This window comes from Pelophylax lessonae, assembly GCF_965119305.1.
Source record: "Pelophylax lessonae genome assembly, chromosome: 12".
Taxonomy (NCBI): Eukaryota; Metazoa; Chordata; class Amphibia; order Anura; family Ranidae; genus Pelophylax; species Pelophylax lessonae.
This window is the reverse complement of record NC_138779.1, coordinates 53,859,692-54,003,870: the sequence shown is the minus strand read 5'-3', so window position 1 is coordinate 54,003,870 and position 144,179 is coordinate 53,859,692. Positions and strand designations below refer to the sequence as shown.

The 144,179-nt window shown below is 44.3% G+C and overlaps 1 protein-coding gene across 1 annotated transcript; it reads left to right on the top strand.

The window, feature by feature from the left end:
* Positions 1 to 32,653: 32,653 nt before the first annotated feature.
* LOC309568857 (glucose-6-phosphate exchanger SLC37A2-like) lies at positions 32,654 to 99,643 on the top strand (the record flags this gene model as incomplete). Its single annotated transcript, XM_082274642.1, has 16 exons — positions 32,654 to 32,849; positions 48,585 to 48,666; positions 55,066 to 55,156; positions 60,884 to 60,962; positions 67,731 to 67,866; positions 70,112 to 70,188; positions 73,574 to 73,740; positions 75,457 to 75,497; positions 82,889 to 83,044; positions 84,125 to 84,215; positions 86,920 to 86,982; positions 90,400 to 90,485; positions 92,000 to 92,048; positions 93,603 to 93,676; positions 98,658 to 98,736; positions 99,435 to 99,643. Exons 1-16 carry the CDS (start codon positions 32,791 to 32,793, stop codon positions 99,641 to 99,643), a joined length of 1,539 nt encoding a protein of 512 aa, XP_082130768.1. The 5' UTR covers positions 32,654 to 32,790.
* Between the last annotated feature and the right edge of the window lie 44,536 nt (positions 99,644 to 144,179).

Below are 144,179 nucleotides of genomic sequence, written 5' to 3'. Positions count from 1 at the left end.
CACATTGATCCCCCTTTAGAGAAGACCAGGCCAGGGTCCCCCATATATATCCCCCTTAGAGCAGGCCAGGCCAGGGTCCCCCCTCCCAAATAGATTCCCCCATAGAGCAGGCCAGGGTCCCCCCTCCCAAATAGATTCCCCCTTAGAGAAGGCCAGGGTCCCCCGCTCCCATATAGATCCCCCTTAGAGCAGGCCAGCTCAGGGCCCCCCCATATAGATCCCCCTTAGAGCAGGCCAGGGTCCCCCATATAGATCCCCTTAGAGCAGGCCAGGGTGGGTCCCCCATAGAATAGATCCCCCTTAGTGACTTCTTCTCTTACCCTACCACACTCCAGGCTCTCAGACTCTCTGGCCTCTCTCCCCAGTCCCCCTGCAAAGAATATATTATTTAGTAATAAAATATTTTCCTCCATTCTAGTCCACCGCGACCGTCCTCCTTGCCTCCTCCTCCTCGGCTCAGGCTGCCCCTCTTCTCTCCCGTGCATTGAGGCCAAACATTCCAAAGTGTTTCCCTGAGCTCATAGGACACTTGCTAGCACCCTCCCAAAGGCTAAGAAGGCATGGTCAGAATACTAAATAGGCCACCCATGAATGATGACAATGGTGTTTTGAAGGGTAGACATATTAAGGACAACACTCTTTCTAAAGAAATGACATTTTGTTCAACTGGGTTAACAATAACATTCATAAAAATACACATTAGCAATACATACCAAAACCTTCCTCCAGGCCTTGCTGCACTGGGGGTGTTTCCTGCCGCTGCTGATGCTCTTCTGTCAAGAGGACATAGCAATATGAGCTCTCATTTTGAAAGGAGAGACAAGTCTTCTACATTGTTTAGCACAGTACGATTTGGGACCTACCAGGAGGAGGGTCAACATTGACGTCAGCAGCCGTGAGTCCATCCGGGTCGCCAAGCTGCATGGGCTGCGGAGGGGCTGAGATCCGTGCTGCAGATGAAGAAATTGGGGGTGTTGGAAAAAAAACAAAAATAATTGAAGGCCAAGTATAAAAGTCTACTCATGTCACACATAGGATAGTAGTTAATAATTTCACAACAACTCACACAATTTACATCTAAGTTAGTAACCTACCTCGGTGCAAAGCATCCGTATCTACGTCCTCCCTGGAAAAGATGGTGTCGGGGCTAAGGATGGTAAGAAATGGCAACTGATAATTCCAGAGAGAACGTTGAGCACGTGGATCCAACCGACCTTCGAGGTCATAAAGGCCCTCCGCAGCCCATGCACGCAGCTTCTTCCGAACTGACCCACGGATGTCGTTGACCCTCTTCTGCACACTTGCTGTATTGCGGTGTACACTACCACCCAGTACATTTACGGCATCCCAGATTTCATCCCACAAGCGTGCCCCCTCACTGGTTGAGGTGGCCTGGGCCCTGGTCCCTTGTAGGCGATCATATCTAGCCATATAGGCCTGGACCAGGACCCGGCTGTGCTCTGGGGTGAAATGGGGAAGCCTGGGGGCTGAGGACGCGCTGCCTCTCCTCCTCGAAGTTCCCTCTCCAGGACTGGGAGGAGAAGCAGCTTCCTCCTCCGGGCTGGAGATGGTGGACTCCCTTCTGGATACAGCTGGAGTCTCCCTCACCCCTGAGCCAGACAATAATCCCCCCTTGGCCACCCTACCTGGTACCCTTGCACTCCTCCTTAGATGTCGGGGTGGGGCCATGGGAGAACGAGGTGGGCAGGTAATCTGGCTGTCCAGCAGCAGAAAATAGCCTCAAGGCCACAATCTGTAACAAAAAATGAGAAAAAAGGAAAGAGAAAAAACCATGAGTTCCACAATGTGAAATACTACAGTATAATTAGTGAACAATTACAGAACACACTTACCAAAGCTAGCCACTGATTGCTTTCCAAGCCGTATTGGTGGTGGTGAGTAAAGGAGGCTGCAAAGCAAAAATCAAACATGAGAAAACGCATGAGCTAAATCCCTGCACATGAGGGCAAATTAAACTTACCAGGAAAGCAAAAGGGGTGTTGTTAAGCTGGGAAGTTGAGGGGGAGGCACACAGCCCTAATGGAGGCTGCAAAGCAAAATCAAACATGAGAAAACGCATGAGCTAAATCCCTGCACATGAGGGCAAATGAAACTTACCAGGAAAGCAAAAGGGTGTTAAGCTGGGAAAGTGAGCGGGGAGGCTTTCAGCACAAATATAGACTGCAAAGATATAACAAACATGAGAAAACACAAGCACATGGGGGCAACTGACAATGATTAAAATACACTTGAGGGGTTCCCGAGGTATTGGGGGTGGGAGGGGATTCACCATAGACAATTGAAGCACCCGAGATAAGTAAAAAGTGCCAAAGTGCATACTTCAGGAAGCAATAACAGTGAGCCAGACCACACAGACATATATATATATATATATATATATATATATATATATATATATATATACACAGAGAGAGAGAGAGAGAGAGAGAGAGAGAGATACAATTGTCTTACCTAATTACCTAAAGATAATCGAAGTTCTGGCTCACACAGTCTTTATATGTCTTCACTCTCTAACATCCAGCAGCCATATTTGCCATGTGCTCATTTTATAGCAGGCTCAGGCTGTGGCAATTAGCGGCCGTGTGTATATATACCTGCGCATGTGCGCCGGCTAAATCCCGTGCTCAAAATGGCAAACAGAAGGCTTTTGGAAAATGCGCTCCTGACATTTTTTGGTGGCCTGTTTGAGGAGGCCAGAGCACAGGAGGCAGCAGAAGGTGGGTCAGCACCTGAGGGAGCAGCTGGGGAAGCAGCTGCAGCAGCACCTCCAGTCCCTGTGCCCTTACCTCGCCAGACAATAATTTTTGCTCCACAGCTATATTTGGACAAGTTGCGGGATTCGGATATCAGGAGGAAGTTCCGGCTCGAGCGAGAAGCAATTCTACACCTATGCCAGCTGATAGAAGACAAAATTTGACCTGACACAGAGCTCTGTCATGTGGTGCCCGGCATGGTCAGTTTGCTGGTGACTTTGTATATATTAGGGCGTGACAGCTTCCAAGCCACTTCTGGAACTATAATGGGCATTAGCCAGGCCACAGTTTCCAGGGTGTTCATGTTGGTGATTGATGCCATTCCCCAATTTATCCACTGGCCACAGAATGCAAACGAGTGGAATGAAGTGAAGCTGGGTTTCTACCAGCGGGCACAGATGCCGCAAATCCTAGTGGCAATAGATGGCACCCACATAGCCATCAGGCCACCAAGGAGCCACGAAATGGACTATAGGAACCGCAAGCAGTACCACTCCCTGAACATCCAATTGGTGTGTGATGCAAGACAGTGCATAATGAGTGCCAACACAGGTCACCCAGGGTCGTGCCATGATTCCATGATTTTAGAAGACAGTGATCTCTACCGGAAGTTTGAAAGTGGCGAAATGCCCGAAGGGTGGCTTATTGGTAAAGTATTATTTTTGGACAACAACATAAACTGTAAGGCTACATACAGACATGTTTTTTTAGAGCAGTGTTTAGAGAGGCATAGACATATGAATAAGCTACATAGGTGTACACCCTGCTTAAACCGAAGCCTACATAAAATGTATCTGTTATGAGTTGGCAGGCTGGTTGCACACCACCAGATCCTCATATGCTTGTATGCAAGCAGCCTCTCAGCTCACAACTGAAACATTTCAGAAGTTGTCTTCAAGTCAAATTTAGGTGGTTACCCAATCTGTAAATGCTGTCCTAATGCCACACAAGCAAAACACAAAAGTGATTCCAAAGGTATTGACATTTCCACAAAGTCCTTTGCATAAGTGAGTCAATCTTTGTTGCCTCAAGATAGTGTAAGATATCTTCCATAAGTAATGCCTATGCTAATCTTAGTAGAAAAAATAAGGCTGAAAGGTGGAACTTTCAATTGAAAGACCCAACTTTTGGTCTCCTTTTTTCAACTTAGATTAGGGATGGAGGCCATTAGACATATTTCAGATGTGTCAGATGAGTTTTTGCTATGATGCTAATATAAGCACACACCTAGACACACAGATGAGCAGATTGTGGCCAAAAAATCATCATTGTCTCCCATTTTGATGACAGTCATCTAAAGTGACATGATATGAAGAACTAATGTATATCTTTTTTTCTTTTCAGGGGATGCTGGTTACCTGCAGCTGGCGTGGCTGATGGCTCCAATCGGGTACTCCCTGGGCCGACCACAACATAACTACAACAGGGCCTTTTCGGAGAAGCCGGGGCATTGTTGAGTTGACCATAGGTCTTCTCAAATCCCGGTTTCTCTGCTTGGCCCGGCCCGGGGGGGGGGGGGGGACTCCTGTACTCTCCTCCAAAGGCTTCCAGGATCATCCTGGCATGCTGCACAACATGTGCGTTGCCCAGGATGAATCCTGGGAGCTGACGGAGGAGAGGGAGCCAGAGGTCCGTCAGCTGGCGGAGCACCGCTGCAGGGATAGCCACCCGGAATGCCCTGGTCGCTAGCCACTTTACATGTAAGTCCTGTAACCGCTTGAGATACGGGATGTGTATCAACTTGCTACTTTGCAGAGTTGAGACTCACAGGGAGACAGATGGCAATTAACATCTGTCAATTACACTTGCCATTCTAGATAACATGTAGTCAACATTCCTAAACTATTTTACTTGAGCAAGAACACGCACCTCAAACCGAAAACATGTTGGTATTTTAAATAGTGGAGAGGGATGAGAAGATCTGGCAGGTGTTTAGTTGTGTCTGTGACACCTGTGTAGTTATTGTCAACACGAAAGCCTGCTTGGTATCTTATGGTGTATGCATTTTTCAGAATATGGACATCTTGTATTGGAATCATAGCATGTACCCTGAGAAGCCTGTGGTGATGGGCTGTCTTGCGTCACAGGTGTGTATTCAAATGTTTGCATAAATTATTTCTAGTTTGTGTAAGTTGTGTGAAAATGTGTAATGTCACTCTTGATGTAGAAAAAAATGAAGTAAAAAATGAAGCAAGCATGCAGTAAGATTGATTGTCATGATGAAATGGCTTATCCTTTGATGTGATTTTGCAGGAGTGGTACTGCTTGCAGTTGTAGCTGGTAGAAACCCACCTTCATGGACTCCACTCGTCTTCATTTGTGGTCAGTGGATATTTTTGGAGGCACAAGCCCAGAACTGGCCTCAATCACCAACATGAACACCCTGGACCTTCAGAAGTGGCTTGGAAGCTTGAACAGCAACCTGGCCATGCCTGTCCTCTATGAGCTGGTAGAGGTGCAGAATTGCTTCTCGACTCTGCATGAACTTCCTCAAGATATCCGAATCTCGCATCTTTGCCTAATGTAGCCATGGAGCAAAGATCGTGGGCTTGCGCAGTAAAGGCACAGGGACTGGAAAGTGTAAATATGACCTTGCTGCATCCCTACTTATGCTTTAATTAAAAAAAAACAAATATATTTGCTAAGGAACATGTCTTTCTTTTTATTTTTTGTGGCTACAGACTTAAGCTGCCAATGCCGGGGCTTTGCACTTTGCATGCTGCTTGTACTGGTTATGTGAGGGGTTTGAATGTAGGGTAGGGATGGGACAGTGTTGTGTTGAGGTGTGAGGCAAAGTGTAGTGTTGGACTATGAGGGGCTGTGTTGTTAAAATATGTAGAGGGTCCAATACCAGAAACATATATACTTGGTGTTCCTCAAATTAAAAAAACATGGTAAATGTGTAAACAATTGCAGCTCCAGAAATATATGACCACACTCATACAGTTAAAATTGTGTTTGTTCCATTAGTGCTCTGTATATTTATGTAGGGCTCCTGCCCCCCACAAAAATAAAACCGGTTGATAGGGAAACTAGATCCAAGTGTAGTGATTGTTGGGATTTGAAACCATGACATTGTTAACTGTAGTTAAGTTGCAAAGCAGTTAGCTATTCTGCAGAATGGAGCTGTTTGGTGAAGAGAAAGGAGTGTCTTAAGGCTAAAATGCACATATAGCTAAGGTAATGAACATTGTAGGGAATCTAGGAAGAAAACCATTGAAAAAGTGTGAGTTTTTAATGTGGACCTGAAGTGGTGTAGTGGTTATAATGGTTTGCTCTGCACTGTGCAACCATGAGTTCAAATTTAGACAAAGATGAAATAATGAAATAGCTGAACATAATGTGAGTTTGCAAGCGCTTCACAGTGTATGTACGTGATATAAATTTTGGAGACATACAAATGATCCAATCTGTCAGAGTTTTTAAAAAAACATATCTCTGCACAAAAGAACTTAGGTGGAGATGGTCAGCCTAGAACCTACGGCAGAGTGAGATGCATCAATCAGAAAATATGTGCACGATCCCACTAGACCACAGTGCTGTGTGGGAGTGCTCCGTTCACATAGACATAAGTATGAGAATTTGACAAGCCGCGATCGCCATTCAGCGTAGAGCAACGCCGCTGAAGGCAGAATTCACTGTTGCTGTAACGCTGTCCAGTTCGCCACAGCGGGAGTTAATTGATTTAAACGCGGCGAGAAAAAAAAAGCCAAAGCAGAGTTAGGCTGGAGGTTTAATGAATTAGGCCCCCGTAACTATGAAGGTGATGACAGCAAGTTGCCCCAAGAAACCGGTGTATCTTCTGTACCACAGATGAATTCAATGATTCATTTGGCCACAAGAAAACAGGATGTCACTATTGAGGTAAAACAAAACTCACTACCCACATAGCTTGCATATATCTGCATTGCATTTAATGTCCCTTGTTCTTTTCCCTCATTCTGTAGTTCCTTTATGTAGTATATCAATTGTAAACTTTAAAATGCATGATAACTGAAAAGGATTGACATAAATCTTACATTTTTAAGCCTTCGGCAGATACATCATTGAATGTCTTGCAAAGCATAGAAGACAGAGGTAGCAGTTACTGGGTTCTCCATTTTCTAGTTTGACCCCGTTGGTCAATGGTTTGGGCCCATTCGCCATTTGTTTGGCCTTGCCCTGTTGGTTTGGTCTTTTTTTTTTTAAATCAAAGTCTGTTCTGTGCATAATTATTTTCTTTCTTTTTTTTCTTTCCAGTTAAAATGCAGTGGGCTGCAGAAGTTCATGGTTTAGTGGAAGCAGTTTGGGGCCGTACAAACTACAGTATCTCACAAAAGTGAGTACATCCCCCATAGTTTTGTAAATATTTTATTATATCTTTTTATGTGATAATACTGCAGAAATTATACTTTGCTACAATATAAAGTAGTCAGTGTACAGATTGTATAACAGTGTAAATTTGCTATCCCCTCAAAATAATTATAAAAAATAATAATAATAATTGCCTGCTGGCCAAATTAGGCCCAATTAGCCATTTTCCCTCCCTGGTGTCATGTGACTTGTTAGTGTTACAAGGTCTCAGGTGTGAATGGGGAGCAGGTGTGTTAAATTTGGTATTATCGCTCTCACTTTCTCATACTGGTCACTGGAAGTTCAACATGGCACCTCATGGCAAAGAACTCTCTGAGGATATTAAAAAAGAATTGTTGCTCTACATAAAGGTGGCCTAGGCTATAAGAAGATTGCCAATACCCTGAAACTGAGCTGCAGCACAGTGGCCAAGACCATACAGTGGTTTAACAGGACAGGTTCCACTCAGAACAGGCCTCGCCATGGTCGACCAAAGAAGTAGAGTGCAGATGCTCACCGTCATATACAGAGGTTGTCTTTGGGAAATAGACATATGAGTGCTGCCATCATTGCTGCAGAGGTTGAAGAGGTGGGGGGTCAACCTGTCAGTGCTCAGACCATGTGCTGCACACTGCATCAAATTGGTGTGCATGGCTGTCGTCCCAGAAGGGAGCCTCTTCTAAAGATGATGCACAAAAAGCCCACAAACAGTTTGCTGAAGACAAGTAGACGAAGGACATGGATTACTGGAACCATGTCCTGTGGTCTGACGAGACCAAGATAAACTTATTTGGTTCAGATGGTGTCAAGCGTGTGTGGCAGCAACCATGTGAGAAGTACAAAGACAAGTGTGTCCTGCCTACAGTCAAGCATGTTGGTGGGAGTGTCATGAACTAGGGCTGCATGAGTGCTGCCAGCACAGGGGAGCTACAGTTCATTGAAGGAACTATGAATGCCAACATGTACCATAACCTATTTAAGCAGAGCATGATCCCTCCCTTTGGAGACTGGGCCGCAGGGCAATATTCCAACATGATAACGACCTCCAAGACGACCACTGCCTTGCTAAAGAAGCTGAGGGTAAAGGTGATGGACTGGCCAAGCATGTCTCCAGACCTAAACCCTATTGAGCATCTGTGGGGCATCCTCAAATGGAAGGTGGAGGAGCACAAGGTCTCTAACATCCACCAGCTCCGTGATGTCGTCATGGAGGAGTGGAAGAGGACTCCAGTAGCAACCTGTGAAGCTCTGGTGAACTCCATGCCCAAGAAGGTTAAAGCAGTGCTGGAAAATAATGGTGGCCACACAAAATATTGACACTTTGGGCCCAATTTGAACATTTCCACTCAGGGGTGTACTCACTTTTGTTGCCAGCAGTTTAGACATTAATAATCAAGAAGGACAGATCCTGCACATGCTGATATACAACAAGTACAAAGAGGAGTACTTCACCAGCCCATGGCGCTGTCCATGTATTCACCTCCTTTGTTTGTATGTTTTATAGCTGGAATGTTCTGGTTGCTGCTGCTCCTCTCTCACTCCACTGGGGGGGGGGGGGGGGGGGCGGATCAAAACAATTCAAATCTGTAAAGAAAAGCGCACGCAACCTCGGGCAATAACGCTTTAATAAAGGACAACAACACAGTACATTGGAATTGCACTCACACTTTTCCTTTAAGACAATCGCTTTACAGCATTCCAACAGGAGCTACTCGCTCCTCCCGTCCCTCCAGATGGTGACTCTGCGGTCTCCTCATTCGTGGCTGCCGCCGCTGTTTCCCCGCTCTCCTTCACTTCCTGTGTTGCCTGGTCACCGGATGCCGGTTCTAGTGCGCCTGCGCACTATACCAACGTAATCTACGGCGCCTCAGGAGAGCCTCAGCCAAAGCCGGAGCCACAAGTTGTACGGAGCTGCGAGGTGGGAGATTCAAGACACGGGTGCACTGCCTCTGCTGTTACTACGGACAACGCGTTTCGGAGGCGGAGCCTCCTTCCTCAGGTCCCTGGGGGGGGAAAAAATTTTTTTTTACTAACTTGGCTTTACATTTATTCCTCATGATGACCTTTCCGGTTAAAAATCTTTGGATGTGCCCTCTAAATATTGGGAATCACTGGATTTTAGTGGTATTTAAACTTGAAGTTCATTTACCTTTTTAAATAATTTATTGTTCACTATTCTATATTATTTAATGTGTTTATGTAAACAGATGTTTTAGTCTGACACCGCAGAGTGCATTTTCTATACCAATTTATAAAGAATTTCAATTTGATCATAAAAATTGTGTGATGTCCCAAAATATTTTTGAAATTGTCAACATGTTTAAGAAGGCCATCGTGTTAATAGACCCTTTGGGAAAGGAAACAGCCTACATTTTGACAGTGATGCAAAACTGGAGGTAGGTGTGTTTCTGATCAAGTTTGAAGTTGGCAAACATGCGCACAGTATTCAATGTAAGCTTTTTACCAAAAATGTTTTTCAGTTTTTTTTTGAAGATGACCCCTCTAAAAGACGAGGCAGCAAAATGGAGTACGTAGGTAATGCCTCACAGCAAGCAACAGGATTCTACTACCTGTGGGGTTTTATACTATTGTTCCAGCCATTCAAAATAATAATAAATGCTGTTACAAATGTGAAATGTTTTTTTTACAGTTTGCCAAGGAGTACCTTGTGAGGAGAACCATTGATGCAAGTGACCAGTGCATGGCTAGAAATACCTTGTGCCCTACTACAGTATAAAGGTCAGTTATATCATACGATGCATTAAAGCGCTAGTAAACTGCTGAAAAAAAAAAGCTGCAAAACAATAGCATATTGTGCTAGTATGCATCGCAGCACCCGGTCACCGCTGAGCGAACTGACATGTTCCCTTGGCGTCTCTTCCAGGTTCGGGGGCTCTGGCACTGTGAGTGGCCGGAGCCGCAATGGTTTCACTCCCACCCATACGCATGGGAGTCCTCTGTTCCGACACGATACGCCAGACCTTCAGAGCGAATGCGTCCCTGATGTCAGCGGCTGCATGCAGGGTAAATATCTCCTAAACCGTCCCGGTTTAGGAGACCGTTATTTAACCTACAGGTGATTATAGGCTTACCTGTATGTAAAAATCACTAAGCGGGGCATACAATCGCTTTAAAGCTTTATCTGCCCAAAAATTTTATTCATACTCAAAATTCACACAGATTCTGTTACAGAGCTAGAAACCATTTTGAATAAATCATACATGAAATGGTAAATTGTTTTTTTCTCACCTCACCTTCCAGGACGGCCAACGCATGAGAGATGATAGGCTCCTCCCCACAGGAAACACAATCCAGATCCAATTTGTTAAAAGGCCCCACCCTTCCCCTTAGTTTAGATTGTGTTTCTTCCTACAGCAAAACGTTTGTTTTTTTCTCTGACCTGAAGACATGGAAGTCTGACGGTCCCCCTGTGAGCCAGGTTCAGGAATGCTGGTGAGAGCTGCACTCTACCTGCTGCCTCCTCAGGCTTCTCACAGGTCGCCCTTGTTTGCACAGGCCGTCGGTCACCAGGGTGCCCCTCTAGGCCTGTCTCCGACTATCCAGCAAAGTCTCCTCCAGAAAGCGGCAAAGGCTCAAATAGCCCACCGGGACGTGCGGCCCAGGCTGCGCCGTGAGACCGGAACCTCCGGCTGAGCGTCAGCAGGTGGAGCATGCATAGCAAAGCAGGGTGGAGGAGACGCCTGACCCGCTTGGAAGCGGGAGAGAAGACAGCTGCAAAGCAATGAGGCATGCCGCAACCCACCTCTTGGGAAGGAGGTGGGAAGGTCGGTTCAGGTGGCTACAGGTAAACCCAGACAGAACCAGGTAAGTGCTGTGTTTCCTTGGCTGTTTGGGACTGATACCAGCATTAAGCCTTATCCTTGGTAAGTTCCCATGTGTTCCCTCAGTGGGACCTGTAGCCAAACTTGCTGTGAGCAGGAAGAGTGATCTGGTGGTGATTTCCTCTTCTCTTGCGGAATCCCCAGATGGGGTATTAAACTGGTTGGTAAAGAGGCCTCAGGCTTAATGTAAGATTCCTCCTTCCATGTGTTCAGGAGGATAGTAAAGCAAGCCCTTGGTAAGTTCCCATGTGTTCCCTCAGCGGAGCCTGTAGCCGACTTGCTATGAGCAGGAAGAGTGATCCGGTGATGATTTCCTCTTCTCTTGCGGGATCCCCAGATGGGGTATTAAACTGGCTGGTAAAGAGGCCTCAGGTTTAATGTAAGATTCCTCCTTCCATGTGTTCAAGAGGATAGCAAAGCAAACCCGGCGGCCATGGTAAAAAGGGAGAAAGACAACAGTAGTATATACCTCCTTTTACTTGGGGAGCTTAGCAGCAGATCCCTGATTGCAGCCAGGTGGTTTTCTCGGCTTGTTGTTGTACTCCCTCCTTTAATGAGGGTGATACTATCTTTTTCTTTCGCCCTGGGAACAAATAACCCAGAGAAACAAGCACCACCCACCACCCCAAAAAACTTCAGCTAGACCCTTGCCACAGCTTCCTGTTAAATCAGGAGATGCTGTGATCATTTCAACATCGATAAGGGTAATGCTAGTGAAGGAGTGACACCTGTTAGACACAGAATCTCTTACAGGCTACTACTGCCACTAAGCAAGTTAGACATCCCTAAGGGCTTAAAAACAGCCATAGCATTGGTGTATAAGGCTACATTTACACTGGTACAACGCCAAAGTCACACGATTTGCAGTGCGACTTGGATACGCCTTTTAATGCAATTTTTGATCTGATATTTCAGTCTCTGACTAGAGGGCATGTCAGGGTGGTGCAGGCACCTTTTTTCAGAGTCGCTGCAGCTTTAAGTCGCAGAGGACCAGGGAAGGTCGCATGACAAGTCGCACCAGTAGAAACAAAACCTAAGAGTTAAGTGGGACCCCTGGTGGTTTGAGCTACTGCCCACCCCGTGATGAACTAGATGCATTATTGTCTGCAACTCTAGTTGATGATTTTTTTCAGGTACAAAAATCTCTGTACAAACAGCTACATATACATTAACCTGTATTTAGTGGTTGCTTGTCCAGTCCTTCAGAGGTCTGATTGCCTCCAAGCAAAGATTATGTCCAGCCCTTCCTAAAAAGAGGCTGAGGTAATTGATCTCCAAATCTGTGCTCGTTAAGATCTTAGATGCTGGGAAACTTGGATTCCCACCTAGGTGGTAAGGTAACAGCTGCTACTAATGTGATGTATACACCCACCTTAGAATTCCATTATTTGGAACTACCCGGGTTCTCCTCCGGGGGAGAAAGGTTTAATATCTAGAGTCCAAACTATGCTTATATAAAGCTTGTCCTCTGATGGCTATTTTTTTGTTGAAATCACCATGACTCTGACTTTATGCCTGGGTTGGCGGCATCTTACAAATACACAATGCTTATTGGTGTCTTTGGAGTGTTTTTTTGTTGGCTATCAAAAATACGCAACATTGGTTGTCTGTCTTTTTTTTTTTCTGTTTAGTTTGGCTATATGGTTCTTTTTCTTACTAAAAATGCTCCACAGGGAAAGTTGGGGGTGTCTGCGGTAACCTGACTGCTAACCTATTACACCCTTTTCTTCCGTATATTAGAAATGCACTACATTGTTGGTAGCAACATTTCTGTTGGTTACTTGGCGGTAACCTGACTGCTAAGTCAGAAATACACAAAGGTCCCCAGAGTCAGTTCTGTTATAACTACACTGGTGCTAATCAAAGGAGAAACTTTAAAGTGATTGTTATTAACATCTGTTACACAGCTGTACCAGGTTACTATTCAGAAATATGCAACCTTAGGTTTTGCTAGTGGCATTTCTAGTATCATTTCTGTCAGGTCTACAACTTTTTCAAGGTACACAAACTTTGCATTTCAGTTACATGGCTATACCATGTGACCATTCAGAAATGCACGGCATTAATGCACAGCATTAATATATATCTAGGTGACCTCCCTGTTAGGGCTACCCAGTTACTTATCAAACAACACAAAATTGTAAATTTTGTTGCATGCCTAGTACATGCCTATACCATGTTACCATGCAAAATGCACACCATCAAAGATGGATAGTCAAGCTGTACCCTGTTGCTAATCAGATATATGCAACATTGATGTTAGCAGTACATTGGCACTATATGGCTATACCTGGTGGCCAATTGTAAAAGCACAACATTGACATGGCTAGTGTCTTCTGTACCTTGTTGACTATCAAAAATGCACGACATGGAAGTCTATTTTTTTCTGACATATAACTATACCTTGTTGCTCATCAGAAATGAGAAAACTTGAAAGTTTGTATCTTTTCTGGTATGTTTGTTATAGGAGGTACCTTGTCAGGTATCAGCAATACACAGCATGGGAGTTTGCGTCCCTTCTGTCTTTATATGGGCTTTGTTGCTGCTTGTGTTACACTTTAGAAATACACAGCAGGCATGTTCTTGTGTCTTTATATTTCTGTCTTTACATTTGGCTGCGCATCTGTATACTCAATAAGGCAGACGCTCGGGTCTTCCTATTTTATAACCCGTGTTTATTACACTTTTAAAAAATACACAACTAAGAAGTTTATGTTGTGTCTTGTCGGGTCTAGTTTATCTAGCGGCACTTCCGAAATACACATGTCTATCTGCATCTTTTTTTCTGGGGTTGTGCGTTAGTAACGCACACTCAGTAGCCTTCTATACATGTGATATTAATTATACATGTATCACCTTTGTTACAGACCTTTTATCCCCAGGGAAATGGAAGGGCCAGAAGCTCTGGCTGCAGAAGCGTCAGATGCCAGAAGACACAGTCCCTTTTGTTAGGTCATACCAGAGGCCTTCCTCTGCTTAAAAACCTGGTAAGGTCGTAGGACCCTAGAAGAGGGGGATAAAATATCCTCCTCTTCCCTTTAAGAACTTTTGTGCATAGGAGTATGGTAGTCTAAAGAGGCGGTATCAGAACCTGTCTGACCTGTATACCTTACACTATAAGTTTACATTTCAGGATGTATCCCTCTTGGGTACCCTATGGTATTGAAGTGGCTTAGCTCCTTTCTGCTTAATTGGGGACAGATCTATAAGGAGTTGGTTTATAGGGCCAGACATCAGGTAGATACCTGATCTCTACAATAGGGTCAAAATGTTATTTTACCTAGCTCCTGTCCGCTTAATTGCAGACAGATCTAAAAGGAGTGGTTTATGGTTCAGACATCAGGTAGGATACCTGATCACTAAGATGTGGTTAAAAGCATTATTTTAACAAACTCCTTTTTTTCCCGCATTTGCGCGCAGGTGTAAAAGGAGTTTTGTCGGGTATATAGAACTTTTTTCACAATTAACATGTCAACATTCAGTTGTGACGGAAGTCATAGGTTGCTGTACCTTGGGTATATACCAGTCCAGCCCTTTTTAACCTATGGAAGAGGTTCCTTTTTAAGTTTTGGTCCTCAAAACTAGCTTTCCTGTTAACTGTCACTTCAGCCAGAAGTGTAGGGGATTTACAAGATCTTTCTAGGAAAAGACCTTTTTATGTTTATCTTCCCAGATAGGATTATTCGCAGGCCAGATTCCTTATATCTGCCCAAGGTAACCTCTTCCTTTAACAGGAAGCAAGAAATAGTTTTACCATCCTTGGGTGGTAACCCTAAGAATGTAAAAGAAATGAAATTTCACTGCATAGATGTGAGGAGTCGCCTCCTCACTTAATTACAGAGGACCAGGGAATTTAGGAGAACTAATCATCCGCTGATCCTCTACTCTGGACCAATAGAAGGACTGCGGGCCTTAAAACCTTCAGTCTCTAGGTGGATTAGATAAGCCATTAACATGTCTTATGAAGTTTCAGGTGTTCCGGCACCAGCAAAGCTAAAAGCACACTCAACAAGAAGCCCTGGAAACATCCTGGGCCGAAAAAGCTGGAGCATCTTGGGAACAGATCCGCAATACAGCCACCTGGTCCAGCCATAGCACGGTCCTGGAACATTACCGTGTAGAAGTGCTGTCTCAACAGGACCTAGACTTTACCCAAAAGGTCTTACAGACAGTAGTCCCACCCTAAAGTAGGCCTGGAGTTAATCTATTATCCTCGTTGGCCATCCTTGAAGGTGAGGAGAGAAAACCTACCGTTAGTTGACCGGTAACGGTGTTTCTACGAACCTTCCAGGTCGGCCGGCCTACTTCCCGCCCTGTTAAAAGGGTGTGGTAAGAATGTATAACATAGCTGGTAAGTACCTATAGAATTGTAAGAACACTTCTCTTGGAATTGGTTGTGGAAGATACTCTTTTACAACTGAGGGACAAGGGGGAGGGTGGGGCCTTTTAACAAATTGGATCTAGATTGTGTTGCCTGTGGGGAGGAGCCTATCATCTCTCATGCCTTGGCTGTCCTGGAAGGTTCATAGAAACACCGTTACCGGTCTACTAACGGTAGGTTATTATTATGTCACCTAAAAAACGATAAGGCTCCGTTCACACCTGGGCGTTTTTGAGTGTTTTTCAGCTCCAAAAACGCTCAAAAAAAACGTTCCAAAACGCCCAACAACTAAAACCCCGTTCATTTAAATGGCCCCTGTTCACATCTGAGCGTTTTGCAAAACGCCTGTAGCTGAAAAAAGTACATGAGCTTCTTTTTGGGCTGATTACCAGCGTTTTTAATAGATGTCAATGCCTGCCTCCAAAAACGCCTGAAAAAAAACGCCTGAAAATCGCGCTAAAATTGCGGTAAAACGCTACGCTCAAGTGTGAATGCAGCCTAAATGTTCCCTATAATTTTAGCACATTATAATGTAATGTAACAAATGTTTTTTGAAAACTTTTTGCAGGTCCAACATGAGCCCATCAGCATACGAGCACATAAAGAATATGTGATGGGAGTCACTTTGGGCGCGGGGCTTGTGGAACCCAAATTACCTTAGAGGAAAACTCCTTCTCCAGCTTTATCGGTCCCTCTTATCTGTAAGTTACCCTGTGTCTATTATGGGCACAGGGTGACCAAGAAACTAATGAACACTGAGAATATGGTTTGGATTACTTCAAATGGGACAGTGTGACGGTGTTCACCATCACTGGGAGTGAAAGACCGATAATTAATGGTTTGAATTGCTTCAGATGGGACAGTAATATTTGTCAGCAATATCTTCGTATAGAAATATGAAGATTTATTCCCACTTTAGCAGACTTCCCTATTGTTTGTGTATTGAAATGGTATGTGGATTGTGCCTGTCCCATTGTTAAATGTTAATGACCCGACATTGTTCTGTCCAGATGGCTAGATAATTAGTTTAGGCTAATTCTGTTTCTGTATACACTTTCATCTGCATATGATAATGTAATCAGCCAGAGGGGAGGGATTGTGTACACTGTATGGGAATGACTGAGTGTAAAACTCTGTTTCTTTTGGATTGTGAATGTCATGTCCTGTTCTCCACAAAGTCCACCTTGGCGGTAACCTTGTGGGGGGAAACTGTATAAAAGTCTGTTTCTTGTTCAATAAAGAGTTCTACTTCACCCTCAATCTAGAGTCCGGGCTCTCGTTGGGGGAACCTGCTACAAGGGATTGCTATGCTCTTCATACTCCCTTGGATAATCACTAAGCTCTTGTAAGAGCTTATGTAAAAGCTTGTTCCTGTTCCTGCTGCACTCTCTGGGGAAAGAGAGGTTTACCCACTGGAGCCTTGTCATAGGTCCAGGGTGGGTAGGGGACGGCGAGACCCCAACCAAGCTGTGGCGATTCGTGGGGTCTGAGGTGGTTATGGTGTCTGGTGGAGTGCTTGGAGCCCTCGGGAAGCACTAGGAGCATCCATAAACGGAGGTACCCAGTCGGGGTGTCGGTTGATCCGTTACAGACCGTAATATTTATTAACCATATCTCTCAAGAAATATGAAGATCTAATCCCATTTTACACTGTAGACCATTGGCATGAGGTCTGTGACTCCTAATATGAGGATTTTGTGTACTTCAATATAGGAGCCGGACAGTCTGATATTATGGTCTTCTTGCTATTCTCTGTTTAACCACTTGCCTACAGTGCACTTTCACCCCCTTCCTGCCCAGGCCAATTTTCAGCTTTCAGCGCTGTCACACTTTGAATGACAATTGCGCGGTCATGCTACACTGTACCCATATGAAATTTTTATCATTTATTTTACACAAATAGAGCTTTCTTTTGGTGGTATTTAATCACCTCTGGGTTTTCTATTTCTTAAAAAAGAAAAAAGAGAAAATTTTGAAAAAAAAAAAGTTTTTCTTTTTTTCTGGGAGTAAGTTTTGAAAATAAATACATTTTTCTCCTTTACTGATGTGCGCTGATGAGGCTGCACTGATGGGCACTGATGAGGTGGCACTGATGAGGAGGTACTAATATGCCGCACTAATGGGCACTGATAGGCAGCACTAATGAGCACTGATAGGTGGCACTGATGGGCACTGAGAGGTGGCACTGATGGGTGGCACTAATGGGCACTGATGGACACTGATGGGCAGCACCATCAGTGCCCACAATCAGTGCCCATAGTGCTGCCAGTCAGTGCCCATCAGTGCCTAGATGAGCAGGCATTGATGGGCACTGACTGGCAGTACTATGGGCACTGATTGTGGGCAGTGATGGCGGGCACTGATGGTAGGCAGTAATTGGCACTTTATTTACATTTTATGTAATCAGGGCACTGATGATCAGTGCCCTGATTACTTGTATTTGTCTCCCCTATAAGGAGGAGCCACTGATCGGCTCTCCTCGCCTCACACACTGACAGTGTGAGGCGAGGAGAGCCGAATAACGGCACTTCCTCATTTACATGTGACCGGCTGTGATTGGACACAGCCGATCACATGGGTAAAGAGTCATGTCATTGACTCTTTACCGAGATCGGGATTGCGCCGTGTCTTAGCAACATGGCGCGGTCACGATCACCGCTCCGCGCCACCCCGAGAGAGGCTGTTCTGGTGCGCGGTCATATGACGGCTTCCCAGGGTAATAGCTACACCGCTCCGGCGTCATTTGACAGTGGGCGGGTAGCAAGTGGTTAATAAGGTGTTCTGTGTTTATACTTAGGATAATGTGTATTGCACTTTGTTTTAGCCTTGTTGCCGCTGAGTTAATTAACATGATAATGATAACAATGTCTGATTAGGCATTCCCATTGACCTATTGTTTCTGTCCAGGTGGCTAGGTAATTAGTTCTGGGTAATTATGTGTCTGTATATAATTTCATCAACATATGATAATGTAATCGGGCACCTCACCTTGTCACTGACATACTTCTCAAGTGTATAAAAATCCAGTATTCTCTTTCAATAAATAGTTCCATATTTTGCAGCTAAAACGAGTGCTGTCTCGTTCTTGGTTGCAATAGGCGGCTATAATATCTGATATCTATGTTCAAGACTGGAGAAAGCAGTATTCTGATGGAAGCAGACAAGCACAGTGTGCGTTGAGTCCATTACAGAATACCCTAAAGAAAATAGAATAAAAGGTGAGTAAACTGTACTGAGGTCCAGGGATGCCTGAGAGTGATAGGAATGTGATTGCTGACAGCCATCACACTCCCATCACTCTCAGGCAGCATTGGACCTGCTGTGATTTCAATGATCCACACAGGTCCAGGGATGCCTGAAGGTGATTGCTGTCAGCAATCACACTGCCATCATTCAAAGGGCATCCCTGGACATGCGGGAATCAGTGGGAATCCCAGCAGGTTCAGGGCTGCCTGAGAGTGATGATAGTATGATGGCTGTCAGCATTTACATTTCTATCACTCTCATGCATCCCTGGATCTGCTGAGATGTCACCGATACCTTTCACTGATGGGAGTGTGATTGCTGTCAGCGGTCACACTACCATCACTCTCAGGCAGCCACTTACCTGCTAGGATCAGTGAGTTCCCAGCAGGTACAATGCTGTTACAGAACGTCTCTCATAGAGACATCCTGTAACAGCTAATAGCAGGCTGCACAGAGTCTCATGGCTGTGAGAAGCACAGCTCTCAGAATCTCTGTGCAGCCTGTGTTCTGTAAAACATGATAGGATTGTATTGATCCTAGCATGTACCGGCCAGTTGCGGATGATATGAGAGTTGACAACGATTCTAATAATGAATTTTTAGGGATAAGATCGAGTCGTTTTTGCAGCCATAGTGTGTATGTATGGTCAGTAGTGGCGAGGGAAGTCTTGATGCATGTTAAAAATTATGTGCTTTTGTGTGTGAATTGAGATATGAAAGGTGAGCGGGTTCTGCAGCTGGTTTTGCAATCTTGATGTATAGAAAGAATAATGTGTGCTTTAGATATGAAAGGTGTTTGAATGGTCAGTAACAAGGGGTTGAAGCCTTGACGTGGCGTTGCTTCTCACGATATCCATGTGCTAATTCAACCTACGTGATTGACTGTAATACTTTACTGTGGCTAACCAAAAAGAGCATGACATTAACCACTTGCCGACCGAGTACGGTAGTACTACTGCGGCAAAGTGGTTCGTTATCGTCTGACGACGTAGTATTAACGTCGTCAGACACTCCCCCTTCTGGGCGCCGCTTGCGCGCCGCCGGAGGCTCGCTCCCGCTGTTTTCATTCACAGCGGGAGTCGGGCCAGGGGAGGAGCAGCGGCGATCGCCGCTGCTCTGCCCCGATCGCCGGGGATCTAGTGTGGAGATCCGCCCGCTGTGTGTAAACACAGCGGGCGGATCTCCATAGTGACAGGGAGTGACAGATCGGACTGTTCAGCATAGCTGGACATCCGATCTGTCCATGACTCACACAGTCACCTCCCCCCCCACACGTCAGTAAGCACCAGGCATACATTAACCCCTCCCTCTCCAATAAAATTAACCCCTTCCCTGCCAGTGTCATTTTTACAGTAACAGTGCATATATATAGCACTGATTACTGTAGTAATGTCACTGGTACCCCCAAAAGTGTAAAAAATGTCAGTCAAGGGTCCGATCTGTCCGCCGCAATGTCGCAGTCCCAGAAAAAAAATCGCAGATTGCCGCCATTACGCGTTAAAAAAAAAAACACCAAAAATGACAGAAATCTTTCCCTTTGTTAGTAAACGCAATAACTTTTGCGCAAACCAATCAAAATACGCTTATTGCGATTTTTTTTTTTACCAAACATAGGTAGCAGAAAACAAATTGGCCAAAAATTTTTTTAAAAATTGGTTTTTACATCTTTTTTGGGGGGAATTTCATATAAAAAAATGTTAAAAATATTGTTATTTTTTCAAAATAAACGCTTTTTTTGTTTATAGCGCAAAAAGTAAAAATCGCACAGGTGATCAAATACCACCAAAAGAAAGCTCTGTTTATGGGAAAAAAAAGGACGTAAATTTGGTTTGGGTACGGCGTCGCACGACCGCGCAATTGTCAGTTGAAGTCGCACAGTGCCGAATCGCAAAAAGTGGCCTGGACGGAAGACAGCAAAATCCTCCGGTGGTAAAGTGGTTAAATAGTAAAATAAAAAAAATAAAAAAATTTAAATTTTTTTTCATGTATTTTACAGACATAAGACATCTAATAATGGTATATTTCTATTCTCCTCTTCTTCTGGGGTCCCCCGCCGGTGCTCAAGGCCTCTCCTCTTCGACAGGTGCACCCACTAAAAGCCGCTTTCCATGGGGGCACCCTGTGTGCTCACTCCTGAGACCTGCTGCTGCGTCTATTGACACAGACATTGGGACTAAGCCCCGCCACCCACTCCCATTTCACAGCATTTGATAGAAATCTGCCAAATGAGGAGTAAGGCAGCATCTGGAGCCGCTGCGCTAGTGCACATTGATGGATCGGATCAGGCTCCGGTAAGAAAAAGGGGGGGGGGGAGTGTTCTGCCGAAAACTCCAACTCACCAAAATCTCCAACCACATCAGTTCTGGTCACTCTACCACAGAAAAAATTGGATATTTTGATGACTTACTGTTTTCATAGACCCACGGCAGCCAATCCATTACGGTTCACGAGCAGTTGCCTCTTTTCACAGAACACTGGGTGAGGAAGAAAAAAGTTGTCGCCGCCTTCCTTGGAAGTGTGTCCATGTTGTTTGTTATTAGGGGCCATTACTAGCAATGTCCAGTCATTCTAGGGTGTACCGCAGTTTATTGGCTCCTGGTGGTGTGTGAGAACAGCAACTCATCGAAATCTCCAATTATTCCTGGTGTAGAGTCACTGGAAGTAACGTAGTTGTAGATTTGGGCGGGTTGGAGATTTCGGCAGAACACCGGCAGCTGCAGCAAAGGAGCATTTTTAACCTTAATGCATAGAATGCACTAAAGAGGAAGTAAAGTCTTCTTTAATTGTACCTACAGGTAAGCCTATGATAAGGCTTACCTGCAGGTACTGTGAATATCCAATAAACTTGCACAGTTTAGGAGATATTCTGAGTGCATGCAGTTGATAATGTCATCTGTGCATGTGCTCTGAAGGTCCAGCTCACTGTGCTGGGACCTTCAGAGCCGTGCCGTACTTAATCGTGACTCCGGCCGCTCACAGCACTGGAGACCGCAAACCCGGGAGACAGGGCCGCTGATAGGGGGGACCACCAGTCCTCCTGTAGGGGGCCCGGGCACACAGGGGGGCCCCAACAGCACGGGTAATCGTGCAGAGGGGCAATTACAGGAGGAAGCTGTTGCAGGGAGAGACACAGACACAGGGCATCATTCCTGTAATTGCTTCTCCGACACTGATCACCCTCCCTTTTCTGCCTTGTTCTGATCCCCCCCCCCCTCTCCCCATGTGCCTTTTTTCACTGTGCTCTCTCATCCCCCCCCCCCCCCCCGCAGCGCTGCAAGCTTCCCTGTCCTGGAAAAAAGTAAATTGTAAAAATAAATAATGATAATATTAAACGTAATAAACAATTTTAAAAAATGTAAAATAAAATAATTGTAAACATGTAATTTTTTTTTTTTTTTAATGAAAAAAAACTATTAAAAAGGGCTAATTCACACGGGTTCTCTGTTATGTTTGTGTCCACTAATAATGATTCAAGTGTATTCTTAGTGGACATATTGTCTTGATATTTTTTTTTTTTGGGGGGGGGGGGGGCCTGCCAGGTAGACTGTACGGGGCCCCTTGATTTCTAACAGCAGCCCTGCCGGGAGAAACACCGGGGAAGATGTTGGCCATCTCAGCAGTGTGCGGGCGCCGCTCAGACAGCTTTGTTCTAAGGTATGTGATGCATACAAGCTTATTATGCCTTTGTCTTACATTTTTTTTTTCACAAGGTTTACAACCTCCTTTTAAAGCGGAGTTCCACCCAAAAGTGGAACTTCCGCTTTAGGTGGTCCTAACCCCCTGACATGCCACATTTGGCATGTCATTTTTTGGGGGGGGGGAGCGGGTACCTAGTTTTGACAGGTACCCGCTCCCACTTCCGCTCGGAGCGCCGCGGCGCCCTGAGCGGAAGTTCTCCTCTCCCCCTCCCTCCCTGCAATCTTCTGGGACATGTCAGAGGTCCCAGAAGATTGCCGGCCAATCATGGCGCGCAGCGCGACTAGCGCATGCGCAGTGGGTACCCGGCTGTGAAGCCGCAAACTGTCACAGCCGGGTGCCCACAGCAGTGATGCCGGCGCCGAGGGAGAGGATCGAGGCTTCGGGCGGCTGCATCGCTGGACCGTTGGACAGGTGAGTGAAATGGCTGGAACTCCGCTTTAAGGTGAAAAACCTTAAAGCTTTAGTACCACTTTAAAGCGTCGCCTAAAGAAAATATAGCATATTGAGGTTTGTAGCCGTTTTTTAGGCCATGACATGTTTTTCTCTCTCTAGTCTTCTCTTCCTTCCTCTTCTCCTTCATCTCTCCAGTCTATGACATGTTGGGTATCTATTTACTCAACGCAACCTCATCTTTTATATTTCATCAAAAAAACAGGTAATTCTTTTTTTGTGTGCCCAAAAATTGTGATTGTTGGGTTGCATTTAGGGATCGACCGATTATCGGCACAGCTGATATATCGAGGGCCAATCTGCACTTTCCCCGATATATCGGAATCGGCCCCTGAGGTTACCGATATTGCGGGAAGTGCTGTACCGGGGCGATGCCTGCAGCTAGAGGCATCACCCCGGTACCGGCATCCATAGCCGACGGTGGGCTGTCTTGTAATGACAACCGATGCGCTGAGAAGCTGCTCGGCTGTCATTACAAGCAGTGCCGAGACAAGGTCATCCAGTGCCCAGGGTGAACATGGCAAGCTGCGCCCGCCACCCCCCCCCCCTTTAGATAGGGCTAATAATGGTGTAAGGAATGTTGCAGGCAGTAAGGAGTGGATACAACGGCTCCTAACCACCTGTCAAATGCTCTCTGAAGAGAAATCTGAATGCTGGTTGCTTTTCAGAGACCAAAACGTGTGAACAAGCCCTTAATAATTTTTTTTTTTTACTATTTTTTTTTACAATATATATATATATATATATATATATATATATATATATATATATACATATATATATAATATATATTTTTTACATTTTTAACTGCCCAGTTGGGGGGCTCTAAATAGGCCCCAGATGATTAACTTTTGCGACACCATGTGGTTTGGTGCATGAGAAAATGCATGTGTTGGCAGATGTGCGAGTGCCACTAAATAATGGCACTGTCGTACGTCTATTAATGGACAGTGTGTTTCTGAGTGTGTCAGGAAAGCCATGATTTTGTGGCTGACATGGAAAGGTGTGAATAGCCTTATAGTGGGCTCACACTGGTGCACTGTGGTTTGGCCACAGTGTGATTGTATGTGCGTTTTACCTGGATTTTAGGTGCACTTCTATTGAATTCTATTACATTGCGTTTTCTGAAGCCGCATCAAAGATGCAGCATGCAGGACTTTAAAGCGCTTTCATGAAAATGCACTTTGTAATAGATTTTCAATAGAAGTGCACCTAAAATCCAGGCAAAACGCACATAAAATCACACTGACCAAACCACAGTTCACCAGTTATTAGGGATAAGAAAGAGTGAATAGGTGGGGGCTGGGGGGGGGGGGTCTGGGTTGAAAGAATATATGTTAATGAAGAGCAGAGTGAAGGACTGTAGAGAAAAGGCTGCTTGGAATCCTCAGAGCTGGGACCTGAGGCTGCAGGAAATGCAGTACAGATTTATGGAGGGGACAGCTGATAGATAGAAGTAGGTGAAGGGTTAATGTGAACAGGAGAGAGGAGCACAAGAATCGCTGCTGACTTACCATTGTGCAGGGAAGATAAAGACAAGTGCTGGAAGTGAGAGGAGACAGACAAAGTGAAAGTGACCAACTAAAGGGACTTTGCCGGGAAGGAGAACAAACCAATAGGGGGAGAGGAGCTTGGAAGGAGAGAAGTGATTAAAGGCTGCAGGAGAGATAAGTGGCTAGAACGGAACACAATAGGCTAGGTGGGACTTTAAGTGAGACCCCCAGCGGGTAGTGCCCGGTGTCTCCATCCCTGTATCAAGAAAAAAAATGAGGTTGAAGGATTATAAGAGGTGCATGGAAGTCAGCCAGCCCCCAGTCTGATGTACTCACCCTCCAGTCTGTCACCGACCAAGTAGACCTGTCTCATGATACAAAGAACAGGGGTTTAGTTGACACACATTTGCAAACGCATGTGTAAGCTGCAGAGCCACTTCACGGCACCCTGTTTTATCTGCAGTCCTAACACTTTCTAATTTAGTGTCTCCACACTGGGAGCACATGGCTGCTAATGGATGGATGGGGGAACAGGTAGGAGGGAGACAGCCCAACCTCCCCCAACCCACCCTCAAATAACTAATAACTAAGTTGTAACGATGGTATAAACTGGAAAAGACCAGCTGAGAAGCATTACACCTCCATCCCCTTGGTGGATGCAGTATAAAGACAAATTGGGATTTTATATATGGGGCATGGCCTGTAAAGCACAATGCCTTTCAATCCCTAATTTCCTATTTGGGACTTTGTGTGAGACAAGCAGGTCATGCTATTGGTCTCCATCCCTGTATACGGAAAAACTAAAGTAAAATCCGACTGCATCCACCAAAAACGCACGAAAATCGCACGGTGGGACTTTATATGAGGCACCAAGCTGTAAGCAAGGCGTCTCCATCCCTGGTTGCTTAAACACAATAGGCAAAATAGACAAATTAGAAAGTGTTAGGACTGCAGATAAAACAGGGTGCCGTGAAGTGGCTCTGCAGCTTACATATGCGTTTGCAAATGTGTGTCAACTAAACCCCTGTTCTTTGTATCATGAGACAGGTCTACTTGGTCGGTGACAGACTGGAGGGTGAGTACATCAGACTGGGGGGCTGGCTGACTTCCATGCACCTCTTATAATCCTTTAAGCTCATTTTTTTCTTGATACAGGGATGGAGACGCCGGGCACTACCTGCTGGGGTCTTACTTAAAGTCCCACCTAGCCTATTGTGTTTAAGCAACCAGGGATGGAGACGCCTTGCTTACAGCTTGGTGCCTCATATAAAGTCCCACCGTGCGATTTCTGTGCGTTTTTGGTGGATGCAGTCTGATTTGACTTTAGTTTTTTCGTATACAGGGATGGAGACCAATAGCATGACCTGCTTGTCTCACACAAAGTCCCAAATAGGAAATTAGGGATTGAAAGGCATTGTGCTTTACAGGCCATGCCCCATATATAAAATCCCAATTTGTCTTTATACTGCATCCACCAAGGGGATGGAGGTGTAATGCTTCTCAGCTGGTCTTTTCCAGTTTGTACCATCGTTATAACTTAGTTATTTGAGTTTTGAGACAATAGACCAGTCATGGATGGGGGTGGGTTGGGGGAGGTCTCCCTCCCACCTGTTCCCCCATCCATCCATTAGCAGCCATGTGCTCCCAGTGTGGAGACACTAAATTAGAAAGTGTTAGGACTGCAGATAAAACAGGGTGCCGTGAAGTGGCTCTGCAGCTTACACATGCGTTTGCAAACGTGTGTCAACTAAACCCCTGTTCTTTGTATCATGAGACAGGTCTACTTGGTTGGTGACAGACTGGAGGGTGAGTACATCAGACTGGGGGCTGGCTGACTTCCATGCACCTCTTATAATCCTTCAACCTCATTTTTTTAAGTGGCTAGAACGGAGGAGTCCAGAAATCATGCATTGTGCAATAACAGGAGGGAGAATGACATTCACTCCTGTCAGGCAGGAGAAGGCAGAAGCTCCCAGTGCACCCCCCCTCATCACAGATATGGACACCGCCCAGTGCAGAAGCCCCTCCCGCCCGCTCCTTGTACCGGCCCTGATTACAAGGAACGGGAGGGCACGACTCCTCCCGCCGCCTTCCGCGGCTTGCCCGGGTCTCCCGTCCCACCGGGGGACCCGGGCATCCTGCCTGCACGGCCGCCGAAGACCCGATCAAAGCCGCATTCGGCTCTGATCCGGTCTCCATGTAAAAACCCGGAAGTGATGTTGTGACTCACTTCCGGGTACACGGCACCAGATTAAAAAAAATTACAGCATTCAAAACAGCCAAACTTGGCGTATTGAATGCTTTTAAGTGCAGAGGAGGGGTTTTGGGTCTTTTAGACCCCAAGAGTATCTGTGAAAAAAAAAAAAAAAATTTTTAAATGTCCAAAAATATCGGCAGATATCGGCAATAAAAAAAACGATGCTTTGGTTTTTGTTTCAACACAAAAACCCAATAAAGAGTTCAAACTTAAAAATCGCATCAGTGTGAACTGGTATTATTACAGATCCAAAGCACACAGCGCTGCATATCTCTGAGAGGTCGCACTGCATCTGGACAATTAAGAAGTAGGCAACCACACACCAACTTGAGAGTAGAAGATGATAAAAACCATTTATTGAAGATCCATAAAATCCATAACGACAAACCAGGGACAGGAGGGAAGAAAACAGTTGACGCGTTTCACAAAACTATATTCGCTTAGTCATAACCGTGTGGATACATGTGGAGATGCCAACTAAATAGTGAAACTGCAGCCAAAAAGCCAGAAAAACCAATCAACGTTAATTGAATAAGTGAAAGACTGCTAATCATGAAAGCTAATTGCAACATGGACCTCTGGCTAAATCTTTTTCACACACTAAAGGAAGAAAAGAGAACCCCACATGAAAAAAAGAAAGAAAAAGAAAAAAAAGATGATAAAAAAGCGAGAATAAAAACACAATAAGGGAAGGAAAAGAAAAAGACAGAAAGAAAAGAAAGAAAAAACAGAAAAAGAAACCAAGACAAAAGAAAAAATATAGAGTGCCAGTGGGTTTGGGTCACCCAGATCCTTTCAGGAGTTATGTGCTCTTACTGATTTGGAAGATTTGGCTATGGAGAGTGATGACACATCCAGAGATAGAAATGGAGATGATAACACCGCTAATATCTCTTTAAAGGTACTATCCCTCTTCTACCCTATTCAGTCTTGCTTCACAAATGGATGTGTTCCAGAAGCTATCTTTGAATTGGGCAATAATATAGCCCAGTCTGTTTTGTCTCAAGAGAACAATTTATCCATTCATGAAAGAAAGGCTCTGCTTTCTCTTAAAGATGACTCATCTATAGTAATCAGAAATGCGGACAAGGGTGGATCGGTTGTAGTTCTGGACAGTGTCATGTATAAAAATGAAGCATCTAGACAACTGCTGGACGCACAAACATATATTGTTTTGGGCAGTGACCCAACAATCAAATATAAATCTGCTTTAAGTAAATTAGTGGATAGAGGTGTCCTTTTGGGGGTTCTTACCCCAAAAATGTCTGATAAATTGGTACCTGAGTTTCCAGTAACTCCCATTTTCCACCACCTCCCCAAGGTTCATAAGGGGTTAAACCCGGTCCAGGGGAGACCCATTGTCTCCGGTATCGGGTCTCTGAATGAACGCTTGGGGGAGTGGTTGGATGGTCAGCTTCAGCCTATTGTTCAGAGCCTTCCAAGTTACCTTAAGGATACTACTCATTTACTGAATACTCTGAATGATTTTAGGTGGGATGAAGATTTCTCGTGGATTACATGTGATGTGGCTAGCCTCTACTCCTCGATTCCCCATGACTTGGCCTTGGAGGCTATACATTTCTCACTTATTCAATACACACATTTGTCTGAAGCATGCAGATTCTACATTGTGGAAGTTTTAAATGACCTGTTCAAGCATAATTACTTTCTGTTCGATGGGGTTTTCTATCTCCAGAAGTGTAGGGCAGCCATGGGGGCTAAATTTTCACCATCCCTAGCCAACCTATATATGGGTTGGTGGGAGAGAACCCACATTTTTGGAGATAGCAACCAAGGAGTCAGATTTTTCTTTATTTTCGTTATATTGATGATCTGATCTTCGTCAGTAAACGTAGTGTAGATCTGCATGCTTTTTTGCTGTATTTAAATGATAATACTCTCAACCTAACGTTTACAGGGCAACAAAATGTGGACAGCATCGAGTTTCTTGATGTTGTCCTTAAACATCACAATGGTCAGGTTGTTACAACCTTATACAGAAAGCCTCTGGCAGGCAACGGTCTACTACATTCAAAATCCAGTCATCCTTTTCACACATATAAGGGCATCCCAGTTGGGCAATTCCACCGTCTTAGGAGGGTTTGTAGCGATCTGTCCTCCTTTAACAAAGAGTCTGGTTTGCTGTATGGACGTTTCCTTGCCAGAGGCTATCCTAGGTGGACCCTGGATAGAGCTTTATAATATAGCGCTAAACAAGGACAGAAATAGTCTACTTATACCCAAGAAAAGGTACAATGACACCAATGTTCGGGGAGGTGCTATTACTCTAACTATTCCGTATAGTCTAGAATTCACCAAAGTAAAGTCCATAATCAATAAACACTTACCTGTCCTTTATGGGGACAAACAATGTGCAAAAATCTTGGCGAATGGTGTTAATGTTGTGGCCAAACGGGCAAAGACCTTGGGAAATCTTTTGTCTCCCAGCTTCATTTGCTCTAATCCAAAGAAAAATACATCTGAGACCTGGCTTCACTTTAAAGGGAACTTCAGATGTGGCACTAAGGATTGTCTTACATGCCCACACATTGCATTAGGAAATACTTTCCAGTCTACAATTGATAATCAGATCTATAAAATCGATAAATTTTTCAATTGTAACACAACATTCTTCATTTATCTGTTATCAGTGTTCTGTGCAATATGAGGGCGGCACGACACGCAAAATTAAAGGACAGGTTCAGGGAACATCTCAGCGACATTAGGTCACAAATCTACAAATGTTGCACGGCACTTCAACACAGAACACCATGGAGATCTGTTCCTTGTGTCGGTTCAAATTGTGGAACAAATCTAACCACCATCTACTTTTTGCCTCCTATGTAGAAGGGAGGTTTTTTGGATATATAGACTTCGCACTAGGTTGCCTAATGGACTTAACCTTGAGTGGGATGTCACACATTTCTATTCATAGTTATCCATAGTGTCTTATCCATGCTTCCCTCTATGCTGCCCCCTCTGCATTTGGGTACAACATACCTCGGATTTCTGTTCTGTTTTTGTGCACACATCCATACTATGTGTATTCATTTTGTACACACCATATTATCTATTTTTTTTTTTTTTTTTTCATTCTCTCGCTCTTCAGGTGTAGCATTGTGGTTCATAGGGTGTTTTTACACTCGTGTTTCCACTGTTTGTTACATGGATTTTTTTGTTCACCTATCTATGTGTGGCTGTGTGGCTGTGTGCACATATACATGTACATATTTTCCATTCTCCATGCTTATCAATGTGGAGTGTATGCATTTTGGCCATTTACTGTCACCTTTTCTTTAGATGATATGTGTACGACTGTCTGTTCTATTTTATTCTGTTTGCCTTGTCATCGCATGCTTATGTTTTTCCGGCTTTTTGGCTGCAGTTTCACTATTTAGTTGGCATTTCCACATGTATCCACACGGTTATGACTGAGCGAATATAGTTTTGTGAAAGGCGTCAACTGTTTTCTTCCCTCCTTTCCCTGGTTTGTCGTTATGGATTTTATGGATCTTCAATAAATGGTTTTTATCATCATACTCTCAAGTTGGTGTGCGGTTGCCTACTTCTTAATTGTACAGCTGTCGGGATTACGGACCTAGCCAGCACCTTTCTGATTGTCAGGACATTGCTACACCAGAGCGGTCTCTGTGCTCTCATCTTTGTTTGCACTGCATCTGGAACCAGCTTTTTATCTTTCTATAAAGGCAATTTTGGATTTATTTATTTATTTTTTTGGAGAAGAACTATAAATCCCAGCATGTCCTTTCAGGCTCAGCTGCATCCTGCCTGTGTCTCTGCGCTGTTCACAATTGTGTTTCTTTTTTTGAGAGGAACTATAAATCCCAGCATGTACTTTCAGGCTCGGCTTCACAACTGTTTTTTTTTTTAGAGGAACTATAAATCCCAGCATTCCTTTTCAGGCTTAGCTCTGCTAACTTATGGCTGTGTCTCTGCCCATTCAAACAGCGCCTAGGGACGCTCACAATTGTACAAGTACTGTGGGGGATAGCACTGTGCACGGGTTTTTATTTGCCAAAAGCTCCAACTGTCAGGCACTGTGGACCCGCGGGCGCATGTGCAGTAGTATTGAATTGTGCTGCAGAGAATTCCAATTCTCATGCACAGCCTTGGAGTTCTCTGTGCATGGGCATTGACGTTCGTGCATGCGCAGTAGCGGCAACTTGCCGAGATCTCCGACCGGAAGTGATGTGGGTTGGAGATCTTGGCAAGTTGGAATTTTCGGCAGAACACCGTCTCGCAGCACACTGACATGCTGGAAACAAGCTTATCACAGTTCAGAGTCAAGAGTACTCAGTACACCAGTTGTGTCAAAGAATCAAAGAATCATCACATATGAGTCAGTCTCGGTTAGAACCGAAAACACTGAAAGAATGTGGGGACACAGTCTGGATGAGAAGAGATCAAAATTCAGATTTATTATTTAACCCTTTCGTTAGAGTGTTAGCTCTGCAGGACACACATCTCTCTATATACTGTATCTGTATCCTCTCTGTATATTAGAGTGTTAGCTCTGCAGGACACACATCTCTCTATATATACTGTATCTGTATCCTCTCTGTATATTAGAGTGTTAGCTCTGCAGGACACACATCTCTCTATATATACTGTATCTGTATTCTCTCTGTATATTACAGAGAGGTGTTTCCTGCAGAGCTGACGCTCTAATATACAGAGAGGATACAGAAACAGTAGAGCATCAGCTCTGCAGGAAACACCCCTCTCTAATATACAGAGAGAATACAGATACAGTATATATAGAGAGATGTGTGTCCTGCAGAGCTAACACACACAGTATATATAGAGAGATGTGTGTCCTGCAGAGCTAACACCCTAATATACAGTATAGGATACTGTATATATAGAGAGATGTGTGTCCTGCAGAGCTAACACTCTAATATACAGAGAGGATACAGATACAGTATATAGAGAGATGTGTGTCCTGCAGAGTTAATGCTCTGATATACAGAGAGGATACAGATACAGTATATAGAGAGATGTGTGTCCTGCAGAGCTAACACACAGTATATATAGAGAGATGTGTGTCCTGCAGAGTTAACACCTTAATATACAGAGAGGATACAGATACAGTATATATAGAGAGATGTGTGTCCTGCAGAGCTGACACTCTAATATACAGAGAGGATACAGTATATAGAGAGATGTGTGTCCTGCAGAGCTAATGCTCTGATATACAGAGAGGATACAGATATAGTATATAGAGAGATGTGTGTCCTGCAGAGCTAACACTCTAATATACAGAGAGGATACAGTATATAGAGAGGTGTGTGTCCTGCAGTGCTGACGCTCTAATATACAGAGAGGATACAGATACAGTATATAGAGAGGTGTGTGTCCTGCAGAGCTAACGCTCTAATATACAGAGAGGATACAGATACATTATATAGAGAGATGTGTGTCCTGCAGCGCTAACACTCTAATATACAGAGAGGATACAGTATATAGAGAGATGTGTATCCTGCAGAGCTAATGCTCTGATATACAGAGAGGATACAGATATAGTATATAGAGAGATGTGTGTCCTGCAGAGCTAACACTCTAATATACAGAGAGGATACAGTATATAGAGAGGTGTGTGTCCTGCAGTGCTGACGCTCTAATATACAGAGAGGATACAGATACAGTATATAGAGAGGTGTGTGTCCTGCAGAGCTAACGCTCTAATATACAGAGAGGATACAGATACATTACATAGAGAGATGTGTGTCCTGCAGAGCTAACACTCTAATATACAGAGAGGGTACAGATACAGTATATAGAGTGTTAACTCTGCAGGACACACATCTCTCTATATACTGTAACCTCTGTCTTTATATTAGAGTGTCAGCTCTGTGGGTTAGTTCTCTGTATATGGTATACAGAGATTGCTGTATGAAGTAAGGTTGAGTCAGAGCTTCGGTTCCTTTGCTTGTCAGCAGACTCATTCAATGAGTAGTATGAAATGAACCGATTCACTTAAAAGAATCAAACTTCCCATCACTAATACCCACCCCAAACTTTACTCAGCACCCAGCCAGATGTTGGAAGGGTTAGTGTGGGCACTCCCTTTTTTTTTTTTTTTTGTGTCCTGCCCATAGTGATCACATGTCCCCTGTGGTCACATGGTGTTTCTTTATTCTCATTCATTGCCTGTACAGCTGTTTGGTGCTGCACTGGGAGGGTTAGATGCCACAGTATATAATGCAGGACCCCAGCAGAGCCATGGGATCCTGCAGCCAGGAGCCCCAGCACAGCAGCCACCCCTGCCAGGACCTGCTCCTTCCTAAATCTTCACCATGAGATCCTCCCTGGCTCCAGCCATCAGGCTGTTCCATACTGTGTCCAGAGACAGCTGGTAAGAGGGGCAGTGGGTGAAGGGATTTGGGGGGGGGGATACAATTCAGATTTTGGGGAGAGAATTATTTAATATATTTTGTACCAGCTGTAGAAAACTGCAAAAATAAGAAATCACATCTGCGGATGCTGCTGGATTGTATGAGCCAAATTTCTTTGTATTTAACCACTTTAAGACCGGAAGGATTTGCCCCCTTAATGACCAGGTCCTATTTTGCGATTCGGCACTGCGTTATTTTAATGGACAATTGCGCGGTCCTGCAACGCTGTACCCAAATAAAATTGATGTCCTTTTTTTCCCACAAATAGAGCTTTCTTTTGGTGTTATTTGATCACCTGTGCAATTTTTATTTTTTGCGCTATAAACAAAAAAAGAGCGACAATTTTGAAAAACAAAAACAATATTTTTCACATTCTGCTATGACATTCCCCAAAAAATGAAATTTAAAAATCAAAATTTTTTAACATTTTAGGGCAATTTGTTTTCTGCTACATATTTTTGGTAAAAAAATCGCAATAAGCGTATTGGTTTGCGCAAAAGTTATCGCGTCTACTAACTTCGGGAAAGATTTATGTAATTTTTATTGGTATTTTTTATTTACTAGTAATGGTGGCGATCTGCAATTTTTTGTGGGATTGCGACAAACAGATCGGACCCCTAACTGACATTTTTTACACTTTTGGGGGTACCAGTGACATTACTACAGTAATCAGTGCTAAAAAATATGCACTGTTACTGTAATAATGACACTGGAAGGGAAGGGGTTAACCCTATGGGTGATCAATGGGTTAAATGTGAGCCTAGGGGAGTGATTCTAACTGTGGGGGGGGCGTGGCTTGTGAAATGACCATAGAGACATGTGATCCTATATAGAAGGATCACATGAGCTCTGTGATCATTTCAGGGAGAAGAACAATCGCCTGTGTTTACAACAGCTGACCGTTCTTCTCTCTCAGCGGGGAGCGATCGCGGGTGTCAGGTGGCAATCAGAGCCGCCTGACCCGTGCATCGGCTTCCCCGCTGTTGAGTGGGGGCGGGAGCCCCCTAGCTTCCCGCGCGCGACCGACGTAGGTCTACATCGGTTTGCGCAGGAGAGACACCCTGCCTCAGTAAAAAGGCGGCGGGTGGTCAGGAAGTGGTTAATCCAGCATATTGAAGAAGTAACCATGCCCAAATTTGTAGTGGATGCAGCCTGATAGGCGCGTTCCCTTTGTTAGATTTTTACTTTTAGCATAATTAAGTCTATTCTTTTTTTTCTTCATCAGCGCAGTGCAAAGTTCAGGGACTGCAGAGTGTAGTAATCATCCTGAGCAACCGGCATTCAGCCTTGTCCCAGAGTAATGCAATAAAAACAAATTGGTTGTTTTGGATAGCAACACTTTGATCTGCGTTATGAAATAAAAAGTGATTTGAAGCTGCTTTAGCGTACTTATAGTGATATTCATTTGTATCAATATTATTTGCATTGTTTTCAAACGTCTATCCCATCCCTAAATCCTAAAACAAAAAGTAATCTATTGCTGCTTACCAATTCTTAGATGTGTTAGCCATATTTGTTCTCTTTATTAGACTTTTTTCCTTTATTTTCACCTGGCAATCCAGCCAATAACACACTTATTGCCTTAGGATTAGTTCACACACGTGTGATTGTAAAGTTGCATGATTTCCAGTGTCACTTATTACACTTTATGGCACTCAAGTCAAAATAGGTATTGCAGGAACTTTTTTTTTTTAAAGATGTTGCTACTTTAGTTGCATAGATTGTAACGGGTGCCATTAAAATTAATGGCTTTTGACTTGTCATGCAACTTTATGTATCGTGAGTGGCATGACAAGTTGCTCTAGTGTGAGCTGAGCCTTAATCTTGCCACACATTTGTAGGCATTTGTACAAAATTATTGGTTCATTCAAGGACTTGATGAATGTCATTCGAGAGTACTTCAAAATTTCACTTGCTTCTAACAATAAATTTGAAAATAAATGTAATTTCTTGAATGAAAACCAACGAAAATTAACGAATGATTATTCCAAAACTTTTCAAACTCATCTCAGCCACGCTCTTGCTTCTGTGTAATGCCTAATACCTCATTTCCACCAACCATTCTTGGCGCTCCCAGGATGCCAGCACATGGCTCCGCAGTGTGGGCTTTTTTAATGTGTCCGCTGCTGACAATAGTGTTGACATCTGCGGTCTTCGCAGTCAACGCATAAGTCGCGGTAAACCCAACACTCACCTAGGGACGACCGCCTTAAGAAGGCACCTGGTCTCCCATCACCGAGCCCAGTGGGAGCAACGTCGTCAGAACCCACAAAGCCACACTCTAGGCTCTCACCGTCCAGCCTCTTCTCCTTCTCCTCTCTCCTCACAATTGTCCTCCACTCCACCTTCCATCATGCCGTCCTCACCTTGTTCTGGAAAAAGGCCGGCTTCCGTGGCCCAAATGTTGGAGCGTAAAAAAATGATGACGCCGAATAACCCTCTTGCCCAATGGTTGACTGCTGGCTTGTCGGAACTGATAGCCCGCCAACTACTGCCATATCAACTGGTGGACTCGGATGCCTTTCGGAAATTTGTGGCCATTGGAACACCACAATGGAAGGTCCCAGGAAGGAAATATTTCTCGCAGAAGGACATTCCAGAGCTGTATGGCCATGTTCAGCAGCAAGTGAATGTATCTCTGGCACACAGTGTCGGTGCCAAGATACATCTGACCACAGACACACTGTCTAGCAAACACGGGCAGGGAAGGTATATAACTTTAACTGCCCACTGGGTGAACCTTCTGACGGCCGTCAAGCATGTAACCCGTGGCACCCATGTAGATTTGGTTTTACCGTATGCAGGCCTGCCTCTTCTTCTCCTCCTCCTACTCCATCCTCCCTCTCCTCCTCGGCTGACTCCTTTTCCGCTGCTACCGTCTCTTCCGCTGCGCCGCCCAAGATCCCCAGAACCTATTTCACATGCCAGGTGAGACGTTACCATGCTGTGCTGCGTCTGTTGTACCTGGAAGCCAAGAGCCACACTGGTCCTGCACTCCTTTCAGCTTTGCGTTCACAGGCAGATCAGTGGCTGACACCGCTCAATTTGACAGTTGGTAAAGTGGTGTGCGACAACGGTGCCAATCTGCTGAGTGCGCTGAAACAGGGCAAAATAATACACGTGCCATGCATGGCACATGTCCCGAACTTGGTCGTGCAGCGATTTGTTGCCAAATACCCTGGGGTCCAGGATGTCTTGTGGCAGGCCAGGAAAATCTCGGGCCATTTCAGAAGAAACACAGCCATGGCTCGCCTTGCTAACATTCAGCAGTGACACAACCTACCCGTCAGGCGACTTATTTGTGACTGCCCGATACAACCTTGTATATGCTTGATAGGCTGCTCCAGCAGAAATGTGCAGTTAACGACTACCTGTACGAACTCTGCGGCAGGACAGGTTCTGGGGAGCTTGGGTTTTTTTCACCGCGCCAGTGGCTGCTCATGCGCGATGCATGCAGACTTCTGTGGCCATTTGATGAGATCACCAAACTGGTCAGTCACGGCCAGGGCGCCATCAGTGACATCGCACCTTACGCCTTCTTTCTGGAGCATGCATTGCTTCGTGTCATTGATCAAGCCGTCGAGGAGCAGGAAGATGAGGAAGTCGCAATGTTGGATGAATTCCCAGGGAGTGCTACTCCATCTGAGACAAGTCAACAACAGGAGTCTGAAGAGGAGTTAGAGGAGAATGGTGCTGGGGCAGATGAGGAGGAGCAAGAAGAGCATGCTTTAAACCTTTCTGGGATCCCTGGTTTTGCCCGTTGATGGGGGGAGGAGAACGAGGACGACATTATCCTGGATGATGAGCTGGAGCCAGGCCACTACACCGCTTCCAGTTTAGTGCGAATGGGGGCCTTCATGCTCCAGTGTTTTAAGGGGGACCCCCGTATAAAAAGCATAAAGGGGCAAAGACCAGTACTGGGCGGCAATGTACTTAGACCCCCGGTACAAACACAAAATGGCAGAAATGTTACCACCATCACAGAGGGCGGTCAGAATGCATCACTTCCAGGCCTTGCTTCGTGAAATGCTGCATTCTGCTTTTGCGTGCACTGGCAGAGGAATTTCCACTCACAGAGAAAAAGTTGCGGGTAGCAATCCAACAGCGCCTGCTAGAAGAGGGCGTTTTGAAGATGTGTTGGTCACTTCAGATATGAGATCATTCTTTCAGCTGACCCATCGACAGCTGTACTCCCGGTACAGCATCAGGGAACGCCTAGACTGACAGGTGTCCGACTACGTCGGGTTAACGGCCGATGTGGACGCTCTAAAGAGTGATGAACCCCTGGACTACTGGGTGGGCAGGCTTGACCTCTGGCCAGAGCTTGCACAATTTGCAATGGAACTGTTGGCTTTCCCCCAGTCCAGTGTCCTGTCCGAAAGGACGTTCAGCACAGCAGGGGGGATCGCGACCGATAAGCGCATTCACCTAGCTCATGACAGTGTTGACTACCTCATATTTATAAAAATGAAAGAGGCATGGATCGCAGAGGAATTCAACACATGTGACCAGTAGACCATGTTCGATTAAAATTCCTCATGACAGGCCACAAATATCCGCCAGACCGCCATCCACCCACAAAAATTCATGGTCCTTGTCTTCGGTAAATACAGCGGCATAAAAGGCATTTCATGTCCATTGAATGCCTGATTTTTGGGGCCTTTCATGGCCGAAAATTATTTTTCCTGTCAATGCCTAATGTACCTTCAGCCACAGAATACAACATTCTTAGCTGTCAGGTAAACGCATTTTTGGGGCCTGGAATGGGCGACACTTACTTCTGTATCCTGTGAATGCCTAATGTACCTCCAGCCACAGAAGACAACGTTCTTTGCTGTCAGGTAAACACCTGTTGGCTAATTTTTGGGGCCTGGACTGGCCAACACTTACTTCTTTATCCTGTGAATTTTTCAGACTGGAATTAAAAATCAATGGGTCTGTAAACGTTCCGCCAAATTGTGGAACAGATGCGGACCCATTTTACAGACGCGTGAATGGACCCTATATGTATTTGACATGTATTTACCGGCTGCTGTCAGTTCTAGCCGATTTAGAAGAAAAAAAAAATAATAATTTTTAGGGCAAATTTTCCAATAGCAATACTTCTGTTATGACAGTGTCCATGTTGTGGGACTATTTGTGCACAGCTAGTAAGTATTTTGTAGAAATGGTGTGATATAGGGTGCGCTGACAAATCAAAAAAGCTGCTACCTGTATATTGATACGTGATAATGTGATGAAAATAAGGTGCGCTATAAATATCTGCAGTGAAAATGACACAATGCAAATAATAAATTTAAATACAATGTAAATGATACCATAAAGTGCACTAACAAATGAAACCACAAAGTTCAAAAGTGCATCAAATGTCCCAAAAGTGAACCATGGGTGGTATCAACAATTGTTCAAAATTCAAAGGTGAATACAGGTGAATGAAATTAAAAGTCCAATAATAATCTTCACCAAGTGCTGTAAGACACCTAAACCAAATGGTGATATATCCAGTGTTAAGTAGATGAAAGATCCCGCCACCAGCTAGTGTTCCTCCTTACCAAATGAAATAAGGTGGAATGCAGAGAAGACTCTGATCTTTAGATGGATGGAGATACCTTTTTAGAACATCACCCAGTGGTATAGTACAAATGGCTTCTTACCAGACAATGGATGAATCAGGCGCAGGATAAATCCAATTATTTTCCCACAAACAGAGCTTTATTTTGGTGGTATTTGATCACCTGTGCGATTTTTTGATCATGCGCTGTCTTATGTAAAAAGAGGGAAAGCACCAATCCTTCAGTCCATATCCATGTCACTTTTACATTCTTTGGAGAAGAGATTTGGTCCAAAATAAAATCCAGTTTATTTCACCTTTTCTGCTTCCCTATGCCAGTGGGTAGTAGTAGAAGAACTGCTTTCTTGGATACCCTCTATTGCTGGACACGTGACTACATTCAGAGCATTGGTTACAAGATCACTTAGAGCAGGGGCTGACTCAATAGCAGGCAAAGCTTGGGCTTGTAGTAAGTCATCTGAACCAGCTGGGGGCACCAAAGGAGGCTGTCAGACACCTTTGGTGCCCCCAGCTGGTTCAGATGACTTACTACAAGCCCAAGCTTTGCCTGCTATTGAGTCAGCCCCTGCTCTAAGTGATCTTGTAACCAATGCTCTGAATGTAGTCACGTGTCCAGCAATAGAGGGTATCCAAGAAAGCAGTTCTTCTACTACTACCCACTGGCATAGGGAAGCAGAAAAGGTGAAATAAACTGGATTTTATTTTGGACCAAATCTCTTCTCCAAAGAATGTAAAAGTGACATGGATATGGACTGAAGGATTGGGGATTTCCCTCTTTTTACATAAGACAGCGCATGATCAAATAATCGCACAGGTGATCAAATACCACCAAAATAAAGCTCTGTTTGTGGGAAAATAATTGGATTTATCCTGCGCCTGATTCATCCATTGTCTGGTAAGAAGCCATTTGTACTATACCGCTGGGTGATGTTCTAAAAGGTATCTCCATCCATCTAAAGATCAGAGTCTTCTCTGCATTCCACCTTATTTCATTCGGTAAGGAGGAACACTAGCTGGTGGCGGGATCTTTCATCTACTCAACACTGGATATATCACCATTTGGTTTAGGTGTCTTACAGCACTTGGTGAAGATTATTATTGGACTTTTAATTTCATTCACCTGTATTCACCTTTGAATTTGGAACAATTGTTGATACCACCCATGGTTCACTTTTGGGACATTTGATGCACTTTTGAACTTTGTGGTTTCATTTGTTAGTGCACTTTATTGTATCATTTACATTGTATTTGATTTATTATTTGCATTGTGTCATTTTCACTGCAGATATTTATAGCGCACCTTTTTTTCATCACAGTAAGTATTTTGTGGCTGCAAATATGACCTAAAGGTTTTTAAAGTTCGCCTGCCATTAAAGTCAATGGGGCCCGCCGCAAACTTGCGGTTCGTGAACATTTGAGAAAATTTGCAGATAACGTTCACGAACCGCCCCGGCTGATGTTCGTCCATCACTAGTGAGAAACTGTCAATGTCAAGGTTGCTGTTGGTAACTCATGAGGACCCGGAAAGTGTACATTTGGCAGTCCTTGTGGGGGCAGTGCTACATAACCCTTTCGCTGCTAAAGCCGTGTTTTTTTTTAATTTTTTTTATTTACCCGTTTTAAAAAATCATTTTAGGCCTGAAGATTGCACCCTTATAGGTAGGTGCTAGGCAAATTATAAAGGAGGCTCTGTCTGCTTATCAGAGGGGTCTAATTGTTCAGCTAGGCTGTCATGTGTTCCAGGTGTGTCTGTTGAGCTTGGGGAGTCTCCCCACTGTGTCCAATGAGGGCTCTTATTGGACAGTGGAGGAAACCTGGCCAATAGCACACCAGGGCTTGTATCTATCCCAGAGGGCAGAATCTGCCACAATGCATCCTGGGAGGGGGTATAAGTCTGAGGGAAGCACGTGACAGGGTGTTTTTGGCGGGAAGCAGAGTCCCAGGAGGAGGGTGAAGGCTGTCTCTCCTCCTGTCAGCGCTAGTGAAGGTGTCCTTGGCGGTCAGCCTGAAGGACAGAAGGTGTAGCTGAGCTGCAGAAAGGGATCCAGTGTGCTGTGGACCGTGTGGAGCTGCTGGGCAGGAGTTTTCGGGAAAGCAGTGTCGTGAGTACTGGAAACTACCCAGGGGTCTGCCTAGGATAGGGGACCACTCCAGGAGGTCTGAGGGATCCAGAGCCAGCTAACCAGTAAAGAAGACTTAGAAAGGGGGTGCCAGTGTCTGAGACTTGAAGATAAGTGTAAGAAAGGGGGTGCCGGTGCGGGCCCTGTAGTGTTACAGCAGTGCAGCAGATCAACAAGTAACTACCTCAGCCAGGAGGGCTAAAGGGAGCAGTACAGAGGACTTTGTGCCACAAAGGAGTGTCAGAAGTCAGTTCAGAGTTAACCGACAGCAAGTCAGCGTTAACCAGCGCCAACCGGCATTGACCGGCATCCAGTCAGCTTCAATAGGCATTTTTCAGTTGTCCCATTCAAATTGTGCATAGTTGAGCCAGAGGAGTATCCCACTCATCCCTTTTCCCATCCAAGTTCTCAATAAACCTAAAAAACCCGAAGATACTGGACTGTTTCTTGCCTCAGTACTCACACTTGGAGAACATGCTGCTAGCGGTAACCCTGGCGGACCCACATCCAGCAAAACAGCTGGGAATCCTGCTACAGTTATATATTTTCTAAAAGCAGACTCCCTAGAGAATAAAATAGTGGGAGTTATAATTTTTACATGTCACACAATATTAATGCAACCCAACAATCATAATTTTAGGGCACACAAAAACACAATTACCTGTTTTTTTTTTTTTTGATCAAATATAAAAGATGAGGTTGCGTTGAGTAAATAGATACTCACACACCACCAGGAGCCAATAAACTACGGTACACCCTAGAATGACTGTACATTGTTAGTAACGGCCGCTACTAACCAACAACATGGACACACTTCCAAGGCGGCGACAACTTTTTTCTTCCTCACCCAGTGTTCTGTCTAGGGCTGCCTGAGAGTGATGGGAGTGGAATTGCTGTCAGCAATCCAACTCCCATCATTCAAAGGGCATCCCTGGACATGCGGTAATCAGTGGGATGATAGTGTGATGGCTGACAGCAATCCCATTCCCATCACTCTCATGCAGCCCTGGATCTGCTGAGATGTCACCGATACCTTTCACTGATGGGAGTGTGATTGCTGTCAGCGACCACACTACCATCACTCTCAGGCAGCCACTTACCTGCTAGGATCAGTGAGTTCCCAGCAGGTACAATGCTGTTACAGAACGTCTAGTCTAAGTCTAATAGCAGGCTGCACAGAGTCTCATGGGACAACAGGCAGGAGTTCCTTCAACCAAAGAACTTAACTAATTTAAAATAAACAAGCAGATAAAGTGTTTGGAAAAAATAATGTGCTTTTGTGTGTGAATTGAGATATGAAAGGTGAGCGGGTTCTGCAGTAGGTGTGGCAATCTTGATGTATGCAAAGAATAACGTGTGCTTTTGTATGTGACTGGAGATATGAAAGGTGTGTGGTCAGTAACCACCGTCTCAGCGGTGTGTGGGCGCCGCTCAAACAGCTTTGTTCTAAGGCAGTGATGGCAAACCTTGTCACCCCAGATGTTTTGGAACTACATTCCTGATGATGCTCAACTACACTGCAGAGTACATGAGCTCAGCTAACTTCTGCCTGTGTCTCTGCCCATTCAAACAGTGCATAAGGACGCTCACAATTGTACAAATACTGTGGGGGATAGCACTGTGCACAGGTTTTTATTTGCCAAAAGCTCCAACTGTCAGGCACTGTGGACCCGCGGCTGTGGGCGCATGCGTAGAAGCATGAAATGTTCTGCCAAACAGTATAATGAGTCCAGGGGCTTGTGTCAATAATGTCATGTGTATGGCGGATGGCGGACAGCGATCCCATTTCCATCACTCTCATGCATCCCTGGATCTGCTGAGATGTCACCGATACCTTTCACTGATGGGAGTGTGATTGCTGTCAGCGGTCACACTACCATCACTCTCAGGCAGCCACTTACCTGCTAGGATCAGTGAGTTCCCAGCAGGCACAATGCTGTTACAGAACGTCTCTCATAGATCCATCCTGTAACAGCTAATAGCAGGCTGCACAGAGTCTCATGGGACAGCAGGCAGGAGTTCCTTCAACCAAAGTACTTAAGGCTCCGTTCACATGTAGGCGTTTTGGGGCGTTTTTGGGGTGTTTTTCTGCTCTAGGATCAGCTCTCAAAACGCCCAACAAGACAAATTCATTTCAATGGCCCCTGTTCACATCTGAGCGTTTTGACGCTGTAAGCAAAACGCCCAACACTCAAAAAAGTACATGAGCTTCTTTTTGGGCAGATTACAGGCGTTTTCCATTGGTCTCTATTCAATCTAAAAACGCCTGCACAAAAAACGCCTGTAAATCGCGGTAAAAATCGCTGTAAAAAAACGCTCAGGTGTGAATGTAGCCTAAGTAATTTAAAATAAACAAGCAAAGTGTTTGGAAAAAATATTGTGCTTTTGTGTGTACCATGAGATATGAAAGGTGAGCGGGTTCTGCAGTAGGTGTGGCAATCTTGATGTATACAAAGAATAATCTGTGCTTTTGTGTGTGAATGGAGATATGAAAGGTGTGTGGTCAGTAACCACCGTCTCAGCGGTGTGTGGGCGCCGCTCAGACAGCTTTGTTCTAAGGCAGTGATGGCAAACCTTGTCACCCCAGATGTTTTGGAACGACATTTCCCATGATGCTCAACTACACTGCAGAGTACATGAGCATCATGGGAAAAGTAGTTCCAAAAGTTGCCATCACTGTTCTAAGGTATGCGGTGCATACTAGCTTATTATGCCTTTATCTTCGTTTTTTTTTTTTCACAAGGTTTACAACTTCCTTTTAACCACTCTACTACCGCTCACAGTAATACTACTGCGGCAGAGTGGCTCGTTCCCGTCCAGTCACGTAGTATTAACGTGACTGGACTCCTCCCCTTCTGGGCGGCGCTTGCGCGCCGCCGGAGGCTCGCTCCCGCTGTTTTCATTCACAGCGGGAGTCGGGCCAGGGGAGGAGCAGCGGCGATCGCCGCTGCTCTTACCCGATCGTCGGGGATCGAGTCTGGAGATCCGCCCGCTGTGTGTAAACACAGCGGGCGGATCTCCATAGTGACAGGGAGTGACAGATCGGACTGTTCAGCATAGCTGGACATCCGATCTGTCCATGAATCACATAGTCACCTCCCCCCCCTACACGTCAGTAAGCACCAGGCATACATTAACCCCTCCCTCTCCAATAAAATTAACCCCTTCCCTGCCAGTGTAATTTTTACAGTAACAGTGCATATATATAGCACTGATTACTGCAGTAATGTCACTGGTACCCCCAAAAGTGTCAAAAATGTCAGTCAGGGGTCCGGTCTGTCCGCCGCAATGTCGCAGTCCCGCAAAAAAAATCGCAGATCGCCGCCATTACGCGTTAAAAAAAAACCACCAAAAATGACAGAAATCTTTCCCTTTGTTAGTAAACGCAATAACTTTTGCGCAAACCAATCAAAATACGCTTATTGCGATTTTTTTTACCAAACATATGTAGCATAAAACAAATTGGCCAAAAACTTTTAAAAAAATTGGTTTTTACATCTTTTTTGGGGGGAATTTCATATAAAAAAATGTGAAAAATATTGTTATTTTTTCAAAATAAACGCTCTTTTTTTGTTTATAGCGCAAAAAGTAAAAATCGCACAGGTGATCAAATACCACCAAAAGAAAGCTCTGTTTGTGGGAAAAAAAGGACGTAAATTTCGTTTGGGTACGGCGTCGCACGACCGCGCAATTGTCAGTTGAAGTCGCACAGCGCCGAATCGCAAAAAGTGGCCTGGACGGAAGACAGCAAAATCCTCCGGTTGTAAAGTGGTTAAGGTGAAAAACCTTAAAGCTTTTGTACCACTTTAAATCATCGCCTATAGAAAATGTAGCGTATTGAGGTTTGTAGCCGTTTCACAGTTGCACGCAATTTTTAGGCCATGACATGTTCTTTCTCTCTCCAGTCTTCTCTTCCTTCCTCTTCTCCTTCATCTGTCCAGTCTATGACATGTTGGGTATCTATTTACACAACGCAACCTTATCTTTTATATTTCATCATCAAAAAACATGTAATAGTGTTTTTGTGTGCCCTTAAATTGTGGGTTGCATTAATATTGTGTGACATGTAAAAATTATTTATTTATTTTTTTTTACATAATCTTCAGGCCTAAAATGATTTTATAAAACTGGTGTATAAAAAAATAAAAATAAAAAAAAACACGGCTTTGGCAGCAAAATGGTTTAAATCGCACAGGTGTGAATGGGCCTCTAGAAAATAAATCTTCAAATATTTTTATATATAATAGTGATCTTCTTTCATACAATATTGTGCATCAACCAACGTGCATAAAATCACATCGGTGCGTATAGTTATCAATACCTTTGTCTGTTCAAATGAGAATTTATTTCACTGTCCTTTCCAAAAATTTGTGCCTGTCCGAATTCAGACTGGTATGCTATTTATTGTTGTGCTTTGCTGTACATGCAATGCTTTTGTTTTAAAACAAAAACCCAATAAAGGGTTCAAACATAAAAATTGCATCAGTGTGAGTTGGTATCATTACAGATCCAAAGCACACAGCGCAGCATATCTCTGAGGCCCCGTTCACACTGGGGCGATCCGACTTCCTGGGGCGACCTCCGAGGTCGCGGTGCGAGCAGCGCGCCGCGACCTCGCAGCGGCCGGCACGGACTTCATAACATTGAAGTCTATGACGGTCGCTCCGGGTCGCCCCAAAGAAGCTCCGGACCCTTTTTCTAAGTCGGAGCGACTTGTGTCACTCCTATTAGAACGGGTCCGCAGCTTCCCTATGGATGGCGACCTGTGAGGCGACCAGGTCGCCTCACAGGTCGCCCCAGTGTGAACAGGGACTGAGAGGTCACACTGCATCTGGAAGCAGCTTTGTATCTTTCTATAAAGGCAATTGTGGATTTTTTTGTGGAGAGGAACTATAAATCCCAGCCTTTCAGGCTCAGCTACATCCTGCCTGTGTCTCTGCGCTGTTCACAATTGTGTTTTTATTTTTTTTATTTTTAGAGGAACTATAAAGCCCAGCATGTACTTTCAGGCTCAGCTATGCTAGCTAACTCCTGTGACCTTTTTTTTTTTGGAGAGGAACTATAAATCCCAGCATTCCCTTTCAGGCTTAGCTCAGCTAACTCCTGGCTGTGTCTCTGCCCATTAAAACAAGCATAGGGACGCTCACAATTGTACAAGTACTGTGGGGGATAGCACTGTGCACGGGTTTTTATTTGCCAAAAGCTCCAACTGTTAGACACTGTGGACCCGCGGGGGCAGGCGCAGTAGCATTGATTGTGCTGCCGAGAACTCCAACTCTCATTCACTGCGTTGGAGTTCTCTGTGCACGGGCAATCTTCAGGCCTAAAATGATTTTTTAAAACGGGAGTAAAAAAGAAAGAAACACGAAAACACGGCTTTGGCAGCAAAAGGATTAAAATCGCACAGGTGTGAATGGGCCCCTAGAAAATAAATCTTCAAATATTTTTATATCTACAAGACTCTGGTCCGGCCACATTTCGAGTATGCTGTTTTTTTAGAGGAACTATAAATCCCAGCATGTTCTTTCAGGCTCAGCTATGCTAACTCCTGTGACGTTTTTTTAATGGAGAGGAACTATAAATCGCAGCATTCCCTTTCAGGCTTAGCTCAGATAACTCCTGCCTGTGTCTCTGCCCATTCAAACAGCGCATAGGGGCGCAATTGTACAAGTACTGTGGGGGATAGCACTGTGCACGGGTTTTTATTGGCCAAAAGCTCCAACTGTCAGGCACTGTGGATCCGCGGGCGCATGCGTAGTAGCATCAAATGTTCTGCCGAAAACTCCAACACCCGCGGGTGCATGCACAGTAGCATCGATTTTGCTGCTGAGAACTCCAATTCTCATGCACTGCGTTGGAGTTCTCTGTGCACGGGCATTCTCTCTCACGCATACGGAGTAGTGGCAACTTCCCGAGATCTCCGACCGGAAGTGACGACAAGTTGGACATTTCGGCAGAACACCATTCTTCTAAGAAGTTTGGACTTCAAATGGTGGCCTTGTGTGTTCGGCAGTTGCTGCTACAACTAAAGTACATTTTTAATTATATCAAAATTTATGGTATGTTACCCTGTGCAGCCAGACTGGCGCTGCAGGGAGTGAGGATATTTCATTTTCCGTATAATCAATGTGTTAACTCTGCCCAATGTATTCCTTATGGGAAAATCTAAGAACATAAGGCTGGGCTTGGCATTTGCACAGTTCTTTGGCTCTCTTAATGGCAGACCATGACTTATATTGCGTAGATTAAAAGTGTGTATTAAACACATACTGTCCTTAAAGTGACACTAAACAGCTGGTTTGAAAAATACATTTCTATTTAAATATGTAATCTTGACTCCAAAATGTCCCTTCTGTTGCTCTCAGCCTCCTCCAAATCTCCAAAGTCTTTTTTTTTTTTGCCCTGCTGCGATCTGGCTACTTGTTGATGGGTGGCTACATTTGTTCTCTATTAACTCACTGTATATAGGAATGTTGCCACCCTACTGCCCCCCCCCCCTTACACTAGATGTCCCTTGCATCAATTGTCTCCATCAGAGTACCCCCTTGCATCAATTGCCTCCATAAGAGTGCCCCCCTGCATCTATTGCCTCCATCTGAGTGCCCCCTTTCATCAGTTGCCCCCATCTGAGTTCCCCACTTTCATCAGTTGCCCCATCTGAATGCCCCCTTTCATCAGTTGCCCCATCTGAATGCCCCCTTTCATCAGTTCCCCCCCTCTTAATGCCCCCTTTCTTCAGTTGCCCCCCTCTCAATGCCTCCTTCCATCAGTTGCCCCATCTGAATGCCCTCTTTCATCAGTTGCCCCCATCTGAATGCCCCCTTTCAACAGTTGCCCCTCATCTGAATGCCCCCTTTCAACAGTTGCCCCTCATCTGAATGCCCCCTTTCATCAGTTGCCCCCATCTGAATGCCCCCTTTCATCAGTTCCCCCCCTCTTAATGCCCCCTTTCTTCAGTTGCCCCCCTCTCAATGCCTCCTTCCATCAGTTGCCCCATCTGAATGCCCTCTTTCATCAGTTGCCCCCATCTGAATGCCCCCTTTCAACAGTTGCCCCTCATCTGAATGCCCCCTTTCAACAGTTGCCCCTCATCTGAATGCCCCCTTTCATCAGTTGCCCCCATCTGAATGCCTCCTTTCATCAGTTGCCGCCATCTGAGTGCCCCCTTAGGTCAACTGCCACCATCTGAGTGCCTTGAGGGCACAACTAAAATCTGGGGGAGGGGGCAAACCCCCCTAGATTTGGCCCCTCTTTTAATATTTTATTCCTTATGCTGTTAGCATTAGTAAAAAGATAGGAAGGTTTATTGTATGAACCTTTTTCATTTCTTTAGTCGCTTCCTGGATCATACATCCCAGGAGTATTTCATCTGGAGGAGGGGCTTTCTCAGCTAAGCACGTTCTCCTGTTACATGCCTGAGCTAAGGGCAGATGGATTTCAGGAAGTAAATGCTAAATGAATCATCTGCCCTTACTCAAGATGGCTGCAGCTAGAAAATCTAGAGGATGTTTTTTAAAAATGATTTCATAGCAAAATAAAGCATACGGACATGGATGGATGGGTGAGTTTGCCTTGAATATTAAAAATTAATGAAATAGTGTGCTCCGTTGGTGGTGATCAGATACAGTTTATTTCGGCTTTAAGTAGTGGATATGTATGCATTATTAATAAAAAAAATAAGGATAGAATTTAATGTCCTTTTTAAAGCAGACCTTCACTTCCCACCCCGACTTTTCCTAATTGGGCAATATAGTCTGGTCTAGGACCCGCCTCCTGCCTGTGATTGGACAAAAAGGTGACAACTAGCTGTATGTAACAATTTATTTAGGGATTTATTTATTATAATATCGCTTTATCCTATGAAGATGCTACTGGGACCCCCGATTGCGGCACGGTTTACTGAATTGTACTTACAGCCTTGAAAATATATAATCCTAAAAAATGTGACCGTCACAATCAAAAGGGAACTCTGAATGTTTTTCTCTCTCTTCTCTTTCCTGTAGGTATCGGGGGTACATTATGGTTTTGACTTTTATGTTTTACACCAGCTATCACTTGTCGAGGAAGCCCCTCAGTGTGGTAAAGGTGAGTAGTGATTTTCTATTTAATGTGTAGTTGAAGAGTACCTGTATGTTAAATCTCACCTCCAGCCTTCCCTTCAGTCTTGCGCAGTTGTACAGGCTCCTCTTCTTTACTGAAATTACTTTCTCTGTTTTCAGTGCACACTGTGAGCTTCTCACAATGTGCATAGGAAGCTGCAGCAAGTCAGATGGAGACCACCTCATCACCTGGCTGGAGGACATTCAGCATCATCTGGTTCTTTCCCAAGCCTGAATTTCCATGGCCTGCCCCTTTCATTCATTGGATTTCAGTTCTTTCAAAGTGATTGTAAACGACCACCTTGTAAAACCCATTCAGTTTAAAATAAAAATGAAAGGCAAAACATTTTTGTAAAGATATATATATATATATATAAAAAACAATTCTAAATTACCTTTTTTTTATAAGTAAACACATTCCCTCTGTTCTCAGCTGCATAAGAGCTGGGGGAGGAGAAATAGCAGCATGCTGAGCTTCCCAGTAAATGGCATTATTATATTTGCATAACTCCTCCCAACTGCTGGCTGACTGCTTGCATCAGGACTGAAGACTCTTGAGAGGAGTACTGAGGCAGAGTGCTGTGTAGGGAGCTTTGTACAGCACCCTGCTGGCCCCTCCCACCAGCCATGATCTGCCTGCACTGCATAGAGAAATCTAGACATTCAATGATGATATCCCTGGGTCTAAAAAGGGGATGTAATGAAAATGGAAATGTTTTATATTTTTTAACTGGAAGGTTTAATCCCCATCATGAGCAGGCCATTTTTTGCGATACGACACTGCGGTACTTTAACTGAAAATTGCACAGTCGTGAAACGCTGTACCAAAATAAGATTGATGTCCTTATCTTCCCACAAACAGAGCTTTCTTTTGGTGGTATTTGATCACCTCTGCAGGGTTTTTTTGTGCTATAAATTTTTGAAAAAAAAAAAAAAAAAAAAATATATATATATATATATATATATATATATATATATATATATACGGTGTATATATATATATATATATATATATATATTTTTTTTTTTTTTTTACTTTCTGCTATAAAACGTATCAAATAAAAAAAATGTAAACAAAATCAAATTTCTGCATCAGTTTAGGCCAATATGCATTCTGCTAAATATATATTTGGTAAATAAAATCCCAGTAAGCATATTTTGATTGGAAAAAAGACTTCATGAGGGTGGCCTGAGGGCCCGACGTCCTCTAGTGGTCCCTGTGCTCAGTGCCCGGTACCATGGGGTTCGATTGATATTTGAAATTGAACACCATAATTGGCAGGTCTGCCACTGGTGCCCTGTGCTTTTCACAGATAAGAACGGGGTTACCCTGAGCACATGTGACAGATGTGGAAGGGTTAGGAGAAACCGTGGAGAATGTTATGCTGTCTGTAACATCGTTCAGCATGACCGGTTTGGTGGTGGGTCAGTTATGGTCTGGGGAGGCATCCCCATGGAGGGACGCACATACCTCTACAGGCTAGAAAATGGCATCCTGACTGCCATTTGGTATTAGGATGAAATCCTTGGACCCATTGCCAGACCCTACGCTGGTGCAGTGAGTCCTGGGTTCCTCCTGGTGCACAACAATGCCAGGCTTCATGTGGAGAGAGTATGCAGCCAGTTCCTGGAGGATGAAGGAATTGATACCATTGAATCGCCTGAATGCTCTGGGACATTATATTTCAGTCCATCCGACGCCGCCAAGTTGCACCTCAGTCTGTTTTGAAGTTCAGTGATGCCCTGGTCCAGATCTGGGAGGAAATACCCCAGGACACCATCCGTCATCTCAAAAGAAGCATCTCCCATCGTTGTCAGGCATGCATACAAGCACGTGGGGGGGCATACAAATTACTGAGTACCATTTTGAGTTGCTGCAATGACTAGCCTGCTGCATAATTTTTTTATTTAGATTTTCGGGATGTCTTTGAATTCAGCCCTCTGTAGGGTGATAATTTTCATTTCCATCAAATGATGTGGCATTCTTTTGTTCCTAACATATTACCCAGTGCATATCAGTATAGATACCCAGCATGAGATTTTTCCCCATTGAGATCTGATGTGTTTTCAAAGTGTTCCTTTAATTTTTTGGAGCAGTGTGTATATGTATATGTGTATATGTGTATGTGTATGTATATGTGTAAATATATATATATATATGTATATGTGTATATGTGTATGTATATGTGTGTATATATATATATATATATATGTATATGTATGTATATGTGTATATATATATATATAATGTAATGTGTGTGTATGTACTACCATTCAAAAGTTTGGAGTCACCCAGACAATTTCATGTTTTCCATGAAAATTCACACTTTTATTCATCAAATGAGTTGCAAAATGAATAGAAAATATAGTCGAGACATTGACCAGTGTAGCACCCTCCTACATATATCAAATATAAAGGCAATCAATAAATAAAAGTGGGGATTTAGTCCCACCATATGGCCATATTGTGCTCAAGCCCACCACCACGTCAAAGTACCCCATTGTCAGTGGGTCCTACACTATCCATAAAAAAGGATGAATCCAACCTCTCTAAACCATTGGAGATACTTGCTCCTTACTGGGAGAGATGTGCAACTGCACTATGAGGGACTCCTCCTATATCTGCTTACTAGTGGACACTGATAGAGTACAGGTGTGGGAGGGTGGGGTGCTCAACCCCAGAAGTCTGGTCAGACCGAATACATAACAAATAAACAAAGAGCTGGGGGGGGGGGGGGCACACCCTGAACATGCATTTCTAAAGCTGGTGCAGCTATGAACCAAGCAACATGCATATTTACGGAGAATAGCGCACACATGCAAAAGAAATGACTATCAAATATAAAGGCAATCAATAAATAAAAATGGGGATTTCTTTCTATTCTGGTTTAGCCGTTTGTGCTGTTCTCTGAAGGGAGTAGTACACACCATTGTAGGAAATCTTCAGTGTCTTGGCAATTTCTCACATGAAATAGCCTTCATTTCTCAGAACAAGAATAGACTGTCGCATTTCAGAAGTTCTCTTTTTCTGGCTATTTTGAGAGTATAATCGAACCCACAAATGCTGATGCTCCAGATACTCAACTAGCTCAAAGGAAGACCAGTTTAATAGCTTCTCTAATCAGCATAACAGTTTTCATCTGTGCTAACATAATTGCACAAGGGTTTTGTAATCATCAATTAGTCTTTTAACACGATTAGTTAATGCAATGCAATGTACCATTAGAACATAGGAGTGATGGTTGCTGGAAATGGGCCTCTGTACACCTATGTAGATATTCCATTAAAAATCAGACGTTTCCAGCTAGAATAGCCATTTACCACATTAACAATGTCCAGACTGTATTTCTGATTAATTTAATGTTCTCTTCATTGAAAAAAAAAAAAAAAGTGCATCTCTTTCCAAAATAAGGAAATTTCTAAGTGACCCCAAACTTTTTTTAATGGTAGTATATGGGTGTGTGTGTGTGTGTGTATGTGTTTGTATATATATATATATATATATATATATATATATATATATATATACACCTAAAACAAAGAGGGGGAAAAAGTTCCCCCCCATGAGTTCAGAGTGTTCCTTTTTGTACTGAGCGCCTTTCATTGGAACCGTCATGCATATCATGTGTTTGTCAGCTGCACCCCCCACCCCCCGGGGTCGCCTGTAACAATGGTGAGAATGGTATTACAGTAAAATACAGAGGAGCCATCTACACCCACCAACATACCTTCAGCCATCATACTAGACTTTTCATCAGAGCTGCCAAATGACGTCATTTCAAAAGTAATTTTCAATATTCTTAAAGCGGCACTAAAGGGAGGAACCATCTCCTTCCCAACCTCCCTTGCCAGGGATTCCATCTTCTCCTGTGTGCCAGGGGTTTTGTGCATCTTCATTGGCCTGGCATGTGATGATGTCACTCCTGTGCATGTGCAGAAGCTTCTCATCCCAGCACAGAGGATTGGCCGGCTGCTGTAAGCTGAGCAGCTCATGCACAGCTTAGTTTACAGTCTGAGGATCACTGTGAGCAGACAGGTAGGTGTGTTATACAATAAAAGATTTTTCTTTTCTACAATAAATTGCCTGCCTGCTCTCAGCGGGAGTTGGGCTGGATGAGGAGAGGCAGCGATTGCTGTCTCTCTTCCCCGGTCATCGGGGAAAGTGTGAGAAAATCTTCTCTGTGACAGACAGGGAGAGATCACAGGATTCAGCATAGCTGAACCTGCGATCTCTGTCTGTGTCACAGAACCCCCTCCCCCCAGACACGTCAGTAAGCATGAGGCATACATTTAACCCCTTGATCACCAACAGTGTTAACCCCTTCCCTGCCAGTGTCATTATTACAGTAACAGTGCATATTTTTAGCACTGATTACTGTAGTAATGTCACTGTTCCCCCCAAAAGTGTAAAAAATGTCAGTTAGGGGTCCGATCTGTCCGCCGCAATGTCACAGTCCCGCAAAAAAACGCAGATCGCCACCATTACTAGTAAAAAAAAAAACAATAAAAATGACATCTTTCCCGAAGTTAGTAAACGCGATAACTTTTGCGCAAACCAATCAAAATACACTTATTGCGATTATTCTTACCAAAAATATGTAGCAGAAAACAAATTGGCCTAAAATGTTAAAAAATTTTGATTTTTAAATTTTTTGGGGGGAATGTTATATATCAGAAAGTGAAAAATATTGTCGCTCTTTTTTAAAAAAATTTAAAATTGCACAGGTGATCAAATGCCACCAAAAGAAAGCTCTTTTGTGGGAAAAAAAAAGGACATAAATGTAATTTGGGTACAGCGTCACACGACCGCGCAATTGTCCGTTAAAGTAACGCAGTGCCGAATCGCAAAATATGGCCTGGTTGGGAATGGGATAAAATGTGGTCGGGAAGGTGGATAAAAATACGCTCATTGAGAATTTTTCTTGTCAGACATGTAGCTATATAGATTTTGGCCTAAATATATGACAAAAATTGAATATATTGGATATTTTTTAACAGTCAAAGTAGAAAATGTCAATTTTTCACAAAATTTTTGCTTTTTTTTATTGGTATCGCAAAAAATAAAAAGCGCAGAGGTGATCAAATACCACCAAAAGAAAGCTCTGTTTGTGGGGAAAAAAGGACGTAAAATTTTGTTTGGGTACAGCATTGCATGACCGCGCAATTGTCAGTTAAAATCACGCAGTGCCAAGTTGAAAAAAGTGGCCTGGTCATTGAGCAGCAAAATCCTCCGGTTTTAAAGTGGTAAATTCGGCAGCCTTCATTAAACTAATCCCTGGTGATCCTGCCATGAAGGTCCTTGTTCAGGCACTTCCTGTTATAGGGTGATGACACTCTGTCCCTGTACCCCAATTGTGCTCCTTTCTTTCTGCATCAGACACTTTTCAGGTGTGTGAAATGCCTTATCCTTGGCTGTGCCCTGTTCTTCCTTCCCCTGACCCCTATGCCATTACAGGGCACAGTAGCGACATGGGGCCGACAGATGGAACTACAACATAAGCATTGAACCAGGCATCTGACTCTCTGTGAAAGGAGCTGGGTACACAGAAGGTTCTTTAGTAGCTGTAGAATATGGAGATCAGCAGTATGGGAGGCAAGTCAGGTAAATACTAAAGCTGAACTGCATTCCCTTCAATATAGCACAGTTGTACCGGCTCCTCTCCTGTACTGAAATTAATTACTCTGATTACCCTGCACACTGTGAGATACTCACAATGTGCATTATAGGTCAGATAGAGCCCACCTTATTCCCTGGCTGGAGTATGTCCAGCATCATCTAGCCCTTTCCTCCCAGTCTGAATGTCCCTGGCCCACCCCTTTTTCATTCATTGGATTTCAGTTCTTTAACCAGGAAGGCTTAGCATGCCAAGTGGGTTTTACCTAGGGTGGCCTGCATGCAAATACATCCTGCCTAGGAATGCCCACTGCTCCAGACTGATAGTCACCCATTAAAGCATCTCTACTAAATTCCTCCATAGGGCCAGCCCACTGCTTTCATCGGGACTGATGGCTCTGTAGAGGAGTACTGAGGCAGGATGCTGTCATGTTTTCAGGAAGCCATGTACACCACTCAGCCCCTCCCACCAGCCATGATCTGCCTGCATTGCATAGAGAAAAACAGAGATCCGGTGATGTAATCTCTGGTTATCAAACAGGAAATGTAATTAAAATCGAAAAATTTTATATAACATTTTTAATATGTTGATGAAGAGGGGGGGGGGGGGGGAGATAAGGAAGTGAATTTCAGCTTTAAACATTTTCATCACTAGCTACAAGTCACGTGTGCTTGTAGTGAGAAAATGACTCTTGCAACATATTGCATATAAATGTCAGCACGGCTCTTTTCACGACTGTTGTATATTATTAACATGTTTTGTGCTTACAGGCTGAGCTGCATGAAAATTGCTCTGGATTTCCCAACCCTCCAGCAAACCTCTCCGAAAATGACACCACATGGTGTTACTGGGCCCCCTTCAGTAAGTGGGAATAGACTAACCTCACACTGATGACCTCAGTGCTGATAAAACGTTTCATGTAGATTCTCCATTCCTGTGCTTTGCCCTAAAGTGATTGTGAACCCATTTTTTTTTTTTTTTATTAAATAACAAACCTGTCAATAATTTTGCACTGAGCAGCCTAGATCCTGCTCTTCTCATGCCCCCCCCCCCCCCGGGCACTCCTGGCTCCTCCCCCCTGCCAAGTGCCCACCATAGCAGGCCACTTGCTATGAGCGGACTTGTATGGGCTCCGTCCCAAGCTGGCTCTGTGTGCTATGCGATTCGACTCCGCCCCCTGCTTCCTCCTCACTGGCTGTGATTGACAGCAGCGGGATCCAATGGCCTATGAGTAGGAAGAGTGCAGAGAGCTGTTGCTGTCATGCACATCTCTGGATCAAGTTTGGGTTCAGGTAAGTATAGGGAAGGGCAGGAGGAGCTAACCTCAATGCAGAGAATGCATTAGGGTAAAGAACCTTCAGTCTTTAGAACCATTTTAATTTGCACTGTGTCATGAATTAACATGTATATGAAATAGGTAAAATCCATGCTTAAAATTACATAAACATAAGTAAATCAAGCTGCCAGGTTAATATAATATTGACAATATTATAATAATTGGAATAGAGTTCATAAAGCGGCGCTAAAAAAACCTGGGGAGAAATTTCATCAGCAGCTTCAGTGCAATTGGACACCAGTAACCAAGGTGAGTGATTCTAACTCCTTACCAGAAGATAGAAGTCATAAAGCCAGAAAACAAAATCCTCTTCAACAGACCACAATCAACTCTGCTGTGCATCCACAAATTCACTCAAGGATGAGAAACAGACGGTATTTGAGATCCAGAAAACCAAGATGTTGGGCAATAAAACAGAGACTCGTGACAGGTTGGATTTCCTCACATGGAGCCGATCTGACTAGTGGGTGTATGTATGGCAAAGTGATTCAACCAAATCCATCCATCAGAATTAATCAGTCCTTCCCCAAAAAAATAAATAATCTCAAAAGATAGTACGTAGGTAACTGCAATGAAATTAATTTGAAAACTACTTACAAACGAAGAAAGATAAAAGCAGTGTGCACTCAAATTTGAAGTCTGTGGTTCTCAGCGTGTCTATGCTGGGGTAGAAAGGTCAACTGACGCGTTTCAGCCAATCATTTATTGTCTGCGGTGCCCATCCACAGCATAGGCACGCCTTTTAAGCTAACAGGAGCAGCTGCGATCAGGGACGTAAGAAGCGTCACATGACACAGATAATGCAACTCCTTTGTATGAAGGAGATGAAGGCAGGGCTGCGTTCAACTTGAAAAACAATATAATAAATGGAAGACATAATAACATACTAAGCCTACAAATTCAATGATATCATCTTGGATCAATTTTACAATCAAAGAGAATAATAAAGGAAAATAATAACAACAGGATAAATCTGCCTTAAACTAGATTAGCCATATTAAGTGTATTAAAACACGGCAAGCAAATTAACATCAGCCAGCCAAATCTCCCAGAGCCCCACATAAATAAACCAATTAAATAACAAATGGAATGAATTCACAACATCTCTGAATAAAATTCATCCCTAATATATACGTACATAATGAGCATGATACAGATCACAAAAAATTCAGTTAAAAACAGGATCTATATTAGAGATCGACCAATTATCGCAAAGCCAATATATCGGGGGCCGATATGCACTTTCCTCGATATATCGAAATCGGCCACCAAGGTGACCGATATTGCCAATATTTCGGGAAATTGCTTGTACCGGAGTGATGCCTGCAGCTAGAGGCATCACCCCGGTACCGGCATCCATAGCCGACGGTCAGCTGTCTTGTAATTGCAACCGATGCGGCTGAGAAGCCGCTCGGCTGTTCACTACAAGGAGCGGGAGGGGACGTCCCCCTCTCCCGCCACCTTCTGCTGCTTGCCAGGGTCTCCCGTCCCACTGGGAGACCCGGGCAACCAGCCTGCACAGCCGCCGAAGTCCTGATCAAAGCCGCATTCGGCTCTGATCGGGTCTTCATGCAAAAACCCAGAAATTATGTCATGAGTGACATCAATTCTGGGTACTGTCTGGCGCCAGATTAAAAAAAATGACAGCATTCAAAACAGCCAAACTGAGGAGGGGTTTGGGGTCTTTTAGACCTCCAGATCCCTCCACAAGAGTACCTGTCAAATAAAAAGAAATACCATTTTTTTTATTTTTTTGGTACAAAAATATCGGCCGATACCGATATGCATTGGCCAAAATATCGGTATTGGCAACGAAAAAACAATATCGGTCGATCACTAATCTATATACAAAAAAAAAAAAATACCGAATCTAAAAAGTGACTAACTGAATCAATATTTGTTTTAAACCATAATGAAAACTTAAATCAAGATACTAAAATGCATACAAAATTCATTAAACTATACAGTATCTTCAAGATAAAGTGCAAATAATGTAAAAAGTGTCATGAAGTGCACTGTGCAATAATAGAATTGATTGGAATATTTGTGAAAAATTGATAAGACTAAAAACATGTGCAAAGTCCTTGTAGGGAATAGTGCAATCTCTTCATATACAGTGCAACGTGAAAGAGTGCAGAAACTTCAAATGATGTATCAGTTCATCAATCCCAGTGGATGATCCAAAAGGGATCCCTTCACCAGTGTACTGAACTGGCACCACTGTGCTCTCTAGCCTTTCACCTTCAAATAACTTCGTATAGAATGCAATATCAAATATCCTGTGCAGGGTCATTCGTGACTACTTCCCATCCACTACATGCCTCACCCTAAGATTTGACATTACTCTGAACACCACCTTAGACCTTTCCAATCTGAGAACTGGTGGTACTACCGAAGTGACCGTAGTTAGAAGTATTTGAATTTGTCAACCCTGCCAATAGTGTTACCAAAACTGGCACAATTGCTTGCCAGAATTAGACACATGGTTGTTTTAAAGAAAACTACCACCAGAAAAGTGTTGTTGAGGCTTAGTGGAGCTCTAGACCCCAGGATAGGTGAATAACAAAATAGGGGGCTTAAATTTTAGAGGCAGATCTGTTTCCCAAAGGGTCCCTATGGAGGTCAGACATGCATTAAAATGTTTGAGTGCACCGTATGACTTTAATGAGTTTATTGATCACAAGGAGGGAAAAAGCCAACACTCCCACTTCATCAGGGCTAAGGAACAAACAACATAAAATAAACCAAGGATCTAAAAATACAAATCTCCAATATATTGCTAATAACCTAATGCATATAAAACCATTTATTTATATATACGGTAAAAGATCGCTATAACCATAGTCCTGGTGCCTATGTCACAAAGTGAGACCTTCCTGCAGTAAAATGTCACTAGTGCCCTGAATGGGACTAAGCTTGCCGACCTTAAAAAAAAAAAAAAATATATATATATATATATATATATATATATATATATATATAATACATTCATCCTTTTTAATGACATGTAGATCTTTTATTTATTTATTTGTACTTGTTTACTAAAAGAAAAAGATTAAAAGAAAATTGGGACAGTGTGTGTGTTTTTTATATTGGCTGAATAACCTGTTGGCAGAGCAACAATCTAAACCGATATTTTTCTTTTACCAATGCCAACAAACATGGATGGCAGGGAAAGGCGAACAATGGGCCTTTGCAAGAAAAGCTGACTATTATTCCATATACAGTATGTGTTGCCACTGAGGTGAACGATGCTCATGTAGACCCCGCAGAGAGTCTGACTGATAGGTAAACCTGTAGGAAAGAGGGATGGCAGACACTAGACATCTAATGCCCTCCGGCTTCCATATTAAAGTAAAGGATAAGACTATAATGCCATAAATGTATTTACCTGCTGGCACAACTGGGACATTAGTGACCATTTATCATCCTTGGTGTTTCTCATTTATTGGCCCTCGTCATTGAATCCTAACACTGAATCATTTAATTTACACACAATTAGCAGATAAGAGACTTATGTAAAGGTTGAAAACTGCATTAATAACTTTTTTTTTTTTTTAATGGCTTTCCATTGCTGTGGTCACATGATGCATCTACCCCTAAGCTGTGGGTCCTGGTTAAGCTAGCCATACACTTGTAGATTTTTAAATTAACGTTGAACCATACAAAAATTCTAAGTACATTCAGTAACTTGACAAATGTAGTTTGATGAAATTTTGTTTGTTTTTAGCATTTGATTTTGGTAATAATAGATAAGGAAAGCCACGTACATGGTTAGAAATTTGTACATTGAAGAAAAATTTTCCATCCTGTTCCTTCAAATTCTCTTGTATTTGTGGTCAGAAAAGAATGTTGATTGGACCCCAGTAAGGATTAGAAAAGCTGAACATTTAGACTTGTCTATTGCAGCAGATGTCACATGGCAGTTAGAAGATCTGACCTGTTGACATATTATTCGTTTGAAAATATATTCAGGTTCAAGCTTTTCATATATAGGATTTTAGCGATTAGGTTTACATGAACTCTTAAGTATTTCGGTGTGAAGGCGACATTAATGCCTCTGGAATAAATCTGTAGTATTCCATAATTATGAAAAATTGAAATCAGCAAATACAAATGTAAGAAAGCTGCTGTGCACCAAGGGCCAATATACCAAATCCCAGATCATAAACATAACAATAAATAGTGCAGCGTTAGAAATAGAAAATTAAGCATAAATAAATGGAAAAATAAAAAATATGAAAGCAAATAAAGTCCCAATGTGAGAATAGTGTGATCATGCACATAGACTGTACGATGTACTCCACTTTGTGTGTACAACACCCAGTCACAGTCTTCTCACCTTAAAGGTAGCCCCTGTTTTGCCAAACGGGCTAACATAGCACAAGATTCTCTCGGAAATCAACGTGATCCTAATCCTGATGACCCATGCACGTGAGACCAGAGATCCTTAGCCAGGGGACTTGCTAGGTACGACCAGACCACTTCCTTAGGAATCCAAACTTTTTATGACAAGAAGACTCTGATCCCCAGAGTCGATCCACTCATCCATATAAAAAGAAGAGGTCTGGACATAGTGCTTTATCCCTTAAAAAACAATTTATTGCTACATATACATAAAAAAGTACCTGAGAAGGCACTAAACACAGCGCACTGCGAGCGCCTGTCAAGTAAACACACTAGCAGCGATGGATGGTGGGTGACGTCACCGGCCCCTCCCCCTCCGTACGCGTTGCGTCCTTGGGTGGAACTTCATCAGCGAACGAAGATTCAATAATTGGTGTTTTACATATCCTAGGATCAGCACAGTAACGTTTTCCTCTGTGCTATTTTAATTAATGAGTAATAACTGCTATTTGTAATGTCAGCTTAGAACTTCTCTTTGAATCCTCTGTTGTTTAGAAAATCTTAAGAGGAGACCCATAGCTGACATGTGACTAAATCATTTTTCTTTGGGGGTCACACATGTTGGATACTTTAAAAATTTCCTTTGCTGGAAAATATTTTGTATTTCTGGTTCATACAGTATATGGTGCATGCATTCTAAATATATGTGAAATATAAAGCTACCTATTACCTTCAGGGTAAAGATGTGTTTTTTTTTTTTTTTTTTCAAGCATGTTTTTTGCATTCTGAAGCCTGGACAAATTCTACCATGCTTTTACATAAAATGAGCAACATTCTAGCTTAATTTGGCTGCTGCTATAGAAATACAGTATGTAAAGAAAATAAACTTGGTCTTTTCATTCTAGATGGTCCCAATTATAAAGAACTTCTGGGGTCTCTGGACACAGCATTTCTAGTAGCATATGCCATTGGCATGTTTCTGAGGTTAGTATATGAATATATCGCTGATTTAGATTTTGACAAATACTACTACTACTACTACTACTACTACTAAATTTGAAAAAATACTAAAATTTGGAGCCCAGACACCACCAAGAATGTGACTCAACAGAGCAAGTGACCATAATGGCATGGCAGTCCTCAGATCTTGCTTGTTTTTGCTGCCAATTTTTGTCTTAAGTATATTCGGTTTAGAGGAGAACTGTTGTTTGGGCACGTTTTTAGATCCTCATCTTATTATTCTGTCCCATACAAGAGATAAGTGCCTTGAAAAAGTATTCATATCCCTTGAAATTTTCCACATTTTGTCATGTTACAACCAAAAACTAAAATGTATTTTTTTGGGATTGTATGTGATAGACCAATACAAAGTGGCACATAATTGTGAAGTGGAAGGAAAATGATGAATGATTTTCAACATTTTTTACAAATATGTGAAAAGTGTTACATGCATTTTTAGCTTTGTAGAACCACCTTTCGCTGCAATTACAGCTGCAGATCTATTTGGGGATGTCTCTCCCAGCTTTACACATCTAGAGAGTGACATTTTTGCTCATTCTTCTTTGCAAAATAGCTCAAGCTCCGTCAGATTGGATGGAGATCACCTTTAAACAGCAATTTTCAAGTCTTGCCACAGATTCTTAATTGGATTTAGGTCTGGACTTTGACTGGGCCATTCTAACACATGAATATGCTTTGATCTAAACCATTCAATTAAGCGCTGGCTGTATATTTAGGGTTGCTATCCTGCTGGAACCTCCGCCATTATCAGTCATTATCACATAAAGTGCAGGCATTCAAAGGTTTGAGAAACCTGATGCAAAGCAAAGCTGACCCTCTCTGTTTTAGGTCCATGCAGGCGACGCATGCATACACGTGACGTCACGTGCCATGCCTCTGTGCATGGGGCCACAAATCTCCTCAATTTCCTTGCCCCGGGCTCCCCCTCTCCTGGAATGATAGCACTGGGGCCTGGGGCTGAGGACAGTGGTCCGCGCTGCTGCTGATGTCAGTCACCGCGCGAGCTGTGACTCGCAAGTATTTTTTTTTAATGGGGAACAAAAGCCGCTTCTTTACCAGTTTTCAGAGCGCTGATCGCTGCTCACGTGACCTGCCGCCTCTCCTCCTCCCCTCCTGACTGACGTCAGCAGGGAATCCTCAGCCTCGCCCACTGCAGACAGCTGCCAGACAGGGAGAGGAGAGAGCTGGCGGGTCATGTGAGTGGCGATCTGAAAACTGGTAAAGAACAGCTTATTTTTTTAAAACACAGACACAGGGGCACGGGCACACATGATTTTTAAACAGACAGGACAGGATAGTATAAAGTGGCTTAACAACCACTTTAAAGGGGAAGTAAGTTGAGATTCCAGGGGGGGAACTTGCCCCCCCATGCGGACGCCCATGTGTGCAATACTCTTTCCATTTTTGGATGATGGATTGAACAGTACTCCGTGAGATGTTCAAAACTTTTGGGATATTTTTTTATAATCCAACCCTGCTTTAAACTTCTCCACACCTTTTATCCCTGACCTGCCTGGTGTGTTCCTTGGCCTTTGTGATGCTGTTTGTTAACCAAGGTTCTCTAACAAACCTCTGAGGGCTTCACAGAACAGCTGTATTTATACTGAGAATAAATTGCACTCAGTTGGACTCTATTTACTAATTAGGTGACTTCTGGAGACAATTGGCCCCACTAGATTTTAGTTAGGGGTATCAGAGTAAAGGGGGCGGACTACAAATGTATGGCACACTTTTCAGATATTTATTTGTGAAAAATTTGAAAACCATTTATCATTTTCCTCCCGCTTCACAATTATTTGCCACTTTGTGTTGGCATTTTGGTACTTGATTTTCCTCCATCTTGCAATGTCCTTTTGGGTGCAAAGAGACTGGCAAAATCTAAAGAGAAATTCTCTGTTCACAAAAAATAGTATGGGCTGTTACAAAATAAGTGCTTTCCCCCTAATCATGCTTAAATTTTGATGTATTTGGCAAAACATTAAACAAGGATTACCTCACTTCTGCATTTATCAGATTCTATTCTGACTGTAGTATCTGACGGCTCTCCTCAGCGGTGCTAGGCTGAGTGAGGCCCTGGCACAACATACTTAGAAGCCAATGTTTGTGATGTGATTAAACTTTGCTATAGACAATACACTTAGAATGTCTTTCAATGTGGTATTCTCCTGTGCCAGAACAAAGCCAGCTCCATAAAGACATGGTTTAACCAGTTTGGTGAACTTCAGTGTCTGCACAGAGCCCTGACCTCAACTCTACTGAACACCTTTCAGATGAATTTGAACACTGATTGAGAGACTGGTCTTCTCATCCAACATCCATACCTGACCTCACAAATAGCCAAAATCTTGTGGATACCCTGCCAGAAGAGTAAAAGCTGATAAAGCCACAAAGAGGGCAACCCCATAATAATGGCCAGGGTTTTGAAATGGGATATCCAACAAGCTCCTATAGGTGTGATATTTAGGTGTCCAGTAGCATTTGGCCATATAGTGGTCTGCGGATCAGGCTTCTAAAAAGGCTCTACAGATCTCCCCTTTAAGGGGACCACCTATTTGGGTCTTTGTTGGAATCCGCTAAGGGCAAGTCATCGCGTAATAGATGGGGCCCTTTTTTTTCAGCACACTAGCAGCCCCTTCATGCTTTCGGCAGGCAGGAGCAAGGGGTGATTGTGACAGTTCCCTCTCAGGAACGCTTTCAGGGGTTCTATTCAAATTTGTGTACTGTGCCCAGAAAAGAAGGCAAAGTACGTCCAATTCTGGACCTCAGGGCTCTGAACCGCTTTGTGCGGGTACAGAAGTTTCGAATGTAATCCATTCGAACGGTACTGGTGTCTCTACACCAACGATTTTTTGGCCTCTATAGATATCAAGGATGCATATCTACACATCCCTATCTACGCTGGACACCAGTGTTTTCTTTGCTTCACTGTAGAAGAGGAGCATTCTCAATTTGTAGCATTACCCTTTAGTCTCGCCTACACCCCCAGGGTCTTTACCAAGGTGCTGGCTCCGGTGTTGGCATTACTGCGCCAACAGGGGATTTTGGTACTGGGATACCTGGACCATCTCCTATTGAGGGCGAACTCTCCTTCAGCCCTGTTGGGCGACTTGATTATCACTGTACACACTCTGCAAGAGTACGGTTGGAACATCAATCTCAAAAAATCTGCCCTAATACCTTCATTAAGGATTATCTGGGCCTAACTCTCGATTCCGCTTTGGCGAGGGTCTTTCTTCCTCCGGATAAGCTGCACAAGTTGCAGGGGGTGATCCGTTTGCTGTTGGCTAACAATCCTCTCTGCTGACTTGCATGCGGGCCTTGGGTCGATGGTGTCAACCTTCAAGGCGGTTCCATTTCCTCAGTTCCACACGAGACCCTTACAAAGGGTGATTCTCGTCAAATGGAACAAAGATCCAAAGTCCTAGGACGCTTTGATTCGGTTGAGTCACAACACAAAGACTGCTCTACTATGGTGGCTTCACTCGTTGGCACTACGCCAGGGTAAGTCCTTCCTTCCATTGTATTGGACGGTGGTAACCATGGATGCCAGCCTGTCAGGCTGGGGAGGAGTGCTGGGGAAGTTCTGCGCCCAGGGGTCCTGAACAGTAGAAGAGTCCAAACTTCCGATAAATAAGAGAGATAAAGCTTTGCCTGAGCCACTGGACAAATCAACTGCAAGATTGATTGTCCGGTCCGGATTCAATCGGACAATGCTACGGCCGTGGCTTACATCAATCATCAAGGGGGCACCAAGAGTGTCTTGGTGGCCTGGGAGTTGACCAAGATCCTGGATTGGGCAGAAAAATTTGTTCCAGCCCTCTCTGCAGTGCACATCCCAGGTGTGGAGAACTGGCAGGCGGATTACCTGAGTCGTCAGGTGTTGGATCAGGGGGAGTGGTCCCTACACCCGGAGGTGTTTCATCTCCTCCTGTGTGTCCGGTGGGGGACACCCGACGTCGACCTGTTTGCTTCTCGACTCAACAAGAATGTTCAGAGGTTCGTAGCCAGGTCTCAGGATCCCCTGGCCGATGCCACAGATGCACTGGTGGCTCCTAGGAGTCAGTATTGGCTGATTTATGCATTCCCTCCGCTTAAACTTCTGCCGAGGCTTCTTCGCAGGGTAAAAGTGGAAGGGGTTCCGGTCATTCTGTTGGCCCCAGACTGGCCTCGCCGGTCTTGGTACACAGACCTGATAGGTTGGTCACCGATACTCCCTGGAGACTTCCTCTCAGGGAAGATCTGCTGTCTCAATGACCGATCTTCCATCCTGCTTTACAGTCGCTGGCTTTAATGGCGTGGCTGTTGAAAGCCAGGTATTGAAGGATAGAGGTTTTTCTTATTCAGTGATTCCTACACTACTGCTCCCTGGAGACTTCCTCTCAGGGAAGATCTGCTGTCTCAATGACCGATCTTCCATCCTGCTTTACAGTCGCTGGCTTTAATGGCGTGGCTGTTGAAAGCCAGGTATTGAAGGATAGAGGTTTTTCTTATTCAGTGATTCCTACACTACTGCTCCCTGGAGACTTCCTCTCAGGGAAGATCTGCTGTCTCAATGACCGATCTTCCATCCTGCTTTACAGTCGCTGGCTTTAATGGCGTGGCTGTTGAAAGCCAGGTATTGAAGGATAGAGGTTTTTCTTATTCAGTGATTCCTACACTACTGCTCCCTGGAGACTTCCTCTCAGGGAAGATCTGCTGTCTCAATGACCGATCTTCCATCCTGCTTTACAGTCGCTGGCTTTAATGGCGTGGCTGTTGAAAGCCAGGTATTGAAGGATAGAGGTTTTTCTGATTCAGTGATTCCTACACTACTGAAGTTCAGGAAGTCTACTTCCAGGAAGATCTATCATGGTACGTGGAAATCTTACATTTTATGGTGTGAATCATTGAAGGTGCACCCTCACTTGTTCTCGGTGGCTAGGGTTTTGACTTTTCTTCAAAAAGGTTGAGCAGCGGTTGGCTTTGGGCACTATCAAAGGCCAAGTGTCCGCTCTGGCTGTGTTTTTCCAATGCCCTTTAGCTACACATGCTCTGATTCGCACTTTTATTCAGGGGGTTCCCCATATGGCTCCCCTGAGGCGATCCCCACTACCTCTGTGGAATCTGAATTTGGTATTGTCTGTTCTTCAAAAACAGCCCTTTGAGAACATTAGGGAGATTCCTCTGCTTGCCTTGTCTCAGAAGGTTGCCTTTTTGGTGGCTATTACTTCTGCCCAGAGAGTATCTGAATTGGCGGCAATGTCCTGCTGCTCAACTTATCTGGTGGTCCACAGATATAAAGTGGTACTCCGACCTAATCAGTCGTTTCTTCCTAAGGTGGTTTCTGATTTTCATTTGAATGAAGACATTGTGCTTCCTTCATTTTGTCCTAAGCCCAAGCATTCCAAGGCAATGGCATTACATTCTTTGGAAGTGGTGCAGGCAATTAGAGTTTACCTGGCGGCTACTGAGTCGTTCAGAAAATCAGATGCTCTATTTGTCCTTACCGAAGGATCTCATAAAGGATTGGCTGTGTCTTCTGCGACCATATTCAGATGGATCAGACAGATGGTAGTTCAGGCTTATTCGCTGAAGGGTCAGGTTCCTCCTTTCCCTGTGAAGGTGCACTCTACTAGGGTGCTGAGTGCTTCCTGGGCTTTTCGCCATCAGGCGTCAGTGCTGCAAGTTTGCAAGAGGGCAACTTGGTCGTCAGTGCACACGTTCACAAAATTCTATGAAGTAGATGTGTTGGCATCTTCGGATGCCTCTTTTGGCCGAAAGGTTTTGCAGGCTGCTATCTAAAAGAGAATTTTTTTTCTCTGAGGGTGTATGTTTTTTCTGGGTGAGCTCCAGTTGCTCCTGGTTGAGCTCCAGGTTACCTGGTTGGCTAAGTTTAGCCTTGGGAAATGACGTTCTTTTTTGCGTTGTTTTTCCCACCCATCATGCAAATACTGCTTTGGAACGTCCTAATGGTCAAGAAGGTATGGAGCTGTGTCTGTCAATGGACGATAGAGAAAACTGGATTGTTGACTTACCGTAAAATCCTTTTCTCTGAAGTTTCTTTGATAGAGGCAGCACCCGCCCCTCTTATTATGAGTGGGATGGGGTTTTTTCTTCTAAGCACTGTTTGCAACAAAACTGAGGGCTATAGCAGAGTGAGTGGGTGTATCCCTGCAGGGACTACCCCATAGGCGTGGTAAAGCTTTTTCCTGGCTACTGTCCAACTCCTGTAGGGGCCAGCATTCCCCAATGGTCAAGAAGATATGGAGCTGCGTCTGTCAATGAACCTCAGAGAAAAGGATTGTACGGTAAGTCAAAAATCCAGTTTTTGAACTGGGCAGAAAGTTGTATTTCACTACAAAAACTTTATTTTTTTATTTTACAATAAAGCAAAGCAGTGAGCAAAACAGAGTTCAGAGTTTCTGCTTCAGCGATATTTTATCAATGGTGAGCTTTGACAAATACACATTACTTACTCCTAATTAGAACTGCACACCATAGACCCGCTTGTTACTGTCTTCAAGCCATTCATTCTATCCGTTGAATTAAGGCTTTAAAACCATCAGTTGCTTCACAGAGCATCCAAAATGGATTTATTGTTGGTAAGTAAGAGATCATCATGAAGTAAATAAGGTGTTCCTACTGTTTAGCAGCTTTCTGATATTGGAAGACCATAGAGAACATGTCTTTGAAAGAAGAAAACAATCTTTTATTTATTTATTGCTTTTATTTATTGCTTTTATTTGCTTGCAGCGGTATGTTTGGTGAACGTCTTCCATTGCGCTATTATTTGTCCGGTGGTATGGTCATCTCTGGTGTGTTCACAGCTTTCCTGGGACTGGGCTATTACTGGAAAATTCACGCCCTTTGGTACTATATCCTCTTTGAGGTGAGATCTTAATATCAAAGAACAATACCAGTATGTAAAATAACCACATAATAGAACACCAATATAACAGTATGCTAGGCATGAAGAACAGTAGTGTTTTTCAGTACTAAAATCAGAAATGGTTCTTCAGTTGCCCTGACCCATAACATTAGTTTAACCCTTTAGGTGACTATATACTGAACAATCTGACTGTACAATCTCCTTTAGATCTGCAATCAACTATGTAGTAAAAGGGCTTGCTGAATACAAATTGAATGGATTACTTGGGTGTGTCCTCTTATTTCATATTTTTGGTAAATGTATTGGAGATTGTATAGTATTTGGCCAGCTTTAGGTTGATTTTATCTATTAAAACTCAGTTTTAAAAGTCAGTTTCAGCTAGATATACTCTGTACTATGGCTGGGTTCACACGTTTCCGGACGCAGGTTCGTCTCTGGGGTCCGGTGTCTGTTCATCGGTTCAGGTGGGATTCAGGTCTGAATTTTTGCCTGAATTCGCACCTGAACTGGACTCAAATATGCACCGGTCCCTTTTTCAATCCGGTCCATGGCCGCCCCAGACATGTGTGAACCAGCTCCATTGAGAGCCGGTCACACTTGCCTGTCATGCGAATTGGATGTGGGGAAACACACATAAGTTTTAACCTGGCCTTAAAGATCCCATTTTCATAGTTCTATGCACTTTCCTGATTAAAGAGGTTGTAAACCTCAGAATTAAAAAAAAAACAAACACCTGAAAGACAAACACATAATGAGCTAGTATGCATGCGCGGGAGCCGACTTTCACGGCACTTGGCTCTGAAGGAACGGCACGAGGGGCCGTTCCTTCAGAGCGCATGCGCCAGTGATGTCACTGGCTGCATGCAAGCTAAAATCTCCTAAACGGTACATGTTTAGGAGATATTTAGAGTACCTATAGGTAAGCCTTATCATAGGCTTACCTATAGGTACAAGTTGCAGAGGAGGGTTTACTTCCTCTTTAAGTAGTTTTACAGTGTACCTAAATATGACTGTGAAGTCCCGTAGGCACCAGGGTTTGATCCCAAAGCCCAGTGCACTCCCTAATGTATCAGAGATGGTCAGACATGTCCACTATCTTCCTCAGTATCATAGGACATTTATGCTGAGGAGTGTGGCCATTGCTCATTTATACCCACATAAAGCACTGAAGTGGGAGAGCAGAAAGTTGTATTTCACTACAAAAAGAGGGTGTTTTTTATTTTACAATGAATAAAACAAAGTTTAAAAAATCTGGACATACAGAAAAAAAAATTAAAGTGCATCTAAGCTCAAAGAGTACAAGTTAAAATGTATCTAAGCCCAAAAACAAAAATATAATATATTGCAGCTTACTAGTCCTTAGATGTGATGGCTGCATTCATTTTTCAGGCTTTTTTTTCATGTATTTTCACCTGGTAACACTTCAAATGACAAACTTCAATCTCTGCTTCGCTATGCTAATTTTTCTACTGTATCCATAGAAGGAACCATGGTTGTCACCCAGGACACTGCAATAATATTATATTGCATATTAAAGTGGTTGTAAACTCCTACGTATACCCAGTGAAATGACTGGACCCACACACAGCTACACAGAGATTAAACAAAATCTCCTGCATAATTTTCACCTGTCTATCTGCAGCTCTTTCTTCTCTACATCCATCCAAAATTCTGAATTTAAAACTTGTCAGGCGGAAAACTGAAGTTACACTCTGCAGAGCTCAGTGAGGAGAGCTCTGAGAGCTGATTGGAGGGAGAAGACACACCCCTCCACACAGCACACTTGAAGAGAGCTGAGGCTGTCAATCAGCTGGAGCGCCCTCCCCTGTCACCTTTTTTCTCTTGGTGTCAAGAAAACTTGTCAGAAGTGATTCATGCTGATAGCAGAGGAAGGAAGAAGCAGCCAAATGTGACACGTTGTGCTTTTAATTGAGACAAGTACACACTATAGAGGGATATGCTTTGTTCATATTTCATGTCTGAGGTTTACAACCTCTTTACATTTTTTTCTGGTTAAAAGTTAAAGCTCATTCCTTATACCATATTAGTGCCAACAGTATCTACTATAAAGCATTACAACCCTGTGACAGAATCAAATTAATTACATTCTGTCCTATTGGTGTTAGGAAATTTATAGGACTTTCCATTAAAAATGTTGGCTAAACCTTCTCTTATTTAATTCTGTCTATTTGTGATGCTTCCTTATGATGGGTCAGCTCACTAATCATGTTTTTTTTTTTTGTAGATATTAAATGGTTTTGTTCAGACTACAGGATGGCCGTCTGTGGTAGCCTGCATGGGGAATTGGTTTGGTAGAGGAAAGTAAGTTATTAATACAGCTGTGTGTGTTTCTTCAGTGTATCTTCAGAGGTTAAAGATATCCCTCGTACAATATAGAGGAACAAGCAGATCATAGTGCGCCATTAGTCTGTTTTATGTGTCAGTGGACCTCTGAGTGTTGGTTTATCTTTGGGACTTTTGAGTTTTGTGCGTCATTGAGACCCCCCAAATATTAGTGTGTCTTTGGGACACCAGAATATTACATGTGTCATTGGGCAGGGCTTAAAATGTAAAGTCCTGAGCTACTAGGCAGGCCTTAAGAGTTACTCCCCACCAGTTGCCCCACCCAAACCCTACCCTGACCCACCCATAATTCCTCCCCTAAACACTCCCTCGTAAAGGAACTCACTGTTAAATGTTTTATGCAGAATTAACCACTTAAGGATCGGAAGGTTTTACCCCCTTAATGACCAGGCCATTTTTTGCGATACGGCACTGCGTTATTTTAACTGACAATTGCGTGCGACGCTGTACCCAAATAAAATTGATGTCCTTTTTTTTCCCCACAAATAGAGCTTTCTTTTGGTGGTATTTGATCACCTCTGCGGTTTTTATTTTTTGCGCTATAAAAAGAGCGAAAATCCTGAAAAAAAAACAATATTTTCTACTTTCTGCTATAAAACACAGCCAATTAAAAAAAAAAATTAAAAAATCTTTTTTTTTTTTCATTAATTTAGGCCAATTTGTATTTTGTCATATATTTTTGGTAAAAAAAAAAAAAAAATCACAATATGTGTGTATTGATTGGTTTGCGCAAAAGTTATAGCGTCTAAAAACTAGAGTATAGATTTATGTCATTTTTATTTATTTATTTGTTTATTTTTTTTACTAGTGTAGCACCCTACAGGTAGGCGCTAGGTAAAGATATAGTGGGCCTTGTCTGCCTAACAGCAGGGCTGTGATTTGTTAGGTCGGGTGTCATGGCTTCCAGATGTGTCTGCTGATGGGAGAAGTATCCCCACTGGCTCCTGTGAGAGGTTTCTCATAGGGCAGTGTGGGAAGCCCAAACCGAGGGACACATCCCAGTTTGTAAATACCCCAGAAGACAGATTAGGCTGCAAAGGATTCTGGGAGTGGGTATAAGTTTGGGGGAAGTGCGTGACAGGGTGTCTTTGGCAGGAGCAGAGTCCCAGGAAGGAGAGTGTGGCTGTCTCTCTTCCTGTCTGATAAAGGTGGATGTCTCGGGGTGTCGGCCGAGTTTCCAGAGTGCGCTGAGGGAATCTGGTGTGCCGAGAGCCTGCGGAGAGAGAGAGGCATCCAGTCCCAGTAAAGCCTACACAGGTCGTGAGTACTGAGGATTGCCCCTGGGGGTCTGCCTAGTGTCAGAGGGGACCACCCTGGAAGGGCTTCTAGGATCCAGTGTCAGCTAGCTTTAAAGGGGGTGCCTAGGTTGAGGACCCTGTAATTACAGAGGGGGGTACATAGTCAGTGGACCCTGAAGAGTTCAAGTTCAAGGGGGCACCTGCAATTGGGCCCTGAATTGTACAGAGTATGTGTCAGTTGTCTGCAGAGCTAAACAGAGTTCTACTTCATACTACCTCTAGCTGGCCAAGCGGAGGACAGTATTCAGCGAATTACACAGTCCAACAGAGTCAGGAGTTCTAAAGTATTCAGTTCTGGATCTTCTGGACTAAAAGTCGAGGATTCAGCACTTCTGTGTTCATTAAGGTATTCTCAGCGTTAGTGAGCGTTGGCTGGCGCCGGCTGGCGTCAAGGAAGCGCCAACGAGCATTTTTCAAGGATAAAGTCCCAGTTGTGTATAGTTAAGCCTCAAGGAGTATCCCACTCATTCCCTTCTCCTATCCCCTACAAAACCAAGAAAAACCACAAACAAAGATGCCGGAGTTGTCGCTGCTTCAGTTGTCCCACCCAGGGTCACAGCTCACATGGTCTGGGGAAAGTACCGGTACTAATGGCAGACCCACATCAGGCCACAGGCCTGGAAACCTTGCTACACTAGTAATGGTAGGAATCAGCAATTTTTAGCGGGACTACGACATTGCAGCGGACAGATCGGACACCTAACTAACACTTTTGACACTTTTGAGGAGACTAGTAACATTAGTACAGTAATCAGTGCTAGAAATATACACTGCTATGTACTGTAAGGACACTGGCAGGGAAGGGGTTAATACCAGGGGCTAACAAAGTGTGTCCCTAGGGGGTGTTTCCTAACTGTGTGGGGGATGGACTGACTAGATGAACATAGAGATCTGTGTTCCTAAATAGCAGGAACACAGGATCCCTGTGTTCATCTGTGACAGAACGGCGGTCTGCCTTGTTTACATAGGCAAACAGTCGTCTTGTCTCTATGTGGAGCGATCGCGGGTGGCCGGCGCGCCCCAACTGGCTATTACATGAAACAACATACAAGTACGTCGTTTCGCGTAATAGAGCCGACCTATCACAGTAAAAGTGCGGTGGTGGCTGGTTGGCAAGAGGTTAAGATACAAAAATAAATATTAACAACAGTGACTTTAACAATATTAACATAAATCATATTTCATTGATCTGACTGTAATAACTAAAATAAGGATAAAATATGATTGGCTACTATAGGCACTGTACACATCAATACTACCTTGTTAAGTAAATATTTTAATGCTATATTAAATATAGCATTAATAAAATTAAAAACAATGAATGACACTTTCACTGATTTAGGATCCAGAGAGACTTACAGCGGGGCACAGCACTGGACAGGGGAGCAGGAGCTGCCAAGGTTAACATTTCCTGTTAACAAGCTGGTGATTGGTTGCTAGGTGGTCTGAGCAACGAATCACCAGCTTAATAGGAAAAGTAAACCTTGGCAACTCCCGCCCAATCCCCCTCCCCGCCCAGCCTCGCCCCCACCTTATCTGGTTCTTTTGCCGACTCTCCCTGTGTGCCAGGTCCTGCTAAGAGAATATTAGGCGGAGGCTGGAAGGAGAATCGGCTCCCATTGAACCCTGCCTGCCAGCTGCGCCCGCTCCCCCTCTAAGTTTTCTTCAGTTTATTTCCACTCGCCTAATACGAGCAGGCGAGTGGACATTTTAAAGGGCTGATTGGGACACCAGAATCTTGTGTGAATATGTTATTGGGATCCCTAAGTGTCAGTGTTTCAATAGTCTGGGACCCCCCTCCCACCCTCTGTGTGTAAGTGAGCCATCATTTTAACAACACAAAAAGAAAAATAAATCTGAGGATGCCTCAAAAAATATACATCAAATCCATGTCTGTTTTCTCATTCCACATGTGATTTAACCATGTTATAATTAAAGCTACTTAGTTGTGTCTCTGTTTATCTATGTTGGAAGGATAGAAATACATTGTAAACTTCTCTATTGATACAATCTAATTGGCACATTTTACTTTGTTCCGCTCACAGGCGAGGGTTCATCATGGGGATCTGGAACTCTCACACAGCTGTCGGCAACATATTGGGCTCTCTAATTGCTGGGGCTTTTGTCTCCTCTGCCTGGGGCTTGTCCTTCATCGTACCTGGAATTATAATCGGTGCCTTGGGAATTATATGCTTCTTCTTCCTTATTGAGTGTAAGTCCCTAGTATATTTGTTCTGGCACATTTTGTGCCAGTGGCATAGCTAGAACCTTCAGGGCCCCAGTGCAAGAAACCATGAAGGGCTCCCCTGACCTCTGACCAGGGCCCTTCCCTCCGAAACTGGTTGCAAGTGCGACGTTTGTTACCCTGGTAGTTCTACCGCTGGTGTCAGAAGTTTTGTAATTTTTTTTTTTTTATTGTGTGTTTTGTTTTTTTTGTTTTTTAACAATAGTATTTTTTAAAATTATTTTTTGCAATTTGTTTAAGAGCCCTGTTGGGGGGGGGGGGGGCTTTGGTGAGATATCAGGGGTCTAAACAGACCTCTGATGTTTTTCCTTTGAGACACAGAAAGGTAATTAAGGTCACAGCCCTCAAACTCCTCTGCAGCCTCAGCTACACTGAATGAATGGACAGGAATAGATCTGTACAGAGGTTGCCGTTCTTTCACAAACTAAAGCATAGTAAACAAAGTTTACTATGTTTCAGTTATAAATGGACAGAGTCAGTGGTCAGTGATGGGTACGGATCACTGACTCTTTATTCAATAAAGAAAGGGGCCGGTAAATGTGACCCTTCCCCGCTCTCCATCCTGACAGATCCCCCGCAGCAGAGGGAAGGGGGAACCTGGCACAGCTGCGGGAAGGAGGGGGGGGGGGCAGAAGAGAGCACAGGGGGCCAGGAAAGAGCACACAGGGGGCAGCAGAAAGAAGCTGGATAGGAGGAGCGGCAGGGCGGTTGCATATAGAGCAACCAATCTCTCCATTTTCTCCTGCAGTCGCTGTATGCCCCCTTCTCTTCCTCTCCCTCCTGCAGGAGGAAAATGGAGAGATCCGTTCCTCTATATGCAGCCACCCCTAATGCTTCTCCTATCCAGATGTACATGGGGGCTGCATGGGCCCCCAGGAGCATGGGGCTGGGTCACAATTGCGACCTCTGCTTTTGTGTTGGTAGAACAGTGTACTGTGTAATTAGTTGTTTTTTGGGTGGGGATGGTTTTGGTTGTTGAACTGCAGCAATTTGGTAATTGTAGGTTACAGTATTTTATCCTAGAGTGCGGGCCATAAAGTATTTCCTGGCTGAAGGTATCTACAGTACAGAAGTGGAGCCTTTACCAGCTGAGGCATTGTTCAGTTTATCATCAACAATCATAATAGTAATAACACTTCTCCCCCTGGGGATTCAAAGCGTTTATCAATCTGGTGTTGGAATCTTTGAAGAAAAGGGTTTGTCAGGTTTTGCTATAGCCTGGATTTATAGGTGTGTCCTGAGTCTGCAGAGAAGTTCTTCCTGGACAATGGATGGCAGTGAGCTCCATGTGGTGTGTGCTGCAAGACAGAATGCATGAGATCCAGGAGATTTCAGGACGATTCTGGGCACCAGTAATTTTTATTTTAATTTGTAATTTTTCTCTTTTCTCTGACGAGCAGAAGGCACGTATGGGAGTATGGGTGACCAGATGTTCTGTCAAACAGGGGGAGGCAAGTTATTTAGAGTTTTGTGGGTAGGCTGACTTTTGAAGGCTATCCTCCATAAAATTGGAACCCAGTGTGAGGGGCCTAGAATTGGGGTGATGTAGCAGTGACGGAGCTGGTGGGTGAACACATGATTGCTGCATTTTGTTGGTATATCTGTCCTGATAAATCATGTCAGGTCATGGCTGTCTCTTGAATTTATCTCATCCAAATGGTCTTATTTATGCTTTCGCTGCAGATCCTGAAGATATAGGCTGTACCCCTCCGGATCAGAACAATGTGAGTCCTTTAATTACCATAAAAAATACCTCTCTGAAAATCCTTGTAAAGAACCTGCCCTAGACAGGTATGCCTGGATGTCTCACCACTTCCTCAAACTGAATCTATCTAAAACCAAGCTCATAATATTTCCTCCTCTACGTGCCCCTTCCCCGGAATTCTCTGTCAAGATCAATGGAATAACTATTAGTCCTTCCACACATGTCAGGGTGCTAGGGGTAACCCTGGACTCTGCACTGTCCTTTCAGGCTCACATCCAATCCCTGTCCAAATCATGCCGCCTTAACCTCCGCAACATCGCTAGAATACGGCCCTTTTTAACCAATGACACCACCAAGCTCTTAATTCACGCCCTGGTTATCTCTCGCCTCGACTATTGCAACTCCCTCCTCATTGGATTACCCTTACATAGATTATCCCCCCTTCAATCCATAATGAATGCAGCTGCAAGACTTATCCACCTTACCAACCGTTCAGTGTCCTCCAACCCTCTCTGCCAATCCCTTCATTGGCTTCCACTCACCCAACAAATAAAATTCAAAGTGCTAACAACAGTTTACAAAGCCATCCACAACTCTGCCGCCAGCTACATCACTAACCTGATCTCAAAATATCAACCTAGCCGCTCTCTTCGGTCCTCCCAAGACCTCCTGCTCTCTGGCTCCCTTGTCACCTCTTCCCATGCTCGCCTCCAGGATTTCTCCAGAGCTTCTCCCATTCTTTGGAACTCTCTACCCCAATCTGTCCGACTGTCCCCTAATCTATCCATCTTTAGACGATCCCTGAAAACCCTTCTCTTTAAAGAAGCCTACCCGGCTACTAACTAATAACGCTGTTTCTCTTGCTCCATCAGCTCATCCCCCACAGCCTTTTGTATCAATTGACCCTCCCTTTTAGATTGTAAGCTCTAACGAGCAGGGCCCTCTGATTCCTTTTGTTCCAAATTGTATTGTAACTGTAATGTCTGCCCTCATTTTGTTAAGCGCTGCGCAAACTGTTGGCGCTATATAAATCCTGTATAATAATAATAATAATAATTTAGGACAATGAGATAACAACATTGACACTGTATTTATGGCAGGATTGGTGGTTTTCTTTCCTTTACCTGCATCTAGTAAGAAGTAGAGAGCTACAATATAGAACATATTTCTCTATCGCTCATTGACAGACGTAGTCTTCTTGATTCTCAAGAGCTGGGTTATGTTGTCTCCGCAGGAGTAGGACTAGGCAGAAAGACAAAACGTTCTGGCTCCACCTTAGGGGCAGTCCCTGAGGGTATATCCTCCCTCTCTCTGCTACAGGGAATCAGTTTTTTTCTGTCTAGTCAGGAGTAAGGACCTAAGCTCCTTGCTGGGATCTTTTTGGTCCTGGCAAGATTTTTTCTTTAGAAGAAATATTTTTTAGGTAGTTTTTTCTCCAGTGTTTTTCCTGTGAGATCTTCAAGCAAAAAACGCCGGACTGGGCGACACTAGTGGTCACCCCAGCCGGCCTACGAGCGCGCGCAGACCATTGCATTGCGCTTGGTCGGCCGCGACACATTCAAGTAAGTATGCGGGGCCGGGCGACGGGCTGGATGTTGAGATCCAGTGGTCACCCCGGTTTCTGCCTACGAGCGCGTGCAGACCAGAGCTCCGCGCTGGGTCGGCCGCGACGGAGTCCCAGTGGAGGGACTGACCTTGCGAGTTAAAAGTCTCGCTTGGACGCCAGGAACCAGAGAGTCGAGGCGTCCGGAGTGGTCCACAAACCCCCACCCCGGTGGAGAGGGTATTGTGAAGAGAGGGTGCCTGTCGGTTCGGTATGGTGAGTAAACGTTCCCTTTTTTCTTTCCTCGTTATGAGGCAGTATGAATTATGGGCCCCTCCATACATGGTCAGTATATATCTGACACTAAAAGTCCCCCTTGTAAATACAGTATGTGTTTGTGGGAAGTGGACTTGGTTTGAGAGCTAACACTCTACCCAGCAGACTGTAGCATTACAGCAGACATAGGAGGTATAATCCTACCTTATTTGTAGTGTATCTCCTGTAGATCTATCAATCGCCACTCAGCAGAGATGCAGGTGGATGTGCTGGGAAAAACGATTTCGGCGGTCCGCCGCCATTTTGCCGTAGACCAGGTGCATGCATGTCCTCAGGTCACGCCGGCCGCCATGTTTTTGGAGTCTAATGTCTCCTATATGGGGGCGGCCATGTTTCATGAGCCCAGCTACCTCGTGGAGAGCTGGGAACGCCGGAAGGCGTACACAGGGGGCGGAGCCACGTCCTTCTACCCGGGAAAAAGCAACAGCTCCTTCCAGTCTGTAAAGACAGACGCTGACTGCAGTTGGTTGGAAACTTCACTGCATCGGTTGGTGAGCCTTGGGGGTCCCTCTCTCTCTCTGTGGGATCGAGAAGCAGGTACTCTGAGGGGCGCTATTGCGCTAGGGGGAGACACATAAAAAAAAAAATAAAAAAAAAAAAAAAAAAAAAGAGGTATTTTTTATTTAAAAAAAAAAAAAAAAAAAAAGTTTTTTTGTGTTTTCTGGCAAAGGTGTCCTGAATTAACATGGACCCTGCCACTCATGTATCTCCTCCGGATCCCCTCGAGGGGTCTGCGGGATCCTCCAGCACCCCACTGACGATTAAATCATTGTCCGCTATTATGGAAGCTTGTGTCCCAAATGGAAGTGGCTTGTCAGGGACAGGGCGCAAGTAAGCGACCCCCGCCTAACCCCTTATTATCTGAAACCTCGGATTCAGACTCTGAGCCTATTTCTGCAGTTGCAGGTACTTCATCTGGTATTGGTGTCTCGTGTACTGTCTTTTCAGACAGTGAGGAGGATGTTTCGGCATCAGCCATAGCCAGAGAGGAAGCGTTGGTAAACGCACTCATGGTATCTGTTCAAGAGACCTTAAGATTACAGGGTATTCCGTCAGAAATAGCTGAAACTGAAATCCCTTTTGGGACTAAAAACGCATCTAGTGGCGAAGGTTTTTCCATTGCCCAAATGTTTTGGCAATCCAATCAAAGAAGAATGGAGTCTGCCAAAACGCAGTTCTACTATTTCTAAACGCATTAACAGGCGTTATCCGTTTGAGGAAACCCTCATTAAGAAATGGACAGAACCACCTGTGGTGGATTCACCAATTGCTAGATTGAATAAAGCCACGGTTATTCCTCTAGAAGACGCTCCGTCTTTTAAAGATCCAGTGGATCGCAAGATAGAAGCTATGTCTCGCACCATGTTTACCTTGATTGGATCAGCTTTCAGACCAATAATTGCTATTGGTCTGGTTTCGCAGGCTGTAACTGTATGGACCAAGTGGTTACGCCGGGACCTAGAAGAGGTCCCTCAGGCGGTATCAAATTTGTTGGAACAGATGATACAGGGGTTACAGTTTGTGTGTGATGCGGCGTTAGACGCCACTTCATTATTGGCGCGAGCATCTGTCTCAGCGGTGGTTCTCAAGCGTACACTGTGGCTAAAAGGTTGGTTAGCCGACCAAGGTTCCAAAAAAGCATTGGCTAATTTCCCCTTTTTAGGAGAGCGTCTATTTGGAGCCAACTTAGATGAGATCATTAAGGATCTCACGGGTGGAAAGAGCACCTTTTTTACCGCAAAATTTTAAAGGTAAAGGAACTCGTCAAAGACGAGGGCCTTCTTTTTCTGCTCACAAGAGGTTTTTTTCGTCCCGCGGGTGAAAAAATTAAGTCCTCCAAAGCTCCTGCAGGAGGCGTCAGGGGTCGTTGGTCGGGCAAGCAAAAGCCCGCCCCCTCTAGACCTGAAGATAAACCGTCCAAAGCCTGAAGGTGCGCCCCCCACCCATAACTGGGGTGGGGGGACGTCTTCGCCGGTTCCCGGATCCATGGCTTTCCAGAATCCCGGACAGATGGGTTTGCGAAGTCATAAGGTCAGGGTACAAGATCGAGTTTTGATCTCTCCCACCGGCGCGATTCTTCCCTTCCAATAGCCGACTATCCCCGGATCGTTTAGACGATCTGTGGAGAGCAGTCACAGATTTACTACAACAAGGAGTGGTAGTCCACGTTCCTTGGACAGAACGCTTTCAGGGGTTTTTATTCAAACCTATTTACAATACCCAGGAAAGAGGGCAAAGTGCGTCCAATTCTGGACTTAAGGGCACTCAATTCTTTTGTCTACATAAGAAGATTCAGAATGGAGTCCATTCGCACAGTAGCAGCCTTTCTGCATCCAGGGGATGTCCTAGCGTCCATAGACATCTAGGACGCATATCTTCACATTCCCATTTTCGCAGGACATCAGCGGTTTCTACGTTTTTCCGTAGAAGAGAACCACTATCAGTTTGTGGCGTTACCTTTCGGTCTCGCCACGGCTCCGCGGGTCTTCACGAAGGTGTTGGCCCCAATGTTGGCACTTCTGCGCCAAAGAGGCATATCGATTCTAGGTTACCTAGACGATCTTCTGCTTCATGCAGAGTCTCCTCAGACCTTGCTACAAAACATAGAAATTACTATGATTTCTTTACAGGAATTCGGGTGGCTGGTGAACCAGCAAAAGTCATTTCTGGTTCCCACCCAGAGGCTCGAATATCTGGGTCTAATTCTAGACACAGTCAGGACAAGAGTTTTTCTTCCAGTAGGGAAACTCCGAAAGATTCAATCAGCAGTCCACCAACAGCTGGTCTTCCCTTCGGACTTGCATGAGGGGTCTGGGGTTGATGGTGGCTTCCTTCGAAGCAGTCCCATTTGCCCAGTCCCATACCCGAATTCTTCAGCAAGAGATTCCTCTCAGATGGAATCGGAATCCGGAATCCCTGGACAATCAGATCCGATTGAGCAAACAGACCAGAGAGTCTCTGGTCTGGTGGCTTCGGTCTCCGATGCTCAGCCAGGGAAAGTCATTTCTGACAATATATTGGACGACAGTGACCACGGATGCCAGTCTATCCGGATGGGGAGGAATTCTCGGTCAGTTATCTGTCCAGGGACTTTGGTCCCCGGAAGAATCCAGGTTACCGATAAATGTATTGGAACTGAGAGCGATCAGACTTTGTCTGATTCACTGGACCGAGCAGCTCCAGGGCAGCCCGGTTCGGATCCAGTCGGACAACGCCACGGCCGTGGCTTATGTCAATCACCAGGGGGGCACCAAGAGTGTCCGAGCGGCCAAAGAAGTGGCTTGCATTCTTCGCTGGGCGGAACGATTTGTTCCAGCAATCTCTGCGGTGTTCATTCCGGGGGTGGAGAATTGGCAGGCAGATTATCTCAGCCGTCAGACTCTGGATCAGGGGGAATGGTCCCTCCATCCAGACGTTTTCCACCAGTTGTGCCTACGATGGGGCACCCCGGATATGGATCTGTTGGCATCTCGATTCAACAGGAAAGTTCAGAGATTCGTGGCTCGCTCCCGCGATCCTCTAGCAGAAACCGCAGACGCACTGATCGCCCCGTGGGGGCAATACCAGCTAATGTATGCCTTCCCTCCTCTTGGGTTACTGCCAAGACTTCTTCGCAAGATAGAGGAGGAAGGAATTCCAGTAATCCTGGCAGCTCCGGACTGGCCTCGTCGAGCTTGTTACGCCGACTTGGTCAGACTGATGGCGGACGTCCCGTGGAGACTTCCTCTCAGGGAGGATCTACTGTCTGAGGGACCGATCTTCCATCCTGCTTTACGATCGCTGGTTTTAAACGGCCTGGTTATTGAGACCCAGGTGCTGAAGGACAAGGGATTGTCAGCTTCAGTTATTCCTACTCTAGTTAAAACAAGGAAAGCGACTTCCAGAAAGATTATCATCGTACATGGAAGTCTTATATTGTGTGATGTGAATCCCTTGGGTTCCATCTACATCTTTATTCGGTAGTCCGAATATTGGCTTTCTGCAACAGGGAGTTGAGCAGAAGCTGGCCTTGAGTGTTATCAAGGGTCTGGTTTCAGCATTTGCTATCTTCTTTCAGAAGCTTTTGTCTACTCATTCCTTGGTGCGGAATTTCATCCAGGGGGTGCGACACCTGGCTCTGCCAGTGCACGCGCCGTTACCATCCTGGGATCTTAATTTGGTGCTGTCGGTTCTTCAGACACCTCCCTTTGAAAATATCAGGGAGATTCCCTTGCTTACTTTATCCCAGAAGGTGGTCTTCTTGGTGGCTATCACTTCTGCACGCAGGGTGTCAGAACTGGCTGCATTATCCTGTTGTTCCCCAGATCTGGTGGTTCATAGGGATAAGGTTGTTCTTCATCCGAATCCATCCTTCCTTCTAAGGTGGTTTCAAAGTTTCATTGAATAAGGACAGTGTATTGTCCTTCCTATGTCCTTAGCCCAATCATCCTCGAGAATTTGCATGGCATTCCGTGGATGTAGTTCGGGCGATCAGGATATACTTGAATACTACGGATTCAATTTGTAAGACGGATTCACTGTTTGTGATCACGGATGGCCCTAAGAAGGGGTTGCCTGTTCTGCTGCGACCATCTTTAGATGGATCAGACAGACGGTGGTATAGGCTTATTTTATCTAAGGGTCGGGATCCCCCGTTCCCTGTCAAGGCGCATTCTACTCGGGCGCTTAGAGTTTCCTGGACCTTCCGCCATCAGGCGTCAGTGGTTCAGGTTTTCAAGGCGACTGTTTTAGTAGTCGGTTCATACCTTTACAATATTGTATAAGGTTTATGTGATGGCATCGTCAGATGCCTCTTCTGGCCGCAAGGTTCCTGCAGGCCACTGTTTGAGGAGACTGTTGGTCTACCTCGAGGATTTGTGGGGTAGGTCTCATCTGTTTTCTCGATGAGTCCTTTGATACTTCTGGTTGGCTCCGGTTGGGCCTTCTAGATTGGATTTTGATTCTGTCAATCCCACCCCTCATTTTGTGGCACTGCTTCTGGATGTCCCAGCTCTTGAGAATCAAGAAGACTACGTCTGTCAATGAGCGATAGAGAAAAATGGATTTTTGTAAGATCTTACCGTAAAATCCTTTTCTCTTAAGCTCATTGACAGACGTAGTACCCGCCCCTCTATCATTGAGTTGGGTTGGGTTAAATTCTCTGTACTGCTTTAAAACAGAACTGATTCCCTGTAGCAGAGAGAGGGAGGATATACCCTCAGGGACTGCCCCTAAGGTGGAGCCAGAACGTTTTGTCTTTCTGCCTAGTCCTACTCCTGCGGAGACAACATAACCCAGCTCTTGAGAATCAAGAAGACTACGTCTGTCAATGAGCTTAAGAGAAAAGGATTTTACGGTAAGATCTTACAAAAATCCATTTTTTTGTTCTATGGTTTAGTTATCCTTTAGTATCAAGACATTCTAAATCACCAATCAGTGTTTGTTTAATTTTCTTTAGAAAAACTATGCCATGGTTTGGACACACACACACAGCTGTATGTTGACAGTCAAGAAGAAAACTGACCCTATGCCATTATGTGTTACCATTTCAGGAAGAAGCGAAAGATGAGTTGGAGAACATTGAGGCCATCTCCAACAGCACAGAGAACATAGTTAAGTCCGGAGCCGACCTCGAGGAGTCTGGGAATGCTCAAAAGTCTATTGAACACCCAAAGGCCATTAGCTTTTGGGGGGCGCTTAAGATCCCGGTAAGCGGGTATTTCCAAAGACATCTTTGGGTGGAAAGGATTCAAGGTTTTTTTTTTTCTTTGTCCAGACTCTGGGCTCTGGCTTTGGGGTTCTCAGATGGTTGATGGGACCTTGTGAGGGTCTTCTGTTTCTCATTTAGCTGAATGCTGGTACCTCAGGATCAAAACTTTTTGCCTGTGTGCATTGAAGAGTGCCTCAAGTGAAGAGTCATGCACATCAAAAATTTGGTTCCAGACTTTTTTGATGGTTTATAAAAGGGATAAAGCCAACCTATTTCTTCCAAATCTTAAAGTGGTTGTTAAGCCACTTTTTTATTTTTATATTTACCTCTATTAGATAACATTAAGCTCCCCAGTGGATGTCATTTACAAAAATATGCTGTACAATACCTTATTTACGAGCAGCGCTCGTGTGACTGGCCGCTGGTCTCCTCTCCTGATCTGATGGCTGATCCACCGAGCAGCACTCATAAATAAGGTATTATGCAGCATATTTTTATAAATGACATCCACTGGTTAGCTTAATGTTTTATAACAGAGGGAACTATAGCAAGCACAATTTTTTTTTTTTTTTTGTTTACAGCAGGAGGGGAGAATCGGGGAGCTGAGAGGCAGGGAGGGTAGGGGGAGGAGGACACAGGAGACAGAGAGCAGGGCTGCAGCTGATGGAGGCATGTAAACTGACCATGGTGTCAGGGCTCAGCAGCCATGATATACCGTGGTTCAGTTTTCATAGGGGAGGGTATAGCCAGGCAGGATCAGCCAGATGTTACAGGGGGCCAAATTACATATCACAAGCACTGGGCTGTATAACATGCTTTAAAGCAACAGGATCTAATTTTTTTTTCTAGGGTAACAAATAAACACTTTAAGGCATTTTCCCATGAACATACTTTATTCTGTGAATGTGTACAGATTTCAGTCACATGACTAAAGAACCATGCTAAAATGCTAACATTTTGATACTAAAACTTTGATGGAATCAAACAACAAGGGGAACTTGTGTGTGAATGGGCCACAAAACATCCACTCTGTACATTGTTTGTCTGACTCTGATCGGAGGCAACTTTTTCTTTTTAGGGCGTGATGGAATTCTCGCTGTGTCTGCTGTTCGCAAAGCTTGTCAGTTACACCTTTCTCTACTGGCTCCCACTCTATATAGCGAATGTTGGTAAGATCCCATGCGGTGTAATTGGAGGGCCTGGGCCATTCAGGGATGCAGAGGGGTTAGAAATAACAAATGGAATCTTTTTCCTCCGTGAGACTTTAACTAATACTCCTTTACTTCTTAGGGATTAGTGCGTTGGATCACCCATAGGGATACTGCCAGAAGGGATTAAGGTGGCTGCCATATACAGTGCATCTGGAAAGTATTCACAGCGCTTCACTTTTTCCACATTATGTTATGTTACAGCCTTATTCAAGAATGACTTAAATTCATTATTTTCCTCAAAACTCTACTAACAAAACTCCATAATGACAATGTGAAAGAAGTTTGTTTGAAATCTTTGCAAATTTATTAAAAATAAAAAAATTAAAAATCACATGTACATAAGTATTCACAGCTTTTGCCATGACACTCAAAATTTAACTTGGTGTATCCTTTTTCCACTGATCATCCTTGAGATGTTTCTACAACTTGATTCGAGACCACATGTGGTAAATTCAGTTGATTGGACATGATTTGGAAAGGTACACACCTGTCTAGATAAAGTCCCACAGTTAACGGAGCATGTCAGAGCACAAACCAAGCAATGAAGTCCAAGGAATTGTCTGTAGACTTCCAAGACAGGATTGTATTGAGGCACAGATCTGAGGAAGGATACATAAACATTTCTGCAGCATTAAAGGTCTCAATTAGCACAGTGGCCTCCAACATCCCTAAATGGAAGAAATTTGGAACCACCAGGACTCTTCCTAGAGTGGGCCGCCCAGCCAAACTGAGTGATTGGGGGAGAAGGGCCTTTAGGGAGGTGACCAAAAACCCGATGGTCACTCTGACAGAGTCCCAGCATTTCTCTGTGGAGAGAGGAGAACCTTCCAGAAGAACAACCATCTCTGCAGCACTCCACCAATCAGGCCTGTATGGTAGAGTGGCCAGATGGATGCCACTCCTTAGTAAAAGGCACATGACAGCTAGGGTTGCCACCTCATTCCTTTAAACCAGGACACATAAGTGATTTTGGTTACCACCTCAATCAGCCACAGAACCTGTGTAATTAATGTGTGTCCTGGTTTAAAGGGATGAGGTGGCAACCATAATGACAGCCCGCCTGGAGTTTGCCAAAAGGCACCTGAAGGACTCTCAAACCATGAGAAACAAAATTCTCTGGTCTGATGAAACAAAGATTGAACTCTTTGGCCTGAATGGCAAGCGTCATGTCTGTTGGAAACCAGGCACCGCTCATCAACTGGTCAATACCATCCCTACAGTGAAGCATGGTGATGTCAGCATCATGCTGTAGGGGTGTTTTTCAGTGGCAGAAACTGGGAGACTAGTACGGATCGAAAGAAAGATGGACGCAGCAATGTACAGAGACATCCTTCATGAAAACCTGTTCCAAAGGGCTCTGGACCTCAGACTGGGGGGAAGGCTCATCTTCCAACAGGAGGACCCTAAGCACACAGCCAAGATAACAAAGGTGTGGCTACGGGACAACTCTGTGAATGCCCTTGAGTGGCCCAGCCAGAGCCCAGACTTGAACCCGATTGAACATCTCTGAAAAGTTCTGAAAATGGCTGTGCACCGACTCTCCCCATCAGACCTGATGGAGCTTGAGAGGTCCTGCAAAGTAGAATTGGAGAAACTGCCCAAAAATAGGTGTGCTTAACTTGTAGCCTCATACTCAAAAGACTTGAGACTGTAATTGGTGCTAAAGGTGCTTCACTAAAGTATTGAACAATAGCTGTAAATACTTATGTACCAGGGATTTTTTTTCCTTTTTTTTTTTAATAAATTTGCAAAGATTTTAAACAAACTTCTTTCATGTTATCATTATAGGGTATAATTTGTAGAGTTTTTAAGAAAATAATGAACTTAATCTATTTTGGAAAAAGGCTGTAACATAACAAAATGTGGAAAAAGTGAAGCGCTGTGAATACTTTCCGGATGCACTATATATATATTGAATATGCTGCTTCCTTGGCTGTCTTGCTGATATCTTGACTTCAGTGCTTTGGAAACCACTGACCCAGAACAAGTATTAGAGATGATGAATTCAGACACTTTTCTGACTATTTAAAGCATGCTTGTTTTAAGTCCATGATTAAAAGTACTAAAGACAGATGCAAGCCAGGAAACTAGCATTTTTAAAGGAGGCCAGCAGTGTCAGCCCCAATATTTCTCTCATGACAAGAGTCACTTTGCTTTTCTACAGGACTCTCGCAGCTGGATTCCCTAGTTTATTTCTTAGTGGATTCCCTAGTTATTTCTAGATTTTAAATAATTTATTAATACAGGGAGACACCAATATCTGAGTCAGGTTTATTGGTTTCCATCTTCTTCCATTGTTATCAATTTAGTCTTCTTTCATCCATGGGTAGCCTTATAATACGTATTGCTCCTGACCATTTTAGCTCTCACTTTGTGCTATAAATAATAAAAATGTACAAACTCCAAAAACCCCAGTTAGATGGTTTAGAAACAATTATGCAACCTCTTTGGTGGTTTACCTGGTAACTGCTTCTGCCCTCCTCATTCAGCAAGGATACTGAATGCATATTCTGACGTACAAACAGCCACTAGAGGGAGCGCTCACAAATCTGTATATGAAATTATACAATAGAATATGACACGTGCACATAAATGTCAGAGTCACAAAAATAAAAACATTGTTTATATATATATTAACATTTTTGTTTCCTTTGCATTCTAGCTCACTTTGATCCCTCAAAAGCTGGAGACATGTCTACTCTGTTTGATGCTGGGGGAATTATAGGTAAGGCCTTTCAGATCCTTTGTTTCAGTTAAAATAAAAATCCCAAATCGCTACCCTACCCCCAAATCACAAAATTACAAAAAACTTAACATATTGCAGCTTGCCAGTTCTTAGATTAGGTTGTTGCATTCATTTTTTAGTTCTTTCAGGCTTTTTTTTTTCTTAATCTCTACCTGGTGATCTTCCCAATAACAAACTTTCTGTCCTAAGGTGACAACACTCACTTCCTTTCTTATTTGTGGAGCAGCAGCTTTGTCACTCTAGGATGGGACTATACAACAGCTTCTTGTCTTTTTTTTTTCCATAACATAGAGGGGAGGGGTTCTGTAGTCATTTAGCAATAGCATAGAAAAATATAACAGATAAGAGTGCACCACAGTTTATCAGCTCACAAGATTTCTGCCAGGATCAACAGGTATTTTTTAAGAACTTAACAAACTCGATATAACAAAAAATGTCAATGATATACTTAAAAAAAAAAAAAAGCAGGAGCAAATAAGATAACTTTTTTTTTCTTAATTTTTTTATTTTATGGATTTTAATACAAACAGATATAAGAAAATATATCATCAATGTATATCGAATCTCAGCCCAGGTTGTCATTTTCAAAGTGAGCCTGATTTAACATAATGCAATGTTTAATGCAATTTAACATTCAATGCATAAAAAAATATTAACATAATGGTATAACAAAGACTGAACTATAAAGACTCCTCAAAAATATGCTAAAATATGGAGTGTGAGGCCAATTGCTATGGGTTTTTTGATGAGAAATCATAAAGCCTCAACTGAGTCTATGGATTTTCCTTCAGATAAAGGAAGAGAAATATGAGGGTTTATAAAATAAATCAGAAGTTAATTGTTAAGCTCTGTATGTTGTGCTAATGGGCAACCCTGTGTGCGACAAAGTAGCGTATGGAGCATTTAGTGTGTTTTTTTTACCGCATGACAAAACGTGTGTTTTCTAGCCACCTTTGGGGTGCCATTTAACAATATATGGCACCACAGGCATGAAGCGCGCTTTTTGCATGTTTTGGGAAAATGTATAGAAACCAGAGTTTCTCCTGACCCCCTATCTGGACAGTGCTGATTGGCCCTGTGCTGATCACATGCACCCTCCCAAGAGAAAAAAAACTCTCTAGCAATACACACCAAACTGAGCATGTGCAAAGTGCCCCCATGGCTCTGTTCTATCAGGAGTTGGTTTGGGGACAGTGGAAAAAGGCGAGGATCAGAGAAGACAGGATCAAACAGCCTTTTTACACAATTCAGAGGATTAACCCCTTAGGTTCCACAGTGAGTATTACAAGCATGCTTTACTGCATGTACTGAATGTACATGTGATTTTATGGTTTTGGGGTTAGTAACACTTTAGGTAATCTATTGATGAGTGGGTGACATACGAAGGTCAGTCAGGTGTTTACCAACATGTGATGTGATTGCATACTGAGCAATTAGGTATCAGGTGGGTACCTAGTTGTTCAGACCGTATACTACCAAGCAAAGTATGAGGGCGCCTGCATGGTCGTACTTTGGTAGACAATCTGAGCCAGTTGGGGAAGGAGCCCTGCACCAGGAACCCCTCTTGGCCAGAACCAGGAAGATATCTAACTAGAAGAAGATGGGAGATGAAGAAAAGAGGTGGACAGAGGTTAATAAGAGGGAGCTGGTGGAGGATAGAGGGAGTAGTGATGGTGTCTGGAAAATGGATCTGGACCAACACAGGCACCACCATGCTGAGTACTGTATCCCTGTGTCCGGATGGGTATTAGATGATCCATAGAGAACCATCAAAGTCCCCAGGAAAATAATGCAATACCCATGGTGTCCAAACCATTTTGAAGTTGCTGAAGAATGGCTGACAATTTTTCATTGATCGGATATCATGTCAGTTTTCCAAATTGTTGAAATACCAGACCACCAGATTATTGCCATGTTTTTGTAGCACTGCCCCCGCAAAGACTGCCAGATTTACACTTTACAGGTCCCTCTGAGTTACCAGCACTCTATAGCAGCCTTTTTCAACCAGTGTGCCCAGGCACCCTGGGATGCCTTGAGGTTTCTTCAGGGGTGCCTTGGCAAAATGCCTAAAAATTGCCCAAAAATTGTTTTCAAAAAAGGTTTTCATTGTGCACAATTACAACCTTCTAGCTGCCGGTGTCCTAACGACCATTGGCATAATCAGTTAATAAGGAGGATGTCAGTCGCCTGCATGGCATCCTTGTTTGACCCTCCCCTGCCCTTCTCATTAGCCGAATGATAAAGAAAAACTGAGGGAGAAGAGAAACATTGGAATACTAATCAGTACCAGTTTACAAAAGTGTATTTGCTTTGTAAGAATAAATCACCTCTAACGTTGGGTGTCCTACTTGGACTTGTGGATGTTGCTGCATTATGTAAGACTATTAGAATAGTTTTTTTTTCATTTTAGAATGGGGTGCCTTGAGACCATGATTTTTAAAGGGTGCCTTGACTGAAAAAAGGTTGAGAAACACCGCTCTATAGTGACAGAAACAAATCTTTACTGTCTCCTTCCTCGGCTTGTTTCAATAATCAGTCCAGGGGTATTTAGTTGTTTTGTGTTTATTATAAATTAGGGATAGGAGAAGGGAATAGTGGGGTATTCCAAATTAATTATGCACAATAGTTGAGGACTCCTATCTTCAGGTACAGCCAGGCTGTTGAATCACCCTGCCCCTATGGGTGGATTTGGATTAAGTCTCTTTTCCAAAGATGACTTGGTAAACTAACAATTATCTTCAGGATACTCTCCCTAGTATCCTCTTTCTTTCTGCTGCCCACACCCGTCCACTGACTATCCTGCAGGTGGGGTGGCCCCCCTCAGGTCAGGCCCCTTAACATGAGTCCCTGCACTCACAATACTGTGGTCCCAGGGTCTCCAGTGTCTCCCCCTCAGCCGGCTCTCCTGGACCTCTGGGTTTAGCTTTTCCCATCCATCCCTCCGGCCCTCAGGACGACCTCCTGCGACCGCATGCAACTGTTACAGAGGAGGAGGCAGCCGCCCCCTCTGTCCGGAACGCTGCTCTCTAGCCAAAGACCCCGCAGCACATATGCTCCTGGCTTTTATACAGTATCCCAGAATGCACCGAGGCGACCTGCCCTCTGCCAATCATCAGGACTGTATCAAAGCCTATGCACCCATTCGTCAGGTTTACTCCCACTGTCCAACATGCCTCCCTATTGGACCAGTGTCAAACACTCTCTAGACTAAATTAATTGCATACTGAGCACAACGAGCAGACCTCACTACCAGATCCTGCTCTCTGATAGGCAGAAAGCAAAATAGATTTAGCTGAAGCCCCTCTGGTAAGCAGACAGAGCTCAAAACTATACTCTCTCACTAGCACCTACCTAGTAGGGTGCTACATTTTAATCAATGTATAAATTGTGTTCTAGGTGGGATTGTTGCAGGAGCAATATCCGATTTAATTGGGGGACGAGCTATTACCTGCGCTATCATGCTGATATTAACTGCCCCCATGGTGAGTGCTGTGACTTGACAATGTCATTTTGTGAGCCTGTGTCCTAGCTAACTTCCCCACATGGACGACATGCTCTATCTATGTCATTTCTTCTCTTCTTTTTTCCTTCTGTATTTATTGAATTGTGATTGTAGTACTGTGTTCAGTTTGTTCAGTCGCAACGGAATAAGACACTGGAAATACTTTTAAAGTGTGTAATATCTGATCAATAATCCTATAAAGCTGAAGGATAATCTGCTTGCCTTTTCCTGTTTTTTCCCTTCCCTCTTTATCAACATGCTAATGGAAAATGTTTTTTATTATGTACTAAGGATTAAGAAGGCTCACTATATGTGCCACATTCTAAATGATAGATTATGAAAGGTTATGTACCATATATTAGTACAAAATTAGTGGGCTGGTTCATGGCAGGAGTTATGAAAATATTAAAATGTCTTGATGAGTGGATGTCAGTCTGGAGAAATGGGAATTCCCAGACAGGCTGCATTTACATGCAGACCGCCCTAGGTAATGCCCACATGTGATGCTGAGCCTCCATGATTAAAAGCACTGAGATCCAATGAATGGAAGGGGTAGACCAGGGACAGTGAGGCTGGGGTGTAAAGGGCTAGATGATAGAGGATGTCCTCCAGCCATAAAATGAAGCAGGCTGTATCTTAATTGCTAATACAATTTTGAGAAGCTCAGTGTGCAGGGAAATCAGAGTAAGCCATTTCAGTACAGGAAAGGAGACTGTACAACTGTGCAAACCTAAAGGGGAGGCTGGAGTTCAAAACTGAATTTGTTTCAAGTTTTCCTAAACTCAAGAACTAAAATGTAATTTTGTGCAGTTTCCCTTCTTTATTTTTACATGATCATCCTGCCAGTAACATGTTCACTCACTGTATCGTATCTATGGAGGAGCAGCATTTAAACCCTAGGACAAGACTACAGAAACCCTTCCTCTCTCCTTATCTCCCTAATATTGGGGGAGGTGTTCTGTAGTCCTCAGAGATAGCTGGGAAATTGTAACTGGAGTGTGGCACAGGCAGACTGTACAGAAAATAGACTCTCTGGATTTCTGGAGGGATTATCTGGTAATTTGTTTGCACTCATTGAACAGATATAATAAAACGCTTTCAATCATAATTTAACAGACCAAAGGTGATTGTACAATCAGATTGTAATAACAATGGACATTACAGTCTAATAGTACAATCTCCATTAGATCCACCAACAAAGTGCAAAGGCCTGAGCAACTGAATAGATTTAGGTTGGTCCTCACAACACATATTTTTGATAGATCTAAAAGAGATTACATAGGGATTGTGCAATGAGATTGAAATGTGCAAAGCCATCTTTGAAGAATTTTTATGTTTTCGTGAAAATTTCAGTACCAGAAATGTAAAGTGATTTGTGTATCAAAATAACCAAACCCTTCAGTTTACAAAGATAATTGAGTTTTGAATAAATCTTGGATTTAGGATGTTAGGCATACTGTTTTTTAATCCCTCTCTCCTCTTCTGCTCTTCCAGCTGTTCTTATATAACCAGTTTGGCCACACAAACCTTTCCTCCATGACTGGTGAGTCGCTATCTCCTTTGTGTTGGTCCTACAATGTCTTCTTCTCTGTTCCTTGCAACATTGTATTGTTGAATTTATCTCCTCTGTTTTCCTAGATACATTATATCAGTGGTCGTATCTTCTCTCTGTTCCTAGATACATTGTATTATTGGTCATATCTCCTCTCTGTTCCTTGTTGCATTATATCAGTGGTTGTATCTTATCTCTGTTCCTGATTACATTGTATTATTGGACTTCTCTCCTCTCTGTTCCTTGCTACATTATATGAGTGGTTGTATCTTCTCTCTGTTCTTCGTTACATTGTATTATTGGTCTTCTCTCCTCTCTATTACTCGTTACATTGTATTATTGGTCTTATCTTCTCTCTATTCCTCGTTACATTATATTACTGGTCATATCTCCCCTCTGTTCCTTGTTTCATTATATCAATGGCCATATCTTCTCTCTATTCCTTGTTACATTGTATCATTGGTCTTAGGTCTCCTCTTTTCCTTGTTACATTGTATCATTGGTTATATCTCCTCTCTGTTCCTCGTTATCTTGTATCATTGGTCATATCTCTTCTCTGTTCCTTGCTACATTATATCAGTGATTGTATCTTCTCTCTATTCCTCTTTACATTGTATCATTGGTCTTGTCTTCTCCAGTGGTGGCTGGTGCATATAGGGCGCAGGGTCGCCGCCCCCCTATCCATGCGTCCAGCCCCCTAATCTACATGCGAGGCGCCGGACACATGGAGTTCAATGGGGTTTTTCTTTTTTTTAAACCATGTGATTAGAGCCAGAGGCTCTCACAGGCTAAAAAAAAACGGGGTGCCCGGGGCGCAGAACACTGCGCCCTGAGCCCACCCAGTTGTGTGACAATAGCAGATGGGCCGAAAAGAGAAGGTATGCCATTGGGCATGGAGGAGGAGGGAGGAGACGCAGAAGACATGGGGAAGAAGCCGAACCCGCCACCGCCTGCTGCTGCATCCAGGCAGGGCGAGTGAGCACGGGGGGGGGGGTTATGTCCACTCTCCTGTCTCCTTTCTCACTGTGGTCTGGGGGGGGGGGGGTATGGTGCGATCTGTCTGCCACCCCCGGCCCATGGAGTAACAGCCGCCACTGGTCTTCTCTCTCTTCCTTGTTACCTTGTATCATTGGTTATATCTCTTCTCTGTTCCTAGCTACAGTACATTATATCAGTGATTGTATCTTCTCTCTATTCCTCTTTACATTGTATTATTGGTATCCTCTCTCAGTTCCTAGATACATTGTATCAATGGTCTTGTCTTCTCTCTGTTCCGTCTTACATTGTATCATTGGTTATATCTCCTCTTTGTTCTTTGTTACATTGTATCTTTGGTCTTCTCTCCTATCTGTTCCTTTTTACTTCATATGCTGGGTCGTATCTCCTCTCTGTTCCTTCTTACCTTGTATCATTGGTTATAGCTGCTCTCTGTTCTGTTTTACATTGCTTCACTGGTTTTATCTCTTCTCTTTTGTTTTGTCATTGGTCGTATCTCCTGTGTATCCCTTGTTACATTGTATCATTGGTCATATCTCCTCTCTGCAGCTTTCTTGATTATCTGCGGGTTGTTGGTGAACGGGCCGTATGCTCTCATCACCACCGCCGTATCTGCTGATCTGGTAAGACATCCCGCTGATCCACTAACCAGTTGTGTACAGAGGCCTTATAGTGGGGACATTTGTACAGTTGTCCCCAGTTTTTTGAGTTTTTTTTTATGAATAGGGATGGGCTGGGCACTCAGCTGCTAGTTCGCACGCCGGTGAGCACCCGCTATTTTGCACTGCCTGATTGCAGTGCATTAAGTGCTTGTGATTGGCCAAAGCATGCACCTGACCTGTATACTTTGGCCAATCACAGCGCAATTTCCTGTCAGAGCCATGATTGGCCAAAGGCAGGGTGCACGCCCCACACTATGTAAGGCTGCTGCTCAGGGGAGGTCTGGGGCAGGGGGGCAATCGCCCCCTGGGCTGCTTTGATGCCCTGTAAAAAAGCTACACAGCTTCTGCCACAGACATGCCTAAAGGATTCCTGGTGAAGAGTAATGAAAAGTCTCTGCCACTGACCTACAGATTGCAGGATGAAGACAAGGACAGAGGACAGGACCCCCCCCCCCCCCCCCATTGATAGTGTAAACTGTCTGAGCAGAGGCCGGTTCCATGCCACACTTGAGACTCTCCTCCCCTGGCCAGCCCCAACAGAGCTATCACCGCTCCCCCCAACCATCCCCTGCTGACCAGGTTGGGAACCTGGATTCAGCTGGTGTGTAGAGAGTACCTGGAGCAGGGCTTCAGCCTGGAATGGGGGTCAGGAGAAGGACAGGAAGAAGGAGAGTGGGAAGGGGGCTGAGTTGCTGCACCCTGGGCCTCTGGTTTGTACTTGCCCTCTGGGCTGAAAATTGCCAGTCTGCCCCTGCCGCTGCTTACACGGCAGCCGTGTATAGTGTGGGATAATGGAGGTTAGGCAGGTAGTTAGTGGATACTGTGTTGAGATAGTTTAGTGCACTCAGTGTAGTGTTCAGGTTATACCCCACTTTTAAAATGTATAGACATGTTGTAGTCCTGATTTCCCGTAGACGTCAATGTGAAAGGTAGGGAGCAGTGCCATGTCAAGCTAACCAATTGTTCCCATAGACACCAATGTTAAAGCGGAGTTCCGGCCAAATTTGTTTTTTTAGCAAAAAATACCCCTAGAATAGTCAGGGCTAGTGCATTTAAATAACAATATCATGTAAACTGTCCCCTGTTTAGTGTAAATGCAGCATGAATTACTTACCTTGTGAATTTCTTGTACAGCTCGGCCATCTGCGGTGTGGGCATCTGAAGCCGCAGTGTTCCTCTTCCTGGATTTCACGGTTGTAAGCGAGTCCCAGAATGCTATACCCTCGTCATTTCCGGGGCAGGTGCGTCATCCCACAGCTGGTTCCGCGTCATTGCTCATGCCCAGAAGCTGTTCTCCATCCATCGGCAGAGAATGACGCGTCTGCACCGGAAGTGAGGAGGGACACTGGTGCAGGCGCATTGACTCCTGGGATTGATGACAGTCATCTCCCAGGAGTCAATGCAAAGCAGGAAATGATGGCGGCTGCGGCCGCATAAGAAGGAAAGGCAGTTATTTATCACTAAAAATAAGGTAAACAAACCGAAAAAAAAAATATATATATCCAATTAGTTTTTAGCATGTGATAAGGTTATGTATGATGGAAAGTTTAAAATTAGGGTGGAACTCCGCTTTAAAGACAGGAAGCAGTGCCATGCCAGGCTGACCAATATTTCCCATAAATGCCAATGAGCACTGAAAGCTTAAACTTGGTCTGGGCAGGAAGGGGGTGAAAGGGCCCTGTATTTAAGTGGTTAAGGGGAACCCTAAGAGAGAATTAAAAAAAAAAAAAGACATGGGTTCCCTACAAAATCTATACCAGGCCCTTATCTGAGCATGCAGCCTGGCAGGCCAGGATTGGGGGGGGGCGAGCGAGAGGCCCCCTCCTCCTGAACCATACCAGACCGCTTGTCCTCAACATGGGGAGGGTGCTTTGGGGTGACGTCAGACGGGGGCAGTGCTACTGGGTGACGTAACCGGATGGCCCTGCCCCTTGCTTATAAAAGAGCTGTCAAAGCTCAAGAGCATTATTCGGCGAAGCATCTTTGAATTTTTTCTATTTTCCGCGTGTAATGCGAGCGTCGTGATTGATGATGGATTTACATCGAGGGGCACTACTTTTGTTATTTTTATTTTTGAATAAAGGTCTTGTCAAAAACTGTCTTTTGTGATTTTTTTTTTGTACACTTTTTTGGTGAATGGATCAGGGGTACGATGTACCCGATTACCATTCATGTAGGGGGGAAGCTGGGATTTGGGTGCCCTCTTGTTAAAAGGGGGCTTCCAGATTCTGATAAATGTGAAAAATTGTTTTTTTTTTTTTCAGAATTGTCGCTCTTTTTTGTTTAGCGCAAAAAATAAAAATCGCACAGGTGATCAAATACCACCAAAAGAAAGCTCTATTTGTGGGCAAAAAAATTACATCAATTTTATTTGGGTACAGCGTTGCACGACTGTGCAATTGTCCGTTAAATTAACACAGTGCCGAATCGCAAAATAGGGCCTGGTCAGGAAGGGGGCAAATCCTTCTGGTCTTAACCACTTGCCGCCCGCCCTATAGAGGATTGATGGCAGCAAAGTGGTTCTATTATCCTGACTGGCCTTCATATGACGTCCAGCAGGATAATGCTCTCTGCGTGCCCCCGGTGCTGCGGTGTGTCACTCTAAGACACTGCATCTCCAATCTCGGTACTGACGTAGGCTCTTTACCATGTGACCAGCTGTGTCCAATCAATACATAGTAAATAGGAAGAGCCGTTGATTTCACGAGTAGAGGAGAGCCGATCTGTGGCTCTCCTGACGGGGGGGGGGGAGTCTGTGCTGGTAATCAGAGCATTGATTACCAGCGCAGACCCTTGGGGGGGGGGGGGGTTGGCACTAGAGCCACCAGGGATGGCCACCAGGGATGCCCACCCATGACCACCAGGGATGGCAATCAGGGCTCAGGGAGCCTGCCAGTGCCCTCCCCATAAGTGCTGCCCAACATTGCCATCTATCAGTGCTGCCCACCAGTGCCCATCATTGCCATCTGAGTGCCGCCCACCAGTGCCCATTATTGCCCACCAGTGCCGCCTATCAGTGCCCATCAGTGCCACCTATCAGTGCCCACCAATGCTGCATATCAGTGCCCATTAGTGCTGCACATCAGTGCTGCCTATCAGTGCCCATCAGTGCTGCATGTTAGTGCCACCCCCATCAGTGCCTCCTCATCAGTGCTTGTCAGTGCGGCCTCATCAGTGCTCATCAGTGCAGGAAAAAACATATCTATTTACATCGTTTTTTTATAACATAAACAAAAAACCTTTTTTTTTCTTTTCCAAACTTTAAGGTCTTTTTTTATTTGTGTAGCAAAAAAGAAAAAACCTTGCGGTGATCAAATACCACCAAAAGAAAGCTCTATTTGTGAGGAAAAAATGACATAAATTTGGTTTAGGTACAATGTTGCATGACCGCGCAATTGTCATTCAGAATGCAACAGCGCTAAAAGTTGAAAATTGGCCTGGGCAGGAAGGGGGTGTAACTGCCCTGTACTGAAGTGGTTAAAGTGGTTAAAATGAGGGCTTTTGATTTTTCATGTTCGTGTCCCATAGACTTTAATGGAGTTTGCATGTTCACTAGAACTTTTTCCCTGTTCGAGATGTTCTGGTGCGAACCGAACGGGGGGGGGGGGGGGGGGGTTCGGCCCATCACTACTTATGAACAACAGAATAGTGATAAGGCCCAAGTGCACCCCCCTTATACCAAAAACACTTCCTATTGGTCCTCGTGTTGGCAGTGTCTGCAGTAAGAACTGTCTGAGATCTCCTTTAGCTGCATTTTTTAGTTCCTAGTGCCAATTGTAAAAAAAAAGTATACAAAGGAGGAAAGTTCCTTCAACAAAAAGCAAAACAAAGACTTTATCTGCAGCACTATTTTGCTAGATGTCAAAAGGGGCCTGATTGAAATGGAAACTTCAGCCAGAAGCCTAAAGACACAGCCCCAGCTCCTATCTGCTTTCTGGATTGCTGGTGAATGTCCCCACACCAACTGTGGCCCCCAGGATCCCTCTGCTTTTATCTAACCCTCCTTGGCTCTTCCACCTATCAATTTACTGAGCAGCCTCACCCACTACATGCCTGATTTCAACTTGTATTTGCAAAAAAGATACTTAAACAACTACACCAGTTTATCAAATACATTTTTCAGAGCTTTTAAATAAATACCTAAACTGTTTTTATATACTATACTTATGTGGTGTTATTCTTTAAAAGCTGTAACTTGGCAAGCTCAGAAATGACAAGAAGTAGGTAAAGGCTTCCAAAATGTGTTTTTTTTTACATCTGAATGTGGTTTAAACGCCATTGCCATTTTATCCTTATTGTAATAAGTTTGTACTGTTTTGCTTTATGTAAACCTTTGCAATGGAAATACTGTGTCGTGTTTTAGAGAAGAAGTTATGAAATGCAATGCTAAGTATAACAATAAACGCAGAACAGTTTTGCTTGTCCATAATATGATTGAAGCAGAACTCCAGGTAATAAAGTAACCATTTTCTTTAGTCCCCTCCCCTTCCCCTAGAGAATATACACTCAGCTTAATATTTTTTTAGGAATGGAATGTAATGGTCACGGGAACACTGTAGTCCCATTCTTTTATCTGTGGAATAGCAGTGGGCATGGAGCAGCTGTGACACAGGGACTACATGGATTTGAAGTCTGTGTGGTTAAAGCTGCTGTGGGCATAGCCGTTGTGCGGTTTGGACCATATAAAAGACTACTGGCTGTGGCGCCTGCATGTCACCCCTGTAGTACTGAGAACTATACAGCTGCCTGCAACTGAAAGTGCTGAGCCTCAATATCATGCAGCCAGAAGATCCAACATAACTATTGCTGGAGGGGAGTACAAAAAGTTCTGCAAAGATGCTGAAACACACATAAAAAAAGAGGTCAGGACCCTTTCTGCAGCAAAAAAAAATCCCAAGTGAAATTCTGTTTTAAAAGCTTTATTCACATTTTTATTTTGCAGGGAACACATGAGTCTCTACACGGAAATGCTAAGGCCCTATCCACAGTCACCGCCATCATTGACGGTTTTGGATCTATAGGTTAGTGGGGTGACTACATTTTCCTTTATAGATAGACTAAAGCTTCTTTTTGTATCATGTACTGCCGTGTACAGGATTAACAGAAATCTATAAGATATTTACATAGTTGGTAAAGGGGGTATCAGAAGTTGTGGCTGCCACCAGGCTTCTTCTCCTAGGGGACCCATAGGGCCTGCTCAAGTTTATTATTCTGATCTGCCCCACATATGCCCTGTCCCTCGTCATCACCTTGAGCAGATGTTCAGCTAAATAACTTCTCTTTTAGGAGAAGGAACATTTTACAAAAGGTAGGATGGGTTAAGAGTTGGGGAGGTTAAAGAGATGGTGGTGTGGTTGCAAAGGAGGGTTCTAAGTGTTAGAGATTTAGGTACAGGAGGTAACACAGCAGACATGTTAATTGTAAGGTTAGTATGGGGGCTGGGGATGTTGAGTATGGAGCAGTGGGTGGGTATAGAACTGGAGCGCATTTTGGGTATTTTGAGACTTCATACTGAAGAAATTGGAATTCCCCTTAGACAACTTTCTGTAGAACTGAGGTGGCCAAGAGTAGTTATGGGGCTGCATAATAAATTTAGCTAGAGGATCATAGGTTATCCAGCCACCACTCTGACACTGTTGATGGAAACATTTCTACCCTGAAGGCTTTGTTTCCCTGTTTAGTAAATGGGTTTGATACAAGGTTTTATTGTGTCGCTCAGGTGCTGCAGTGGGACCCGCGCTGGCCTCTGTCCTTTCTACCAAAAACTGGAACTATGTCTTCTACATGCTGATAACTGCCGATCTCCTGGCTCTTGTGGTGAGATTCGTTGATTTCTTCGGGTATAACTGTCAGTGTAGATGGGATCATCAGTTCACTGTATGTTCTTCCCAAAATTCTACCCCCTGCCTTATAGATTCACCAAACTAGGTGTTACCCAATTAAAACCACATAGAATCCACCTCCCACATAAAATATCCTTTTTAATGTGCACAAAACATATGTAATAAAAACCATGGTAAATGTAAATGTTAATTTATGGTTGGTATACGATAAAAACTATATGGTAAGCAAGAGATGGCTTATTTGTGGTATACTTTTTGGGTAGGACCTGGTTTGTTGAGTCTTTAAAACTGGGTAGGATTTTGGAAATAATATCTTGTATGATACTGGAAATTCCAAACCACCTTCTGAAACAGTTGTAATGATTGATTGTTTTGGGGATCTAGAGTCAATCTGCATATTATATCTCATAAGAGCCATTCCCTGCCCTCAGCCCTGACTGCAAAGAAGACCCTAATGTAAACATACTATGAAATGCTGTAATTAAAATATATTTTTTGGCAAAAAAAAAAAATATATATATATATTAAGTGGTTCTTTGCAATAGGGGCACATTTCTTCATGGTTTGTTTGTCACATTACAAATTATGCAAGTTCAAAAGATAACCGGTTGATCGGCCAGAAATCCAGTCCGCTCCTAACTTCCTATGGTGCTGCCCTGAAATGTCAATCAGTTTTGTCATTATTACTTAGCAGCAAATAATATTAATAAATGTTAATAAATACTGACTTCTTGTATCCTCAAGCTTCTGACACGTCTGGTGTACAAAGAAATTAAACAGCTCTGCCGATGTTGCCTCAAGTTCAGGGGGTAAGACGACCTATTTTATTTATTTTTATTTTTTAGCTTCAATTTGTGGTTTTCAGCCATGTCTTTCTATCTTCCATTAGAAATATGGATTTTTCCTACAGCTTACATGTAAAATGTATTTCTTGTAGTATATCAGTTGACACAGAGTCATATTTATTACCATATGGGTTATATGCCACCTATAGGTGAATGGACACTGGCAACCAATCAGACTGGAAGTCGCCCCTATATAACCCCTCCCATACAGGAAGTACCTCAGTTTTTTTGGCAAGCAATAAACATCCCATACAAGAGGGGAGGGACCTCTGTGTCCCGTGATATACTCCAAGAAATGGATTTTACAGGTAAGCTGTAGGAAAAATCCATATTTCTCTTTCGTTCACTGACGGACACAGCTTCAAGTCTTCAGACCATTGGGCTTTATGCTGTCTCTCTTCCGGAGTAGGACTAGGCGGAAACCTTTTTGGTTATGCCCTTGGGGCAGTCCCAAAGGGTATATCCTCACTTCCTGCTATAGGACTCCAGTTTTCTCTGCCTAGTCAGGAGTAAGGACCTGGCTTTCTGCTGGGATCTGTGGTCCTGACATTTTTTCCTTTTTAAATGGAATTTTTTACTTTTCCTTTATTTTTATTCCTGTGTAAACTACAATCAACTGTTCCTGTGTGAACTACAATCAACAGCCAGACTGGGCGATGCACTGGATATTCTAGATCCTTATGGTCTTCCCAGTCTGGCCTGCAAGCGAGACCCAACTATCAGCTCCATGCTAGGTTGGCCCCACTGGACAGGGTCTGGCCAGCAAGTAAAAAAACCTTGCGAGGTCGCATAGCCCTGGTCACGACAGCAGTCACAGAGTTGCAGCGTACCACAGGCCACAGCACCCCCATTTCAAGATGGTGCAGTGGACTGCTGGGAGTAGCGCCCACCTGGTGACCATGGTATGGTGAGTAGTGTCCCCCCTCCTTTCTTACGGAATTGTTGGGGTGGTCCCAGGCCCTTCCTGGGGATGGTAGGCCCCTCCTGTGTCCTTCCTCCCCCTCAAACTCCCCCCCCTCTCCTTAGCTGGGTTTCGCCTGTGTAGATGCCCTCATCTGCCCCCTGTCCCCTCCCCTGGCCCCCTCTGGGGGGCTTTTGTGTGGGGGGGCATGTATGGTGCTAGGCCGGAGAAGTAGTGGGCGATGCCGCTGCCGGGCCCCCTGGTGGGGGTGTCCTTACCTGGGTGCTGCGGGGGGGGGGGGTCTACCCCCCTGGGGTCTGTGTGCTTCCCTGGGGTCCAGTGTCCCATGCAGCACCGCATGGTGCCGCCATTTTGCCGCGGATTTTGTATTCCCAGCTTTGGCGGCCATGTTTGTGTAGTCCAGCGGCCATGTTTTTGGTTTCCCCATAGAGTTTAACAGCGGCCATTTTCTTGTAGTCTGATGCAGTGCTGGGCTGCGGGGGCCTCAAGTGTCAGGTCGGCATTTCCTTTTCCTCTTTCTAGCAAGGTGGCAGACCGTTTTGGCGTTCTCCAGCTCAGGTGGTGAGTCTCTGGGGGTACTCTATTCTTCCTTCTTCTTCTTTCTGCAAAAAAAAAAAGAAAATTCTGAGCAGTGCAGTTCTGATTATCCCTTAGGGTCATAGAGCCTCTGGAGCGTGTTTCACAAACTGATCCACTCCTGGAAGCTGTGGGGTCCTCTGTTTCTCAGTCTGCCCTGGAGGCCATTACAGCTGCCCTGCAGTCCCTAGTAGCCAAAGTAGATATGGCCCTGCAAAGGAGGCCTAGCAAGAAGCGTACCCCGCCTTCACCTGTATCCTCTGCTTCCTCAGAATCTGAGGTGGATTTGGCCACCGCAGACAAGAGCCAGCCCACTGGGTTGGCATCCACACATGCTGAGTGCTCTAATAGTGAGGATGAGTCCTCCTCCTCTGCAGCCGCGCATGAAAAAGCGCTGGTGGAGGCCATGATTGTGTCAGTGCAGGGAACTTTAAAGTTGGAGGACTCTGGTGCAATTTGGCACCCGGAAATCTTCCGAGGTGACTAAGGTGTTTCCCTTTCCTGCCTATTTTGACGAGATTGTCACTAGTCAGTGGGGTTCCCCGAAACGCATGGTTGGAATACCTAAGCATTTTGCTAGGAGATATCCATTTGAGGAGTCTCTTCTGAAGAAACAAATGGTTCCACCGACTCTCAGGTTTCCAGGCTGAATAGGGCCACACTTTTGCTGGTGGAGGATTCTTCATCCTTTAAGGACCCCGTGGACAAAAGAGCTGAGGCTCTGGTCTGGTACATCTTCACTGTGGCTGGTTCAATTTTGAGACCGGTGTTTGCTACCACCTTGGTATCCCAGACTTTAATGGAATGGGCTTAGATTTTGCGCCAGGATCTGGAAGGGAGTCAACATCCTCCTGAGCTGGCGGACCTGGCGGATCAGTTGAACCAGGGGTTACAGTATATTTGTGATGCATCCCTGGATGCGGCCCCTTGGCCGGCAGGGTTTCGGTGATGGTGGTGATTCTTTTGCCGCATGATCTGGTTAAAGTACTGATCGGCCAACCAGGCTTCTAAAAAGGTGCTGACTGATTTTCCCTTTGTAGGTGACCGTCTGTTTGGTGCCTCTATAGAAGAGATTATTAGGGCCTTACGGGAAGCAAGAGTACATTGCTTTCGCAGGCTGTTAAGGGCAAGGAACCTCGCTGTAAGCGTGATCCTTTCTTTTCGGCTCACAAGCGGCCCTTTTCGTCTGTCTGGATTACAGGAAAAGGGCTCAAGATCCACCCAAGACTTTGTGGGAGGCTCCAAGAGACCCTGGAATGGTAAGTCCAAAGCAGGCATTTCTGGTTCCACAGACAAGCCTTTCCCAGCCTGAAGGGGCGTCTTCACCCGCGTCTGGGGTGAGGGGACGTCTTTGCCTCTTTCCGGATTCGAGGACCTTGCTCATTCAGGACAAATGGGTCCACAAACTGATTTGGTTCGGTTACAAGATCGAGTTTCGTCCTTGCCTCCGGCAAGATTCTTTCCTTCTAACTTACGCCTGTCTCCCAAGCGGCTACAGGGCCTCTACCGAGCAGTGCAGGACCTGTTAGCACAAGGAGTTATTTTGCCGATACCAGAGTCGGAATGTTTCTAAGGTTTTTATTCAAATCTGTTTCCAGTTTCCAGAAAGGAAGACAAGGTTCGTCCAATCTTGGATCTCAAGGCTCTGAACCACTTTGTGCGGGTTCAGAAATCCATCCTCATGGTAGTAGCTTTCCTTCACCAAGGAGATCCGCTGGCCTCTATCGATCTCATAGAGGCTTACATATTCCAATATATGTCAGGCATCAGTGTTTTATTCGTTTTGCTGTGGGCAAGGAGCACTTACAATTCGTGGCGTTACCCTTTGGTCTTGCCTCAGCTCCTCGGGTGTTCACAAAGGTTTTGGCCCCAGTGTTGGCCTTGCTACAAGAGAAGGGGATTGTGGTACTGAGTTACTTGGACGATCTGCTTCTGCGTGCAGAGTTTTCCTAGGCTCGAGAAGCTAACTTGGACATTACGGTACGAACTCTGCAGGAGTTTGGGTGGACACTGAATTTTCAGAAATCGGCACAGTCTCTGTCCACAAAGCTGGACTACTTGGGTCTGGCGCTGGACTCAGCATCACCCCGGGTGTTTCTTCCTCAGACAAAACTTCTGAAGCTAAAGGATGCGGTTTGGCTCCTGTTGTCCAAACATTGATCATCACTCAGGACTTGTATGCAAGTGCTGGGTCTGATGGTCTCCACCTTCGAGGCAGTTCCATTTGCGCAGTCCACACCAGACCTTTGCAAAGGGAGATTCTAATCAAATGGAACAAGGATCCGCTGTCGTTGGACAACCTGTTGAGTCGGGGTTCGAGGGAGTCTCTCCTATGGTGGCTCCGGCCCTATGTCTGGGAAAATCCTTTCTTCCCCTGTATTGGACTGTAATCACCACTGATGCCAGTCTATCCGGATGGGGAGGTGTCTTGGGGGTGTGTTCGGCCCAAAGTGTCTGGAGTCGGGAAGATCCAGGTTGCCAATCAACATCCTGGAAATTAGTTTGCAGGGACGCCCTGTGCAGATACAATCAGACATTGCTACAACTGTTGCATATGTCAATCATCAAGGAGGCACAAAGAGTGCCCTGGCGGTCCGGAAAGTGGCCGGCATCTTGAGGTGTGCAGAACAATATGTTCTGGCCCTCTCTGCTGTGCACATTCGGGGGGTGGAGCATTGGCAAGCGGACTATCAGCGGACGTTGGATCCAGGAGAATGGTCTTCACCCGGAGGTATTTCATCAACCCCAACTGTATCTTCAGTGGGGGACCCCCGATGTAGACCTGCTGGCTTCCCGTTTCAACGGGAAGGTGCAGAGGTTCATGTCAATGTCTCGGGATCCTCTGGCCAGCGCCGCAGATGCCCTGGTGGCCCCTTGGGGTGGGTATCGTCTGATTTATGTTTTCCTCCAATATAACTTCTGTCAAGGCTGCTACACAGAATTGAGGTAGAAGGGATTCCAGTCTTTCTGGTGGCACCAGATTGGCCTCTCTGGTCTTGGTACGCAGGCCTGGTAAGGCTGGTAGCAGACATCCCTTGGAAACTTCCTCTCAGGAAAGATCTTTGGTCTCAGGGGCCAATCTTCCATCCTGCTTTATGGTAGAGTTTGGAAGGCGTACATTACTTGGTGTGAGTCTCGGGGAGGGGGGGGGGGGGTTCTCCCAGCTCCTTTTCTGTGTCTCATCTGTTGGAGTTTCTACAATTAGGTGTAGTTCATTGTTTGGCTCCGGGCACCATCAAGGGCCGGATTTCCGCCTTGGCTATATTTTTCCAAAGGCTGTTGGCGGCTAAATCCTTGGTTCACACTTTTGTGCAGGGAGTTCGCCATCTGTCTCCTCCGGTGTGATCCCTGGTACCTCTGTGGGATCTCAATTTGGTTCTGTCCTTTCCGTCACCTTACCTGGTGATTCATAGGGACAAAGTGGTGTTGCGACCCTGTCAGGCGTTTCTTCCTAAGGTTGTCTCTGGGTTTCATTTGAATGAAGGTATTGTGTTGCCGTCCCTCTGCCCTAAGCCAAAACATCCTAAGGAAATTGCCTTACATTCCTTAGATGTGGTAAGGGCAATTCAGGTGTACCTAGCAGAACCGTTTTGAAAATACGATTCTTTGTTCTTACAGATGGATCTCGTAAGGGGCAGGCCACATCTGCTGCGACCTTTTCTAAGTGGATCAGGCAGACGGTGGTGCAGGCCTACTCCATTAAGGGTCAGGTTCCTCCTTTCCCTGTTAAATCGCATTCTACGAGGGCACTTAGTGCTTCCTGGGCCTCCCATCATCAGTGGTTCAGGCATGCAAGGCGGCTGCGTGGTCGTCTGTACACACATTCACAATTTTTATAAGGTGGATGTACTTGCATCTTCGGATGCGGCGTTTGGCCACAAAGTTTAGCAGGCTGTGGTTGCAGAGGCTTCTGCTTCTTGAGGGTGTAATTTTTTTCTGGTGGTGAGCTCCAGTTGTTCCTGGTTGAGCTCCTGTTGTTACTTGGTTGGCTATGTTTAGCCTCGTTGGGAATTCTGTGTTTGCTGTGCTTTTCCCACCCCTGGTATTGACACTGCTTTGGGACATCCCAATGGTCTGAAGACTTGAAGCTGTGTCCGTCAGTGAACGAAAGAGAACTGGATTCTTACCGTAAAATACTTTTCTCTGAGGTTCAATGACAGACACAGCACGCGCCCCTCTGTTGGGGTTGAGTTATATGTTCTTCTTACACTGCTTGTTACAAACTGGAGTCTACAGCAGGAAGTGAGGGTATACCCTCTGGGACTGCCCTAGGGAGGTAACCAAAAAGGATTCCACCTAGTCTTACTCCTGAAGAGAGACAGCATAAAGCCCAATGGTCTGAAGATATGAAGCTGTGTCCGTCAGTGAACCTCCGAGAAAAAGATTTTACAGTAAGACAAAAATCCAGTTTTCTTTATCGTACATCACGGGACACAGAGCCATATTCATTACCATATGGGATGTCCCATAGCAATGCACTTGAGGGGAACACCATAAATACCGCCATCGGACCACAAAAGATCTACATAGCTGCCTGCAAAACACTGCGGCCAAATGCAGACTCCTCCTGGGTCCTAATATCCACTTGATAGAATCTAGAGAACGTATGCACCAACGACCAAGTCATGGCCTTGCAAATCGGAGCCATAGAAGCTTGATGGCGAACTGCCCAAGAGGCACCTACTCTTCTGGTAGAGTGTGCCTTTACTGGAAAAGGTGGAACTTTCCCTTTCAAACCATACGCCTGGATAATAACCTGGCAAATTCATTGAGAAATCATAGACTTAGATGCTGCCTGCCCTTTCCTGGGCACTTCTGACAGCACAAACAAAAGGTCGGTCTTTCGAATCTGAGCTGACCTTTTCAAGTAAATCTTAAATGCACATACTACATTAGGAGAATGTAATAACTTTCCGTCCGCTGTTTGAGGATTTGGAAAGAAGGAAGGCAGTGTAATGTCCTGATTCAAATGAAAAGCGGACATCACCTTGGGCTAAAAACCTGGGTGTGGGCGTAGATTCACCCTATCTTGATGTAAAATCAAGAATGCCTCTTTACAAGAAAGAGCTGCTAGTTCTGATACTCTTCTGGCTAAAGTTATCGCAATCAAAAAGACCAATTTTCTGGTCAAAAGAACCAGGGGAATATGCCCCACAGGCTCAAAAGGCTATTTCTGTAGAACTGCAAGCACCAAATTTAGATCCCAAGGACACAATGGTGGCTTCACTGGTGGAAGCATAGGTAATACCCCTTGAACGAAGGTTTGAACTAAGGAATGTGAAGCGATCGGTCTCTGGAAAAACAATTAAGGCTGAAATTTGACCCTTAATAGTGCCTAAGGCTAATTTAATATCTACCCCTACTTGCAAGAAGTCTAGAATTCTCCAGATGATATATTTACGGGAATGCCATTTCCTGGCCTCACCCCAAATAATGTAAGATTTCCAGATTCTGTAATAAATGCCTCTAGAGACTGATTCCCTAGCATTTATCAGGGTAGAGACTGAAGGGCCATATAGACCCTGCTCTTTCAAAATCAAGGCTTCAACAGCCAACTCGTCGAATTTAAAGACTGTAAAGCAGGGTGGAATATCAGACCTTGAGAGAGACGGTCCAGATGTAGTGGAAGAACCCAAGGCCTTGCCACTGCCAATTTTTGAATTTGTGCATACCAAAACAAGGCCATGCTGGAGCTGCCATGATTACTGGTTTGCCCTCTACCTGGATTCTGTGTAGCAGACACGGCAGCAGCTGAACTGGAGGAAAGGCATAGATCAGGGAAAACTCCTCCCAAGAAGTCACCAAGGCATCTACTCTGTGAGTGGATCTCTGGTCCTAAACACAACTCTCTTTAACTTGTTGTTGAACCCAGATGCCAGTAGATCTACATCTGGGACCCCCCAAAGTTGGCAGATCAATGCAAAGATCTCGGGGTGTACGGACCACTCCCCCGGAAATATCTGTTGACGACCCAGAAAGTCTGCCTGCCAGTTTTCTATTCCTGGAATGAAAATGATAGGCAGGGAACACATTTTTCTGCCCAGGATAGGATGATATGCACCTCCTTCTGGGCTGACTGATTTTTGGTGCCTCCCTGGTGGTTGATATAAGCCACAGCTGTGGCATTGTCGGATTGTACCTTGACAGGGTAACCTTGAAGTCTGGGCGTCCAGTACTTTAAAGCACGACAAACTGCTCAGATTTCCAATACATTGATGGGAAGACTCTTTTCTACCCAAGACCACTTTTCCTGGATAGTAGCTTCCTCCTGAACTGCCCCCAAGCCGGAGAAACTGGCATCTGTAGTCACTACTTTCCAGACTTCAGGAAGAAAGGATTTCCCTTTTTCCAAATTTATGGTTATCAACCACCAACTTAGACTCTGACATACTCTTGGTACCAGAGACATGCACCAGTCTAGGAACTGGACCTTTCTGGTCCATGCTGACAGAATGTTGTTCTGTAAAGGTCTGCCATGGAATTGTGCATAGGGAACTGCTCCAAATGAGGACACCATCTTCCGTAATAGCCTCATGCAAAGATGTACAGAAGGATGCTTTCTCCTTCTTATGGATCGAACCAGATCCTTCAGGTCTGTGACCTTTCTTGATGGCAAGAATACTTTTGCCTGTCTTGTGTCCACAAAGAAACCCAGATATCCCAGATGCTGGACCGGCTGTAATGCTGACTTTGCCAAGTTCAGAATCCAACCCAGACATTCTAAGAACTGAACCGTCCGGAAGACATTTTGGCTTAAAAGCAGAAGCCGATCAATCTATTAGTAATAAATCGTCTAGATAGCCTATCACTGATATTCCTTTGGACCTTAGAGCAGCCAATACTGGAGCTAAGATCTTTGTGAACACTCTTTTATCTGTGGCCAACCCGAAGGACAGGGCCACAAACTGAAAATGCCAGTTCTCTACTGCAAAGCGTAAAAATCTTTGATGTGCCTAAAAGTTAGGCACGTGAAGGTATGCATCTTTGATGTCTATGGATGCTAGATATTCCTCTCCCTGCAGGGAGGCCATGACTGAGCAAACTGATTCCATTTGGAAAGTACAAATATTTAGAAACTGGTTCAGAGCTTTGAGATCCAGAATAGGTCTCACATCTCCATTTGGCACGTGGACTCAGAAAAGGTTTGAGTAGAAACCCCTGAATCTTTCATCTTCCGGAACCTCTGTAATCACTCTTTGGGACCTTTAAATGATCCAGAGCCAGAAAGAGAGATTTTCTTTTTAGAGGATCTGCAGGTATATTGGACTTTACAAACCGAGGATGTGAAACACTCGAAATCCCAGTTTGTACCCCTGTGAGATAGTGGAAATAACCCAGTTGTCTTGAGTTATATCTACCCAGACCTCCGAGAACCGTAGCAGCCTTCCCCTCAACCGATTGAGCGGGGGTGCCCCTTCACAAGGTAGGCTTAGAGCTAGATTTGGTAGGTCTCTGGGCCCAGGGTTTTTTCTGCCCTTGCCCTGGAGGCTTGGTTCTAGATCCAGATGGCCGATGCCCTCGCAACTGCCTAGGATTAGAAGCACTGGGAGTCTGAGTGCTGGGAATCCTAAAATAAGGATGTTTGCTTATCTTCTTAACGGGTAGCAACTCGCTCTCCCCCCCGCCCCCCCCCCCCATATCTTTTGGATATATTTATATAGATCATCACAAAATAGGCGTTCTCCATGAAAGGGAAAGGCAGCCAGCAACTTTTCACATGGTATATCCGCAGACCAGCTTTTTAGCCATAGGATTCTGCGCATATGAACTGACAAAAGAGCAAACCGTGACATTTGCTGTATGGAGTCTTTAAGAGCATCTACTGCAAAACATAAAGTGCGAGGTAGATCTGTCAAATCTTGCACAGACTCTCCTTGAGAAGGAACCGTCCTGGAAACTCGTTTAATACTGTCTTTGAAAGACTGACAAACTCCTATAGCTGCTACTGCTGGTTGTTTTGCAGACCCTGCAACAGCAAAGGAGGCTTTAGCAAAGATTCCAACTTTTTATCAGCTGGATCTTTAAAAACCTGGGCATTATCCCAGGACAGATTCAACTTTTGTTAACAGAAGAAATGGCAGCATCCACAGTAGGTATACTCCATTTTCTTGTAAACTTTTCCTCCATAGGATACAATAGAGAGAGAATTTTGGGAGGAACAAAAATCCTATCAGGATGATCCCAATCAGCATACATTACCTGCTCCAAGAGCGAATGTAAGGGAAAAGTCTGAGGACTATGAGGAGGGCGCAATGAGCCTAGAGAGGGAAAAGAGACTTCAGACATCTCTAAGGGAGGTAGTTTGTATCCAGACCGGGCCATTTCAGTGATAGATTGAACTAACAATCTCTGGGATTGAGAGGCCGTGTATGACTCCCCAGGTCCTGACTCCCCAGAAATGGAAACCTCAGCTTGACCTTCTATAGGCTCATTTACAGCTACTTCTTCCACATCTTCTGCCCAATCCTGAACTAGATCAGGGGGTGGTTCAGGTGAGGGGGATCTATCACGTTTCCTCCCTCCTTGCGATGCTGCAATTATGCCAGCAATCTTACACTCAAGGCCGGCCAATGCCAAATCTTCCTTAGTGATGTAGGCTGAGACAGAAGCACTGGATGTGGCTACTAAGCCTGACAACCGTAATGGCTCAGATTGGCTAGTCGCCTCTGGCTCTTCAGGGGAGGTAAACACAGAGGAAGCACGCCTAGGATCTTCAAGTCCTGATGGCGGCAAACCAGTGCCCTTCTAGCTGTGCCCCCACTGCTTTTTCGGGAGGACATTGCTCTTAGGCAAGACAAACTTGAGGTACTAACTTTAGTGTACTCAAGGCTTGTGCCAAGCTATACAGCTTATCACACACAGCACCGATTATCCCAAAGTAACAGAACCTGACCGTGCCTGTAAACATGCACCCACAGTGACTCACGCAACCCGGCTGCATGCCAAACAACATGGGGTGAGAGCAGTTTAAGCAAACAAAGTGCTCTTTATCACAGCTGATACACCTTTCTAGGTGATCAACATAGGGTGAAAGCAATATGTTTAAACAAATAAGGTGTGCTTTGACACAGCTGATGCACCTACTGCTTTGCACAGATAATTGCAAAATACGTTTAAACAAACAAGGTGAGGTTTGACATAGCTAATACACCTGTCTCCTGTACACCTACTGTCTCCTGTAGAGACCAACATGAAACTCGGTACAGTGCAAAAAAATATTTAAAGTTATTTTTAAAGTCCCGCCACAGGATTCTGTCATGTAACAAGAATCCAATCTTCACCCATCATGGTGAGTTTCTGATACTTGCCGACCTTCAAGGACTGGGTCCCCTTGTTTTTGAGGAGCCGCTCCCTTGGACCTGTAGAGCACCCTGCCGGAGCGCCTTTGGGGTTTGGTTTTACCAAGGGTCCGAAACCCAGGGTCCAGTGCCTAAAAAATACAACATTACAGGGAAAACCTTGTATCTCCTTTCCCGAGGCTCAGGTACCATCCTTTTAGTCTTAGACTTTTTTGGATGGATCTGATTGCTATTCCCCTTTGATCCAGAGATCATTGATCTGGGTTTGTAGCATAAACTTCTCTACCGAGACCATCACCTTTAAGACACTGGCGAAAAAACTGAGGTACTTCCTGTATGGGAGGGGTTATATAGGGGGACTTCCTGTCTGATTGGTTGCCAGTGTCCATTCACCTATAGGTGGCGTATAACCCATATGGTAATGAATATGGCTCTGTGTCCCATGATGTACAATAAAGAAATGTTTATATGTTTTATATCAATCACCCTGAGATTTAACAAAAAGCTGCTTTGTATAGCGCACAAAGCAAGCACAGAGCAAGCACAGGAGAGCAGAGTCAATGCCAGGATAATGGAAAGAAAAGTAATTGGATTAGAAAAACTGTTGAGTTGAGTTTGGTGGGATCAGCTGGCATCCAATGTCTCCAGTAGCGCTAACTCCTACCTGGCTCCATACCGATGTACTTTGGTGTTCTAACTGTGTGTTTATAGCTTTATCCATAGTATACAACCAATTTATTATCCAGCAGGAAGAGCGAGTACCCCTTATAATGTCTGCAGCTAGTGAGCAGATCCTAGAACCCTGATATCTCATGACTGAGAGATGCATAAAAGTATGTGGACCCCAGCCTCTCAAAATGAAGGAGTTCAGGTGTTTCTAGTGAAGGGTATTAATAATACTACAACATACAAGGGCATTTTAACAACAATATTATTGCGATCTGCTAGTGTGGACAGAACTGCAATATATATATACAATGTATAATTGGACAGCTGTTGAGGATAAAGTGGGTAGTGGAGGAATCCCGTTTCGTTTCCAAAACTCAACGATGGTAGTACTGCAAGTAAACAAGGCTGTACTCATTGGCAAGGAGAGGCTCTACATGGTAAGAAGAAACAAGAAAGCAGCACCTACTGAGTGTATCATACAAAGTTTAATAGGGGTTAAAAGAAATTATGCACTCACAAAGGTAAATTGTATGCCAGCATGGTGAATGTAATGGGTCATCTGCAGAGTCTCTGGTAACGAATGGATGCTGCTGAGACGAGTAGGCTGATGGCTGTCATCGTCTATCAGACGGCATAGCTGTTTCCACGGTGCCCGGGACTGTGTAGAGGTGCTGGTGATGTCACATCCGGCAGCTGAGAAGGCAGGAGAAGAGCGCGTTGGGAGCATGCGTGCTCCTTCATCAGGCTCTGAAGGGGCCATCATGGAAGAACTATATATAGCCAGCTGGATGTATGGTGGGTGGGATGGGACAAATGTATAAGACAAATCGTAAAGAACAAGACAAGAGCCTGCACAGAGGCCAGAGATGAAATATAATGATAGCAAAAAATCAAAACAAATGGAGAGCTAAAACATATAAATTAGGATATCTATGACTAATAAGAATGAACATATGATAGTGGAAGATGATTAAAGGATAATGCTAAAGTGAGAAGTATTAGGATCAATGGATAAAAAACTGACTCAAAATAAATGGAGGACAAGGATGCTATGTGCGAGTAAGAAGTAATATATTAAAAATTATTAATTATTTTGGAAATAAAAATACAAAAATATATACATAAAATATGTTTTTTTTCTAATATATAAATATAAATGAATATATAAAAATTGAATAAAAAGTATATTTTCTGACAGACTCCATGGCAGCTTACGTGTGGGTTAGTCCCACCTCCTCCTACCTCATAGGACCCTACTCCCATAAATTTTTACTCTGTGCCAGAGGCCGTGTTCCTTTTTTGTTCCTGAAAGGATTATGGTCAAATCTTACCTCATGAAGATTCCCGATTCAGGCCTGGCGGTCTGCACGTTGGATCCGGTGGTGTCCCCTTCATGTCCAGCACGCCCTAGCTATTAGCGGGGTAGGACACGGGCGTGGAGTCAGTTGTCAGAAGAGCTTACAAACCTGGCCAATGGCAGGCAAAGCAACATTTGGCCAATCGTCCCAGCTATTAGCGGGAGGCCCATTAATATGCCCCATCATGTGTGCAGCCACGGTGTCCGTATGGTCCAAGGTCTGGTCGTGGAAGTGGTGATGTACCCTGCTTTACATTCTATTGCAGCAGTTTGTTTTTTTTCCTGCTGTTCTGTTGAGTCTTTATTTTCTTTCCTAAAGCCCTTCTAGGTCTGAAAGACGTCACTCAGCCCGTGAAGATCAAGACCCTCCAGGTCGCAAATGCGGCATTCATCATCAAGTTCCAGGCGCCATCGGTCGTCCTCTAGGTGACATGGTGAAGAGTCTGGAGCTACTACAGGACACCACCACTCTGATAAAAGATAGATCCTACTGGAGATGTGGGGCACAGGTGCCTGATGGAAAGTCGCTCTGTGAGCCCTGTTTTGCACATGCTGCAAATGAAAGGGAAGACAGCAACGAGCAGATGGAGTCGCTGGTCAGGCGAGTAGTTAGGGAGTCCTTAAAAACCTTGGATCCTGCTCGTGCTGGAACTTCCTCCCCCAGGATGGCAAATACTCCGGCTGGTGAAAATATTCATATCCCTGGGCCTTCCCAGCACAGTCACTCCTCATCTGACTACTCTGAGGGTGAGCTTGAAGCAGACGACCCTGGTGCGGGTTTTGACTTTGCCATGGTTCCCTCCTTGGTCAAAGCTGTGAAGGAAGCCCTGAAGTGGGATGAGCCGGTAGAGTCACCCTCTAAACAGAAGAGGTATTTTAAACACCTCAAGAAGGAATGCCCTTTCTTTCCCCTGTTAGGGGAGGTCGGCGAATTCATTACAGACGAATGGGGCTGCACAGAGAGAAAAAATTCTCTACTCTCCAAAATGAATTAAATGTACCCGTTTAAAACGAAAGAAGTTAAACACCTGGAATCTGCACCTCTGGTGGATGCAGCACTAATGCGTCTGGTGCGTCATGTCACCCTCATGCTTGAAGACACAGTCACCTTTAATGATGGCCTTGAGAGACGCATTGATTCAGACCTCAAGCGCATCTATGTGTCAGCAGGAATGGCATGCAAGCCAGCATTGGCTCTCACAGCCCTGTCTAAAGCAATGGAGGTGTGGACAGACAGTGTGGATACAACGCTCAGAAGCGTGTCAGAAGAAGTCGCAAGAAATTTGCCAGTACATGAGCTGAGGCTGGCGGCGGCTTTTTTGGGGGAGGCCTCCCTAGACATGGTTTCATTGGTCACTGCAAAACGGGCTCTTTGGTTACGTCCTTGGTTGGCCGATCCTGCGTCAAAACAGGCCTGGTGCCGAATTCCACTTGAGGGGTCCTCCCTATTCGGCAACAAGTTAGAAAGCGCCATTTCCCGTGCCACAGGTGGTAAGTCGGGGTTCCTTCCCCAGGATAGGCGCTTGCTGGACCAGAAGCGGTCTCAGCCCAGGCAAGGGGCTGATCGAGCAAGGGATGCTCGCCTAAATAAGCCTGGCCATCAATTCCGAAAGAACTGGAGAAGACCGCAGCCTTCAGGACAGAAAGCACCCAGAGGAGGGTCTTCTGGTGGTCGGGAGGCCACAAAGTCTTTTTGACGTTGTGCCTGCCCAGGCGAAGCAAGTCGGGGCTTGGCTACTATGCTTCTAACACGTCTGGGCAGCCTCGATAAACGACTTCTGGGTCGTCAAGACAGTATCAACAGGCCATTCCTGGAAATTCTGCAGTCCGCCCAGACTGAGTTTCATTCCAACCTCATTGCCACAGTCAGAGAAAAGACAAGGCCTTCTGTTGGTGGCTCAAGGCGCAGTGGTTCCAGTTCCAACCAACGAGAAGTTCCAGGGTCTATATTCCCCTCTCTTCTTGGTTCAGAAAAAGAGCGGTACTTGGAGACCAGTCATAGACCTCACGCACCTGAACTCTTTTATCAAGAAGGAGAAATTCAAGATGGAGACGCTATTCACCATCCGTCAAGCAGTACAACCGGCAGACTGGCTTGTGTCAATCGACCTCAAGGATGCCTATTTCCATGTGCCAGTGGCAGCAGATTACCAGAAGATTCCTACGATTCGCAGTAGATCAGAATCATCTACAGTTTGTCTGTCTCCCGTTTGGGCTTACTACATTGCCGCGGATATTCTCAAAGGTCTTACTAGCAGTGGTGGCTTTGATCAGGACCAAAGGCGTCCGTCTACACCATTATCTGGAGGACCTGCTCCTGCTGTCACAAGACCAAGAACAACTTCTGATACACAGGTCTCAGGTAATAGCCACTCTTCGCAAGTTCGGCTGGTTACTGAACATGGAGAAGAGCCACCTGGAGCCTACCCAGTCATTAATATTTCTGGGAGCTCAATTCGACACAAGTCAAGGCACAATTTCTTTGCCCCTCGAGAAGATCCCGGTAGTCAGGGACAGGGTACGCCTAGCTATGACGGCCACTCACCTTCGAGCATCTCAGTGTCTAAGAGTGGTTGGGACCATGGTAGCCACGACTCCAATGGTGAAGTGGGCACAGTGGAAAATGTGGCCTTTCCAAGTGGGGTTTCTCCATCAGTGGCGTCGAGGAGATCAAAATCACCTCATTCGCATATTATCATCAATGCGGGAGAGCCTTCCATGGTGGCTGCAGAGAAAAAATCTCCTCAATTGCCATTCCATCATGCACATCTCTTACATAGTTACATAGTAGATGAGGTTGAATAAAGACAATAGTCCATCCAGTTCAACCTGTGTAGGTGTGTGTAGCTGTAATCATCTCACATAGCCCTGAATGTTCTGATCCTTGAGATGTACGTCTAAGAGTCTTTTGAAAGCCACCATACTTCCCGCAGAAACCACCTCTTGTGGTAGAGAATTCCACAATCTTGTAGCCCTCACAGTAAAGAACCCCCCACGTTGCCTGAGGTTAATACGCTTCTCCTCTAATCGCATTGTATGCCCTCGAGTCCTCGTGCAATCCCTTCGACTGAACAGCTTTTTTTCTAAGCTTAGATCCCCATTGAGATATTTGTAAATTGCTATCATGTCCCCCCTCAGGCGTCTCTTCTCCAGGGAGAATAAATCAAGCGATTGCAGACGCTCTTCATAATTAAGGTCCTCCAATCCCCTAATCAGTTTAGTTGCCCTTCTCTGGACTCTCTCCAGCTCCAACACATCCCTCCTGAGGACTGGCGACCAGAACTGGACAGAATACTCCAGATGCGGTCGGACCAGAGTTTTATAAAGTGGAAGGATTATAGTCCTATCTCTGGAATACATCCCCTTCTTTATGCATGCTAATATTCTGTTGGCTTTGGCAGCTGCCGCTTGACATTGCATGCTATTGCCTAATCTATCATCAACCAAGACTTCCAGATCTTTCTCCATTTTTGATTCCCCCAGGGGTTCCCCTCCTAACGTGTATTGTGTTTTTATGTTTTTAGTCCCCAAGTGAAAAACCTTACACTTCTCCACATTAAACCTCATTTGCCATGTCGTTGCCCACTCTGTTATTTTGTCCAGGTCATTCTGTAGGATATCTGCTTCATGCTGTGAAGTTATTGCCCTAGCCAATTTTGTGTCATCTGCAAAAACTGATATCAAACTACTGACCCCGACCTCAATGCTGTTTATGAATAAATTGAACAAGGTTGGTCCCAGGACTGAGCCTTGGGGGACCCCGCTTACCACCTCAGACCAGTCTGAGTATGCGCTGTTTATTACCACCGTTTGGACACGCCCTTTTAGCCAGTTCCGTATGCAAGAGCAAACCCTGCTGTCCATACCTGCAGACCTTATTTTATAAATTAAGCGCTTGTGGGGAACTGTATCAAATGCCTTTGCGAAGTCCAGGTACACCACATCCACTGGTCTGCCCCTATCTAGCTCACAGCTTACCTCCTCGTAGAATGTTAAGAGATTGGTTTGACAAGAACACCCATTTGTAAACCCGTGCTGATTACTGCTGATGATGTTGTCTTTAGCAAACTCTACGATATAGTCCCTTATCATCCCCTCCAGAAGTTTACATACTATTGATGTCAAACTGACAGGCCTATAATTTCCCGGGATATGCCTCTGCCCCTTTTTGAATATTGGAATCACGTTCGCTTTCCTCCAATCCCCTGGTACATCTCCTGTCCTAATACTGTTAGCAAAGATCAGGAACAGTGGTCTAGATATAACTTTACTGACTTCCTTGAGTACTCTCAGATGTACGCCATCCGGGCCTGGTGATTTGTTTGTGTTAAGTTTATCCAGCCTTTCCTTGATTTCACCCTCTGTTAGCGATAGTGGCAAGTCCTGTGTATTACTACTAACCATACAGTCATGGTCAGTGTACCCTTCCTTTTCCTGTGTAAAGACTGATGAGAAAAAAGCATTCAGCACGGTTGCTTTTTCAGTGTCCTCTGTAACCATCCTCCCATCATCGTTAATTATGTGTGCAATATGCTCTGCCCTAGCTTTTTTGCTGTTGATATATTTAAAGAATTTCTTTGGGTTTTTTTTACTATCCTCCGCTATTTGTCTCTCAAAGTTGATTTTAGCCATCTTGATTTCGTGTTTACTTTTCTTATTTGCCTCCTTGTATTGTATGAAAGCCGATACTGTGCCCTCTGATTTATATTTCTTGAAGGCCAATTGTTTTCCCCTAATAAGTTTTTTAACGCTACGGTTTAGCAAGCCAGGTTTGGCTTTGTCTCTTCTAAATTTATTTCCCATAAGAATGCACTGCAAGATGCATTTGCTTAATATGGTCCTAAAGCATTCCCATTTTCCCTCTGTGGTTAGTGCTCCCAGGGTTTGGTCCCAGTTTACCCTTTCCATCAATGAGTACAATTTTGGAAAGTTTTCCCTTCTGAAGTTTAGGGTTCTTATGTTCCCCACTTGCCTTGTTATATTGTTATTTACACTAAATGTGATCATCCTGTGATCACTAGAGCCCAGGTAGTCCTGGACTCCTACCTCCGAGATTAGGTCTGGGTCATTAGTGATCAATAGATCCAGGACTGAGTTTTCTCTAGTCGGAGAGTCCACCAACTGTGACATGTAATTATCCTGTAAGGTTTCCGTGAATAGACGGGCCTTCTGTGAGTGTGTAGTCCCCTCTTCCCAGTCAATGTCGGGATAATTGAAGTCCCCCAATATGATGACTGATCCCAGTTTTGCCACTTTACCCAGTAGTGCTAAAAATTCCAGCTCTACCCCCTCCCCTTGTTTAGGTGGCCTATAGCAAACCCCCACAATTACTTTTCCCTTTTCTCCTTCCCTATGGAGTTCTACCCACACAGATTCTAACTCCATACTCATCCCTTCCGTAATGTCACTCCTCTCTATCACCCTTACATTGTTCTTGACATAGAGACATACCCCTCCCCCTCTTTTTCCTACCCTGTCCTTCCGGTACAGGGTAGGAAAAATCTCTTGGATCACAGTTACCACGGATGCCAGCAACACCGGATGGGGTGCCCTCTGTCAGATGGAGATAGCCCAGGGCAGCTAGGATTTCCAAGCTCACAGGGTAGTGTCAAATACTCTAGAATTGCGAGCCGCGTTCTGCGCTCTGAAAGCATTCCATCACCTAATATAAGGGACTTCTGTGATCCTGAGGATGGACAATACGACCGCGGTCTCCTATGTGAAGCGACAAGGAGGCACTCGCAGTTGCTCCCTGTTGAAGGAGGTAGATCCAATCTTATATTGGGCCCAGAAACACCTGGTCAACCTAACTGCAGTGTTTCTTCCGGGGGTACAGAATGTTCAAGCGGACTTCCTCTCAAGAGTCCGCTTGGACAACAACGAATGGAGCCTTCACAACGATGTCTTCCAGTGGCTCACTTCTCTGGAATTTCACCCGGAAGTGGATCTATTTGCATCTCCATGCAATCACAAGCTTCCGAAGTATTATGTAAGGTTCCGTTGTCCCCAAGCCTTTGGGACGGATGCTCTGACAGACCATTGGAGATTCCACAGGGCATATGCCTTTCCCCCAGTTCCTGTCATTCTCCGGTTCCTGGCGAGACTCAGCATGGGAGATGTGGAAGTGCTAACAATAGCCCCATACTGGCCGAACAGGCCATGGTTTCCACTGCTGATGCTCCTCAGTTTTCGGGATCCAGTTCCTCTACCCATCAGGCTGGACCTTCTGTCCCAGGGAGCATTAGGTTGCCCGAGTGGAGCAATTTCTACTCTCTTAAGTGCCAGAAGAGCGGGCACTAACAAGGTCTACGGAAGCATCTGGTCCAAGTTCATGGATATTGTTACCAAGAAAGGGGGTCATGCAATGACCTGAATATCCAGCATATTCTTGGTTTCCTGAAGTCGGGACTGGACCTACCATTATCCGTTAGCTCACTACGCGTGCAAGCTATTTCGGCCTTCACAGGAACTTCTTGGGAGTCTCATCCCCTTGTTCGTCAATTCTTTCGGGGAGCTTCCAGACTCAGGCCACAGAGGAAGCCAAGGTTCCCTAAATGGGATCTTCCACTCGTCTTGAACTTCCTTTCTGACGTCAGAAGAAGTCACACGGAGCAACTCTCCATTAAAGATCTGTCTCTGATATCAGCCTTCTTGGTAGCCGTCACCTCGGCTAAAAGAGTCTCCGAGATTAGTTCTCTGGGTTGCAAAGAACCATTCCTTACCTTCTTCCCAGATCGTGTGGTTCTTATCCCCATGTTGGGATCACACCCCAAGGTGGTCTCTGTTTTCCACGAGAACCAGGAGATTGTCCTTCCAACATTCAAATTGTCAGATGATCCGGATACACATCCATTAGATGTGGGTGCAATTCTGAGACTGTACCTGGATGCAACAGCTTCCTTCAGGCGTTCAGATTATCTATTTGTTCTCCTCCACGGGAAGAACAAGGGCTTGCGGGCCTCTTCAAGATCCATAGCGGCATGGATTGTTCAGACCATCCAATGGGCATATAAGGCTAAGGGCTTGGCTCCTCCAGAAGTGGTGACCGCGCATTCGACAAGAGGGGTGTCCACGTCCTGGGCGACTTCTTGTCATGTGGCCCCTGAATTGATATGCAAGACGGCATCATGGTCTTCCATTAGCATTTTCATGACTCATTATTGTATTGAGCCAGCTTCATTGTCTTCTGTTAACTTTGGTTTGCAAGTACTGTCTGTTGATGGTGCAAATAAAATTTCTTTTGGCCAGCAGTTTCCCACCCTTGTGTGTTTGGCTAGTTATTTCCCACACGTAAGCTGCCATGGAGTCTGTCAGGAAAACGGAAAATTGTTATCAAATATTTACCTTAATTTTCCTTTCCTGATGGACTCCATGGCAGCTGGAGTCCCCTCCCATCTGCTGGAGTAGGCTATTTATGGAACACGGCCTCTGGCACAGAGTAAAAATTTATGGGAGTAGGGTCCTATGAGGTAGGAGGAGGCGGGACTAACCCAAACGTATGCTGCCATGGAGTCCATCAGGAAAGGAAAATTACGGTAAGTATTTGATAACAATTTTCCGTTATGTATATATATATATGGTGAATTGAAAGGTATATATGCAAGTATCTGTAGATGTATGTGTGTATGTAGTGCAACAATTGCCAGGGGGATACATTTGAGTAGTAGATCGGTGAAAATATTTATAAAAAGGGCTGTACATAATATCGCAAATATACATTATATAATACATGACATAAGTACATATATATACACTGAATGAAGGGGCTGAAAGAGGAAGTGGAACAGCCGAAATAGATATATATATATATACATACACATACAGTATCTCACAAAAGTGAATACACCCCTCAACATTTTTGTAAATATTTTTATATATCTTTTCATGTGACAACACTAAAGAAATGACACTTAGCTACAATGTAAAGTAGTGAGTGTATAGCTTGTAGCACAGTGTAAAATGCTGTCCCCTCCAAATATCTCAACACACAGCCATTAATGTCTAAACCGCTGACAACAAAAGTGAGTACACCCCTAAGTGAGAATTTCCAAATTGGGCCCAAAGTGTCAATATTTTGTGTAGCCACCATTATTTTCCAGCACTGCCTTAACCCTCTTGGGCATGTTAGAGACCTTGCGCTCCTCCACCTTCCGTTTGAGAATGCCCCACAGATGCTCAATAGAATTTGGGTCTGAAGACATGCTTGGTCAGTCCATCACCTTTACCCTCGGCTTCTTTAGCAAAGCAGTGGTCGTCTTGGAGGTGTGTTTGGGGTTGTTATCATGTTGGAATACTGCCCTGCATCCCAGTGTCTGAAGGGAGGGGATCATGCTCTGCTTCAGTATGTCACAGTACATGTTGGCATTCATGGTTCCCTCAATGAACTGTAGCTCCCCAGTCCCGGCAGCATTCATGCAGCCCCAGACCATGGCACTCCCACCACCATGGTTGACTGTAGGCAAGACACACTTGTCTTTGTACTCCTCACTTGTTTGGCTGCCACACACGCTTGACACCATCTGAACCAAATAAGTTTATCTTGGTCTCATCAGGCCACAGGACATGGTTCCAGTAATCCATGTTGTTACTCTGCTTGTCTTCAGCAAACTGTTTTCTGGCTTTCTTGTGCATCATCTTTAGAAGAGGCCTCATTCTGGGATGACAGCCATACAGACCAATTTGATGCAGTGTGCGGTGTATGGTCTGAGCACTAACAGGCTGACCCCCACCCCCACCCCTTTAACCTCTGCAGAAATGCTGGCAGCACTCATACGTCCATTTCCCAAAGACAACCTCTGGATATGACGCTGAGCACGTGCACTCAACTTCTTTGGTCGACCATGGCGAGGCCTGTTCTGAGTGGAACCTGTCCTGCTGTATGGTCTTGGCCACCATGCTGTTGTTCAGTTTCAGGGTCTTGGTAATCTTCATATAGCCTAGGCCATCTTTATGTAGAGCAACAATTCTTTTTTTCAGATCCTCAGAGAGTTCCTTTGCTATGAGGTGCCATGTTGAACTTCCAGTGACCAGTATGAGAGAGTGAGAGCGATAACACCAAATTTAACACACCTGCTCCTCATTCACACTTGAGACCTTGTAACACTAACAAGTCACTTGACACCAGAGAGGGAAAATGGCTAATGGGGCCCAATTTGGACATTTTCGCTTAGGGTTGTACTCAGCGGTTTAGACATGAATGGCTGTGTGTTGAGTTTTTTGAGGGGACAGCAAATTTGCACTGTTTTACAAGCTGTACACTCACTCACTACATTACATTGTAGCAAAGTGTCATTTCTTCAGTGTTGTCACATGAAAAGATATAATAAAATATTTACAAAAAGTGAGGGGTGTACTTACTTTCTTAAGATACTGTATATATACATAGACCCAATCAGTGTATTTAACTGTTTGCCTGGAGTTCATCTTTAAATCTAATTTAAACCTTTTATTGGTCATAATCACAAAAATATGAAACAATGAGTTCTTACTGTGTTTTATAGTGATAGTCTGACATTAAAGAACAATATTCCCGGATCATATGAGTAGTTAAATGTACATCGTAAGTATGAGCTGTGTCCGGGGCCCTTTGTGTTGTAATCAGTAATATTGCTGCAATTTCCTGCCGAGTCTGAACTCAGATGCAAAACTTCCTCCCCTCCACATGGAGGTCCCATCATTACACCATACTGCAGTTCTAAAGTTTAAAATACAAAACTAATAAAATGTGTTTAAAAGTAATGATAACCATACTTTTATGGGGAAAAAAACAGTATTAACCCTTTAACAATCTTAAACATGTAACAAAACTAGCTATGACTAACCACACTGGGAAAATAAAAAATGATGCCCCTATTGTAGCCATGTTCTGTATACTATTCCCTCCTGTATGCTGTATATTACATCAGAGAATGTAACTCTGTGTTCTTTTATTCTACCAGCAGAGGGCAGCAGAGTTGAGCTAGAGAAGCTGAATACATGCAGTTTCTGCAGTAATAGGCTTAGACCGGTGACTCTGGGGTTCGCTGGAAATGTCTGCCAATCTCAGTCACACTGAATGTATCAAATATTTAAATTGCTGTTCACCCTCCTAGGACAGCTAAAACCTAAAGACCTGGTTTATGTACGTATTTCCTCCAGTCCTTACGTCCACTTATATTATATGTAAGCCTTGTTGTCTTGGACCTGGTTAAAATAGGGGCATGAATATATTTTTACTGATACAAACCAGTTTAACAACTGATTAACAAAACATAACAAGTATTGCATCTGTTAAGACTCATCTCGCCTATAATAATCTTTGAATATCGCTCTTAATTAGTTTCTAATGATTCCGAGGCCATCATGAGGGGATTTTTTCAGATTTTGTTGGGTTTTAGATTTTGATAATTTGGTTGCATAATCATGTATATAATGCTGTACACCAGGGATGACCACACACAGCTGCATGTTATTAAAAACTGCATATTATTAAAAACTCGTGTATGAAACCTTTCATGCATTTAGGCGGGAGCCCATCCTATTTTTTTCTTAATAAAATGAATATATATATATTTTTTGTAGGGTTTCTTTTTCCCTTTTTTTAAATTAGAGCACCCTGCAAGCCGTGCTTCTCAGTCCTTTTATTTGTGTCAGAGCACACGCCTGTTCATGCTGACTGTTGTGGCAGAGGAAAAAGGGTGCAAAAGGAGGTCTGTGTTGGTAATTCTAGTTGTAGTCCTCAGTGGGTCAGGTCCGGTGACCAAGAAGGCAGTGTTGTCACTCAGCTACCACAGGCTACAATTTATGTAAGAAGTTTAACATAACTTTTAGGCTAAATCCATGAAATAGATTACAGGTGTAGCAAAACAAAAGGTGCTCAGAGCCTAACGATTAATTTTCTTCAGAAAGCAGCCCCAGCCTGGGTAGAAAAGCATGTCCCCTGCCAACATGTTGCAGAGAAGAACTCTTGTTCCCTGTGTGGCAGCAGTTCTCCAATAAGAAAACTTATGTTCCCTACTGACTGGAGACCTCTGATTCATTAGGGGTGAGTGGGACCACCCAAAGATCAAGGGTCTTTCTTTACACCATGCTGGCAGGAGACAGACTTTTCTACTCAGATATTGACTGCATTATTCAGAAAACCAACTGTAAGACTTTTTTCACCTTTCAGTTTTGATTCAAATTGAATGAATTTAGCTGATTTAAACTAGAATGTAAATTTGGCTTTAAGTACTGTTTATTTCCCAATTTTGAATCAGTTCCTTAATGCATGCAAAAAACGTCACAAGTTTTTCCAATCAATGAACACTAGTAACGATTCTGTGATTTCTCTGATTACAACTTGGTGATGGGTATTCATTCATTTTCATGCTGTGATATATTTAATTTTTTTTCTGAATTAATTTAAAGCTTTGCATGATCATAAAGAAAAATAATAATTTGAAGTTTGAATTTTTTGCTTTTATTGAAAATCTTGTAATTATCTGTTTATAGATATGTGACGAATCCCCTGCGGCTGTTCGGTCGGTGTTTTCATTTGTTTTATGGCTGGCCGGTCCAGCTTGTTGATGCTATTAAATATGCGGGAAGTTTTTAATTGATTTTCTTTAAGGGATTTTGACTTATCGCTACTAAAGATCAGAAGAGGAGAAAGGGTTAAATAATCCAAAGGCTTGTCATATCATTCCCATCTCTGTGTAAAATATGATTTGGTTTCTATTATTATGCAGCATTTGTTCCTATGAAAATCCCAAACTTTGAACGTTATCTAATGTTGATAGAGACTGTTCAGAGCTTGTATATACTGTAGACCAAGGATTATTTGTAGCTAATCAGCAATCGACCATATAATTGTTAAGGTATTGATGTTTAATGGTATGTACATAAAACAAATTATAATAAAAAAAAGTCTCCATAATTTTTTGTGTGGAAACTGTTACTGTCTGACAAAGCAGAAGCGGATACTCCGATAGGCTGGTACAATATTTGTGTTAGACTAAAGCATGGTATACATGTGTAGCACTGCCCCCTTGAGGACTGCTGGATAACACACTATCAGGTCCGCCTAGGTTACCATTAACAACATTGGCATTCACAAATTAACACTTTACTTCTTTGGCTCCGTCAATGATCAGTCCAGGGGTATGTAGCTGTTTTTGCTGTTTTATTTTAAATAGGGATGGGAGAAGGGAATAGTGGGATATTCCAAATTAAACTATTAACAATGGATGAGGACTCATATCTGGAGATGCAGCTAGGCTGCAGATTCACCTTGCCACTAGATGAATTTAGGTCAAGTCACTGTTCAGACGACTTAGTTAGGTAGACTATCTTCGGAATTCCTGCCTAGTATTCCCTTTCACTCCACAGACTGACACCCGTCCTCTTACTATCCTACACCGGGGTGGCCCCCCTCAGGTCAGGCCCCTAGACACAATCCCCTGTAATCACAATACTGTTTTTCGAGGGTCTCCCAGTGTCTCTACCCCTCCAGTCAGTTCTCCTGGACCTCTGGGTTCAGTTCCTATCCTCTGGTCCCCAGGCCGACTGCCTGTGACTGTGTGCCACTGCTACAGAGGAGGAGGCAGCCGCCACCCTCCCTCCGGGATTCTGCTCACCAGCCAAAGACCTAACAGCACATGTGCTCCTGGCTTTTATACAGTAACCCTAAATGCACCTAGACAGCCGGTCTCTACCAATAACTGGGACTGTATCAAGGCCTGTGTACTCATTGGTCCGGTTTTCTCCCACTGTTCAACATGCCTCCCTATTGGACCAGTATGGAAACATTATCTAGACTCAATGAATCACACACTGAGCAGACCTAACTCACAGATCCTGCTCTCTGGTAGGCAGAATGCAATATAGATTTCCCTGCTGCTCCTCTGATAGGCAGACAAAGCCAAAACTATACTCTCTCACTAAAACCTACCTAGGAGGGTGCTAAATATGTACAGTTTTTTTTTCTTCATTTTCTTTTTCAATCAGCGAAGTGAAAGAAAAAACAACTGACAGATCCCCACAGCAACACATTTCTTGATGCAGGGATCTCTCCGGCTTTGTCTTTGTATTCTGACAGTGGGGATCCTGCTAGAATACACAGATCTGCACTTGCAGCTATTGGGTTCTCTTTATCTCTACCAGACCCTTATCGTAGATGAGGATCTGATATAAATGTTAATGGGTGACCACCACAGAAAAAAAAGGTGTGGGTTTCCCCCAAAAAATAAATACCAGATCCTTCTCTTTTGTTTATAGTCTGGTATGGAAGTCCCCCCCCCCCCACAGACTCCATATCAGACCTCTGGTTCTAGGATGAATTTTAAGGGGGAACCCAAGGCAAGATACAAACAAAAGGCATGGGGTCCCTCCCAAGAATCTATTCCAAGAATGCAGCCTGGCAAGCCAGAAAAAGGAAGAGTGGGTGGTTGGGCTAAGGGGGTGAGAATATGCAACAATCATTTTTGGTCAATGTCCTTCTTGCCCGTTGATATCACACTTTCCCCGCCCCTTTGTTTACATGACCACAAGTTTCCTAGGCCAATGAATGGGGCAGGGTGACATAATCTTTGACAGATTGGAAGCTATCATATATACAGTAGTAGCAGCAGAAATAATACTACTATATATGCTGTTTTAGTTCCCACCAAGTGGTCTAAAAATTAATTGATTGGACAAACGCCTGAACAGCCAATGTGTTTGGACTGAACATTGAGATTATCCATGGTGGCCTCTGATCATCTCTTGCAACCTGTCCTGGCCCATAATATAACCTCTCACAATTTCTCATGCCCTCTAATAGTCTCTCATAACTTGCTGTGGTCTCTTTAAAAGTCATGGTGAGTCTCTCGAAGACTTCATTTTTTTTAATTCATTTATTTTCAAAATATTATTATTTTTTTCTTACACAAAGCATTCAGTTTTATAAGATATTTTACACACACAACATGAACATACTTGGAAATACATCCCAAAAAGCATTCCACTATTCTGAGTATGGGGATAACACATGCGTAAAACTTTTTCAATGTTTGGAGTGATAATGTACCGGACATTGTATCTTGTGTATTGCAAAAATCAACCAATTGTATAAAAGCATAAAAGAAGAGAGTGCACCGCCCTAGTGTATTAACCTTTTATTATGTACAAATAAACAATTGCACTCAAAATAAATCTTTGTGCCACACATGTAAGAAATCCATACAAGGATCCCTTGGTCTGCACGAGAGTGGTGCAGCTCAATCCGCAGTACGGATGACCTGTCAGTCTGTGAGCTGAAGCACCATAACACAGAAGTGCCTATTTTCCTGGTTGACAAGCCGTCAGCTGGATAATAAGGCACATTTGGGGCTCAGACGAAGCCAGTGTCATTGCCCTCTGTCTCAACAGAACACCCATGGACCTGATTAAATAGTGTTTGCCAGGAGGTCCTTCTGGCAACAACCAACCACTTCCCGATATAGCTCAGATGATTGGAAAAAAAATTAACCATTTGATTGCCAGCCACAACTTATTTTACTTAGTTATTGAAATAAAAATGTATATCTATAGCTCTGTATAAAAATATAAATACAGTATCTAATCGTAGTAACTAATAAAAAATAATCAGTTCAAATCCATGTTTCTCATAACCATAAAAGTCATAATTTATGTAAAATATAAAATTATTCTAAAAAATCCTCATCAAGAGGGAATAAAAAGAAAATGCATGTTAAGACATACTGTATAAAGACACAATTGTACACTGCATTCTGAATAGCTACAGAAGTAAATAAAAGTAATACATTTATTTAAAAACAATATCTAGTGTATATTTTATGTACATTAATATGCTGATATTTATAAGATCAGACTGTCATAAAACTGTAAACACATGTATGCACATAAAGTAATTAACACCTGAACGGAGAACCATTGACCTTTCCCAGCAGGACCATCATGTGTTGACCATTTCTAAAATATATGATGCTAAACCCCATGAAAAATGTCAAATAGGTCAAATAATGGTACAGATCTCCAACTACTCGTTTAGTCCACCAGGTGCCATGGATTCCAATGTAAATATCCAAGAGAAAATCTTTCAGCATCACATAACTGCATGGAGATGGACCCGATCACGAAAAATTTCAATCCAGATGTGTCTTTGCCATGGTAGGTACTAAAAGGTTGTGGGACACAACGTTTAGGGCAACCAAGCTCAATAAACTTACAGTGTTCATTGAGCCGCATGCCCATAGTGCGAATGGTCTGGCCTAAATAAAATAGGCCGCAAGAGCACTTCAAACCATACACCGCAAATTGTGTGGTGCAAGTAATAAATTGGTTGATCTTGTATACCTTACCATTCCTGGTAGTAAATGTTTTTTGGCCATGTCTGATGAACCAACATGCCATACATTTCCTCTTCCTACATTGAAAAGAGCCACAAATGTCTAAAAAGGAAGGCATATTGTGTATTTTATGCTGAATAGTCTTGATTTTACTAGGTGCTATTCGACTTTTTTACATTCAAAGCTTGTTTAAATAGTGTATTTGGTTTCTCTGGAAAAATGTTACTTAATTCTGGATCCTGAAAAAATATAGGCCATTGTTTTTTCAAGGTGTTTTTAATTGCCCAATGGTGATTATTCTATCCAGTAAAACATTTTGCTGATAAATTCCTAATGTTCTTCCCTATCTCTTCTGGCAGAACCATTTTATTTTCATATTTGCAAAAAGCATCCTGGATGTGCTCTATATCATACCCTTTATCCAGGAATTTTCTGCACAATATTTAGCCCTGTTCTAAATAATCAGATGTCTTTATGCAATTTCTTCTTAATCTATTAAATAGACTATATGGTATATTATCCACTTTAAGACTGTAAGGATTTGCCCCCTTAATGACCATAGAGATATGTGATATAGAAGGATCACATGGGCTCTATGACCATTCCAGAGAGAAGAACGATCAGCTATATTTACAACAGCCGACTGTCCTTCTCTCTCAGCAGGGAGAGATCGTGGGTGTCAGGCGGTAATCGGAGCCACCTGACCCGTGCATCGGCTTCCCTGTGGGGGCGGGAGCGCTCGCTAGGTCTATGTCGGTTTGTGCAGGAGAGCCACCCTGCCACAGTAAAAAGGCAGGGGGTGGTCGGGAAGTGGTTATTTTTCCAGCTTGCCAGGTGACACTTATTACGGTGAAGGTATGAATTATCTGCAGTGTCCCTAAAAGGCATTTCAGGAACAATATTCCCTTCCTCATCCTGTGATAAAACCAGAGCCAGATAAATAAAACTCTTTCAGTGTACAAAATGTGTAAACTTGATATTATATTGATTATGGTTACAGACCGTAATCCACAAATTGATAAACAGTGTCTTGGGGGCCTTCCCGAATAATATCATCTATGTACTGTACATAGTACACAAGATGTCTACCAAAGGGATTATCTCCCTAAATACACGGTTTCTCCCAGAAGCCCATAAAATTGTTTGCATAAAACGGTGTGTAGCACAATTCCCAGCCGTTTTGCTGGATATGGGTCCCCCTGGGATACCGCTAGCAACAAGAGCACATTTCTCTAGCGCTCATCGACAGACGTAGTCCTCGGTGATACACCACCTTCGGGTTATGTTACCTCCGCAGGAGCAGGACTAGACAGGAAATTAAAAAGCTCTGGCCACACCCTAGGGGCAGTCCCAGAGGGTATATCCTCTCTCTCTCTGCCTCAGCAAATCAGTTATTTTCTGTCTAGTTAGGAGTAAGGACCTAGATACCTTGCTGGGATCTTAGGTCCTGGCAAGAATTTTTTTCTAAAAGGATTTTTAGACAGCTTTTTTTCTCCAGTGTTCCTGTGAGATCTTCAAGCAAGAAAGCTGAACTGGGCGACGGGCTGGATGTCGAGATCCGGTGGTCACCCCAGTTCAGCCTACGAGCGCGTGCAGGCCATAGCTCCGCGCTGGGTCGGCCGCGACAAAGTCCCATTAAAAGGACTGAACCCGCGAGTTAAACGTCTCGCTGAAACGCCAAAGACCATGAGTCACGGCGTCCGTATCGGTCGACAGCCCTCCCGCTCCGGTGGAGAGGGGTACTGTCAGGAGTTGGTGCCCGCCTGGTTCCGGTATGGTGAGTAGTATGTTCCCCCTTTTTCCCTGACGGGTTTTGTGGTGAACGCGGGCCCCTCTCTGTATGGTAAGAAAGAGTTCTTTCTATCCTATAACATGTCACAAATCCTCCTACTTTGAGTGTGATTTTATGTGTGCAAAAAGCCAGGAGGCTTGGTTTGGGAGCTAACAATCTATTGTATACATGTTTTAAAGATGTAATCTGTGGCATTCTGGGAATCTTATGGGTTAAGTATAAGCTACCTACCAGTCAGAAGCCATGGACATGTAGACTGCCTTCCAAATCAGATCTCCAGCTATTAGCAGGCCTCCCGAACGGCCATGCGGTCCGCCAAGGCCGGTACCGCCAACCACGCCATATCCCCATGCAGAGAGAGTGTTGTGTGCCTGCAGCACACCGCTAGTCAGCACAGGCCGCCGCCATTTTTTTTGCTGGATCGCACGAGCCGCCATTTTGGTGTAGCCTCGTGTCTCCAGCATGGGGGCGGCCATGTTTGAGGTGATTCTACACCTCGTGGAGCTTGGGGGAGGCGCCGGAAGGCGTGCAGAGGGGCGGAGCCGCCTCCCTTCTTCCTGGGCAGCCAGCCAAAAGACTTCCTGTTTGTCTAAGACAGCGCTGTAAGCTGTTGCAGTTTAACTCTGAACATCAAGTGGTGAGCCTGGGGGTCTATCTCTCTCTCTCTCGATCGATAGGGATCCCTAGCAGGTAACACTAAGGGGTTTTTTTGTGGCACTGAGGGTTAAAAAAAAAAAAAAAAAAAAAGTTTTTTCTTTACTTTTGAATTATATCATCCAGGAAGTAACTGGAGTTATTATGGACCCTGCCACACATATTCCCCCACCTGTTTCCCTCGAGGGGGCCTCGGGACCCGCCGGTGCACAGAGTATAGAGTCATTTACAGCAATTTTGGAGTCTATGGTGGCTCGGGTGGAGGCGGCCTGTCAGGGACGGGGGTCAAGGAAGCGACCCCCGCCTACCCCTATACTATCTGACACCTCTGACTCTGATTCAGAGATGGTCACTGCAGTTGCAGGTTCCTCTGCAAGGGCTGTTATCCCAGGTAAAGCCCCCTCAGACAGTGAGGAGGACGCTTCTTCTCCTGCTATAATTCAGGAAGAAGCATTGGTGGACGCACTAGTTGTGGCAGTGCAAGAAACCTTAAAACTTGAGGCTTTACCGGCAGAGGCAACTGAAACAGAAAGGCCTTTTGGGACTAATAAGCCCATCAAGACGGCGAAGGCTTTTCCTGTACCTAAATGTTTTGGTAATCAGATTAAAGGAGAATGGGAGCATTCTAAACGTACCTTTACTATTTCCAAGCGTATTGCTAGACGCTATCCGTTTGAGGAATCCATCATTAAGAAATGGACGGTACCACCAGTCGTGGATCCGCCTATTTCCAGGCTGAATAAAGCCACGGTTATTCCAGTGGAGGACACTTCGTCCTTTAAGGATCCGGTGGATCGAAAGATAGAAGCGGAGTCCCGCACTATCTTTTCTCTGATAGGGTCAGCATTTAGACCAGTAATTGTTATTGGTCTAGTTTCCCAGACACTTACGGAATGGGCGAAAATGGTACGCCAAGATCTTAGGGGAAAAGATATTCCCCAGGAGACATCTGATTTGATAGAACAGATCATACAAGGGCTACGGTTTATCTGTGACGCAGCCTTGGACACTACTCCCTTGTTAGGGCATGCATCTAAGTTAGCAGTGATCCTCAGACGTGTGCTGTGGTTAAAATGCTGGTCAGCTGACCTAGGTTCCAAAAAGACTTTGACCAATCTCCCTTTTCAGGGGAATCGTCTATTTGGAGCCAACCTAGATGAAATCATTAAGGATGCCACCGGGGGCAAGAGTACTTTTTTGCCACAGGCTGCAAAAGTTAAGGGACCTCGCAACAAGCGAGGACCTTTCTTTACCGCCCATAAAGGGCGCCCGGCTGGTACTCCCGGGAAAGGCAAGACTCCTCCAGGAGGGTTCAAGAAGGGATGGTCGGACAAGCAGAGGACCAACCCAGCCAAACCCGAAGTAAAGGAGTACACAGCCTGAAGGTGCGCCCCCACCCGATTTCAGGGTGGGGGGACGTTTTCACCGGTATTCAGGACATTAGATCGAGCATCTACCACTACTACCGGTGCGATTCTTCCCTTCCAACATTTAAGTACAGGAAGCGGTAGTTACCGTTCCCTGTATAGATCTTTTCCTTTACCTTTTCCTAAGATTAGTCCCGATACCTCACAGGAATCGGATCTGATTGACCAGATAGGCCAAGTAGCCTCTAGTCGGGTGACTTCGGTCCCTGAGGTTCAACCAGAAAAGATCACCTTTCCTGATAACTATCAGGTATCTGATAAATGTGTGGGAACAGAAAACGACCAGACTTTCTCGGATGGTCGGGGCCAGATAGCTCTAGGGACGCCTGGTTCAGATCCTATCAGCGCCAGTGGTCCTAGAAATTCTAGGCTGGCCTCTTCAAGCCGGCCTGGCCGACTTGGACATGTTAGTCGCAGACGTTCCGTGGGAACTTCGTCTCAGGGAGTGTCTGTAGTCTCTAGGACCTATTTACCTTCGTGCTTTACAGTCGCTGGTTTTAATGGCCTGGCCATTGAGACCCAAGTACTGAAGGACAGAGGTTTGTCTACTTCAGTCATTCCTACCCTTATTAAAGCAAGGAAAGCGACTTCCAGCAAAGTCTATTATCACACATGGAAGACTTACATTGCGTGGTGCGAATCTTTAGGATTTCCTCCACGTACCTATTCGGTGTCTCGAATATTGGCCTTTTTGCAACAAGGGGTTGAGCAGAAGCTAGCCTTGAGCACCATCAAGGGTCAAGTTTCAGCATTAGCAATCTTCTTTCAGAAACCTTTAGCTACCAAATCCTTGGTGCGGAATTTCATCCAGGGGGTGCGGCACCTGGCTCCTCCAGTCCGCGCGCCCTTACCGCCCTGGGATCTTAATTTGGTTTTGTCGGTTCTACAGAAACCTCCCTTTGAAAACATCAGGGAGATTCCCTTGCTTACTTTATCCCAGAAGGTGGCCTTCTTGGTGGCTATTACTTCTGCTCGCAGGGTGTCAGAACTGGCTGCATTATCATGCCAGTCCCCATACCTAGTGATTCATAGGGATAAGGTAGTACTTCATCCTAAGCCATCTTTTCTTCCTAAGGTGGTTTCAGATTTTCATCTGAATGAAGATATTGTACTACCTTCCTTGTGTCCTCAGCCCAAGCATCATCGGGAACATGCGTTGCATTCCTTGGATGTGGTTCGGGCAATCAGGGTATACCTGAAAGCTACGGAATCATTCCGTAAGACGGATTCACTTTTTGTGATCACGGATGGCCCCAGAAAGGGTTTGCCTGCATCTGCCGCGACCATTGCCAAATGGATTAGACAAACGGTGGTACAGGCTTATTCTATTAAGGGTCAGAGTCCTCCGTTCCCTGTTAGGGCGCACTCCACTCGAGCGCTCAGTACTTCCTGGGCCTTTCGCCATCAGGCGTCAGTGGTCCAGGTATGTAAGGCGGCCACTTGGTCGTCGGTACATACCTTTACTAAATTCTATAAAATTGATGTGACGGCATCGGCGGATGCCTCATTTGGCCGCAAGGTTTTGCAGGCCGCAATTTGAGGAGACCGGTGGTCTACCTCTAGGGTTTTTTTCTGTTTAAAAATTGTTTTGTTGAGTCTCATCATTAAGGATGAGCATTGTAAACTTCTAGTTGGCACCGGTTGGGCCTTCTAGATTGGGATTTGATTTCCATTTTCCCACCCCTCAGTTGTGATACTGCTCTGGGACGTCCCGAAGGTGGTGTATCACCGAGGACTACGTCTGTCGATGAGCGCTAGAGAAAAATGGATTTTTGTAAAATCTTACCGTAAAATCCTTTTCTCTTAGCTCATCGACAGACGTAGTCCCCGCCCCTCTGTTTTGGAGTTGGGTTGGGTTAAATTCTCTAAGCACTGCTTTTTCACATAACTGATTTGCTGAGGCAGAGAGAGAGAGGATATACCCTCTGGGACTGCCCCTAGGGTGTGGCCAGAGCTTTTTAATTTCCTGTCTAGTCCTGCTCCTGCGGAGGTAACATAACCCGAAGGTGGTGTATCACCGAGGACTACGTCTGTCGATGAGCTAAGAGAAAAGGATTTTACGGTAAGATTTTACAAAAATCCATTTTTAAGCATGTTCTCCAAGTGTGAGCACAGAGACGATGACTAGTCCAGTATCTTTGGGTTTTGTATTTATTTGGATAGGAGAAGGGATGAGTGGGATACTCTAACTAGGCACATTTGGAGGAGACACTTGAATAATACTGTTTGACGCTGACTTGACGCTGGTTAACGCTGGCTTCCTTTATGATTTTGTGAATCTCTGATGTAAAATTTTAGGTAAAGGATCTCTAGGGAGCTCATATGTATAGTAGTCAAAATGCCTCTCTCAAATACTCTTCTTTATTTTGAATCACCCCCCCCCCCAACTTATCTGCTGATCTAATTATAATATTTACATTTTTTCCAGATTCTTTATTGCTTCTTTTTCAAGGCTTGTGAGGTTTCTATACCCCACAGTCTGGGGATTCTGACATAATTTTGTAAAATTCACATACACCATGGAATGAAATGTTTTAATGTATTCACTCTTTACAAAGTAGGGATAAAAAAAAAAACTGATTTTGGGCATAAAGGAGTGTGTACAAAGGGTTTTGAGAAGGGAATAGAACATTGACTGAAACCTTCACCCTCACCACATATCTGACCTTCAGCATAATGTTCTAATTCATCTAGTCCATTCATCCCAGTTGAAGAACCCATTGCCACTAAAATTTTCTTCTGCAGACTGCACATCCTTATGTTTAGAGCCCTGCAAATTATTACTGTTGGACTATAACATCCCTAATTTATTAAGGTCAAAGAGGTTAGCATTACATTTTCCACATTTTATAATGTTACAACCAAAAACGTAAATTTATTTTATTTGGCTTTTATGTGATAGACCAACACAAAGAGGAACATAGAGAAAGAGAGGAACATAATTGCGAAGTGGATGGAAAATAATAAATGGTTTTCAAACTTTTTTACAAATATCTGAAAAGTGTGGCGTTCATTTGTATTTAGCCCTCCCTGACTCAGTACTTTGTAGAACCACCTTTCGCTGCAGTTACAGCCGAAAGTCTTTTTGGGTATGTCTCTACCAGCTTTGCACACCAAGAGAGTGAAAATTTTGTCCATTCTTCATTGCAATATACAGTGGGTACGGAAAGTATTCAGACCCCCTTAAATTGTTCACTCTTTGTTATATTGCAGCCATTTGCTAAAATCATTTAAGTTCATTCTTCTTCCTCATGAATGTACACATAGCACCCCATACTGACAGAAAAACACAGAATTGTTGACATTGTTGCAGATTTATTAAAAAAGAAAAACTGAAATATCACATGGTCCTAAGTATTCAGACCCTTTGCTGTGACACTCATATATTTAACTCAGGTGCTTTCCATTTCTTCTGATCATCCTTGAGATGGTTTTACACCTTCATTTGAGTCCAGCTGTGTTTGATTATACTGATTAGACTTGATTAGGAAAGCCACACACCTGTCTATATAAGACCTTCCAGATCACAATGCATGTCAGAGCAAATGAGAATCATGAGGTCAAAGGAACTGCCTGAAGAGCTCAGAGACAGAATTGTGGCAAGGCACAGATCTGGCCAAGGTTACAAAAAGATTTCTGCTGCACTTAAGGTTCCTAAGAGCACAGTGGCCTCCATAATCCTCAAATGGAAGACGTTTGGGACGACCAGAACCCTTCCTAGAGCTGGCCGTCCGGCCAAACTGAGCTATCGGGGGAGAAGAGCCTTGGTGAGAGAGGTAAAGAAGAACCCAAAGATCACTGTGGCTGAGCTCCAGAGATGCAGCCAGGAGATGGGAGAAAGTTGTAGAAAGTCAACCATCACTGCAGCCCTCCACCAGTCAGGGCTTTATGGCAGAGTGGCACGACGGAAGCCTCTCCTCAGTGTAAGACACATGAAAGCCCGCATGGAGTTTGCTAAAAAACACCTGAAGGACTCCAAGATGGTGAGAAATAAGATTCTCTGGTCTGATGAGACCAAAATAGAACTTTTTGGCCTTAATTCTAAGCGGTATGTGTGGAGAAAACCAGGCACTGCTCATCACCTGTCCAATACAGTCCCAACAGTGAAGCATGGTGGTGGCAGCATCATGCTGTGGGGGTGTTTTTCAGCTGCAGGGACAGGACGACTGGTTGCAATCGAGGGAAAGATGAATGCGGCCAAGTACAGGGATATCCTGGACAAAAACCTTCTCCAGAGTGCTCTGGACCTCAGACTGGGCCGAAGGTTTACCTTCCAACAAGACAATGACCCTAAGCACACAGCTAAAATAACGAAGGAGTGGCTTCACAACAACTCCGTGACTGTTCTTGAATGGCCCAGCCAGAGCCCTGACTTAAACCCAATTGAGCATCTCTGGAGAGACCTAAAAATGGCTGTCCACCAACGTTTACCATCCAACCTGACAGAACTGGAGAGGATCTGCAAGGAGGAATGGTAGAGGATCCCCAAATCCAGGTGTGAAAGACTTGTTGCATCTTTCCCAAAAAGACTCCTGGCTGTATTAGATCAAAAGGGGGCTTCTACTAAATACTGAGCAAAGGGTCTGAATACTTAGGACCATGTGATATTTCAGTTTTTCTTTTTTAATAAATCTGCAACAATGTCAACAATTCTGTGTTTTTCTGTCAGTATGGGGTGCTATGTGTACATTCATGAGGAAGAAGAATGAACTTAAATGATTTTAGCAAATGGCTGCAATATAACAAAGAGTGAAAAATTTAAGGGGGTCTGAATACTTTCCGTACCCACTGTAGCTCAAGCTCTGTCAAATTGGATGGACAGCATCTGTGCACAGCTATTTTTTAAGTCTTGACACAGATTCTCAATTGGATTTAGGTCTGGGCTTTTGATCTAAACCATCTCTGGCTGTATGTTTAGGGTCTTTTTCTGCTGGAAGGTGAACCTCTATCCTAGTCTCAAGTCTTTTGCAGATGACTCGAACAGGTTTTCTTCTAAAATTGCTCTGTATTTGGCTCCTTCCATCTTCCCATCAACTCTGGCCAGCTTCCCTGTCCCTGCTGAAGAAAAGCTTCTCCACAACATGATACTGCCATCACCATGTTTCACTGTGGGAATGGTGTGTTCAGAGTGATGTGCAGTGTTCGATTTCTGCTACACATAGCGTTTTGCTTTTAGGTCAAAAAGTTAAATTTTGGTCTCAACTGACCAGCGCACCTTCTTCCACGTGTTTGCTGTGTCCCTGTCAGGACTCTGGGGGCGAGCCTGACATGCAGAGGGTAGCCTCAAGCTCATCGATGGATGGAGCCCAGACGAGTCACCCAGGCAGTAGACATAGGCTAACCCGAGGTGAGGAAACTAAGTGCCAACTGGTCTTCACCATAGCCCCTGATGGTGAGGATGGATTTTGCTGCGTGTATAGCACCAGGATGCGGTCCTCGGGGTTGCCCCGCCAGGAGGTGAACAGGTCCGGATCCGGTGGCATATAAACAGACAAGGATAAGGAAGAAGAGTGGTCACAAACAAGCCGAGGTCGGGGCGGGCAGCAGACAAGCGAGGTGAGGATCAATCCAGGAGGTTAAACATGAATCAACTGGATACAACAGGTCTCAGGTTCAGGAACACAGGAGAAGCTGCAGACAAAACAGCAAAGTGTAAATGAACCAGCCACAATTAAATAGACCATTTGGGCGCCAAGACCAAATAGGTCATTGGGTGCGCAGGCGTGTTCGCCTACGTGCCCGGGTCACGTCTGTTGCGCATTGGCGAACGCCTGTTAGCCATTGAATGGGCTGTCGCGCACATTGGCGAACGCCTGTTAGCCATTAAATGGGCAAAGGGGAGGTTCGGGCCTGTGCATTTCAGTGTGCACAGGGAGCATTCATGACATTGCCCCCCCATAAGGGCAACCTCTGGGTACCCAATAGGTTACTCTTTTGTGGGTAACTGCGAAAGAAAGCCTAGATAAGTTCCATAGCATTGACGTTTCGTTCAGGCTCCCAAGAGTTTTCTTCTGGGCCATAACCCCTCCATTTGACAAGGTACTGTAACAGGTTTCCTCTCTTCCGGCAGTCCACAATAGCTTCTATTTCATATTTCACATCTCCATCAACGCTCTGAACACCTACCAGGGAAGGTATTGGGAACTGCAGTTACCTTCAGACAGGTACAGGAATTTCCTTAGGGTCATCGAACATGCGGGAGAGTGCATCCGGTTTGACGTTCTTGGAACCAGGTTGGTAAGTAATATGAAAGGCGAACCTCGAAAAGAACAGAGCCCACTGTGCCTGGCATGGTCTCAGCCGTTTGACAGATCTCAAGTGAAAATAAAATACATCAACCGCGCTAACCATAAAATATAACTTAGAATTAAGCTGCTAGCACATCAACTGACACCTGTTGTGTAGACCAAAATAAAACATAAAGTGCAGCGCTAAACAAATGAACAAGTATATGAACATATATAAATGTGAATTCATATAAAGAAATATGACAGCAAGTTCATAAGTGAGTCCAAAGGGTATACAAAAATAAAATAGTGCATCCAAATCATAGGTGAAGAAAAATCGTGTAAAATCCCCACACCCACATAAACTAAATTTGGCGCCTCGTAAATCATTTCAATCAAAGATTTGCAGCCTTGTTTATCCCCCAACAAGATGTCTGCGTTGACGAGTCCCTGATTAAAATTTCTAGCCGTATCCAGAAGGTGCTGTGGCCCAACTTCCTGACCAAGATTCAGTGAGCCAGTTGCATGAGAGGCATTTTCTGGAAGTCCTCCCGAGCACCCCTACCCAAAGAGCACCCCAAAAAAAATGCTGTGTCTGTAGCAAGCGTGGATATAGGCATGACACCCGTCATTTTTGTCCCTCCTGTCCTGGCGAACCTGGCCTCTGCATCGGTGACTGTTTCCATCGCTACCACACACTAGTGGATTATTAGTGTAGGGTACAGCACGGCACAGTCTAGGGCACACTTACACAGGGTCTTGAAAGCTGTTAGATGGCTATCGCATTTAGAGAGTCCCTAACCTGGAACGTTTTACAGTTAAAAACAGAAGTGTAAAAAAAAAGACAAAAAAAAAAAAAAAAACATTTAAAAAAATAAATAAATAAATAAAAAACCCAAAAATAGTTGTCGTTTTATTCTTCTGTTGTTTTATTCTTCTTACTGTTTTACTGTATTTTCTGCTGTACTCTGTTTTATTGTTTGCTTTGCAGGTATGTCATTTTACGGTTTTACTGTGCTTTTACTGTTTTAGTGTTAACCATTGTTTTCTTTGCAGGTATGCCATTCAACTGCAGCACTGATTTGCATATGGTGACAGCAACCTGGTTTGCTCTCACAATACGTAAAATCAGCGACTCCAGTGCTGATGGGGGTGATTTCACCACCACAGTTAAAAAAAAAGAGCAAGAGCATAGGGGCAAGGGTGGTCATAGGGGTGGATTGGAACAATAGCTGTGGCGCTAAACCCTATAATATAGTCCCAAATAAATGAGAAGAAAGCAGTCCTTAAAGATGTATCCCCACACTTGAAGACAAATGAGGCAACTTCAGAACCGAAGAACCACCACCGGAAAGCACTCCAATAACACCACTCCTTACCAGCTGTAGTAGACCCCCATGACAGAGATCACATACGCCCAGAAAATTGGTTTTGGAATAGGAAGCTCCCACTCTCTGATCCCAGGCTGGCAGGCTCAGTAGATGGTGTAATATGAAAAAGAAGGCAGGGACACTCACATAGCGCAGACTGCTATAATCCTTTATTCCCACTCATAAAAGTAACACTTACAGGGTAAAGAAGGTAATCTCGCATCTCTGATCAGTGTAAGATCCTCCCCACGATATTCCTTGGCGTTCTTTGCATTGACAACCCAAAAGATGGCCGCCACGTCTCCTACACGCCACAGCACGCGTCACCAAGAGCGCCACCCGACGCACGTTTCGTCATCAAAAGACGTCATCAAGGGGTGGATTGCCCCTATGCTTCGCCATATTTTTTTTTAAAAAAAACAGAGAGTTTATTGTGAGCAAAAGAAAAAAATTCAACATTTTACAAATAGTAGTGCAGTCACGAGTGAAAAACATTCTGTACATTGCTGACATAGAGAAAGAAGTGAGTGAATAATAAAAAACAGGGGGGAGGAGTACATAGAGCGGTGCAGTACAACCAGAGAAGGGCACGCATGTAGTTTCAGAGACAGTAGAGCCACTAGGTACAAGTAGCCGGACTCTGGAGCCATCTGTCCCAGACCTTATTATATTTTGTGGGGCAACCCCGGTTTTTATACATAATACAATGATACGGCAAAATGGAATTAACCTCCTTCAACCATTGTGGGAAACCTGGGGGGCTCTCCCTCATCCATTGCCTGGCCACTAATTTCCTGGCTACAAAGAGGGAGTGTTGCAGGAAGATTTTCGTAGATTTATCCATAACATCCTCTGGGTATATACCCAGTAAGCATTGTTTAGGGTCCAGCTGAAGTGGGGAGCCCATGGTATCATGTAGGAAGGCCACAACTTGTTGCCAGTAGACCTGGATTCGGGGGCAAAGCCAGAGCAGGTGGTGGAACGTACCCGGGGCGGAATGGCACATAGGGCACTCCTGAGAAAGATTAGGTCAGTATCTCGCCAGCCTAACTGGGGGGAGGTAAGTGCGGTGGACTATAAACAGCTGGGTTAGCCTATCAGAGAGTTTGGGAGACACCTTCTGGCATGTCTCCAGCGCATCACTCCAATCCTTGTCATCAATGTCGCCTACCTCCGACTCCCAGCCAGCCTTTAGGGCATAGGCTATAGAGGCGGAGGAGGGTGAGTGCAACTCCGAGTACAGGATGGAGATCAAATGGCTAGGCTCAGTGCACCTAACTATCTCTAAGACCGGGAGGAACTCCAAGGGGGGCATGTCAGGTGGGACCTGCGCCTGGAAGGCATGCCTAAGTTGATAGTAGCGGAATAGCATGTGTTCTGGGAGCGGACAGGAAACTCGCAAGTCATCAAAGGTGCGGAGGGTGGATCCCGTCACAATGTGGGAGAGATAATATATTCCCTCGCCCCCCCCACAACTCAGGGTCCGGCACCGTATGGAACTCCGGGAGAGTCCCGTTATGCCATAGGGGAGTGAGGGCATGGAGCGGGGGGTAACCCAGTTTGGTCATCACGATCGCCCAAACACGGCTGTAGTGATGGCGCATAGAGGCCGTGTCCCCCCCCCGCCACCACACCCCCCCACACCCCAGGATGACCAAAGGGGGTCGCCCGTCGCGTGGGACCACCGAGGGCAGAGCAGTAGGAGAAAACGTGTTTTGTCTATTTTGTCGAGGTGAAAAAATTGGGATTATTGGGCGGCTAGATAATAAGAATTAAAGTCCGGCAACGCCACGCCCCCGAGATTGGTAGGGTTCTGTAAATTGCGCCAGGAGAGCTTGTGTCGACTGTTGCCCCACACAAACGCCTTCAGGAGCGAATCCATTTGTTTAAAGTATTTCAATGGGAGATAAATTGGGGAATGCCAGAGAACATACAGAGTCTTTGGCAGTAGAACCATTTTAATTAAGTTTACCCTGCCCATGACTCCCAGCGGCAATCTGGACCAAATCTGAGTCTTGGCCTTAATCAGGGGGGTAGAGGGGGCCATATTTTTTTTACACCTTTTTTTGGCACAGACTAAGTTAATGTTTTATTGACACTATGTTTTATCATTAACCGTTATTTGCTTTGTAGGTACGCCATTCAGCTGCAGCACTAATTTATTTATTTTCAGAGCAACAGGGTTTAAAGAGGAAGTAAACCCTCCTCTGTAACTTGTACCTATAGGTAAGCCTATGATAAGGCTTACCTATAGGTACTGTAAATAGCTCCTAAACATGTACCGTTTAGGAGATATTTACCTTACATGCAGCCAGTGACGTCACTGGCACATGCACTCTGAAGGAACGGCCGCACGTGCCGTTCCTTCAGAGCTCCGTGCCATCACCGCGGCTCCGGCCAATCAGATGGACGGATGCCGCGATCCCATACAGGTAAGCGGACGGCACGGCGGGGGCTCGTTCTAAGGTAAGTATTTCATAATGAGCTAGTATGCGATGCATACTAGCTCATTATGTGTTTCTCTTGCAGGTTGCAAAAAGAAAAAAAAAATTTTGGGGGTTTACAACCTCTTTAATCTTACGATACATAAATCTGTATCTCCAGCGCTGTGGGAGGTGATTTCACCACCACAGTTAAAAAAAAAAAAAAAAGCATGTATGCCGAAGCATAGGGGATGGGGTGAATCTATCCTATGCTTCGGCATATACAGTAGTTTTATTCACTTTTCTTGGCAGAGATTTCTTCATTCACATCGATCGATGTGAATGGAGGAACCTGTTTGTGCTTTTTTTCATTCACCCCATCATTAGAAATGGGTGGATGCAAAGCGGTATTCTAATGGTGGGCATACCACCAATTGATCGATGTGTATGGAGGAATCTGTTAGGTTCTTTTTTTTTTTTCATTCAGCCCAAAGGCTGCATGAAAAAAAGAAAATTACAATATTTGCCCAACAAGGACCAGCAATATACTCAATATACTGGTATGTTGCTGGACTTTGAGTGGTTATACCGCAATGATGCCTGCAGGCTTAGACCTCATCTTGGTATTGTTTTTTTCAGCCAACAGTCGGCTTTCATGTAAAAGCAATCCTAGTGGCTAATAACGGATAGACTGCTTTTACAAGCAGTGGGAGGGGATGTCCAGGGGATGTCCAGGGGATGTCCCCCCCCCCCTCCCCCCACCTTCCATGGTTTTTCGGGCTCTCCTGTTCCACAGGGAATCCCGAGAATGCAGGTGGTGGTTCTGCCAGCTGACCATAGAGCTGATCAGAGACCAGAATGGTCCCAATCATCTCTATGGCCTAAGAAACCGAAAGCTACGGGCATTTCACAACTTCGGTTTTCCTGGATATAAACAGCGCCATTGGGAAATTGGGAACGCATCTTATCATACCATTCTTGATGTGGTCAGATGCTTTAAGGGCAGAGGAGAGATCTAAAGTCTAATAGACCCCAATTTTTTCCAAAAAGAGCACCTGTGACTACCTATTGCTATCATAGGGGATGTTTACATTCCCTGTGATAACACTAAAAATATAAAAAAAAAAAAAAAAATGAAAGGGACAGTGTAAAAATAAACTAAAAAGGCAAAATAAATGATGAAAAAAAAATTAAAGCACTACTGTTCCCCCTGTGCTCACGCGCAAAGGAGAACGCAAGCATCGGTCTTGTGTCATATGTAAACAGCATAAATACAAAAAATGTGCTGCGCCAGACGTGCACCAATAAACATAAATGATATTAATATAATCAATATCTGAAGTCCATACAAGCTGCGATTGTGCTCAAAATCCAATAAATGTGCATTAGTGTCCAAGTGTTCAAATCAGAAATGCAATCTGGTGAAAACTGCACACCAATCTGGATAGGGGGGCGGAGCTTGCGTGACCGACGCCGAACATCTCTCGAGTGACACACGCTATTACTATTGCCATAACAGCAGGCACGGTGAAGTGCCCTGTACATGTGAGTAAACTTCTATTTTCCTCAATAAAGCCTGATTGTTGAAACGGAGAGCACTATATTTTCCCTTTTATATTTTGCATCGCATGTCCCGTGTCTTGAGACCTCCGGAGGTGAGAGGCTGGAGTGTCTTTCCAGGAGTCTGATATCCTCAGTACATGCTTTTGCTGGCCCGTCTGGGTCCTGTTTGGAGGTGAGAGGCCAATCTAG